Raw genomic sequence first — 144,179 nt, 5'->3', positions numbered from 1 at the left:
CTCAAAGACAAAGGATTTTCCCTACGACAACGGATAAAATCCGTTGTTTTTTTACCTCAACGACAACAGATTTTATCCGTTGTCTTTGATTTTCAAAGACAATGGATAAAATCCGTTGTCATTGAGCGTGCTTTTAACAACACCATTAATTACAACAGTTTTTTTTACCCACTACGACAACGGATTTTATTCGTTGTAGTTTTCCATATAAAAAACAAAAAAAAATAATATACAAATTTCAATATTATAAGTAAACCAAAATTTAAAATTTCAAAAATAAAATTTAATATACAATTTTTTATTATTACAAATCATTCAAAATTAAATTATAATGCAATACACACTACAGAAAAATACCAAAAATTAAATATACTACGATGGAATCAAATGTAGCTTTCAGATGAATCCTTGGACGAACCATTAAAGCGCGCCTCGGTTGCTCACTCATCTCTTGGAGCAGAATCTAACCCAAAATATTGATTGTCGGCAAAATATTCTTGATGTTTGACGTTAATACTATACTGCAAAAATTAACACAAAAACAGTCCAACCGATATAAAGCACGTGATGGTGAAACACGGTCATCCATTGAAGATTAACACACAAAAAAAATGATTAAACATTTACAAATATGAACATGTTTAATACCGTGCCAGGAACACATATGAACGTAAATAAAATTATAGTTGTTACCTCCCGCAAAGCCTTGGAAAGATCCTCCATGTTCAAGATGAGACGCTTATCCTGTTACCAACCAAGTGTTAAAAATTGTTGATAACCATAGGAAGTGATGATACCAAGAACAATATGCACACTGCTTATCTCTTTTGTCTTTAACTATAAATGATTGTCTCGCCTTGCAATGCCTGAAGATAAATACTATTACCATAGCATTATTACCAGGGAGAATGAAACAGAAAAAGAAATTTCAACCAAAAAGAGAGAGATGAACAATGACGTCAAGCTACATAAAACGAAGAACATACTGAAGAGCATCAGTAGCAACGTCTGCGATGAATTTCTGAGTGGCAACTGCACTAGCCTCTTCATGAGGGAAAAAAAGGAAGCTCTGAGAAACAAATCCCGTGCATGCAGATGAACAGAGAAAAAGTGAAACAAAAAACAGGGAAGTATGGGACAGAAACAAGATAAAGACCAACTGGAACCAAGTTGTAGAGTTAATAGGTGGCATTGGATTAACACTTCGTAACACCCACAAATATAATACATTTTCTAGGACAGTATTTCGTACAACTCTAAAGATTTTCTTCGTTGCCTTTAGAATTTGCAATTTATTTAGTTATTAGTAGGATCATATATAGAAAACATCATCACTCTCTAAACGATCATGAAAATAATATCAATTTTTATGAGTAATTAATACAGCTAAATCAGTTATTGCCACAGTAGATGGTATCAAGAAATTATGACATAAGGTATATTTTGACTTAAGGAACAATCATTTTTAATACCATTTGATTAAGATAAATTCCCCGCTTGTGAGGTTCCACAGACAAGAGAGTTTCTATTAGTGTAACAGCAGCTTCAGGTAGATCTTCTGCAGTTTCCTGTTCTAACTCCAAAATCCTGTTTAACTCAAAAATCCAAGCAAAGTGCAGTGAAAGCAACTGGAACTGAATATAGAAGTTGTGCTATATTATCTACGACAACAATGAACTATGGCTTACCGACCGTCCATGCTTGGCTTTGTCAACAACTTTGGCCTTTTGAGGATGGGGATAACCTAGAAATTTATATAAGAAGATGAGCAATTAATAAGCAATGTTTCAATTTTCAACTGTAGAGAAACCGTAAACAACAATTTAGCCATAGAAAAACAGTATCTAGCATCAAAGAAGAAACTTTATGTAGATAATTTGAGAACAAGACCTAGGATAAAGCAGAAAATTAGGAGGAACATCACCCTTTTTGGGAACATGTGTAACCTGACATAACAAATTTTAACCGAAAATGTCATTTTTAATCCCAGTTTTAACCATAGAAAGCACTGTATTCTTACTCTCACCATTTCATTCATACAAGAGGAAAAGAAATGCAACACCAGGAGAATACTGAAGGACTTTCTCCCACAGGCACAAGTGTAAGACATGGTTATTGAGTCAAGCCAAGTCATGTGCTTCTTTAAAAATGCCCAAAATCTTGTGAGCATGTGGCATCATTTCCTGTACCTGTGAAATGAGAACACCATCTGCTGATACCCTTGCTAATTCAGGAAGGGTTCCGTTGAGATATTTTGGAGACAAGTACATCCGTACTTCGCATTGAGACCCTGCAAACAGTGGAAAATGTAAATACTCAGGACCATCTCGTTCAATATTTTGGGATGTGAACCTAGACAAAGACACATGAACTTTGTGAGAGTTTTGAGCATCTCGTTAACTAACTGGCCCCCCAACTCCCAATCAACTAATGAAAAATTATGCACATATATGATTAGAAGAAGCATCAAATACAAACAAAAGTGAGAAACTGGCAGAGATATATGGGCACTTGCTTTTAACCAGAAAAACGTCTCTCAAGCAAAATTCAAAGCTACAATTTAACAACAAAAGCTAAAAATAAAGAAAAAAATTATTTCTAATCGAAATCTAGTAGATAACCAAAAGACATATCACAGATACCAGATACCAGAATAATGAAAACAGTGGGTAGGTGAGAATGCGAACGAGATCTTGAACGAATAGAAGACGCAAATGGAGCTGCTCCACTTTCTGATGTACGTCTTTTGGCATCATATTTCTTGCACATGACCCATGGAACACTAGTACCAAGTTCCATATCCATTTTGGCCGCCCAATCAGAGTATGCCCTGCCATCAGCACCAAGCTTGTTTTCCAAAGGTCCATACTCATTCTCGATCTGGCACACAAAGAAATCTTACATATTTGCGTTCTCATTAGATGACCTGTAACTTGAAAAAAATAATAATAATCAAGATTGGATCCCCTGAGGTCCACAACTTGCATTATACTTGAGCATTGTCTGGGTCCTCTCACCCGTACTCTTATTTTTTTCTGTAACTTTAACTTGACTCTGACTTATTCTGTAATTAGTTACTGCCCTAAACAAAAACATGCATAAAGCAATTTGATTAAAAAACGAGGTCTTCTAGCAATAAGGTGCACCTAATAATCTATACACTCAATTAAAAAACAATTTGTTATCAATAAAACAATGATAAATGTGACCGTTCAAGTAGCCCAACTACTAATGACAATCTCGTTAAAAATATATGTATACACAAAAGACACTAAATACTAAGATTTGTTAATAAAATAAGTATCCAAGGAATTTGATTTTTTGACAAACAAAAGGCTGAAATCCTCAACAAGGATTTCTTGGCCATATGGATGTGACATCAAGACTCGAGATTTTTGGTTTAAAATCCAATTTTTGTAATAAAAAAAAAGCTAGAAATCATAAAAAAAAGCTAGAAATCATACTAATAAATGAAAATGTGAATTGTTATTATTATTTTATATTCAAAACATGAGCAGCAGTGAGAAGCATCCCAGCAGTGAGAACTCTGTTTTGTTAACCCCATATTTACTTATTTTATGCTTAATAGAAAATTTTATTAGATATGAAAATATGATATATATTAACATTTAATATGCACATACACGTATCTCTTAAATAAAAAATTGAAGATATTTTTCTAATTACCAAAAATATGCATCAAACACCCAAAAAAAAAAAGTACTAAGCACAAAGACCCCATCTAGTAGTTGCTACTGCCATCACATGGAAGCATATGTTACCAAAAAAGGCACAATCCAACTTGTGATTTCTGATTCATATAACCATCTCCCAGCTAAAGTAAAATATAATATAAGGCCAAGCCATGACACATGCATCTAATGCGTTCTCAAAACAATAAATCCTTAAATCACACAGATCTCAAAATGCCACCCACAAAAAATCGATTGAATGATAAATATAAACTTAAAATACACATAATACATCTTACTTTTCGTCAAGCTTCTTTCATTCTCGTACTGCCCTGCCAATTCGCTAACAATCACGAGTTCCAAAACCTTCACAAGAAACCAAAACGATGCCTTTCAGAGTAGGAAAATAATGAGCCAAAATCGCACGACTGTAGAAAATGGGTTGATGAGGATTGCGATTAAAGTGTGAAAATCGGTAGTAAAATATAGCCCTTGTCGTGAGCTTTCCGGATCCACTCTTGGATCTAAATTTTGAGTACGGACGACGGTGATATGGCCGATCAAAGGAGGTGTTTTTGGTTGAAGAAAAAAAAAGAAGAAAACTGCAGAGAGAAGGGACGATGATAACGATGAGAGAGAGAGTAGACAATAAAATGAGTGATATGGAAATATATATATATATATTTTTAAAAAAACAAATACAACAATTTTTATTAAAGCGTTATCGTAGATGCTTAAAAACGCGCTCATCCACAACGTTTTATAAAACCGTTGTCTTTCAGCCATCAAAGACAACGGTTTCTCAGAAACCGTTGTCGTAAATTTTAAAAAAAAAACTCAAACACAACGGTTTTCATGAAAACCGTTGTTAAATAGTAAACTACAACGGTTTTTGACAAAAACTGTTGTCTTTGGAGTGTTGTCTATTACCATATTTGTTGTAGTGTTCCCCTTCGAGTTCAGATCTGGGTGCATTCATTGTTCATGGACACAAATCCATGGTTGCAACTCGAAGAGCAAACCCGCCGGGAAATATAAGCCACTGTCGCCAAACCTCGCCGCCACCTCTCCCGCACGCCGCCGCTTCTCCCGAATGCCGCCGCCAACTCGGCTGTTGACTGGGGAGGAGATGAAGAACCATGGAGAGGGATGGGAAGATAGATACACACTTACACAAAAATATACGTGTAGATACATACACACCAATCTTGAAGACACGTTGAATAGATGGGGAAAGAAAAAAAGACTATTTTAATATAGTACCAATATTAAAAGCAACATAAAGAGAAAGTAATAAATACCTGCCATGTGGAACAAGTTGATTGTATTCCATCTACTTATTTTGGGACTAGCTAGATCACGGGAATACTACAATTAAAAAAAATTTCAAAAACCGAGTTAGTAAATTGTGATGAAAACACTACGGTGTTCAATTTATAATGATAATCCAGCCAGAGTTCTACTGGGTTTCTACAATTATTATTCTGGCAGGACTTTGATTCCTATTCAATTACACTACAATATTACTGCAATCCTAAAATCATTATTCAACTAGGACTTTGCTTCCTACTATCTGCAATTCAATTGCAACACAATCCTACTACAATTATTCCAAAAAATTATTTCAAAAAATTCTATTCTCGGTCATCTCGGAGCGCGCGACACGCCAAGAGTAGGGGCCTATGATGGGTTACGTACCCAACTTTATTATCTTATGTACTCAGACTATCAAACTCATGTTACATGTCTACCGACAGACTACTCCAGAAATTCTTACTCTCGGCCATTTCGCTACGTGACATGCCCGAGAGTGGGGGGCTTATGATGGGTTACATACCCAATTTGACTTTCTCTCGGGGCCCAAGCCCAATGACTCAATCCATCTGGGTCCCATATTACTCTGATATATTTATTTGGACACTTTATCAAATCCCATAAATTCCTAAAAGCCCATAAGAGGCTCAAGCCCATGAAACTCTCCGACTATCTATAACTAGCTCAACTCCTCTCATTATTAAGGTACGCACTTAATAGTCACATGCTCCAGTTCTCTAAAACTTTTATTGAGCAAATACTGACTTGAGCGTCGGAGTGTTTTCGCCGTGCAATCCCCGGCGCCACTCACTTTGCTTTGTGATGCAGGTGACAACCCACGAAGTTCGGTCTTTGAAACAGTTCGAGTATTAATCCGTCTATCCAAATCTCCATAAATTACCCACATTCTCTCCAATCGGTAATATCAATTTTTTGCTACATCTGGTATCAACTTTAATTAACAGATAGATACTAAATGCAAACAAATGTATTCATAAGTAAGGGTGCTGAATTTCAAGCGTATACGATCTTCATATATATAGAGTATAGCATGTGTATATATTCCAGTCAAAAAGCTTACTTCTCCCTTCTTTGATAGCCTAAAAAGACATACAAAGAGCACCAAATAATTTGAATGCAAAGTTTACGGTTAGACTTGAATAAAGAAGTGTTTGAACGAAAAAGAAAATACATACATATATATATAGTTTTGATTTCCTAGACAATCACCGTAGACAACTGCATGAGCACCAGCTGACATGTCATTCACTTATTGGATGTATAAAATGTCACGTCAACCGATGCTCATGCAGCTGCTCATGATGATTGTCCAGGAGATCAAATTAAACTATATATATATATATATATATATATATATATATGTATGTGTGTGTAATATATGTGTCTATGTGTGTGTAATATAATTTAATACGTTCACCATATAGAGTATAATATTTGAAATGTGGTACCACATTATAAAAGATCATTTCTCAAATATCAACATTACCTCTATATACCTCAGTAAGCAAATTGACTTGACCATATCATATTATCTGTATTCCACAAAATCAATTACACACTCGGGCTTCTATATTAATGTTATTATAAGTTGAATTGGATTCTTTTGAGCTTCTATCCTACCATCACTCTAGGTGGTACAATAAATTAATAAATAAAAGGAGGGTGATGCATCTGTCCCCCTTTTTGACTGATTAATTAACATTAACCTTCAAAATTATATCAGTAAATTAATGGAGAAATTATAGATAATTAATCAGATAATAGAGAATTAGGAGGCCATTAATTTACTTTTCTTTTGGTTAAAGTAAAGCACTAAAACATAAAGAACCTTTAAAAGTAATCTGTGGCATTATCTATCTACTCAAAAGGGCTGCCGTTTTATGCTTTTTGGGTTTCAAATTAAATAGGCATCTTTTCCTCTACGCGGCCATGTGATTAAAAGCAATATTGGTATATATAATTTATATGTGTGTGTTTCCGTGTACTTGTACATACTTAAATATTAAATAAAATTGATAGACAATTGTAAATACTACATTAATCTCAGCAATTTTTTTTTGGTGTACACCACCCTTCAATTTGTTATGTTGTCCATCAGCCGTGCTCATCTCTGTGTCCATCATTAAGGTGGCACTCAGCTATTAGATATTTAATTCATCAATTCAATAGGTGAGAGTCACTTCAATGGTGAAAACATTGGATGAGCGCGGTGGGTGAATAATATAACAAAATTATATATATATATATATAAATTGTTTTTGAATGGATTTAAAACAAAATTAGGCTAACATTCATGCATGAATTTTCGGGTTCGAGCCGTTTATTAAGCTAATTAACTTATACTTTATTATTTGATTCAATATGCATTGCGTACAAATACAATATCATATATTATATTATACAGATTTTTTTTTTTATATTTTGAAATCAATTATAATTTATCCACCGAAATAATAATATTATTTATAATTTCATGGTACTTAATTAATTAATGTGTGAAGATATACGTCCCATAAATCTAACTCATGACCATATGTGTGAAAAAATACGCGCGCCAAATGGCTCATCTGTCGGCTCAACTCATTATACATCCCATAAATTGAATGTACGCGGTAGTTGCTTACATGAGTTTGTTGTATTCTCAAATTTTACTATGAATGCTTCAAATTTAAATATTTTCATCGAGTGTGTAACAAGTAGTTATGGCCACATGAGCTAACAAATTCAGGTCTTGAGCTTTTTTGAATCGGATCGTGATTCGAATGTTATTCGATTTATGTTTTAAAGCATCAAACTTGAGCAGAATTCAAGTGTGTTCTTAGAGTCTGTTTTTTTGATTTGATAGGTCTCGAGTCACCCATAAACCAACATATAAATTTGCTGTCTATTTCGTTTTGAAATCGAAACTAAATAACTATTTTTGAGCAAAGAGCTGATTAAAGATTTGACTTCACTCCCAAACTCGACTACATATAGCAATTTGCGAATGTGTCGTGTCAAATTGATCTATGAAGTACTTTTAGATAGGGATGATCATTTTTTTTTTATTAACTGCCGGATCTTTTAAACCGAATTACATCGTATCGTTTTTCTTCATTTTTCTAAAAATCGCTATTAAAAATAATAATCATAAACCACACCGTATACATGGTGCATCTATTTTTTTTTTTTTGGTCAAAAACCATACCAAACCGCTTGTCATAGTAATTGACCCAGAGTTATTTATTTGTACAAAAATTCAACTAAAGAAATCATTGGTCCTTGAAAAAATAATCATATTTTTCGTAAATAGTAAATGATATTTAACATACTCTGGTATTTATTAGAGTATTTTTAATTTTTGCAATGAATATTTTGTTAAAAGTAAAAAAATTACATCATAGTGAAAATGTCATTTTTGTTGTAAATATCTTGTTGTAATCAATTATTAACTTGATTTTGAACCTTGATTATTATTTTAGTTAGTTTTAATTTTCTATGATTTAAACTATATTTTATATTTAAGACATTTTAGTTTTATTGTTTTCAAATCAATTTTAATATATGCTTTAACATTTTAAATTCTATTTGATCATTAAAAAAAAATCGCAAACCGACCGAAAACCACCATACTAATTTTACATATAAAATCGCGATTTTTTTTCTAGAAATTAACCGATAGCGAATAGGAATTCAATATAAATTTTTTTAAAAAACTGCAAAACTACACCGCGATCATCCCTACTTTTAGAAATGTAATTATATCGATAGATATAACTCATAATTTAGATTATTGAACATATATATATCACTTTAAAATTTTATATTTTATGGGTGACAACTGACATGAGAGATGAGACCTTGCTAAAGTGGTGCTTATGCCAAGTGACTTTATATATTAGACAGAAAACATAATTATATATATATATATATATATATTAAAGTTAATGAGGGAAAACCAAAAAGTTGATCAAATTTTGACATGACAGCCTTCTTAATGCAAAGGAGGGAATTGGAATTACGTACGACACACTCCTTGGTCAGAAAGTTGCCATTAATTTAATTATTTTTTTCCATATAATGACCAAACTTTTGTTAAGTACTTCACCAAACTTAAAAGCCATTAACCCACACAGTTTTGATACGATGAATATCGATGCCATTTATATGAACACTAATTGAGGTGACATCCATCTATTAGAAATAAAAGTCTTACGTCATATAAACAGTATTCATATAAATGTTCATAGTGACTAAGCACCATATCAAAAGTATACATGTGTATATAATCACATAATTAATATGGATTTTTTTAAGAATAAACATCTATATTTATAAATTAGATAGATATTAAATTTCTTATATATATTTCTCAATATATGCATATAAAATTAGGATACGTTAAATTATAAAATTTATTATTAACATATTTTTTTTGGTAAACCCAAGTTTATATATAAAATAATTTCCAACCAAACGCCACTTACATTAAAATATCATACCAAATTACCAATGACAAGCCCCTTATAATTTAGTACATAAAGTTGTAATATTTTTTGGGCTTATAATTGACCCAATTCATATGAACAACTTCTGGCCCAAAATTATTCATATTCCAATTCCAAATACCTGTATTGCATTCATGATATACATATCTGTCTGAGTGTGATTGTTTAGATACTTGAACTTTGAATACTAGAACTTTTACAAAATTATTATGACCTGGGCCCATTTAGTCATGGTCTGAACAGCACGGATTTTCTATTGGGCTTGAACAATATTAGATGGGCCGATCCACGATATATGACGGGAACAACCTCCTATGAACATTTTAAATTACATCTCGTCTCAAGATTTATGAGTCATTTATCTCCTAGAGTTCGTCCCTAACTTTCCGTCAATTTCCATTACAATCTCCATCGTCTCTCGACGGCGTACAACGGCGGCGGCGGAGCATCACCGGACAGATCAGGTTCTACTTGTATCATTATACTTTTTTTTATTTCAATTGTTTTACTTTTAAACCTAATCACCCACCAGTCCGGAGTCGCTGGGGAAAATGGTGCTTGGACGTTGTCAGTAGGTTCACTGTTTCGCTGATCACCAGCGATACGTATCAATGGTTATGATTATTTGGTCTTTCTTTTTTTGAAATTTTACAAGTTTTATATTTCCTACCTTGTGTTTAGCTGGCTACCGCAATCCAGGGGGTGAATACAGGATTCACTGTTTATTTTTGCTGCTGTGCTTCATGAAATTGGAGTAAAATGTCGAAATATTCTGGCAAAGGAGCCTCCATGAACGCGGTTGTTTACGTTTGTAATTTGCCCCCGGGGACGGATGAGAATATGTTGGCGGAGCACTTTGGTACAATTGGCTTGCTCAAGGTATCCTATTGATCTACTATTGTTTACAATACAGGACATCGCTTGCAAAGTAGCTTATTAAGTTCGGAATTTTAAGTGTTTTTTTATTTAAAAAAATAGGTTTGATGCTGTGATGTGTTGGTTTTGTTCTGTTCTGTTCTTTTTTTAAAATTTTTAAGGACTTTCTCCATCAAAACGCCAATTTCGTGGTTACTTGATAATTGATATTAGTAGACCTGAAAATGGTATGTGCTCTTGTCTGCACTTGTGATTATCATGATTGTTAATATGATCTCAATCTTTTGGTTTCGTTGGCTGTATTTTTGCTCTATAGAAAGACAAACGAAGTGGACGTCCCAAGATATGGTTGTACCATGATAAAGTGACAAATGAGCCCAAAGGTGATGCCACAGTCACGTATGAGGATCCACATGCAGCCGCAGCTGCAGTTGAATGGTTTAACAACAAAGATTTCCATGGAGCTGTAATTGGAGTTTTTCTGGCAGAGTCAAAGAACAAAGATGACCTTGGGAATCAAGCTGGTTCAGTTCAGGGTAGTGATCCCATTGAGCTTGAGGAAGCAGCTAAGGATTTGAATGATGGGGGTGGAAGAGGCAGAGGTAAAGCGTGGCAGCAAGATGGAGACTGGCTATGTACGAATACAAGGTCTGTGATGTGATTATTGGTGAGCGGCTCTTTCTTGCTCTTTTAAGCCCTGTGATATTTCATATTTCAGGTAGAATTCTGCTACTAGCTTCTTATAATTTTTGGTGGAAGCAGTTGTGGCAATGTAAACTTTGCATTTCGAGGTGCGTGCAACCGCTGTGGAACTGCACGCCCTGCTGGAGCGTCCTCCGGCGGTGCCACCGGAGGTGGTCGAGGTAGGGGCCGAGATGGGCAAGAATTAGGAGGCCAGAATCATGCAGTTGGTGGTACTGGAGGAGGGCTTTTTGGTCCAAATGACTGGCCTTGCCCCATGTAATACATCCTTTTCCTTTTATCGTGTTCAAATACTTGTGTATCTTCTTTTACTGTGCTCATAGTGGTTTATTTTGTTTGATTCTGAAGAAGTAGAATTTCTCCGATGACGGATGAACTATAGTATATCGCACTCGAGTAGGGAATGACAATCGATGCAGTTGGTTTGTGTTTTGTCCTACGTATTATCCAACCATGTTCTAAACTTGGTTAGTGAAAGTTGAGGTTGAGACACTGAGTGTAGATTTGTCCTTGCACATTTCTATAATTTATAGTGAAGAACATCTGGTTTCTTCACTGCATATAAGAGACGTGCATTAAGATTTAAGAGTGACAAAATACTCCTCGGAAATTTGATGCAACACTCTGGTATTTGCTGGATATTTGGTGATTAAAAATGGGGCTTGTGGTGCACTTGAGAAGTGTTGCGTGGAGTGAAAAGAATATACAAGAAAAAGTAATCGACATACCTTCTTTATAACTGGTTATGTCAATTTTTGCATCCTGAGCAACCAAGATTTCTCAATATAGGCAGGATTTTCTCGTTTCTGGATGTGCCATTAACTACTTGTGCATTTTATCCCACCAGTGACCAGTTAATGGATAAGGATTATCTTCACACATTCTGATATTTAGGTCACTGGAAACCGACTTAGTGGAAACCCAATCGACATCCTGCTTTGGATCTTTTATTGGAATTTCTGAAGAACGGTGAAATACTTTTGGTATGATATTTTTTATGAGGATTAAATCAGGAGGATTAGAAATCTTGTGATGGCTGTTGGTTATTTCCTTTTCTTTTATTCATATATTTTTTATTCGACATTAATATAGATTGCCGATTCTGTTGTTGTTGAGAATTATTCAAGTGTTAGATTTTGTACTGCAATGGATTATTGCCTGCAAGATTTGGCTAATAACTAATTTTGACTCTCTCAGTAAGATGGTTCTTTCTGTGCTTTTTGTGTTGGCATGCATGTTTCTTGCACACTGAAAGTATTAACTTTGTGCCTGTTTTCCTCAGGTGTGGAAACATTAATTGGGCAAAGCGCCTAAAATGTAACATCTGCAACACTAACAAACCTGGACACAGCGAGGGGGGTGTGAGGTATATGGATTATGTTTTTAGCCTTTTGGCTGTCTGCTTTTTGTTCTTCTGTAATTTTATACCACTACATGGGCTTTCTGATATTGAAGCAATAGGTTTTTAACTGTAAACTCTGAAATTTCTTGTCGAATGATCTTGTTACAGAGATGAATATATAATTGATTGCTCTGTTTTTTTCCTCCCTCAAATTATCATGTGTAAAATCTTTTGAGTCGGAGAGGACTGTATAGTTGGATGGGTTTGTACCTTCTTCCTCACATATTAGCAGAATGCTGATCTTGGTAATATATTTTGATTCACTTCTAGAGGTGGGCGTGGCGGAGGCTACAAAGAACTAGATGAGGAAGAAATAGAAGAGACCAAACGGCGCCGACGAGAGGCCGAAGAGGTAGTGAAAACTTTCTCCTAGATATGCAGGGGTATGCGATCGAGGCTATTAATCAAATTGCTTTCCATGATATCAGGATGATGGTGAGATGTACGATGAATTTGGAAATCTTAAAAAGAAGTTCCGTTCTAAAACACAACAAACTGAAAATGCTCTAGGAGTTCCTGGTGTTGGACGTGCTGGATGGGAGGTTGAAGAACTAGGTACTTTATGATTCTGTGAATTGTGTCCCCTTCTGATTTAATTTGAATACATCTTTTTTCAGTGCGTAATGTTACGTTTTGTGAGACAAATGGACTTGACCAAATATTGTGCATGTCTATTCTGCAATTTCTTCTGGCCTACGTAAGCACACAATTTGATTTATGTCACCAAGTTATGTGGATGTTTTTGTTGGCATCTTACATTTTTCATTTTGCTATACCGTAAGTGGTACAATGATTAAAGACCTATGAACAAAATATTTGAAACAATGCTGAAGGGAAAGGAATGAGGAGATAATTATCTTTAACCTAGCAAAACAGCTTAGGGTAGCAAGTTACTTCCGGTGGAGGCCATTTGAATTACTGTAAATCTATTTAGATTTCAATATGTCTAGTTGCTTCTTTATAATGATTTCATTCGTTGAGAATATTTTTTTTAGGGAATGACATTTTTCTGAATGGAGAGCATCTGGCTCGGTTTGTTGTTTTTCTCCGACTAATAAATTTGGATGTCTGATTATGCCCCGTCCTGCAAGAAGGGGGGATACTGTATCCATCCATCCATCCATCCATCCATTTTCTCTTTGACAGAGCATCACCCATTGGAGTGCTCCAGAATGTGCACAAACCGCTTGGCGTGCTTTACATGGGATTCTTTTGGGTCAAGGCAAACTTTGAATTTACCCCCAAAAAACTGCAAAACTTCATTTTCACCTTAAAAATGCCTGGTACCCTGGTTGCTTCGCTTAAATTTACTCCAGCAGTTGTTTTTGTAGTTCATCAATTGGTTATGTCCTTAGATGTTTAAAATGGTTAATATCATAATAAAGGAATGTTTGCATCATATTTCCACTTTCTTCAATCTATCATATCAGCCACAGGCGAAGCTTACTTGCTACCACAAACTCCTTCCTGCCAAGCAACTTAGAAACCAAAATGCTGGTGATCATCCAGACAGTCTATACGTAAACTGCATCATTGCAAGTGATGGTGATGCTATTGTTATGGTTACAATCTTAGTGTTTATTACCGCATGTCTACTGAGAATTGACCTGGAATTTTTTGCAACTTTTTGGCTCAAACTGATTTTTTATTGCGGGGAAATTGGTGGTCTTTAGAAATTGGTATTAAGATTTCAGTTTTATATTTTTTTGATCTGGCTGTGAGGTTAGAGGTACAATTTCTCTGATGATCTACGAAGGAATGATGTTTATAGTCAACATAAGGCGAACTCATTTTCCATAAAGCACTTGCTTAGTAGTTAACTTGGTCAAATGAAGAGAGCATAATCGCTGGAAAGGCATTTGTGTTGCATGAGTTACATCGTCGATTTATTGAACGTTATGACAATGTTACGTTATTGACAGGTACTGCTGAAAGGGACAGGAAAGAAAGAAGTAGAGAGCGGGGGCGAGAGCGTGACGAGGAGAGGGTTCGGCATAGAAGTAGAGAACGAGACAGGCTCAGAGAAAGGGATCGAAACAGAGAATATGGGCGGGAACGAGAGCGTGATAGGGACCGCAGCAGCAGGTATCGTAATTGAGTTTGTCAGCGTACAAGAGTAATCATTTTCTCAGAACCATGTTTGTTGATTCGAACATGAATGTAGCTTGATGTTGGACCAACTAGGTTACCATTATTACGACTCAAAAAGGGTAACTTGAAAGTGTGATCTTCAAGCTAGATTTTTGAATGAAATGGTAATGGTGGTGAATTATGTCGGTCATATGGCCTTCTAGTTTAGCATCACCTATTGTATCAATGGTAACATTTCTTGAGATTTTAATTGAATATTGTTGCTAGGGATATAGTCACGTCGAGTCGAGCTGAAGTTTTGAATGTCTGAGTTTGACTCGTTTATAATCGAGTTGAACTCGAGCTTTATTCAACGAATATATCATGGTTCACGAGCATATTCGAGTTTTTATCAAGTTTAAAAGAGCTTAATAAATATACATTATAAATGTAAATACGGATTGGATTCATTAAAAATTAAATTTTATATGTAAAAAAAATATAATATTCTTATTAAAACTTATAATTTTATTTTAATAAATAAAGTTATTAAATATTTATATATTTGTCACGATTAAAAATGTAAAATCTATAGACAACCTTCCACCGTCGCATTCCATCGTCCTGTAATTGTATTGTACCATATTGCATTCCATCTAGGGATGACAATGGGTTCAGCATTGAACTCGGTCCGGCGGACGAGTTTAGACTCGGCCAAGCGGCTTCACATGCAGGTTCGGCGGGTCTCGACCAAACCGGCCAAAAATATATATATTAAATATAATTAAATATAAATATAAAATATACATGTATATATATATTAATAATATATAATTATATTATTTATATTATATAAACAATATTTTATCCCTAATTTAAGTTTATAATATTTTTGGATTTAATAATTTTAAAATATTATGATATTTTTAATATGAAAATATATTATTATGATTTTTTTTTGTTATTAATTATTAATTAAATAAAAATTATATAGTTTAACTTGTAGGAATATTTTTTTGTTCTAAATATTATTAATATAAATTTGAAAATTAAATTTAATGATGGTTTGTTAATTTTTGAATTTATTTAATTTTTTTATTTAATAAAATTTAAATTATATTTAATTTGACGGATCAACGATCGCGGGACGGGTTCCTTGTTTGCCCAAACCTGCACTGAAGCCATCCCTAATTTCATCGTCTCGAATTGTACTGTACCATATTAGACCAGATAGATCTATTGAGTGAGAGGAAGGGATAAAACCATAAATCAAATATAAGAAGTATTATTATTTTTAATCTAAAAGCCGATTTACGAGCTAATGAGATTTGAATATCGTAAAGCTAGGATTTGGTTTGTTTATGGTAACGAAACTCATTGATCGAGTTTTTATCATATTCGAAACTCACGAACAGCTTGGTTATCGAATCGAGTTCCGAATAGCTCACGAACGAACTGTTTGATTCATTCTCATTCCTGTTCACCGTTAAAAAACGGTTATTATTTATCGAACGGTTGAGCCAAATGATTATTCAAATATCGGATCTTATTTTATCAAAGAGAGACTTTCAAATAAGATTTCTCAAATCTCTCTCATGACTGTTCATCATAACTACCAAGTATTGAAAGAGACATTTACACTTCCGAATTAATAATAAACAACCAGATTGCCAAAACTCAACACAAGAATTCTCTAGTTACATGGTTAAAGGGGGAAAAAAATCAATGACCTCTCCAACTGGAAAATAACACCAATAGTTCAGACTTCGAATGATTTCATTTCTCGGCCTAAATCGCAGCAAAGTACTCCTTGCTGAGAACAGGATCCGGCTTCATGGATTTCTCCCCAGGCTTCCATCCAGCAGGACACACTTCGTCCGGGTTCTCCTGCACATATTGCAAAGCCTGCACAAGAAACATACAAATACTACTCTGATCAACAAGGGACATGGGTAGAAGCTGGTTGTTACATCTACTGCTGTATCGATAGAATATTTGTCCAGTACACAGGACTCTTACAATGTTTGATGAAGACTTCTTAATCATAGGACTTGTGACAAAGAAAGTAGCAGAAGATTTAAAACCATGTTCCAAATGGTCATTTTGTTTGTATGTTTTACATCACCTGAAGAGTTCTTAGCGTTTCATCGACACTTCGGCCAATTGCAAGGTTGTTGATAGTAGAATGTTGAATAACCCCTTCCTTGTCAATAATAAAAAGTCCTCTTAATGCGATACCCTGAAATGGTAGAAGAAATGATCAAATTTTCTTGAATCACTGCCTTTTCCTACTCATTGACCCTAAGAAAATGGTAACATCATGATATTAAAAAGGGATCACTCAATCAATAATCTCTCGATTTATATTCTCTCATAAAAAGAAAATATATAGCAGCAAAAGTAAAAAGGATTTCCAAAAATTAAATGTCAAAATCAACAAGTACATCCAATTTTCTTTCCCAAAATAACTTTCCGGGGAACACCTTTATTTTTTATACGAGGAAAAAAGCATGATAAAATAAAACTCATCCAACATGATTACGCTTTGTAAAACTTAATGTGTCTAAAACAACTCTTTGCATCAAAATTTAATATTATACGCATGAATTGCATGCAACAAATCAGTAATATATAGTTTGTACCTGATCTGGAATCAATACGCCATATGATTTTGAAACCGATTTTGTCACATCGGAAATCAATGGATACTGCAAATCACCCAATCCCCCAGATTTTCTGTCTGTTTGAACCCATGCGAGGTGTGAAAACTACAAATAACGTTTGAGTAATAAGTGAACAAGTCAATAACACAAAAATAGGTAACAAATTCATCTAGGATAGCATAAAACTCGGCTTGCTTATGAAAAATGCTCATAGCCTAGAACTCTAGACCATATAAAATCAACATAATATGCATATATAGATGTTCACTTAGGTAGATACAAGAAAAAAGTTAAGACTCACCACACTGTCTATAGATACACCCAATATTTCAGTGTTCAGCTTCTGAAATTCGTCGTATCGGTCACTGAAAGCAATAATTTCTGTAAAATAAATAATGAATGAGTCGAATATACATCAATCAACAAAGACCACTAGTACAAAGATAAGGGAAATGATATAGCCGCAGGTTCAAGAATCGGATTAATCACCAGTGGGGCAAACAAATGTGAAGTCCAGAGGGTAGAAGAAGAGAATAACATATTTCTTCCCCACATACTCAGAGAGTTTAACCTGCGGTAGAAATTAATCTTGGTAAGCAACAATATCCATACAAATGAATAGGAGATATTGCACTATGTTGGGCATGAGGTGGTAAAAAAATGATTGAGTTGAGGTGGAGTTTGTTTCAAACTTCAAACAATCCAAAGGTCGAAAATGAGGTTGGGGCGGCTCTAGTGTCTCTTTTCATGAACCTTTTATTAAACATCTTGGAAGGTAGTCTCTAAAGGTTATCACCAAGTTGTGTTACTCCCATGAAAGGAAACAGGGAGGACCCTAAGCAGCCACACAAACGGAACATGCAACACATACGTCTGATCGAACCATGACAACAAGTTGAACACAAAACTCTAAAGTGCATTTCCATGAAAAAACTCTTGGTAAGAAAGAGTATTTTTTCTGAAAAAATGGTGATCAGTTGAACTTTTTATTTAAAAAATGATTAAAGAAATCAAGATCAAAAAGTTATTCTACAATGCATCAAAACATTAAACTACTTCTACTTTATCTTAAAGAGCACTTCTGAAACCGCTTAGACTGGATTTGGATTTGGATTTGGATTTGGATTTGGATTTGGATTTGTGGATAGAGAAGCCAAGGGAAAATGTCAATTTTTTCCCTAAAAAAATATTTTCTTAAGAACAAAAAGCTTTCTGTCCCACTGCTTCTCTGCAACGTCGAGAGAATGCCCACAATCAAACATGACATTCTAGATCATTTTACCTTGATAAATTCCTGATCAAAAACAGCTTCTGCCTCAAAGTCTGGAGCTTTATTTCCAACCAGTGGAAGTTCACTCTGTCAAGATAGGCGCAGATCACAATTCACAGGTAATACATTTGAATTGGAAGTGGATAAAAATTTCTGGAAGAAAAAAAAAAGACATTCATTTGCTCTTGAAATCCAAAGAACAGCACCACAATCCATGGTCACAAGCCATATATACACACATCGGCGTATTTAGACAAGAATAATGTAGTTATGCATTATAGTAAAGTCGAATCTTATGATTAAAAAAGTTGAATTCCTACATTATTGAACTACATTCCGAACACAGCCATGGATAACGTAAGCAGTAAAATTAATCTCAAAGCCGGACCTTTACAAATAGAAGTACGAAATACAGCAGAGGGTCTTCCCCAAAACATAAGTTACAGAAAGATCAAACAAGCATTAACCCATTTCAAGATCGATGCAAATTCACTAGATAAAGAAAGGGGTAAAAGAAAAACATAACTGTGAAAAAGAAGAACATCAAAGAGTGACAATGGCAAGACTTACAGCACGGACAACAAAACTGCATCTTTTCGAGGAAGAACAAGAGCAGGGTAGATGGGATAGAAAAGATTTGCCAATCCCAGCAAATGAAGAAGGTAGGACAAGTGATGGGAATTTATTGGAGGATAATCTTGAAGAAAAGCAAGCTTTGGTATTGGGACTGGGATTGGCTGGGAGAAGAGCAGCCATTGAAGTGGCAGCTGAGCAAGCCATTTTTTGCCAGTGGAATGGGTGTGAATTGGCAGTATAAAGTAGGGATCGATCAGGGTTCTAAGGTTGAGAGTAGTCGGTGAGAAGATAAGTTTGCGCCATGGAGTGAGTAGTTGTCACTATGTGGACTGTGGGGATAATCCATACTCTCCAATTTGCACTAAAATTTGATGATCACCGATGTTTCTGGAATGCTATCTTTTTATTATTCCATTCACAAATCTATTTGGAATTATATTTTGTATGCATTATTTGAGTCATTAAGTTAATTACAGCCACTAAAACTATGATTCTCACCAAAAATGGTGACAGGGATTGTTAACAACTCCTACGTGGTTAAATTTCTGCCAAGATTTTACATTTTTAGTCATGACAATATTAATATTTAAATTTATAATCATTAAGTTTGTTCAAATTCGATAAAAATTTGAATAATCTCACGAGTCATGAATAAACTCGTTAAATAAAACTCGAGCTCGACCCAATTATAAACAAGACAAACCCAAACTTTCAAGAATTCGGCTAGGTTCGGATAGATTTAATACCGGTCTTTTGTTTTATAATGCTGAATTGCGGCTGACCTTTTTCCTAGGGGTGTAAAGTGTAAACGAACCGAATCGAGCCGAATAATGGTAAAATTTCAAGGCTCGAATTCGGCTCGATAAGAGTATATTCGAGTTCGAGTTCGATTCGAAGCTCGATAATTTCAAATATTTTGGCTCGAGCTCGGCTTGAAATGAAGTTCGAGTTCGAGTTTGGCTCGAAACATTCGAACCTATTAGTGAATTATTGATCGGATATTATGGTTCGAAAATCTCAAAATGTTCGAAAATGTTCGAAATGTATATATTTATTATATAATTATATTATATTAATTAAATATTAAGGCTCGCGAATTATTCGCGAACTATCGAATAGAATAATTTTGGCTCGAGCTCGGCTCGAAAAAAAATTCGAACATGTTCGAATTCGGCTCGAGTTCGATAAGCTCGAATACAAATCAAATATTTATCGAATGGGCTAGCGAGCTCGTAAAGTTTACGAATCGTCTCGGTTCGTTTGCACCCTACTTCTTCCTTTTAGCTGGGGCATGGATCAAAGCTTTTGCCTGGACCAACCTCATGCTTACAATTGGACATTCGTTCGTGCATTGGGCCTATCGGAATTTGATTGTTCAACCAGCCCAGCCCAGACCACTCAATCAAAGCTCGGCCCCATCACAGAATCGTACGAAGTCTATGTAATAAGTTGACTGCAAATAAAATATTGCAAGTTTTTTTTTTTTTTTTGAAACAAAAATATTGCAAGTTATTTTATTAGTTTTCGGCATTGTTAACCACCAAAATATTTCCACAAGTTCCATATATAATTTCCCAGATGAAAAAGATTATCCAGTAAAATGGAGCCATTAGTACTTCTGGTCCTCTTTTCTTGTTAGATTGTTATTATCATTGAAATAATGAACGGTAAGAAATCATTTTACTTTGATATTAATTGCAATGATCAAAATTGGACCAAAACTTTAGGTTGATTTAGACAAAATACATAATTATTTTTTTCCTCGTGGGACTCATTTAATTATATATTAATATTGGATTGATCTCTGAATAATATAGTTCGGAAGGCGTTCTTCAAACACTAATTGGATGAAGCAAAAAATATCATTATTATCACACACACACAAGAGAATTTCAAGCTACACTTAGGGAGTGTTTGAGAGAGCTTTTACTTATTTAAAAGTGATTCTAGTAGAGATTATTTTAAAGTTGGTGAGAAGCTAAAGTTGGGAGTGTTTGAAAATAGAAGTTGAAAACTAATACAAACTAAAGTTTAGTGTTTGGAGAATAATTACTTCCAAACTTAATTTTTTAACTAAATGACAATCATACCCTTATTTTATTATTAAATTTTTGATACTCATCTATAAAAAATGAGTTTATATATTATTTTACATTATGAATTTTGTATCAAAAATATTTTATTTTTTATAAGATGAATATTTGAAAAAATATATAAGATTAATAAAAATAAAAATATTAAAATGAAAAAAATTGTATAAATATATAAGATATGTACAAAAATGTATGAATTGCAATATATATATATATATATATATATATATATATATATATATATATATATATATATATATATAATTATGCAGCTACGATCCCCTGCACCCTAGGGTGCAAGAAAACTGTGTGCGATGGGTTTTAGTGGTTTTTTTTTGCACCACTAAAACCCACTACCGGGTTTTAGTGGTCGCACACAGTTTTCCTGCACCATAGGGATGATCAAAATTATATATTTATATATATATTAGCAATAATGTAAAATTTTAAAAAAATTTAAAAAATGCTTGTAATAATAATGTAAAATTAAAAAAATATTTTAAAAAAATAATAAAATTATATGTAATATGATAAGTTTATTAAGTGTATATATGTCAAATTGTAATTTTATATCTTAAACAAAAAACAAAAGCTAAAAAAATCATCAAATTTTAGCTTCTTGCTTTTGAGTAAAGGTTGTAGAAGTTAAAACATAATTTAACATTCACAAATACTCAAAATCATTTTTATGCAGCTAAAAGTTAAAAAGCACCTTGTAAAATCTCTACCAAACACTCCCTTAGAGTACTACATCAAATGTATATTGAAGATATATGTGTGATCGCTCACTCCAAAATTAATGAACTCCATATATTATTGGGACACGTCCACTCTTAAATTGACCCTTAAAATAATACCATAAGAGTAACGTTTTATTTCTCTGTGTATTTGTAAATCTTAAGGTTTTGTGTCGCCTTTTTAACGTGAAATCTCCTAGTCATAAAAATTGACGATAGGCCTTAGGACACGGTGCCATGTTATGGTCGCGTTCGTACAATTTGTACTACATATATATGTATGTATATATATGATCAATCATAGGTTCAGTTATTTTCAAAAAAAATATTAAGTTCAGTTTGATTACTACTTTTCATTTCATCACTTGTCACTATTGTCTACGTTTAATTTAGAACTACCAGACATGTATTACCTTTTGATCATTTTATAAATTTTGTCGAGTCCGTCGTTTTTGGAATGACTGTTTTTGGTCCAATCATGTTATACAATCACCATAGTACGTTTGTAATATTTTTTTCAATATTTTTCTTTATGAGTAAATATTCAAGGCAGTTTGATCATGATCTACATTCGCAAGACGTGTTGATTCATACTAGAATGAAAAATAATACTTTTGATATGAAAAATAACATATTTTCATGAGTAGAGTTGGATAAGAGATTTGTCTCACAAAATTAACTCGTGAGACTGTCTCATAGGAGCTTTTGTGATTTTTTATTTAGTTGTCAAATTTTAACTCCATGACACAGTATGCCGGCTTTCGTTTCCTATATTATGCATTGCATGTTTCACATTAAATAATAAATTTACACATAATTTTTTCAATTATTATTACCTAATATTTATAAAATAATCAAATATAGTTATAAATTAAACAGATTAAAGGGAAGAATACTCTATCGAATCAAGATTACATGCACTTGATGATGTACTCACAGCGATTAGTTAAAATATATATTAAAAAAAAATACGATTCACGTTGCAGTTACAAATTGGGAGATTATTGGAAAATGATATCGTCAAGATAGAATAATAGTCAATCAATATGTGACGTTTAGACTACTATATATACCACTTGAAATATCTGAATTATTTTGTTACGAGTCTTGACAAAAGTGACAGGTGCTGCTCGGTTATTGTATAAATCAAATTGATGACATTGAAAATAAATTATCTTCAAAAAATTTCTTTTAATTATCATATATATTAAAAAAAACTATATCACATTGGATACACGTTGAACACAAAATACATGATTTTGTTTTCTTCTTGTTACAATTTACAACATAGAGGGACTTTTTTTATTTATTATTATTACTTTAATATGAGTTCAAAGTTCAAACCTATATATCTTCCCTCAACTAACGAAATATACGCATAATTAGTTGAGTATACATAATAGAGTAACAAATTGTCCCAAAAACACAAACCTATGTAATAAATGATTATTTCATATTTAAATTCAAGTTTCAACACAATATTATATTAGTCAATTACAAGTGTTTTTTTTTAGAGTGCCACTCATACATTAATATTAGGCATCTATCTATCATGCTCACTACCATGCCCACCAATGATGTGACACTATTTTATTGGACCTACAATTTATCACATCTTTATCACATCCAATAGAATAGTGACACATCATTGGTGGATATGGTAATGGGCATGATAGATGGGGACTTGAAAAAAATTATATATATATATATATATATATATTGTTGAAAAATATATTATTATTATTATGTTGAATATTGAATATTGAATATTGAATATTGAGTTGTAAAATGTGGAAAATTAGTGTGTGATGATGTAGATAATGATGTATTAATTTTTGGACTAATCTCAAATGTGGATCTATAAATAGGTCTTCATTTGTGATGAAAAATACACAATTGAGTTGAGAGAAAAATATTATAAAGTATAGAGTTTAATATATTTTGAGTTTTGGAGTATTTACTTTTTACCGTAAATTTTTACTTTTTCACAACACGTTATCAGCACGATCGCTCAAAAGTTCTCTATAATTTCAGACACTCCAAAATACAAGAAGAAGTCAAAAATATTGAACAAGTAAGAATATTTATTTTTAATGTTTATATATTTTTATTGTGTATAATATCATGTTATGAATTTCAAAAACTTGTTATAAATCCTGGGAGGATGTTAAGACGACATCCCACACTCCCGGTAAGGGATACGAAAAATATAAAAGCCTCTAAGGTTTTTAAACAATATAATCATATTTGTATAATTTCATGTTATTATATAAAAGGCTGTCTATGACACCGATCTTATAATAATGTGATATGATATACTATACCTGACTTTATACTAACTATATTAGTATAATTAATTTCACAATATTATATAAAAGGCTGTCTACGACACCGACCTTATAATAATGTGATATGATATACATAATTATTTAATTATGATTATCATTATATGCATCACATGATTATCACGAATTTTTATTCAACACATACTTGATTTTTTCTTTACCCCCAACGGTCACAAACGATCATAAACGGCTAGTTTTTTGCCTATAAATATGTTCACTCAAACTCTTTTCAATCACACCAAATTCATTCTTTCTCTCAAAATAATTTCTCCTCGTTTTTTTTTTCGAAAAAGAAGAAGATGGAGTTCTTGACCTTTCTAAGGCTATTTTTCATAACGACTATGATCATCATGCTAACGAGTTTTGTACTCACCGGCGATTTTCCACCACAGATTTTTTATCTATTTATATACGCACTTGTAATTTTCGTCATTCCATTATTTTGTATTATCATACTAATAGAAATTAACTAATAAAATGCATTGTTATTTTTCTAGCACCACCATGTCAAACTTGGCAAAGCTTGAATTCGTTGCACTCGATATCACTGAAAAAAATTATATGCCATGGACTCTTGATGTTGAGATGCATCTTGAGTCATTGGGTCTAAGTGAAACCATCAAAAAAAATAATATATCAACCTCACAAGATAAAGCAAAGGCTATGATTTTCTTACGCCGACATCTTGATGAAGGGTTGAAATGTAAGTATCTCACAGAAAAAGACCCAATGATTTTATGGAAAGGCTTGAAAGAAAGATTTGAGCATATAAGGGAAGTGATACTTCCGACCGCCCGTGATGAATAGAATATGTTGAGATTCCAAGACTTTAAAAAAGTCAGTGATTATAATTCTGCGATGTATCGAATAGTCTCTCAATTGAAATTCTGTGGACTTGAAGTCACAGAGATGGAAATGCTTGAGAAAACATTTTCCACTTTTCACGCATCAAATATAACTCTACAGCAACAATATAGAGTGCGTGGATTTTCGAGATATTCTGAACTCATCGCATGTCTTCTTGTGGCGGAAAAGAACAATGAATTGTTAGTAAGAAATCATCAATCTCGACCCACTAGATCAACGGCATTTCCAGAAGCAAATGTCGTAATTAAAAATGAAAACAAAAATCAAAGGCATAGACCAGATTTTGGTCGTAGACGAGGTCGAGGACGTGGGCGTGGACATGGACGTGGACGCAAAAATGATCGCGATCGTGGTCGCGGCCGTGGATATAAAAATAATCGAGATAGTTTTTTCAATAACTCATCTCAAAAGAACGTCACGAACCACCCACCAAAAAGGCAGCATGAAAACACGAGTGAAAATGAAAATCACTCAAAAAGACCTGAGAGTGTTTGTTATAGATGTGGCACTCCAGGACATTGGTCACATATTTGTCGAACCCCTGAGCACCTATGTAAACTCTATAAAGAATCGACAAAGGGGAAAGTAAAAGAGACCAATTTTGTTGAAAACAGTAACCATTTAATTGGTTCAACTAGTTTCAATTCTGTAGATTTTTTGAATTATTTCGAAGACATTGCTTAAAAGATTGATGGGACTAGATTGTAACAAATTTGTATTTTTCATGCATTTTTGTATTATAAAACATGTTATATTTTGCATTTGTATTGTACTTAATTTTTCTTTATTGCATTTTTGTGAAGTTTTGTAGTGACCCTTACCCGGATCACCTACTAACAGAACTTAGGCATGCAATTAACTTAATTAATCAGATATCAGAATAAAACTGCGGAAACCATAAACGTTTATACAATCCCAAGTAAAGGAATCTATAATTTATCTAAATAATATACAACCAAATCGAATAGCTGTATCAATCTCAAAACAACAGAAATAAAATCTAGACGAAGCTCCAGCTGGTCAACCACTGACTAGCCCCTCATGGATCCACCCGCCTCGTCCAATCACAAACCTGCCCAATGGAATAGGGTGTCCAAAAACACAGAGTACGAGACGTGAGCAGAAAACGCTCAGTACGAGAGTATGAGTATACATGCATGCAAAGTGAACTCCCTATAAACTCGAGGTCAAGGATCAGATAACAGAGACAGACCGGGCCCTGGTATGTAGCACGCTGTGCCGTCGCTTCAGGAGGTGGCTCCCATACCATAATACAAGTGGATATGCCGGACCCAAATCGATGGAAGTCCAACCACTAACAGGATAGGGAAAAACCATACTAACAGACATCTCGAAAGAGATAGCTAAGTATGCAAATGAATGCAGCATAAATCAATGACATATAAATCATGCAGTCACATAATACATGCATACTCAGTCAGGATATCTCGAACAGTACTTCCGTACCTCAAAACAGTGCAAGCTCTACCAACTCTAGGTCCACGCCTATAGTCTGCTCTACACTGCCAAATGATACTACTATCATTAAAGTGCTCTAAAAGCCTTAACTAAGCTATTGCATACTCTTAAATATTTATAGGAAGCAAAAGCTATACCTTCGTCCGTCGTTAGCCCTTTGATGTCGATGCCTCCAGAACTTGGGCACAACTCTGCTACGACTATCGAACGCCTTGAAAACTCCTGGGTCAAGCCTAGGAAGGCTAGAACAACTCGAATACGACTAGAATAGAGAGAAAATCCAGAATTGGAAATTGAAAATGAATTCTCGGTCTTCTATTTATAGACAACGATCGGAACTTTCGATCCTCGATCGGAACGTCCGAACCTAGATCGGAACATCCGATCCTGCTATCGGAGCTTCCGAAGATCCTGATCTGCCACGTGTCAAAATATCATTGGTTGACTTCGGATAGGGCGATCGGAGCTTCCGATCCCGATCGGAGTTTCCGGTCCTGCCACACGTCATGCATGACGTAATATCGATCGGAGCTTCCAATCCTGCATCGGAGCTTCCGATCTCACCTTCGGAGCTTCCGATCCGTTCGATACCAAATTGGTTTAATTAACATAATTAATCTCTTAATTACCAATTTTGGGTACGGGGTACTACAAGTTTGATATGAAAAATGCTATGAGCAAACATGGAAATAATATCATGGAAATTTGCATATCGGATAGTGGTACAACGCACACTATTATGCGATATGAAAGATATTTCTTGGAAATAAAACCAACAAAAACAATGGTGAATACAATGTTGGAAAACTGGCGTTCAGATCAATCACGATTGATACCCGGTGCAGCGGAAGTTTAAAAATTTTATTATGGAACAATTCCATAGTGTGGGTATCAACCGTTTACGATTAAATTATTTGTGTGTGTAAAAATTAAATAACTGTTATGTAATTTTTACCTTCAATCTCGAAGCGAGATTATTGGACACCACACAGATTTCTCTGCGCTTCTTGTATCTCCCTGGAACTGATGAACAAGCTTTCCTTCAATCAGGTCCACGAATGGAGGTTTAATCCCTCTGATAGATTGCACTAGAAAATCTATCAAAAGTTTTCTACGAAGAGAATAAACGAATTTGATTCGCTATTCCAGACTGCAATTCAAAATCACAGACCGGAATTTCTCACGCAGAGAAGGGAAGGGGGCGGCCGATTTGAGAGAGAGGAGGCTAGGGTTTTCGAAATTTTTCTCTCAAAATTATGACCTGTTGTGTGTAATTTCTGTACTGCAATAACTTATTTATAATGCAGGCCACTAACACCTTAGGGCCCATTAGTCATAAGTTGAGGCCCGACAAGCAAAGCCCGCATGTTCAGAAATTAATATAAAATTTATCGTGACTCCGATTGATAAACCGATTTTACCAATGTGCACAGAAACCATTTCTGCACATTTTAAAGTCAAGATAAATTTTCCTGAATCCGAATTCAGTGGTTTCCAAAAATGTACATCCCTATGTCATTTTAGGAAATCCTACTCCCTTACTCTTATTTAAGAAGTCCAACTTCTTTATTCATTAAATTTAACTCTTTAAATTTAACTATCTCAACGGGGATTAAAACTCCATTACACTGTGTGACCCTCAATGGTTCAGGGATACAGCTAGCCGTGGGCTCACAACTCCTTGTGACTCGGAACAACGATTTCCGACTTGCCCAACGAATCATGGTAAAGCGCCTAGCAACATCGCCCCATGATTCCCTAGGTATCACTGATAGTGCCTACAAGAACCAGTAGATTTTGGTTAGCGTACAGTACGGTCCCTTCATCCATATATCCCGATCGAATCAACAACCATTGGTATATCGAGAGTCGCTCAAGATTCGATAACTATGCAATACATCTTGAAGATCAAATTAGTGACATCGCATGTGCTACTAAGAAACCATTTCTTAAATCACATCAAGTACTCTGGCCAGAGATTCGTCACACTAATATCTCCTCAGATCGCATAGGATATCCACACTCGCAAGTATGTGGTGAATCCTTGACAACAATGCATCGACTCCTATATGTGTTGTAACTGTACCCAATCCCGACACCTGATGACCCCCATAGAGTCGATAAACGAGTCAAAGCACAGTACTAGCATATAGAGTCTCCATGATGTTTCAAGTAGTAAGGACTAATGGTGTACAACCAAAACCGCGGACTTTATCCACTCGATAAGTGATAACCACTTGGAAAGCCCGGATAGGGTAGTTCGATTATTCATCCTATGAATATCCATTTGCATGCTTCGAACATCTCCATGTTCCCTACCAATGAAACGTGGTACTCCGCATCGCAAATGCTAGTCTCAAACTCGAGCGATCCTTATCCTTATTCTCGGACGGCTCAATCGACTAGGAACAGTTTAGAATATACAGTGACTATAAGATGTATTTCATGATAGACATCCCCATGTTCTACCACATCTTACATACACTATAGTATATTCAAGGTCTTTATCAAAACAACAATAGTATATCACAATATAACAATATGAAGAAAGATAAAGTCATTGCCATTAATAAAAGTGTAAATTACATTAAACAAAAGATCGTTTGTACAAAGAGTCATCAAAGCCCATAGCCACAAGTTGGCTCACTGGGCACCCACTCTTTCATACAATATCAGGTCCTGTAGACTTGATTGAAGGTTGTGGAAAAGCACATTTTTTGTTACCTAATGGTACAAATTTTTTGATAAATGATGCTTTATATTCACCAGAATCAAAAAGAAATTTGTTGAGTTTTAATGACATATATTCTCATGGATATGATACTGAGACAATAACTGATGGAAATCAGAAATATATGTGTCTTACCACATATAAATCAGGAAAGAAATATGTGGTTGAAAAATTATCAATGCTCCCTACTGGATTGCATTATACATATATAAGGTCAATCAAATCAAATATGGTGGTTAATAGTTCTTCAATATTAACCAATTGGCATGTGTTGTGAAAATTTCCTCGCAAGCGTACGAGTGTCAAGTTTTAATATAGTGAATAATTCAGATATCGATCCCACATGGAGTAAAATGAAAATATTTAGTACTTGTAATTAGAATAGTCCAAACTTTATCTAGAAAATCAAACTTTGAGAATTTTGCAATAAAAATAAAATAATTAAGAGATTTAAAAGAACGCACACCACTTTCAGATTAAAAATCAATCAGAGAAAAATGGTCTAGAGGTATAGATTTCACCTGGTTTCAACAACAGTCAATCATAAATAATTAATCTTCATGAATTTCAGTCAATTAATAGCCAAGAACACTTAAGTTTATTATTTCCCTCTCTCGAGCAACAAATAATGTTTATCAACTACAATTCAATTCCAATATTCCTATTAAGAATTTATCGCAGTGATCTATCACAAAACAATGTTCTTTTTAAAAGCTCTGTTAAAATCATACACTCTCCCGAGTTGTATAAATAATTAACAGTGTAGTTTCTAATGTCCTATTCAAAATCCCCTCTCCCGAGCAATGATTCAAATAAATATAACAAATCAATTATTGATCAGATAATTGAAAAGACAATCAATTCTAAAAAAACAATTAATCTAGAAGAAACTCAATTCAATAAAATCAAACATTCATGAAAGCGTCTACACCAGGTTTCATCCGACCTCTAGACTATAAAAATTAGTTCATAATAAAATTCTGAATAAAACAATAATTTATAAATTCAAACATATTCAGAATTAAATAAAATTAAGAAATCAAATCCGTCGACGCCGTGTCCGGACTATCGAACTCCGTCTTCGTTCTTCAGTTAAGCTCCAGAAAAAATCACCAAAGTTTACGATCAATCTCTGATATCCTCTTGTGTGTGTGGCGGCTCTCTCCTCTATTGTCAGATAAAAATCCTTTTATATTGCTCAGCAAAAGCCCACAAAACTAAGCCCATAAAAATTGCCTGAAATAATAAAATCTTTCCAATTCAGCAACGGAGCGGGCGCTCAAGTGAAGGCGCGGGCGCGCCTCTACCTCGATTACAATCTCCAATCTTCGGAAGGCATAGCGCGTTTGCTCTTATCTCAACGCTAACAACAAGCGCTAATCTTTCTTCAGGCCCATTAAAGAAAAGTCCATTAACCTCTTTGCTCTTGTCTGATCGTTACTTTCTTCTTCTTTTCTTCTCTAATTCTTCTTATTTTCTTTTCTCCATTTTATTCTTTTCTCTTCTCAAATTTTTATTTTTCTTCACTTTTCCACATAACTTCACTAAATTTCTACGACCACAAAAACAACAAAACACAGCATAAATCTGCTCGAAACCAATAATTAACAATTAAAATCATATATAAATTAAGTGTATAAAATACACTTATCAAATACCCCCAAACTTAGACTTTTGCTAGTCCCGAGCAAAACAATTCAAAACAAAATTACTTCAAAAACTACTACTCATCATAAACTCACAAGAATAGTCAAGAAATATTATGGATCAATGGCCTCGACAATGATTTCAAAGAATTTTCAAATCCAATCATGTCACACCTACTAACACTTGAAATTTTTAGCCAATCACAAAATAATAACCGCATAAACTCACAATCTTCGCAACTCATGTTCAAAACACCATTTTCCAAGTTCAATTCAAACATTCATAGATCATGAGGACTTTTCAAGGATAGCATAGGATCAAATATAGGATATAAATCAAAAACACTCACAATTAGGTAAATGCAAAGAATAATAATGTGTGCGTGTTTCGATCAATATTCATAATCATTAAAAGCATCAATCAACAGTCCATTGGCTAAATTCTCGCAACTCTTCTCCACTAGTATATTGGGCAACTGAGACTCGGTCAATAGGACTTGTTCAGCTTATAATGTAAGGCCTGGCTCACGGCTACAAACGAAGGATAAGAATTCAAATAAGGAGTAATTCACATTCATGCTTTAATTCTAATTTCAACTCCTTTTCTTTCACACTTTCACACTTATTGATTTTTCAATTTTTTCACACATCTTTCACAAATTTTTTCATTTCTTTCACAACTTTTTCAACCACATTTTTCAACTCTTTCTACTACCTCTTTTAATCTTTTCAATTCATCCACCACACCATTTCATTTTTCACAAATAAAGCTAGGAGCATACAACATTTTAGCATTCAAATTACTCCCTTAAAGGTAGGAATTAGTGTTTAGGCTAATTAGGTAGTCAATGTAGGACCTTGAAATAATGATGAATGGGGGTTTCATCACATGTTTACACGCATGCCATTCGATTTTCAATAAAGTTCAAATAAGGTACTGGGGATACATATAAAATAGGTAGCTTGAAAGGCTCAAACGCATTCAGAAAAATCGCCTAAATCATTCCTAATCTCAATTTTGCCCGTATTTCGCCTCGAAGAGTGTCCGAACTAGTTCTAGACAAGTCTCAATCCACAATTAAATCATACAAATTCAATCAGTGCAGAAAAGATAATCATCAGCAGTAAACGATGATTTTCACAAATTTCAGAATTTTGTACCTCAAAGTACTAATATACGTGTAGACTCAAATCGGCAACAAAGGATAAAATAATTCAATGAAAATCAGGCCCAAAAATTTCAAACAATGCCTCAATCATATCTATGACTGTATGTCTCAAAAATCAGATTCAAGTATTAATCACAGAGTATATAGGAAACTGTTCATAAAATTGGTTCCATTTTTCTCAAAAATATTTGTCAGATAGGTAGACAATCATGGATTTCAGTTATAGCACAAAACAAAAAATTTTCAGCCATGCATCCACATATTTCTCAACTTCTTTTCAACTTAACTAACAACAACAACTAAACTCAACAAAAAATTTTATCTATGAAATTCAAAACTCAACTTTCAACAATCAATTCAACAAAATCAGACATTGATTTACCCCCCCAAACTTAATGTAATCATTGTCCCTAATGATTAAAAACAATAAAAGAACAAGGGACTCATACCTTCGACACCGAGCATCAGTACTCAGCGTAATCAAAATGTCCAATAAAATAACTTGCAGCCGCAAAACCAAGGTGGAAGATATGGAGGAGGTAGAGATACACGACTTAACATCCACTTTAACCTGAAAAGAGTACATGCACTCGATTAAAACACAAAAATTGAAACCCAAAGCATGCAATACAATATATCTCGCTTAATGTATGGGAAAATAGGGAAGAGTGCTAGGCATCATGCGCTTCATATGTTCGATCTTGCATGGTTTGGCTGCTGAAGATTCATTTGCTCAAGAGATGGCTGTGCATAAAGGTTATTTGAGCAAGGTGGAGGTGCAGAAGGTTGTGCTATATGTTACTCCATTCAAATTTTATGGAAGTGCAAGCTGCGCATGGAGAGTAGCAGCTGGAATGGTTGATTAGCGCAATGTTTCTGATCAAGTAGGAGAGCGAGAGCACATGTTAGGCTGTTGTGATCTCATTTGCGCATGGAATTTCTGATCAAGGTTGCCCGTTTGCACTAGGAAGAGAAACAACATGGAGCGCTGGTGGTGATTATTTGCATAGCAACTGGGAGCGCGATATCGCATTATGAGGTGCAGAGTAGGAATAATTGGCGCAAGATGAAGGGCAGCTGGGTTGGTTGGGATTGCGCGATGGCGCATGAATTGTAGCTGGGAAGGAGCGCGTTAGTGCTGAGGAACGCGCTAATGGAGATGATGATGCGCTATCGCGCTAGTTGGAAGGCGCAGAAAAAGCGCGGGCGCTAAAGAGGAGTGGCGCGGGCGCGCCTTTAAGTCGCAAAATAACTCCAATTTCGTCCAGGTAAGGCGCGGGCGCTTCGATAAATGGGGCGGGCGCGCCCCTTGCTCGAATTTGAGATTTTTGGAGCCTGCAATTTTTTGAAAATTAAGAAAAATTAGCTCAAAAATTTAAAATAAAAAAAATACTTAAAACAATTAAATAACAAAAATGAAATAAACTGAAAATAAAAGCAAATAAAATAAAATAAACAAAATGCTTGGGTTGCCTCCCAAATGGCGCTTGGTTTATAGTCGTCATCCCGACTTTCACCGGTGTTAGTTGATTTTTTCCTTCGCTCTCACACGCCAAATATATTCACTAAAACTGCAATGAAAACAAAAGAAATAAATTAAAAATTAAAAATCAAATAAATAAAAACTCTAAATTAAAATCTAGACTAATTGGTAACAAGACTAAAAAATAATCAAAATTTACTCCCCGGCAACGGCACCAAAAACTTGTTGTGAAAATTTTCTCGCAAGCGTACGAGTGTCAAGTTTTAATATAGTGAATAATTCAGATATCGATCCCACAGGGAGTAAAATGAAAATATTTAGTACTTGTAATTAGAATAGTCCAAACTTTATCTAGAAAATCAAACTTTGAGAATTTTGCAATAAAAATAAAATAATTAAGAGATTTAAAAGCATGCACACCACTTTCAGATTAAAAATCAATCAGAGAAAAATGGTCTAGAGGTATAGATTTCACCTGGTTTCAACAACAGTCAATCATAAATAATTAATCTTCATGAATTTCAGTCAATTAATAGCCAAGAACACTTAAGTCTATTATTTCCCTCTTCCGAGTAACAAATAATGTTTATCAACTACAATTTAATTCCAATATTCCTATTAAGAATTTATCGCAGTGATCTATCACAAAACAATGTTTTTTTTAAAAGCTCTGTTAAAATCATACACTCTCCCGAGCTATATAAATAATTAACAGTGTAGTTTCTAATGTCCTATTCAAAATCCCCTCTCCGAAGAAATGATTTCAAATAAATATAACAAATCAATTATTGATCAGATAATTGAAAAGACAATCAATTCTAGAAAAAACAATTAATCTAGAAGAAACTCAATTCAAAAATCAAACATTCATGAAAGCGTCTACACCAGGTTCCATCCGACCTCTAGACTATAAAAATTAGTTCATAATAAAATTCTGAATAAAACAATAATTTATAAATTCAAACATATTCAGAATTAAATAAAAGTAAGAAATCAAATCCGTCGACGCCGTGTCCGGACTATCGAACTCCGTCTTCGTTCTTCAGTTAAGCTCCAGAAAAAATCACCAAAGTTTACGATCAATCTCTGATATCCTCTTGTGTGTGTGGCGGCTCTCTCCTCTATTGTCAGATAAAAATCTTTTTATATTGCTCAGCAAAAGCCCACAAAACTAAGCCCATAAAAATTGCCTGAAATAATAAAATCTTTCCAATTCAGCAACGGAGCGGGCGCTCAAGTGAAGGCGCGGGCGCGCCTCTACCTCGATTACAATCTCCAATCTTCAGAAGGCATAGCGCGTTTGCTCTTATCTCAACGCTAACAACAAGCGCTAATCTTTCTTCAGGCCCATTAAAGAAAAGCTCATTAACCTCTTTGATCTTGTCTGATCGTTACTTTCTTCTTCTTTTCTTCTCTAATTCTTCTTATTTTCTTTTCTCCATTTTATTCTTTTCTCTTCTCAAATTCTTATTTTTCTTCACTTTTCCACATAACTTCACTAAATTTCTACGACCACAAAAACAACAAAATACAGCATAAATCTGCTCGAAACCAATAATTAACAATTAAAATCATATATAAATTAAGTGTATAAAATACACTTATCAGCATGATCGATTGGAACATCCTGGTTCAATAATGATGCGAATAATTATTGAAAATACACATGGTCATCCATTGAAAGACCAGAAGATCTTTCAGAATAATAAGTTTCAATGTAAAGCATGTTCTCTTGGAAAACTTATTATAAGACCATCGCCAGCTAAAATCCAAACAGAATCACCCATATTTCTTGAACGTATTCAGGGTGATATTTGTGGGCCAATTCATCCACCATGTGGACCATTTCGATATTTTATGGTATTGATCGATGCCTCCAGCAGATGGTCACATGTATGCTTATTGTCAACTCGAAATGTGGCATTTGCAAGATTAATGGCTCAAATAATAAAATTGCGGAATCAATTTTCCGACTATACAATCAAGAAAATAAGACTTGATAATGCTGGAGAATTTACTTCCCAAACTTTCAATGACTATTGTATGTCAATGGGAATTACTGTTGAACATCATGTTGCTCATGTTCATACACAGAATGGATTGGTTGAATCATTGATTAAACATCTACAGCTGATTGCTAGACCAATGATTATGAGAACAAAACTCCCTATTTCTATATGGGGACATGCAATTTTACATGCTGCGGCATTAATTCGCATCAGACCAAGTGCATATCATAAATTCTCCCCATTGCAGCTTGCATTTGGTAAAGAACCAAATATTTCTCATCTGAGAATTTTTAGATGTATGGTGTATGTTCCTATTGCACCACCTCAACGATCAAAAATGGGTCCTCAAAGAAAAATTGGTATTTATATCGGTTATGATAGCCCATCAATCATTCGATATCTTGAGCCTCAGACAGGCGATGTGTTTACAACACATTTTGTTGATTGTCATTTTAATGAAGAAATCTTCCCAATGTTAGGGGGAGAAAAGAAACACATCGAAAAAGAAATCACATGGTATGTACCATCATTGTTACATTTGGATCCAAGGACCAAACAATGTGAGAAAGATGTACATCAAATTGTGCACTTGAAAAGAATTGCAAATCAAATGCCAGATGCATTTGCAGACACAAAAGGGATAACAAAATCATATATACATGCTGTAAATGCCCCTGCTCGAATTGAAATTCCAAAGAAACAAATTGAAGACACTCATGATGTCATAAAACGCTTGAAGCGTGGAAGACCAGTCGGTTCCAAGGATAAAAATCCTTGAAAAAGAAAAGGCATAGAGAAACACGATGATCATAAAATTGAAAATGGTGTTCCAGAAGAAACACCTGATGATGAAAATGTTCTGTCAGAACCATAAACTGACAAGAATCGTGAAATCTCTATCAATTATATTAATACTGGAAAAATATGGAACCGAAAAGACATAGAAGATATTGATGAGATATTTTCTTATAATGTGGCTTGTAACATCATAAATGAAAATGAGAATCATAAACCAAAATCTTTTGGTGAATGTAAAACTCATCATGATTGGGCCAAATGGAAAGATGTCATCCAGGTTGAATTGGATTCGCTAAATAAACGTAATGTTTTTGGACCTATAGTCCTCACACCTGAAGGTGTAAAACCTGTTAGATACAAATGGGTTTTTATTCGAAAGCGAAATGAGAAAAATGAAATAGTCAGATATAAAGCTAAACTTGTTGCACAAGGTTTTTCTCAAAGGCCTGGAATTGATTATGAAGAAACGTATTCTCCTGTTATGGATGCAATTACGTTTTGATATTTGATTAGTTTGGCCGTGTCAGAAAATTTGGAAATGTGTCTTATGGATGTTGTTACAGCTTACTTATACGGATCACTTGATAGTGATATATACATGAAAATCCCTGAAGGATTTAAGATGTCTGAAGCACAAAGTTCAACCCAGAGAATTTTATTCTGTAAAATTGCAAAGATCATTATATGGGTTAAAACAATTAGGCCGAATGTGGTATAATCGGCTAAGTGAGCACTTGATGAAAAAGGGATATGTAAATGATCCAATATGCCCTTGTGTTTTCATCAAGAAAACAACATCCGGATGTGTAATTATTGCTGTATATATTGATGATTTAAATATCATTGGAACGAATAAAGAAATTCAAGAAGTTATGATGTACTTGAAGGAAGAATTTGAAATGAAGGATCTTTTAAAAACCAAGTACTGTCTGGGTTTGCAAATCGAACAAAAAGAATGTGGAATTTTTGTTCACCAGACAAATTATACAGAAAAGGTCCTTAAACATTTTAATATGGATAAATCAAATCCATTAAGTACTCCAATGGTTGTAAGATCATTAAATATAGAAAAAGATCCATTTCGTCCATGTGAAGGTGATGAAATTATTCTTGGTCATGAAGTACCATATCTAAGTGCCATTGGTGCCCTTATGTATCTTGCAAATTGCACTAGACCTGATATATCTTTTGCTGTAAATTTATTGGCAAAATTCAGTTCATATCCAACAAAAAGGCACTGGAACGAAATTAAACATATATTCCGTTATCTACGAGGAATGACAGATTTGGGACTTTTGTACTCAAAAGACACCAATCAAAGTATCATTGGTTATGCTGATGCTGGATATTTATCTGATCCACATAAGGCACATTCCTAAACCGGATATGTATTTACTCGTGGAGGCACCGCAATTTCTTGGCGTTCATAGAAACAAACACTCGTAATAACTTCATCAAATCACGCTGAGATTATTGCGCTACATGAAGCAAGCCGTGAATGTGTTTGGCTAAAATCAATGACACAACATATCCAAACTTCTTGTGGATTATCAGTAGATGTTGCGTGTTTTTCGCTTGCAAGCGCACGATGTCAAGTTATAATACAGGAATTTAAGTCCAGATCGTTCCCACGGAGAATGAATAAATGATATTATATCAAATATTTGCAACTAATATAATCCTAATCCTATGTAGAGCTACGAAGTTGATTTGATTTTTATAAAACTAAAATTTGCAAGAAACAAAACTAAATAACCACGAGTTCATGAGAAAAAATTCAATAAGCGATGAATGCTAGAGGTTCGACTTCACTTGACTGTACACCACAATTTATTTCTAATGATTGTTCAATTATAAAATATTCTAATTTATTAGCCAAGAATCCCTATTATTTTCTACTACCTCTCTCAAGTGTCAAGCAGAAATTCGTATTCAATAACAAACTCAATATCTCTATCAAAGTTCAATTATTAAATCCGTTAAATAGCACAAAAATTCTTATAACGACTTCTATGGAGTTATATGCCTCTCGAACAGTATAAACACCAAAGATGTATTTTCCTATGTCGTATTCAAAATCTCCTCTCTCGAGTGATAGATTCTAAATAAAATATCATTTAATCTATGGCCAGTAAATTGAAAGCATTAAGATCAGGAAAACACAAATAAACTGTGTGAAGAAATTTAAATATATAAATCAAAATATGTCAATCATGGTTTCCAGTCAAGATCCGTCTACCTCTAGACTAAGAAATTAGTTTATAACGCAATTCAAAATCAAATAAATCATGTTTTTCCAACAATCCATAAACTAAGAAAAACAGAGTTCAAAGAGAAACTAAAACGAATTAGAATGAAGCTTCTCCGTCGCCGGATGCCGCCGTCTTCCGTCTTCGTACTGAATTCTCAAGCTCTTGTGCACTTCCAATCGCTCAATAGCCGTCTTATGCTCTGAAAAATTCTCTCCAACCCTCGTATCTTTTAGAATAAGCCTTAAAATCCTTTCTTAAACTCGATCAAAAACTTTCCAAATTTTAGGATTGCGCAGCGCTGGAGCGCTAGTCATCGGCGCTGGAGCGCCCGTCCAATTTCCTCAACAGCACTGGAGCGCTGGTTTGATAGCGCTGGAGCGCTATTTCCTCGACTTTTCACCCTTCGGAAGACTCCGTGTAGCGCTGGAGCGCTTGGCTTGTAGCGCTGGGGCGCTAGTCTGGGCAATTTTATTTCTTTGTTCTTCAACTCTTTTTCACCTCCTTTTCACTTCTTTTGGCCGATTAAAATGAATAACACTTAAATTCCTGCAAACAACACAAACAACAAGGGAAATGCATAATATCGCTCAAAACACAACAAAAGCCAAGCTAAATCATATAAAATATAAGTGCATAAATTGCACTTATCAAATACCCCCAAACTTGAACTTTTGCTAGTCCCGAGCAAAACAAAACAACACAAACAAAATACTAAGACGCACAGGGAATTAAAAACACACAAGAAAATAGTAAAACTTATTAACCTAACTGGCCTCAGATGTTCAACAATTAATCCATGTGTAGTTAATTTTCTCAAGAGTTCTCGTGTGTGTGTGATTAGCCAATCTTGTCTACCCACCTAACTTTCGGTCAAATCATGCAATCAGTAAGCCTCAAAGAGTCATTAACTCCGCTCTCTAGTTTCAACACACTCTCCACCAAGTTCAACCGTTACTCCCAAAAATCAACAGGACTTATCAGGGAGTTCTTTTAGGCAAGCACTTTTTATAGCAGAGAAGTATCCATAGTCAATGTAAGCATATAGGATTCAAGTAAAGAGAATTGGATATTTATAATTTTCTGCGGTATTGAGTAGGCTAGGTTTATCAGTTACAGGGCATTGTCAGACATTTGTCTGACTCCTCTACTCCATACATTCTACACCTTTTTGCATTTTTTTTGGACTCAAATTTCAATTCATTTTCAATGCCTCCCCTCACCTTACTTTCTCCATCTTTTTCATCCAATTGGATTTTTTTTTCTTTTTTTTTTTCTTTTCGGCCTTCTTTCAGTTTTGGATTTTTCTTTTTTTTTTTTTTTCGCAAGGCTACAAATGAAAGACTAACAAATCAAAGGCTTGCAGGCTCAAAAACAAAGTTGCCTAAATCATTTCTCTGTTTGTAAAAATCTACCTCAGTTTCGAGTATGTATCACCAAAGTTAAGAATCAAATCAGCTAATCTTCTCACAAAATCCACACAATTTTCTCTACTTATCAGGAGTATCGACAGTCAAGGCTATAGTGCAGAAAAAGTGAGAACTCAAGATCCAATGTCGCCAACACTAGATTATATTTTCTTTTCTTGTTTTTTTCAACTTCATCGTCATAGGCCATTTTTCTTTTTCTTTTCTCATTTTCATATTTTTGTTTTTGTTTTCTCAAATAAACAACCACACAACCGAACACAGACAACATTAAAATAAAACGAACAACTGAACAATAAAACTGACACAAAACAAAACAAGCAAAAACATAATACGAACGAGAAACTAAAAATACAGATGCAGGAACTAGTGACTGATTCAGCATGCAACAACAACTATCCAAATTTCATACTACGTTTCAACTCAACCACTTTCGCCAACCCAACAATTCAACAACCACATAAACATCAAACATTTTACATCCAAATCACAACCAACATAACAGTTCAATACCCCCCCAAACTTAGATTCGTGCATTGTCCCTAATGTACAATGAATCGATAAAAGAACAAGGGAAGACACGTACCTATGGCGACGACCATCAGTGGTCATCGCCCATGTCATCATCCTGGGGTTGCCACGTAGGAGGTGGGGGAAACTGCGGATCCTCACTGGAGCCAGGAAAGAGCTGGGCTAGAGTCGTCGTGAAATCCACCATATAATCCATGAAAATATCAGTCCGACGACAATGAAGGTCTAGCCGCTGCTCCACTCGCGTCAATCGCTCATCAAAATGCTCATACGCTCCAGTAAGTGGTAGTGGTGGTGGCTGGCTGCTACTCGTCGGGCGATCTCGAGGTGCGGCTGCTCGCGGAGGGGGTGGTATATTCTCTCGTGTAGTCCCAGTAATAGGTCCTTGAACCTTAAAAAGCTCTTCATCTGCACCCCATGTAACTCCAGCATGTGCACAAAGCGCGGTGATCAGAGCAGGGTGCGGCAATCCACCAGTCGTGGTGCCCTTTACCGCCGAAATAATGGAATCCTGAATGATGTTCCCCAAGTTTACCGTCTTTCCTGTGACAATACTGTAAGTCAGCACAGCCCGTTTCGCTGTCACCTCAGAATTGTGGCCAGTGGGCAGCACACGAGAAGCTATCAGAAAAAACCAAGACCTCGCATCTTGCTTCATTTTCCCGGAAGGAAAATGTACCACTGCTTCATTCTTCATCTTCCATTATGCCCCTTCTTCACAAAGAGTGGCAATAATCTCATCATAGTCCACATCACTCGCCTTGAATGCCGAATACTCATCCTCATCTATAGATGGCATACCATAGAGGGTATTAATGGTGTGCCCATCAAATTCCACTCGCTTACCTCGCACTAGAACATGGAATTGCTCATGCTTGCATTTTAGATTGGCATAAAATTCCCGGACTAAAGAAATCACAGCATCACCGGGATGTTGGACAAAATTCGTCCATCTTCGCGCAACAGCTGCTTGTCGCACATCCCACAAAGGTAGAGGAGAATTAGGATCAAACCCTCTTTCTCTAACCATGCTCTTGCTCACCATGAGAGAATAATTCTTGGCGGCCTCTTCATCCCAAAACTGATGGGCATCGAAAGTACCGAACGAAGATGCACCTTTCTTTTGTTTCTTTCTCGGAGCCATTACAATAGCGCAATCTCAATTGAACCAAGCAATAATTCAACACAACAGTACACCACCGCCCACTATGCCGCTTAATCTCCAACCAATCTAAACAATTTACCACGCCGCACAACCAACAATAACAAGTCTACCAACCCGATATAACCGCACAAATCGCAAATCTTCAGCATAACAACAATGTCACAGAAATTGGCCCCTCCAATAACAAATAAGCAAATATTATGCACCACCTAATGATCAACTTCCAATCCATGTACGAATTTCTCACAACAATTTCGGATGATCAATTCTAAAAGCACCATAAACATGTAAATAATACGCAGCACGGAGCCCTTCCAATATAAAAAATCGGCCGAATTTTTCAAGCCCCAAAATGTTCAATTTACCTCGGATGGTGTCGAGTCCGGCGGAATAGATAAAGTTGGACAAGATATAGAACAACTCGGCTTCGCCCCTCAGTGAATTCGAAGCTTACTTCTTCGACAGAAATAATAGAGATCGACGCCCCTTTTCTCGAAATCCCTAGCTGCGAAAATATTGAAACCCGGATGACGAAAATTCGAACAAGATGCGAGGAAAGGATGAATTTGTGCGATGTATGGTGTAGCCGAGAGTTTTAGGTGGGATTTTTTTTCGAATTGCAGGGGCGGATTTCTTGGAGGCGGCGAACAAGGCTAGGAAATCTGAAGGATTATGACTGAATGAATTCTGAGATCCCCTTTTATTTTTCAAAATTTTTGCGATAGCGCTGGAGCGCTATATAAGTGGCGCTGGAGCGCCCGATGTTTTTCAGGCACAGCACTGGAGCGCTATATGAAGAGCACTGGAGCGCTAAACTTTCGTCCTTGATGATACAGAACAGCACTGGAGAGCTATATTGAGAGCGCTGGGGCGCTATATCTTCGACTTTGGAACTCACATACTAGCGTTGGAGCGCTAAACTTTCGACTTTTCTAAAAAAATCCAACGTAAGAACAGCGCTGGAGCGCTATATGGAGAGCGCTGGAGCGCTATATTCTCGAATTTCATACTCCAAAATGTGATTTTTGTGAAGAAAAGAACCTGCAATAAAACTCCGAATTAGGACCAAAATTAGTCAAATAACTGAAATTCAATAAAAGTAACTAAAAAAATAAAATAAAATAAAACAAAATTTAAAAAAAAAATTGGGTTGCCTCCCAAAGAGCGCTTGGTTTATCGTCGTCAGCCCGACTTTTCTGGAGTGTTTATGCAGGGTCTATCAAAGCAACTTTCTCCATGTTCCGCACTTCATTGCCAAAATAATGTTTCAACCTCTGCCCATTGACTTGGAATGTCTGACCATCTTGACAGCTCAGTTCAATGGCGCCATAGGAATGCACTTTCACCATGGTGAACGGACCAGACCATCTTGATTTCAACTTACCTGGAAATAAGCGGAGACGAGAGTTAAATAATAATACATGTTGTCCAAGCTCGAACTCTCTCTTCAGTAATATTTTGTCATGCCACTTTTTGGTTTGTTCTTTGTAGAGCTTGGCATTTTCGTAAGAATGATTACGAAACTTCTCAATCTCATGCAACTGCAACAATCGCTCTTCTCCAGCAGCTTTCATATCAAAATTCAACTTTTTCACCGCCCAATACGCTCGATGCTCTAACTCCACTGGCAGATGGCATGCTTTACCAAAGACCAACCTGTATGGAGACATGCCCATAGGAGTTTTGAACGCAGTCCGGTATGCCCATAGTGCATCATCCAACTTAACTGCCCAATCCTTTCGGTTCGTGTTGACAGTCTTTTCCAGAATTTGCTTAATTTCCCGGTTGGATATTTCAGCTTGCCCATTTGTTTGTGGATGATATGCACATGCCACTTTATGCCTAACACCATATTTTTTCAGCAATGAATTAAAGATTTTATTGCAAAAATGCGTACCTTCATCACTGATAATGGCCCTTGGTGTTCCAAACCTCGTGAAAATATTTTTCTGCACAAACTGCACCACTACACGAGCATCATTAGTGGAGGTGGCGATTGCTTCCACCCATTTCGAAACATAATCAACAGCCAATAAAATATACGATTGCCCAAAAGATATAGGAAATGGTCCCATAAAATCAATACCCCACACATCAAATAATTCGACCTCTAAAATATTTGTGAGAGGTAATTCATGACGCCTAGATATATTTCCCATCCTTTGACATCTATCACATGATTTTACCAAGGTATAACTGTCTTTGAATAAATTTGGCCAATAAAAACCAGACTGAAGTACCTTGGCGGCTGTCCGTGTGGCTCCAAAGTGACCACCATACGGTGCAGAATGACATTGTTCCAAAATCTCTTTTGCTTCAGCTTCATCCACGCATCTCCTTATCACTTGGTCCGAACACTTCTTGTACACAAACGGATCATCCCACAGATAAAACTTGACATCATGAAAGAATTTCTTCCTTTGGTGATGATTGAGATCTGGAGGCATAACACCACACGAAAGAAAATTAGCAAAATCTGCAAACCAAGGAAGTTTAGAATTTACCTCAAAAAGATGCTCATCAGGAAATTGCTCCTTAATGAGTTCATGTTCAACTTTTCCTTCCAACTCCAAGCGAGACAGATGATCCGCTACTAAATTTTCACTCCCTTTCTTGTCTCTAATTTTGAAATCAAACTCTTGTAGTAAGAGTATCCACCGAATCAATCTTGGCTTGGCATCCTTCTTGGCAAAGAGATAACGAATAGCTGCATGGTCAGTATAAACAATTACTTTTGAGTCTATGAGATACGACCTGAATTTGTCGAAGGAGAACGCCACAGCCAGCATCTCTTTTTCAGTAGTGGTGTAATTTTGTTGTGCTCCGTCAAGAGTGTGGCTGGCGTAGTAAATCGCCTGAAACATCTTATCTTTTCGTTGTCCCAAAACTGCTCCTACAACATAATCGCTGGCATCACACATTACTTCAAACGGCTTCTTCCAGTCAGGCACAATCATAATAGGCGCAGAAATTAGTGCCTCCTTGATTTTCGTGAACGCCTGCAAACACGCGTTATCAAAAATAAATGATGTATCTTTTTCTAACAAATTACATAAAGGCTTAGTAATTTTAGAAAAATCTCTAATAAAGCGACGATAAAACCCGGCGTGTCCCAAGAAACTTCTAATAGCTTTCACATTATTTGGCAGTGGAAGCTTTTCAATCGCAACCACTTTTGCTCGATCCACCTCAAGCCCATTAGATGACACTTTATGCCCAAGTACGATGCCTTCTTGCACCATGAAGTCGCATTTTCCCCAGTTAAGCACTAAATTTTTCTCTTGACAACGCTGCAAAACAAGGGTCAGATTGTGCAAACAATGATCAAACAAAGACCCAAACACAGAAAAATCATCCATAAAAATTTCCATGACTTCTTCTACCATGTCGGAAAAAATTGCCATCATGCACCGCTGAAAAGTAGCCGGTGCATTACACAAACCAAATGGCATTCTCCTAAAAGCATAAGTACCATAGGGACATGTGAAAGTTGTTTTCTCTTGATCCTCTGGCGCTATAGCAATTTGATTATAGCTAGAATAGCCATCTAAAAAACAGTAATGTTTATAACCTATCAACCTGTCAAGCATCTGATCAATAAAAGGAAGAGGAAAATGATCTTTTCTAGTAGCCGTATTCAACCTTCTATAATCAATGCAAACTCTCCAACCAGTAACAGTACAAGTCGAAATCAACTCATTTTTCTCATTTTTAACTACAGTCATACCTCCCTTTTTCGGCACAACCTGTACTGGCGACACCCAAAAACTGTCAGAAATAGCATAAATAATACCAGCATTCAATAATTTCAACACCTCAGCTTTTACCACTTCTTTCATCGCAGGATTTAACCTCCTTTGATTATCAACATAGGGATTATATGACTCCTCCATTAAAATCTTATGCATGCAGATATTGGGACTAATTCCCTTGATATCAGAAATTGACCAACCCAACGCAGATTTAAATTTTCTCAAAACTCTTAATAATTTATCTTTTTCATCATGAGTAAGAGAAGATGAAATAATTACCGGGTTAGTCGAATTTTCTCCCAAAAATGCATAACATAAATGATCAGGCAGTTCTTTCAATTCAGGAGTAGAAACTGATACCTCTTTTTCGACTTCCGAAGACAATGATTCAGTTTTTTCTTGGCCATCTTTTTCCTTTGGCAAACTTTCAAGAGCGAGAAATTTCTCTCTAAGTTCCCAATCATCCCCATCAAATTGGGTTATGGAATTAATTAAGCACCTCGCCAAAACGTCCTCCAATTCCAATCCTGCACAAAAATTATTCTCATAAGAATTAGATAAATCAATGCGATTACAAGAATGTACCTCCTCTTGGTATTTCATGGTTTTATAGATATTGAAAGTGACAGCATCACCACCAACTCGTAGAGTTAGTTCACCCTCTTGCACATCAATTAACGCTCTGCCAGTCGCCAAGAATGGTCTCCCCAAAATTAGAGGGACATCTAGATCTTCTTCCATATCAAACACTACAAAGTCAGCAGGAAAAATAAACTTATCTACTTTTACCAGTACATCTTCCACAACTCCTCTAGGATAAGTAAGAGAACGATCAGCCAATTGCAGAGTAATCGTGGTTGGTTTCACCTCGCCAAGCTCCAAAGACCTGAAAATAGACAAAGACATTAAATTAATACTTGCACCTAAATCACATAATGCCCTATTAACAGTCGCACCACCAAAATACAAGGAATAGTGAAACTCCCTGGGTCTTTCAGTTTCTGTGGCAATTTCTTTTGTAGGATGGCGCTGCACTCCTCTGTCAACTTCACTGTTTCAAACTCTTCAAGCTTTCTCTTCCTCGTCATCACATCCTTCATGAATTTAGCATAGTGTGGCATCTGCTCCAAAGCATCAGCGAATGGAATATTAATATGAATTTTCTTGAAAATGTCAAGAAACTTAGAAAACCTCTCATCTAACGCTTTCTTCTTGAACCGCTGAGGATATGGTAGAACAGCTTCTGGCACAAGCGGTTTCTCAGGAACAACTGCAGACTTGCTGGAATTTTTGCTATCAGAATTTTCGGACTCCACCACAATCTCTTCAAATTCCTCATCATCCACTGCCTTTGGATTATCAGTCCCAATTTCTTTACCACTTCTAAGAGTAACAACATTACATTGCTCCCTAGGATTAACCTCAGTATTGCTAGGAAACACACCTCTCTGCTGATTATTCAATGCATTAGCCAGTTGACCAATTTGTGTTTCAAGATTTTTCATAGAAGCGCTCACATTGGTCAAGTGTGTCTCCATACTGTCAAGACTATTTTCATTCCTCTTAAATCTTGTGGATGATTCTGCAATAAAACTACCCACCAAATCTTCCAACGATGCCTTACCCTCACCATCCTGAGTATTGAACCCCGGTGGAGGATTCAAAACATTCTTATTGTTTGCATAAGAAAAATTCTCATGATTACGCAAACTAGGATGATACTGATTGGGTACAGGATTACCTCGATAATTGTTGTAATTCATGTTGTTCACATATTGAGCTTGCTCCACACTCTCAAATCCATCAGCAGAATTTACGGCAGTCGCCAGTGATGCTGTCTCAGTAGAACTTTGATTCCCTTTGGTCAGTGCAGCCAACTGTGTAGAAATAGTAGCCATCTGAGCAGTCAAAGCAGTGAATGCATCCACCTCATGAATTCCAGCAGCAGGCTTCCTTATTGCAGATCTCTCACTCGGCCACTGATAACTGTTAACAGCCATTTGCTCAAGCATCTCATAAGCCTGTTCAGGAAATTTAGAAAATATCGAACCTCCAGCTGCAGCATCCACAGAAATACGAGTTGGCCCATTCAAACCATTGTAGAATAATTCAATCTGTTCCCAGTCCGGAAAATTATGGTTTGGACACTTTCTAAGCAACTCCTTGTACCGCTCCCAGGCTTCATACAACTGCTCAAAATCTTGCTGTTTGAATGTAGTAATCTCTATTTTCAACTGAGCCGACTTAGCAGGCGGGAAATACTTAGCTAGAAATTTGGAAGCCATATCATCCCATGTAGTAATACTCCCAAGAGGTAGGGATTGCAACCAACTACGAGCATTGTCCCTAAGAGAGAACGGGAACAATCGTAGTTTGATTGTGTCCTCAGTAACACCATGAATCTTTACTGTGTCAGCAATCTCCAGAAAAGTACGCAGATGCAGATTCGGATCTTCAATAGCTGCACCCCTGAACTGATTCTGCTGCACCATATTAATCAGAGCTGGCTTCAATTCAAAGTTATTCGCCGTAATGTTCTGCCGAGCAATCCCAGAATAATGTGTATTGATCACCGGTCGAAAGTGATCTCTGATCGGCACCTGAGCATTATTGACAGCTCTTTCCCTTTCTCTTTCTTCAGCCATTTGTTGCAACTCTTCTCTTCTAGCTTTTCGCAAAGCTTTAGCAGTTTTCTCGATTTCTGGATCAAAGAGCAGTGAGTCGTAACTTTGGCTTTTTCGCATAAACTGCATAGACAGAAAAAAAAAATTAAAATTAGAACCAAAAAATAAAATAAAATGCTCTAAATCAAAATTAAGACTAATTATGAAACGACCCTAACTCTATAATTAATAAGTAAATATGCGGAATTTTTTTTTTTTTTTTATATATACTTACTAAATAAAATATGTACATATATGCCCATACATATATGCACAGAATAAAAAGGATTTAAAATAAATAAATAAATAAATAAGTAAACAATTAAATACTTAAATAAAAATGCATTCTTTAAAATAAAATAAATATCTGAGTCAAACATTTAATTAAAAATACTGCATAAACAAAATGATTAAAATTTGCATGCATTGACAATATTCAATAAAATATTCAAAACTCACAACCACTAAAAAAATAATATAAAATGTGTAACGTGTTGACATAATCAAAAACATGCATGTGACTCAGACATCTATCACGGTCACGGGGTCACTGCATGCCCGCTCATACATCCTCGCCTCCGGTGGGTACAACCTCATCCTCAACGTACTCACCTGCACCATACCAGTGTAGTGAGCCTATAGGCCCAACATGCTAACATAACAAGGGTTTAAAATAATTTAAAACAATTAAATACTAATACATACATATACATGAATGAGCATGCTTGAAAATTTCATAACATAACATAACTTAACTTAAATAACATAATACATAAACATTATTGAGCAATTAATTTTCTAACATCGTATGGTTGTATCCGTAGTGTAACCTTAAATCATACATTAAATACTGATCAGCGTGGAAACCAACGTACGTGGCGGTGACGAATCACCTCTTAAATTGGCAGTAAACTGCCCTTCAATAGTTCACATATGGGGACGAATCCCCCTTAAATTGTCACACTACTTCAACTTCCAACATAAAATATTTTATTATTGCTCAACCTTAAACATTTAATTATGCATAAAATTATTTCATGAATGCATGCACTTAAATAAAATGTGTGTCCTTCATATATATTTAATTTAATTTCTTACTAACATATAAATATTAAAATAACTTCAATGCATAAAATAATTAAATATATAATCAGAACACATGCAAATTTCTCACGGATGGTCCTGGACTGCTGGCCCTAACACTCAAGCCCATTTACTTAAATCTGGCTCATTAACATACTTAAGCCCAATAAAATTGTTCTAAGCCCAATTAAAATAATTTAAAGCCCATAAAACATTCTAGGCCCAATAACAACTTAAACTGACCCAATGGGCCCAAAAGCCCAAAGACTGGCCCAATAACTTTTATGGGCTCAAAAGCCCATAAAATTTCTGAACTAACTTAATTAAAATTTTAAAAGTCCAAATAAAATTATTCGGGAGTCCAAATAATTTTATTTCAAATTAATTGGCCCAAAAACCCATTAATTCATAAAATATTTTAAAAATAAAAAGACTCGAGCCCGACCCACCAAACCCAGACCCGGACTCACTTAACCCGACCCACGACCCACTGACTTGACCCGGACCCAAGAACCCGACCCGGACCCAGCCCTAACCCTAAACCCGAACTCACCCTACCCGATCGTCCCTCGGCCGTGAGCAGCAGCCACTCCGTGGCTGCTGCCGGCCTGCTCCGGCCGCCCCTGGCCGGAGCGCCGCCGCCCAGACGTAGCCCACATCTGGGCGGTCCGAACCTGACCCTAGCCCCGGCCCCATGCAGCCCCAAGCACTGAACCCGAAGGCCCTTCCCCAGAACCCCAACCTGCAACCCTCCTCGGCCGATCTGCTGTAGTTGCTTCCCTGGGCTCGTTTGGCTCAAGCCATTCGAGCCACTCGAGTCCAGTCACACCTAGGACACCCTAGGGACCCTAGCCATCAGATATAACGTACCCATGACCTAAAAACTTGAACATGAATCATGAAAAAAACGAGTAACCTTGGAAAAATCCGAACACTCAAACCATTTTCTGAAAAAGATTGAAGGTTTTGATGCATACACAATCCACACAATATAATATCTGATAGGTACAAAAATATTGGAAGAAAATCATGCCTTTCACCGTAAAAACGAGGAGAAAACGGGCGTGAGACGATTTCGGGACGACGACGACTTGCTTTGGACCTTCAAAAACGTGGCTATGGTGTTCTTCCTTAGGGCTGCTCGATGAATAAGATGATGGAGAAGGGAGGGAGGCGGCTACTAGGGTGAAGGATCGGTTAAGGGTTTGGGGTAGATTAGGTTAAAGTTTTTATTTTTAATTAAAATAGGTTTTAGGATAATTAAAAGTTTTAAATATAAAACCTAAAATTTTAAAACTCTAAATAAAAACTAAAATCTGATAATTTAAGTTAATCATAAACAAAATCCCGAAATTATAAATTTAGGGAATTTTAAAAATACTAAAAAGTCAATATTTTGGCTTATTTTGAATAAAAATGGACTCCTAAAATTATATAAAATTAAATACTAAAAATTTTGAGATAATAAAACTCAAAATAATATTTTAGGGCTCTAAAAAGGCTCATGAAATTAATTGGCTAGAAAGTTGTCATCTCGTCCGTCCACGGTCCCGTCTACGCGATAAAATAATTAAAATACTAAAAATCATAAAAATCACTAATTATGGGTTAAATGCTTAAAAATAAATTAAATCATGCACAAATAATTCACATAATTATTTAACCCATAAATCTAAAATTTAAATAATTAAATATCCTAATTATGCATGCGGATTTACGTATTTAAAATACCGGGTGTTACAATTCTCCCCCCCCTTAAATTGAATTTCGTCCTCGAAATTAAAGTACTTACCCGAACAACTCCGGGTAGCGAGTCCTCATGTCTGCCTCGGTCTCCCAAGTAGCTTCCTCCTCCGAGTGATTCAGCCACTGGACTCTGACCATCGGTATGACCCGCGTCCTAAGCCTCCGCTCCTCCCTAGCCAAGATCCGCACTGGCCTCTCCTCATACACTAGATCTGGTGGCAACTGTAAGGGCTCGAAATCCAACACATGCGACGGGTTGGAGACATATCTCCGAAGCATGGATACATGGAAAACGTTGTGCACTGCCGCTAGCCCTGGAGGTAGAGCTAAACGGTAGGCCAACGTGCCAACTCTCTCCAAGATCTCGAATGGCCCTATATACCTCGGATTAAGCTTGCCTCTCCGGCCAAAACGCACTACTCCCTTCATCGGTGACACCTTCAGGAATACGTGATCACCTACAGCGAACTCCAAATCTCGTCGTCGGGCATCTGCGTAACTCTTCTGCCGACTCTGAGCTGTCCTCATCCGATCTCGAATCTGAGTCACTATGTCAGCTGTCTGCTGCATGATCTCAGGACCCAGTAAAATCCGCTCACCAACCTCATCCCAATGCACAGGAGATCTGCATCTCCTCCCATACAATGCTGTATAAGGAGCCATACCTATAGACGACTGAAAACTGTTGTTATAGGTAAACCCCACTAATGGCAGTCTAGTCTCCCAAGAGCCCCGAAAATCAATGACACAAGCTCTTAGAAGATCCTCGAGAACCTGGATCACTCTCTCAGACTGACCATCTGTCTGGGGATGAAATTCTATACTGAACAAAAGCCTCGTCCCCAAAGCTGTGTGCAGACTCTTCCAAAACGCAGATGTGAATCTCGGATCTCTGTCTGACACAATAGACACTGGTATGCCATGCAGTCTAACAATCTCTCTGATGTAAAGCTCTGCATACTGTGTCAAAGTATAAGTAGTCCTCACCGGCAAGAAATGAGCTGACTTGGTGAGTCTATCCACAATCACCCAAATCGTTGTGCAACCTCTGGCACTTCTCGGTAAGCCAACCACAAAGTCCATCGTAATATTCTCCCATTTCCATTCCGGAATAGGAAGAGGTCCAAGAAGTCCTGCTGGACGCTGATGCTCTGCCTTGACTTGCTGACAAGTCAAGCACTCTGACACCACTCTCCCGATGTCACTCTTCATCCCGGGCCACCAATACAATAGCTGCAAATCTTTGTACATCTTCGTACTTCCGGGGTGAATGGATTACGGAGATGTGTGAGCCTCTGCTAAAATCTCAGCTCTCAACTGATCGACGTTCGGTACCCACATCCTCCCACGGTACTGAACGATACCATCCTCCACTGTATACAAGATATTACCTCTAGCATCATCTCTCTGTCTCCATCGCTGCAACTCCTCATCAGTAGACTGTCCCTCCCTAATCCGATCTCACAGAACTGGCTGCACCGTCAACACTGACAAGCTCGGTGCATGGCCACTCGGATAACACTCCAAGCCAAATCTCTGAATCTCGCTCTGTAGTGGTAAATGTACGGTCAAACATGATACCACTGACGACTTCCGACTCAAAGCATCGGCCACTACATTGGCTTTACCCGGATGGTAGCTAATGTCACAGTCATAGTCCTTCACCAACTCCAACCATCTGCGCTGTCTCATGTTCAACTCCTTCTGTGTGAAGAAGTACTTGAGACTCTTGTGGTCTGTGAAAATCTTGCACTTCTCTCCATACAGATAGTGCCTCCAGATTTTCAAAGCGAAAACCACTGCTGCTAACTCCAAGTCATGCGTCGGATAATTCTGCTCGTGAATCTTCAGCTGCCTCGACGCATACACAATAACCTTACCACACTGCATAAGCACTGCGCCTAAACCTAGTTTAGACGCGTCGGTATACACCACTAACTCCTCGTGTGGTACTGTCATCGCTAACACTGGTGCAGTAGTGAGTGCTTCCTTCAGCTGATTGAAGCTCCTCTGACAGTCTGAACTCCAGATAAACTTCGCATTCTTCTTGGTCAAGGAAGTCAAGGGTACTGCAATAGAGGAAAAACCCTTGATGAACTTCCTATAATATCCTGCCAAACCCAAGAAACTGCGAATCTCTGAAGCATTCTTCGGAATACCCCAATTCTGCACTGCCTCAACCTTAGACTGATCAACTGCAATCCCATCTCTCGAAATAATGTGGCCAAGAAATGCCACCTGCTCAAGCTAAAACTCGCACTTGCTGAACTTGGCATACAACCGATGCTCCCTCAAAGTCTGCAAGGCCGTCTGAAGATGCTGTCTATGCTCCTCGATGCTCCTAGAATAGATCAAAATATCATCAATAAAGACTATGATGAACTGATCTAAATACGGCTGAAAGACTCGGTTCATGAGATCCATGAAAACCGCTGGAGCATTGGTCATCCCAAATGGCATCACTAAGAACTCATAATGCCCATATCGTGTCCTGAAAGCAGTCTTGGACACATCCGTATCTCTGACACGCAACTGATGATAACCAGATCGCAGATCGATCTTGGAGAACACTGAAGCTCCCTGCAACTGGTCAAATAAATCCTCTATCCTCGGCAGTGGATACTTATTCTTCATGGTAACCCTGTTGAGCTCTCGGTAATCGATGCACAGTCTCATACTGCCATCCTTCTTCTTCACAAATAACACCGGAGCTCCCCACGGAGAAAAGCTAGGACGAACAAAGCCTTTCTCTAACAACTCCTGAATCTGCTCCTTCAACTCTTTCATCTCGGTAGGAGCAAGTCTGTACGGTGCCTTAGAGATAGGCACGGTGTCTGGCACTAAGTCGATGCTGAACTCCACATCTCTCACTGGTGGAATTCCTGCAACATCCTCCGGAAAGACATCCGAAAAGTCACGAACCACCTCTATCTCCGATAATGGTCTGCTAGATGGCTCTGAAGTCGTGACGATACTCGCTAGAAACCCCTGGCAACCCCGTCTCAACAACTTCCTCGCCTGAATATGAGATATCACCTGAGGCATATCACTGCTCTGAGATGCATGAAAAGTGAACGGATCGCCCACTGTAGGTCTCACTGACACTGATCTCCGACGAAAATCAATCGAAGCTCCATTGACTGTCAACCAGTCCAAGCCCAAAATCAAATCGAATCCACTCAATGGCAAAACTACTACATCTGCTCGAATGGAGTGTCCCTGCAGCTCCAACTCCAGTCCTCGAATAACCTTCGAGGTAGAAATAATCTGCCCTGACGGCATAGTAACATCATACCCACTGTCACTACTCTCAGGTGTGATGCCTACCCGCCTGATAAACTCCAGGGAGATAAACGAATGCGTAGCCCCTGAATCTAGCAACGCAAACGTGGAGTTGCCTCCAACTAGAATTCTCCCGGTGATCAAGGAGGTGTCTGGATCTACCTCCTCGGCCTGCATCCCAAACACCCTACCAGCGGTGTTCTTCTTCCTCGGGCAGTTAGCTATCTGATGCCCTGGCTCCCTACAGTGGTAGCAAACACCTGCTCCCAATACACAAGGTCCCGAATGCATCTTCTGGCACTTCGGGCAAGTAGGATAAGATATGGCATTAGGGGCCCCGCCCCTCTGCTGCTGTGGCCTCTGCTGCTGATTCGGGCCCTTAGCCGGCGCTGTAAACTGCTTCTTCGCAGGAGGCTGCGAAGATGGTCGCTGATACCCAGCCTGAAACTGCCTCTTCCCCTGCTGCTCTCTCTGAATCTCTCTCCGACCCTCCTCGGAACGCAAGGCTCTACTGACTGCAGACTCATAAGTAAGGACGTCTACCATGCGAGCATCATGCTTGATATCCGCCTTCAAACCCTCCACAAACTGCCTCAACTTCTCTGGTGGACTATCTGAAATCAGAGGCACAAAGTGACAGCCCCTCTCGAACTGTCTCACATACTCAACCACTGTCTTGTCCCCCTGACGGAGACTCATAAACTCACGGATCATGCGACTGCGCACATCCTCAGTAAAGTACTTGGCGTAGAAGATACGCCTAAAATCTGCCCAGGTCAGCGTAGGAAGGTCAACTCCTCTGGCTGCACCCTCCCACCAGAGCGCTGCATCACCCCTCAGCATGTACGTCGCACAGTTCACCCTGTCGGTGTCTGTGATCCCCATATAAGAAAAGATGGACTCTAGAGAGCGAATCCATCCCTCCGCCACCAAAGGATCGGTGGTACCCACAAACTCCTTGGGTCCCTTCTTCTGGAACCTCTCAGCAACGTCCTCCTCATGGGACAACCTGGGACGAGTAGCCTGCTGCTCTAACAGAGCAGTAATCCCTGCCATCATATTTGCATTGGCCTGCTCCAATGCTGCAATAGGGTTCTGCGGAGGTGGAGGTGGAGGTGGAGATCCCCCACGTCGGTTCATCGGTCTAGGAGGCATTTTGCACCACCACATATTTCTTTACGTAAATCGACATGCATAACTAAGTTGTTTAAAAGTAATACTAACTTAAATCCAAAGAATTAAATCATGCTATAAACACTTAAAACTTACAGACCGGTAGCGTGGATTTCTGAGCTCGCATAGCAGTAATGACCCCTCCAAGGACAGTGCTCTGATACCAACTGAAACGACCCTAACTCTATAATTAATAAGTAAATATGCGGAAAAATTTTTTTTTTTTATATATACTTACTAAATAAAATATGTACATATATGCCCATACATATATGCATAGAATAAAAAGGATTTAAAATAAATAAATAAATAAATAAATAAATAAGTAAACAATTAAATACTTAAATAAAAATGCATTCTTTAAAATAAAATAAATATCTGAGTCAAACATTTAATTAAAAATACTGCATAAATAAAATGATTAAAATTTGCATGCATTGACAATATTCAATAAAATATTCAAAACTCACAACCACTGAAAAAATAATATAAAATGTGTAACGTGTTGACATAATCAAAAACATGCATGTGACTCAGACATCTATCACGGTCGCGGGGTCACTGCATGCCCGCTCATACATCCTCGCCTCCGGTGGGTACAACCTCATCCTCAACGTACTCACCTGCACCATACCAGTGTAGTGAGCCTATAGGCCCAACATGCTAACATAACAAGGGTTTAAAATAATTTAAAACAATTAAATACTAATACATACATATACATGAATGAGCATGCTTGAAAATTTCATAACATAACATAACTTAACTTAAATAACATAATACATAAACATTATTGAGCAATTAATTTTCTAACATCGCATGGTTGTATCCGTAGTGTAACCTTAAATCATACATTAAATACTGATCAGCGTGGAAACCAACGTACGTGGCGGTGACGAATCACCTCTTAAATTGGCAGTAAACTGCCCTTCAATAGTTCACATATGGGGACGAATCCCCCTTAAATTGTCACACTACTTCAACTTCCAACATAAAATATTTTATTATTGCTCAACCTTAAACATTTAATTATGCATAAAATTATTTCATGAATGCATGCACTTAAATAAAATGTGTGTCCTTCATATATATTTAATTTAATTTCTTACTAACATATAAATATTAAAATAACTTCAATGCATAAAATAATTAAATATATAATCAGAACACATGCAAATTTCTCACGGATGGTCCTGGACTGCTAGCCCTAACACTCAAGCCCATTTACTTAAATCTGGCCCATTAACATACTTAAGCCCAATAAAATTGTTCTAAGCCCAATTAAAATAATTTAAAGCCCATAAAACATTCTAGGCCCAATAACAACTTAAACTGGCCCAATGGGCCCAAAAGCCCAAAGACTGGCCCAATAACTTTTATGGGCTCAAAAGCCCATAAAATTTCTGGACTAACTTAATTAAAATTTTAAAAGTCCAAATAAAATTATTCGGGAGTCCAAATAATTTTATTTCAAATTAATTGGCCCAAAAACCCATTAATTCATAAAATATTTTAAAAATAAAAAGACTCGAGCCCGGCCCACCAAACCCAGACCCGGACTCACTTAACCCGACCCACGACCCACTGACTTGACCCGAACCCAATAACCCGACCCGGACCCAGCCCTAACCCTAAACCCGAACTCACCCTACCCGATCGTCCCTCGGCCGTGAGCAGCCGGCCTGCTCCGGCCGCCCCTGGCCGGAGCGCCGCCGCCCACACGTAGCCCATGTCTGGGCGGTCCGAACCTGACCCTAGCCCCGGCCCCATGCAGCCCCAAGCACTGAACCCGAAGGCCCTTCCCCAGAACCCTAACCTGCAACCCTCCTCGGCCGATCTGCTGTAGTTGCTTCCCTGGGCTCGTTTGGCTCGAGCCATTCGAGCCACTCGAGTCCAGTCACACCTAGGACACCCTAGGGACCCTAGCCATCAGATAGAACGCACCCATGGCCTAAAAACTTGAACATGAATCATGAAAAAAACGAGTAACCTTGGAAAAATCCGAACACTCAAACCATTTTTTGAAAAAGATTGAAGGTTTTGATGCATACACAATCCACACAATATAATATCTGATAGGTACAAAAAGATTGGAAGAAAATCATGCCTTTCACCGTAAAAACGAGGAGAAAACGGGCGTGAGACGATTCCGGGACGACGACGAATTGCTTTGGACCTTCAAAAACGTGGCTATGGTGTTTTTCCTTAGGGCTGCTCGATGAAGAAGATGATGGAGAAGGGAGGGAGGCGGCTACTAGGGTGAAGGATCGGTTAAGGGTTTGGGGTAGATTAGGTTAAAGTTTTTATTTTTAATTAAAATAGGTTTTAGGATAATTAAAAGTTTTAAATATAAAACCTAAAATTTTAAAACTCTAAATAAAAACTAAAATCTGATAATTTAAGTTAATCATAAACAAAATCCCGAAATTATAAATTTAGGGAATTTTTAAAATACTAAAAAGTCAATATTTTGGCTTATTTTGAATAAAAATGGACTCCTAAAATTATATAAAATTAAATACTAAAAATTTTGAGATAATAAAACTCAAAATAATATTTTAGGGCTCTAAAAAGGCTCATGAAATTAATTGGCTAGAAAGTTGTCATCTCGTCCGTCCACGGTCCCGTCTACGCGATAAAATAATTAAAATACTAAAAATCATAAAAATCACTAATTATGGGTTAAATGCTTAAAAATAAATTAAATCATGCACAAATAATTCACATAATTATTTAACCCATAAATCTAAAATTTAAATAATTAAATATCCTAATTATGCATGCGGATTTACGTATTTAAAATACCGGGTGTTACAATTAGCACAATTTAATATAAATCAAATAAAATTTATTCCCCGGCAATGGCGCCAAAAACTTGTTGCGTGTTTTTTGCTCGCAAACGCACGATGTCAAGTTATAATACAGGAATTTAAGTCCAGATCGTTCCCACGGAGAATGAATAAATGATATTATATCAAATATTTGCAACTAATATAATCCTAATCCTATGCAGAGCTACGAAGTTGATTTGATTTTTATAAAACTAAAATTTGCAAGAAACAAAACTAAATAACCATGAGTTCACGAGAAAAAATTCAATAAGCGATGAATGCTAGAGGTTCGACTTCACTTGACTGTACACCACAATTTATTTCTAATGATTGTTCAATTATAAAATCTTCTAATTTATTAGCCAAGAATCCCTATTATTTTCTACTACCTCTCTCGAGTGTCAAGCAGAAATTCGTATTCAATAACAAACTCAATATCTCTATCAAAGTTCAATTATTAAATCCGTTAAATAGCACAAAAATTCTTATAACGACTTCTATGGAGTTATATGCCTCTCGAACAGTATAAACACCAAAGATGTATTTTCTTATGTCGTATTCAAAATCTCCTCTCTCGAGTGATAGATTCTAAATAAAATATCATTTAATCTATGGCCAGTAAATTGAAAGCATTAAGATCAGAAAAACACAAATAAACTGTGTGAAGAAATTTAAATATATAAATCAAAATATGTCAATCATGGTTTCCAGTCAAGATCCGTCTACCTCTAGACTAAGAAATTAGTTCATAACGCAATTCAAAATCAAATAACTCATGTTTTTTCAACAATCCATAAACTAAAAAAAATAGAGTTCAAAGAGAAACTAGAACGAATTAGAATGAAGCTTCTCCGTCGCCGGATGCCGCCGTCTTCCGTCTTCGTACCGAATTCTCAAGCTCTTGTGCACTTTCAATCGCTCAATAGCCGTCTTATGCTCTGAAAAATTCTCTCCAACCCTCGTATCTTTTAGAATAAGCCTTAAAATCCTTTCTTAAACTCGATCAAAAACTTTCCAAATTTTAGGATTGCGCAGCGCTGGAGCGCTAGTCATCGGCGCTGGAGCGCCCGTCCAATTTCCTCAACAGCGCTGGAGCGCTGGTTTGATAGCGTTGGAGCGCTATTTCCTCGACTTTTCACCCTTCGGAAGACTCCGTGTAGCGCTGGAGCGCTTGGCTTGTAGCGCTGGGGCGCTAGTTTGGGCAATTTTATTTCTTTGTTCTTCAACTCTTTTTCACCTCCTTTCCACTTCTTTTGGCCGATTAAAATGAATAACACTTAAATTCCTGCAAACAACACAAACAACAAGGGAAATGCATAATATCGCTCAAAACACAACAAAAGCCAAGCTAAATCATATAAAATATAAGTGCATAAATTGCACTTATCAGTAGACAAGAAGCCTGTGGCATTGTATGAAGATAATGCTGCATGTATTGCTCAAATGAAAGAAGGATACATCAAAAGTGACAGAAACAAACATATCCCCCCAAAGTTCTTTGCCTACACTCAAGAGCTTGAGAAGAATAAAGATATTGATATCTGTTACATTCAATCAAGTGAGAACTCATCAGATCTTTTCACAAAGGCGCTTCCTACGGCAATATTCAGAAAGCATATATATAACATTGGGATGCGCAATCTACGGAATATGTGAAGAATCACTCATGTTAACATGAGGGGGAGTTTACGTGGCTGCACTCTTTTTCCCTTACTATGGTTTTTATCCCACTGGGTTTTTCCTAGTAAGTTTTTTAATGAGGCAGTATAAAACACGTAATGAAGACAGTCATCATATCACGATCATCATCACAAGAGGGAGTGTTGAAAAATATATTATTATTATTATTATTATGTTGAATATTGAATATTGAATGTTGAATATTGAGTTGTAAAATGTGGAAAATTAGTGTGTGATGATGTAGATAATGATGTATTAATTTTTGGACTAATCTCAAATGTGGATCTATAAATAGGTCTTTATTTGTGATGAAAAATACACAATTGAGTTGAGAGAAAAATATTATAATGTGTAAAGTTTAATATATTTTGAGTTTTGAAATATTTACTTTTTACCGTAAATTTTTACTTTTTCACAATATATATATATATATATATATATATATATATATATATATATATATATATATATATATATATATATATATATATCTCCTAATTTGAAGGGACCGCCCACGCATGCCGTGATCGACAAATTAATGTTTTCGTCACCCAATTCCAAAAAAAAACAAACAAACAAATAAATAAATATAAAAAAGCAAAACAAAAATGAAAAAAGAGTGTGGGAAAATTAATGAAACGAAACTTTCCAAGAGAAATGAATGGAAAGAAAGTGAGTTGGAGGAAGAAGAATGTAAAGTTAGATAAGATAAATATTAAATTACAACGTATAGTAATTATCATCAAAGAATCGTGACTTATTCACGTGATATTTTGGTACCAGGTGTATGGCGGAGGCCACCACGCTTACGCCGTCCCTATCACGTGGATTGGCCGGCACCGCCCCTTTTGCCCATCGGAACCACACCTGGCTCCACCTATATCTACGTACCTTCATCTGGTTTTAATTAATTTACACCTTTTTTTCAGAAACAAAAAAGTTATAAGATAAATGTTATCCATTTTTCACACCAATCAAATCATCAAAAAAATTTTTAAAAAAAAATAATGCTAATCACGTGCAGTTGTTCGTGAAGATTCATAGATTGTGTAATGTGAATCTCGGAAAGCACCTAAAAGAAACATTATTTTTTAAAATAACAAAATTTGTTTGTTTAATTTTCTTTTTGTTTTTTTTTTGTGGGATCTTGGAAGTTACGTAACTACAAAAATGTTCTTTTCTCAAACCTCTTTATTGTACTTTTTTTTTCTTTCCAATTTCTTCGAAATTACATGCATTAAATATTATATTTAAATTAAAAAATTGATCTCGATATATACTGAAGTCTGAATTAATGATCTGGGAAATCCGATTTTAAAATTTTGCTCAGTATCCTTTAGACTTTAGTCATAAACCAATTAATACGTCAAATTGTGAATATTATCGATGTAGCCATTTTGTAATGTTAATACCACAAGCATTGATTATATATATATACTAGCTAAAGATGCACACACGTTGTGTATTAAATATAATATACAGAAAATAAGGGGTAGTGGAAAAAGCAAAGAGAACGTGGGTCTTGGAATGAGAAGTTGGATTTAGATGGGTCATGGATATTACAATATCGTCATTCAATTATTTTTATCGGTTAATAAAATTGAGGAATATTTTAGTCTACACACATATTACCAAATCAGTTTTTATATGGGGTTGAGGTTTTATTAAATGGTAAGATATATATATATATATATATATATATATATATATATATATATATATATATATATATATGTATAGAATTTTTTTCAAGTGCCCACTTATCATGCCCACTACCATGCCCACCAATGATGTGGCACTATTCTATTGGACCACATCTTTATCACATCCAATAAAATAGTGCCACATCATTGGTGGGCATGGTAGTGAGCATGATAGGTGGGCACTTGAAAGAAACTATATATATATATATATATATATATATATATATATATATATATATTGTGCATGTGAATCTAGGTGATTAAAAGTTATATATGTTTTATTATTATTTTTATTTCCTTTTTGAAATATTTGTGCAGCGAATTATGAAATTTTATATAACACTAGAATATTTATACTGTACATAAACATATTGACCAGCTCATATGTCAATTAATTAATCTATATTTTAATATGTTTTTTTTAGTTTTTTAAGACTTCAAAAAAATTGTTTTTTAACATATTAAAAATGAGTTATATATATATATATAGATATATGAGCATGCATTAGTCATTAGTGATTAGACAAGTGCAAAAAACGTGGCATGACATAAATTATAGAAAACATGAAGAAAACATAATTTTTAACCAGCTTCACACAAAATTTAAAACAATTTCTTCCATAGAGAATGATTATGAGATGTTCATGCATCATCCCCTTGTAGTCTAGTCGATTAAAAGATGCAATTCAAACGATGACCACGATCATCATGAAATAATTATGACGAAATATATACTATCATGTTTTATATCATGTTTTATATTATCGTGAAATCATTACCTACGTACCTTTTACTATATATATATATATATTTAATCCTCCTACTTATTAAAAATATTAATAATAGTAGTAGTAGTAGCTAGCAGTAATAAATGTGTATGTGTGTGATTGTGATTGGTTGTTATGTGAGGCTAGCTAAAAGATAGAAGTGGTACATGATTAGGAAAGAACCAAATGGATGCCCTATAAATGAGGAAACCTCGGATGAAATTTGGCCGCAATTTGATTCTTGACAGCATGTAAATGTCACGTCCAAGCAGGCCATGCATGGCAAGTACCTAATCGATCATTAATTTGGTTCAACAAGAAAGGAAGAAAAAACTATTACTACTACGGCTTACCAAAAGTTTGGTTAGATAGACATGAAACCTAATTATATATACATTCAAGGATATATATATATATATATATATATATATATATATATATATATATATATATATATATATCATTTGGTGTGTACTTAGTACGTAGACCTCTGGATTAGTATGCATTAGTTTGTAAATCACGTTAGTCAGATAAATCGCATTGGACAAACCATGTGTGATTGTGCAACAAGCTCGACCGAGAAGATATTGATAGAGCCAAAGAGAATCGAACACATGAACATTGATCGAGCGTTCACTACTCTTCCAACTCTAATACCCTGTCGAGAGAATAAGGTTATAAATTGTCGACCTCAATTCAATTCATTGTTTGACAAGTAAATCTTGTATCTATATGGTTGAGATCAATATTGTATATATGTAGCAGAAAATATTATAAGCAATACATTGGAGTAGCTGGATCTGATATACAAACCTAATCCGCGTCAAAAAAGCGGTGTGACATGAATTAATGGGATGGCAAAAATTGTCCGAACACGTCTACGGTAGAGAGGAATGACATTGGACCGAAATTGATTGCTAATTGTTTCCATATCAGTACACTTGAAAAAGTCATTGCTAGTTGACAAATTGTTTGAAAAAGTTAATCATAAAGTTTACATGACAAACAAACTCATTTGTTCATGATTTTGTGTTAAAGTTTAATTTATAAAGCTTTAGTTCATGAGTTCAAATATGTTCTGAGTAGAGTACTTATTCGAATATAAAACATTTTATTTGATAGTATGCAAACTTTAATCACTTGAGACATGCATGCATTCAGCTTGGACCAATTTGAATACAAAGAACCCCAATTAAAGAGAATACATTTCTAAACTGAACTTTTTAAATGTGTTTAAAATCACATAAATTAAATAGTCTTAAAAAAATCACATAAATAGTTTTTATTTGAATAAAAGTGTGGGGAAAGAAAATTTTAATACTTTTCAAGTAGCATTAATATTGTAAATATTTTTCGAAAGATCTTTTGCATCAAATCAAAATAATAACAATAATAATAATAATAATAATAATAATAATAATAAAATTCTTTCAAGAGAGGAAAACACAAGTTCAAACACAATATATATATATATATATATATATATATATATAACTCTAGATTTATTTTGTTTCCGGTCGCTCCTTAGTTGAGTAATTGGCGCCCAACTCCCAGCCTTTTATTTTTAAATTTTTTTAAAAAAAACAAGTTGGGCTTCTGTTAGCTAGTTTGTGTCCAACTTATAAGTCTTACATTTTTTAAAAACATCTTTTTCAGATGTTAGCGTGAACTTTTGAAAAATAAAATTTTTAAAAATAAAAGGCTTCAAGTTGAGCTGCGCTCATCGTTCCCTTGCACTCTAGGGTGGGGAAAACAAATCTTAATTCTATATATAACTCAATGATCAAGTTCGAACAAACAACATAAACTAAAACTTGAACTCTAAATTAATTGAAATTCAATTTTAAAAAAATTAGTTTATCAGTGTGATTTTTTCGCATCCATTTAACAAAAAAAGAAAAAATTAAAATTGAGAAAATGGACCTGACCAGCCACATTTTAAAAAATAATGGCTTCTCCAAATGTATAATAAATAAGTTGAAAGAATTTATTTTTAAAAAAATAAAAAAAATTGACCAGATTAGACTAAAAATAACCCCCCAAAAAATAAATAAATAAAAATTGACATTTTAAAATGACCTATGCTTATTTGATTCGAAAACTCTTTCCATTAAAATGAGGGGTATTTATGTAACTTGAAGATTCTCTATGATTGGCCCTTATAAAAGACTATAAAATATAGTGCAAGCGCGCCAGTTCCCTTCAGACGCCACACTCCAATTTGCTTTCATCACACAACCTTTTCTCTAAATTCTGTAAGTGTACATACATGTACTACTTCCCATTAATTCAATATCAAAATACGGAACAGATAAAAATAGAATAAAACTAGGATATCCATTTTTGTTATAATTATATATTTATCAATTTTACAATCTTGAATTATATATGATCCCATGCAGGAAATTTATATATTAAATTACAATCAACAAGTTATGGCTACGGACAAAACGAACTCCACGGTCGGACTTCTTCGAACTAAATCCGATCAGCTAGTGGAGACGATGGCGGCGGCGCTGGCTTCGATGAAGTCTCCGTTTTCGTCCACCGACGCCACGACGACGGCAGCTGCTGCGCCGGCGCCTGGAGGTGGCTCGGAGGGTGGCGGCAATCTTTCAAGAAAGTCGAGCAGGAGCTTCCTGCAGGCAGCTTCCCCCGGGAAGAACGCACACATTCGGAAGTCGAGAAGCGCACAGATGAAAATCGAACTGGAGGATTTGAGCAGCGGCGCCGCCTTGAGCCGAGCTTCCAGCGCCAGCTTAGGCTTCTCTTTCTCCTTCACTGGCTTCACCGTGCCACCAGATGACATTGATGATTTCAAGCCATTTAGTGATGATGAAACTCGTACGTCCTTTAACTTCGATCTATTTGAGTATATTTATTATACATTTTTACATGTATGTATATGAATCATATTAATATTATATACATTTTTGCATGTATATCAGTATATATGTATTCAAGAAAAAATTATTAATCATTGTTCGTTTTTATTGATCATAATTCATAATTTACAACATTACTTGCCAAATATAGTGAGCCATGTATATCGCCATATTTTATCAAATCCGGGTTTGCTAATTTCTCTACTACATTTTGCAATATATATATATATATATATAATAAATTGATATTATGAACACCTTGATGTGCACTTTTGTGTGCATCGCTGACGTGACATCCTCTACATCCAATAGGTGAACGTCACATCAGCAGGTGCACATAATAGGTGCTCACCATATCAAAACTCATAAATATATATATATATATATATATTTTATGAGACAATTTTATTATGTTTATTTATTATAGCATGAAGTATAACACCACGTGTAGTAGAAAATCTCGTCCGATTAAAAGCCATGTTAGCATGACTTAGAATCCAAATTTAGGGGAAAATAAATGAATTTAGAAGATTGTATTATTTGAGGGTCAAATTAAAGTTACGGTTTTCCTTTGGTTTTGGACCCCTTTTTTATATAATAATAAGAAATATTTCTAGAAATTCGATTTTTAGACGTGGAAGCATTAATTTGAGTGTTGTAGTCCCATGTAAAAGAGGCATAGTATTGTATTGTGGTTCACAAACTTTCCAATAATATGAATCTTTCGGGGAATGATTAAATTATCATCTATATAAGTCTCTCTCGTCTACCCTATTCTCAAGGCAAGTTATCCTGTCCAAACAATAAATCCTTGCTTACATGTATATGTAGGAATTATTAAATTATTATATGCCCAAGATTTTGGTTTATCAATTGGAAGAGAAACGTGAAATTCATATTTATGGTTGCTTTGGATTGATAGTTTGGAATTCATGAATTTCGATTAGTTTTATTATTTATGATAAATCAAGTCTTAAATCTACACCTTAATTTTTTTACTTTGTATAATGAATTTCATTTGACACAATTATTTACTGAACTTGAAAATTGAAATACATCATAATAACATAAAATATTGAATATGAATATAAAGGGTGTATTTGAAGTTTATGATTTTATTTATACAAACAATAAAAATACATTTGAAATCAATGAATTTGAAATTCATCAATCTGCCAACACAAACTACGGGTTTTTATTTAGATATATATATGTTCAATCTTTAAAGAAGTAACAAAAATACATTTGTTGTGATTGTATAGTGTAACGATGTATATGCACTTCATGCAAAGCATGAAAAAGTAATTTTCTGGGTAACATTCGTGCACAATGTGCTGCTTATCTTTATTAGCAGCTGAAGATCTTGAGGCAGGCAGGCGTAGGAAGAAATTTCACGCAGATCCCACCTTACCAATCTACCTAAAGGTGCGTTATACAAACCCGTAGACTAGACGTGCTCGTTTTCTTCACGTCGAAAACATCCTTAACTGATGGTCATGTTAGAGTCGATCCCTAGTTCAATAGTCTGATATTATGTATTTGGGCAGGAAGGAATCGACGGTATTTTACAGATCAATACGACTTATTGAACATATCGCTTTGGTATCTATCAGGTTCAGTCTTGTACAGATCATGAATTTCATTTTACATGGCATCTTTGTACAAGACTAGCTCCCCTTGAAACACCAAGCAAATTAGTTAAAATGGACAGTGTATAGCTATATAAAACATAGTGTTGAAACTCAAAAGGGCCAACAAAATCACCTAAATGATAAGATTATAAGGTTGTAGAGATGAATGTAACAGAGGTTTCTTTACTGTAATTGAATATGATGTGTGAAATTGGGGTGCGTCTGCCTTAAAACGTCTCGTTTCAATCATGCATGCAGTTCACAGATGTAACATACAAGTTGGTTCTCAAAGGAATAGCTTCAACGGTGGAGAAGGATATTTTGAATGGGATTACAGGCTCAGTTGTTCCGGGGGAGGTTTTAGCGTTGATGGGGCCATCGGGAAGCGGGAAGACGACACTACTGAGTCTACTCGGAGGGCGAGTAACAGAGCATTCAGTTGGTGGTTCAATAACTTACAACGATCAATCATATTCGAAGTCACTAAAAAGCAGGTGAGTTATGTTGAAGTGATTCAACATAGTATAAGATCAGTTTTGAGCATATTATGCAAGCAAAAATATACCTAAGAAATAGAGCTACAAGATAGTCACGGGACAATGGTTAACTCACCAGAAAATTCATATATCAACAGTTTGATACAATGAGGGATCAAAAATTTGTCGCAAAAAACCACAGGAACACATTTGTTATGAACTATACATTACCTTGTTGTTGAAACAGGATCGGGTTCGTGACACAAGACGACATTCTATTTCCCAACCTTACAGTAAGAGAAACACTTACATACGCAGCTCGACTGCGACTTCCAAGGACATTAACAAAAGATGAAAAGGATAAAAGAGCCATGGATGTCATACACGAGCTGGGTCTTGAGAGGTAATTAACAACAATGGATTCCCCTGACACTTTAAGCTTAAGACTTATATCGTACTCTTTCAACAGAAAAAAGATGTAAACGATTCTGAAGCTTTTCAACAAACCTGACAGATCAATGCAACTTTGAATTTGACTAGGTGTCAAGACACAATAATTGGCGGCTCCTTCGTTAGGGGCGTTTCAGGTGGAGAAAGGAAGCGTGTCTGCATCGGAAACGAGATAATAATCAACCCATCACTGTTGTTCCTTGATGAACCTACTTCTGGCCTGGATTCTACGACAGCTTCGAGGATAATCGAGACCTTAAATGACATAGCAGAGGTAGCAATTTTAAATTCTTTCCCCGACCATAACACACACTCTCTCTCTCTCTCATTTTAAGGATTCCAATTCCAATACTATAACACCTATATAATATATCTAATACTGTGGCAGGCTGGAAAAACAGTAATCACCACAATCCATCAGCCGTCAAGCCGACTTTTCCTTAAATTTGACAAGTTGATTTTACTTGGTAAAGGGAGCTTGCTTTATTTTGGAAAGGCATCAGAAGCAATGATTTACTTTTCTACCATAGGATGTTCCCCCCTTATAGCAATGAACCCAGCAGAATTCATGCTTGACCTAGCAAATGGAAATGTAACAGATATTTCCATCCCATCAGAATTCCAAGACAAAGTTCAAATGGGAAACACAGAAACCAAGAGTGGAAAGATTGACCCTGCAGTTATACATGAGGTAAAATATGTTTTGAAACAACAAATGAGAAATTTAGACCGGTGGTCGATTGATTTTTTTACGTAGCTAAAATAAGCAAAAGATAATGTGTTAACATCGCAAGCTCTTTATTTAGAAAGAAATTTTTCTCATCCAGTATCTCGTGGAGGCCTATGAGGCACGAGTTGCTGTGCATGAGAAGAAAAATATTATGGAGCCAATATCCATGGATGAAGAAATGAAGTCTAAACTGAGTTCTTCCAAGAGAGAATATGGAGCAAGCTGGTATGAACAATATTCCATATTATTTTGGAGAGGACTAAAAGAACGGAAGAATGACTACTTCAGCTGGTTAAGGATTACTCAGGTTCTTGCAACAGCAGTTATCTTGGGATTGTTGTGGTGGCAATCTGGTGGTGATAATCCCAAAGAACTTCAAGATCAGGTTATCTATATTAACTTTATAAAGTCATTAGTCGATAGTCGATACTATACAAATTTAATTACCCAAATTAAAACAGTATTAGCAGTACTCAATCCCCCTTGAAACAAGGTATCCGTCATAATCTAAAAAGATATTTTATTGCAGGCTGGATTACTGTTCTTCATAGCTGTTTTCTGGGGATTTTTCCCAGTCTTCACTGCCATATTTACGTTTCCTCAGGAAAGAGCCATGCTAAGCAAGGAGCGAGCAGCTGACATGTATAGGTTAAGCGCGTATTTTGTGGCTAGAACCACAAGTGATCTTCCGCTAGACCTATTGCTGCCAGTACTTTTTCTTCTTGTTGTATATTTTATGGCAGGCTTAAGAATGAATGCTGGCTCCTTTTTCCTCACGATGGTGACAGTTTTTCTTTGCATTATAGCAGCTCAGGTGTGCCTTTCTTCCATTTACCTGATCATCTCACTGCTTCAACGAGATAATTCCCTACACAAGATTTACTTAACACGTGTTCTGAAATAGGGACTTGGGCTAGCCATCGGTGCTACACTAATGGATATGAAAAGAGCAACCACCCTGGCCTCAGTCACTGTGATGACCTTCATGTTGGCTGGGGGATTCTTTGTGCAGGTAAGTTCCAAAACTTTAAAATACAATGACGTAACATCTTCTAAAAAGCATCAAATTCATAAAATAATATGTGATTTAATAATTTGTAGAATGTCCCGGTGTTCATATCATGGCTTCGTTATCTCTCGTTTAACTATCACACCTACAAGCTTCTACTCAAAGTGCAATACCAACACATCAGTCACTCGATTAATGGGATCAGAATAGACAGCGGTTACAGTGAAGTTGGAGTTCTGCTAGCCATGGTCTTTGGCTACCGACTCCTAGCATATTTATCTTTGAGAAGAATGAAAATCCATCCAGGAGCTTAGATGTTCTGGCAGCAATACAAACCACAGATGGTTACAGAAGAACCAATGTTTTGGTTTCAAGACTTTTGACAAAGCCATCAGGACAAGAAAAAATTGAATCATAATTACTTCCTTGTATATTGGAACTTTTTTGCCTCTTAAAGAGGTTCTAATTCCAGCTTTTGGCTTAGGTTAGGAAAAAGTGTGTATTGTGGAGTTGTTGAAGACAAATTCAGTATGATATACTCAATTGTGTGCATGAAAGTTTGATCACCAAGTTTCTTCATAATAGGTTGTACAATGAGGTTGTCATATCACCTTTAGCATGAACTGAATGACATCCCCTCGAGGATTAGCCAATCTCATCTAGTTTTTGTAAAGAAGCTGATAGAATTTTAAAGAAGGCTCCAATAAAAGGTTATTTACTAGAATATATAAAATTCAAGCTGCCGTATAGTACCTCTATCTGCATCTATCACATTCTATCTACACGGACCAAAAGGAGTGATTGACATTTGATTGCTTGCTCTTGCTCATCATGCCCATACTTTCCGTTCAAAACTTATATATTTTCTTCAACTTCATGAAGAATGTTATGCCAGAGTTCTCAACCAACCAAGTAGCCGAAGAAGAGCCGCATCAAGAACTACATTTTTCTTTTCAAATCCTACATGAAATTGCAAAGAAAACATAAATCAACTGAATCTAAACAAGCAAAGCAAATCAATTTATCAACCAATCAAAAACCTTTTGGTGGTTGTACGAGTGTTGTTAGCTCAGGAAGCTCTAATTGATTATCTTTTTTCAAGTTAGTCATTCAGCAACAGTTTAAGGAAAGTAAATTGTTGGAGAATTGATCAGCAACAGTTTAAGGAAAGTAAATTGTTGGAGAAAATCAATTACCTCCGTTTTTTGTTCCCTTCAACTTATTCCCCAATAGATTGAAATTTGAAATTGTTTTCAAAGAAAAGAGTATTCTTCTACGTCCCCAAAACGTAAAAAAAACAATGTATGTATGCATTGATTACATCAAATGTAAGGGTTAAATCTACTCATTTGACTATATTACATCAGAGGACATTTTATCCAAGTAAATAAAGAAACTAATAAAGTCTCTTACCTAAATCTGCCGCTACTCTGTGTGCACACATAACTCCTGAAAAGGCAACAGATATAACACCTTGCCCAGGAAAGCAACTATCTCCCACACAATACAAGCCCTTTATAGCCTATAAATCCATTAAATGTCCAGAGTTACAAACTAAGATTAATAAAAATAACTTTCCATACATGGCTCGATAAGCCGCAATGAATAACAAATGGATTAACTTACAGTTGTATTGAATGGCATTCCTAATAAGCCTTTTGGGGTACTGCGAGGCATGGGGCCGTAGGTACCACTATCTCGAGCCAGGTACCGCCTATGTGTCTTTGGGGTCCCCACCTGTCACATATAGAAGGCGAGCAAGATATAAGAACAATCCCAATATTTGAACTAAAACGGTGACAAGAATACTGAGAGAGAGAGAGAGAGTGAATTAGAGTGACATGAACGATATTAGAAGATGCAACTTCCTAGAACAACAATTTCAATACAATAATAAAATTATCCAGAGACACAACTAAGTAATCAGTAAAACTTTGGTGCAATGTGTGGGAAGAAATTGTCACACCTCCTTGAAAACAATGGATGACTGAAGTCCAGGGAATAATTTCTTCTCAAGCCTGCTAATTATCTTTTCTGCCACAAGTTCCTTCTTTATTTCATAATCTTTCCGAGAGAGACCCTATAATAAAAAAAAGCCTCGTCATAATGGTTCCCACTGATATAAAAGACAAAAGGCATTGAACACTCTTATTTACAAAAGTTTTTAAGTAAAATACCTCCCAGTCTTCAATGTAAGAAGTTGTAAAAATGTGAAGGATGTGCTTTCCTTCTGGAGCTAATGATGAGTCAAGAACTGTTGGAATGCTCAAGAATATACTTCCATAAGGATCTTCTAAATATTTCCAATCATCCTAAGAACTCAGAACATCAAGAAAATAAATAAGAAGAAAACTAATTCAGAACCTCTGATATAATCATTATACCTCAAGGACGAAATGATGGCAATCCGTATTTGATGGCAAAACTTCCGCTTTAACCCCCAAGTGAATAGAGAGAAAAGATGGCGCTTTAACATAAGCCTTTTGAAATCTTTCTTCTTCTTTGGGCAAAACCTCCTTTTTCAAGAGCTTTTCTATAAAAAAATAAAATAAAAAATCGATTTAACTTTCCCCAAATATGGCCAAGATTATTATGGGCAATTGCAATAAGTGAAGTTGATTTCAATATCAAACAACTTTTGTGCACATACCAAAAGTATCCCATCTAGTGGCGTTTGAAATGATGGTTTTAGCATAGAATTCCCTTCCATCAGATAGCCTAACCCCAACCTACAAGAAAGTGATGCAAAACATGTAACTCCTCACGCATGATGATACAAGAATAACCAAGAAACACCATTACAAACAAAGATTGTGCTCAATCTTACTGCTTGTCCATTATCGATCACAATGTTGGTTGCATTTGCCCTGTAGATTATATTGCTCCCATGATTAGTCAAACCTTTTGCCAATGTATTTGCGATTTCCCCAACTCCACCAACAGGATAGTTAATTCCCCCAAAATGTCTATCGCACAAAACCTGTAAGGAAGAATATTAGAAAAATAATACATTCTAAAATCAAATTTGATATGATTAAAATTATGATATATTTTTCTATAGTTTTATAGCTTCAAAGATTTCCTAATATATTTATCACAATCTAGTTTCAATGATATAAAGAGGTGATGATTGTAGTGAAAACTAAGATCAAAATGAAATTTAAACTTATGGGAATTGTGTGGTGCAAGCAAGGGTTTAAAAAGCGAGAAGTACGTTGTAGCATTGAGGTCTAGCTTCAAGCTTTTCGAGCTTAAACGTAAAAAAGAGCTTTGACTTTTTACTACAATTTTAATTAGCTCGCTTAAGCGTAAAAAATGCTTTCAATTTTTACTACAATTTTAATTATTTTAAGTCAAACATTAAACAACATGATAGAATTACCATAAATATAATACTTAATAGATGTTTCAAGTTCTAATTCTAAACAATAAATATATACATTTATAAAAATATTTTCATTCAGAAAAATAAATCAAATCTTCCCTGCTAAAAATGGTTGCTTAATCGAGATTAAGCGTATTAAAGCTTGAGCGAGACTAAGTGTCACTTAAGCGACTGAACCATGTAAATCTTGTGTTGTGTTGTGTTGTGTTGTGTTGATTGATCTATTTACTATTTTTCTGCTATTCAAAATTCAACACATTAACATTTTTTTTAAATAAAAAAAATCAACCCAAAATAAATTAGGAACAGGTTGGATATGAATAACTGAAAGAGACACAAAAACTTTTAAACAAGATTACCATGCTTGCATTGATCATAGGTGTCCGTTTAGCATTGACTGTGCTCACTATAAAACACTGTCAGAAAAAAATCCAAATCAAATAGCTGATAAAAAAGAATCAATTAAGTTGATACAAAGCTTCAAGTTCTTAAATTTTTGTCAAGATGTATAAATCACACATTCACACCTCAGTATCAATAAAAGAGAGCAATTCAGGATCCTTAATATACTTCCGAGCTATATCACCTGCATTCTGGGGCAGATAGTAGGCTGAGATGAACAACACAAACATCGATCAACAACTGATTGAAAAATTTTGGCTGTTTATAACAGAACAATTCATAATAAATAACAAAAATTATATGTGAAAGCAGTAACGATAATTGACGATTCTCACAATACCATTTTGATTTATCATACTGCCTAAATATAATCTAATGCACAGGGTCTTTTCACTTTTATGATTCAGTAAAGGCTTTTGAACAAAATAATAGTGGGTATTTAACTTGGCATAAAAATGTTCTTGGTTCAAAAGTCACCAGTGAGCTCATGCATGATGCCATGAACGTAGATGAGTTTCCAATATTTACTTTGAACACTGTATTTTCAGGTTAAATCACCAGGTTTACACAATAATGATTAGACTTTACTCAAATCAATTGACATGCAATTCTTCTGATGAGCAAGATAAGATAAACCAACTGTAATAGCTTAATCCAAATGATAGCTTAAAAAAAAAAAATTCTAATACAATCATGCTTATAAATAAAACAGACTACAAACACAAAACGAAAAAAATAGATTAACTACCCAGAGTCAAGCATTCAAGAGGCTTCTTGAAAAATTGTCCAAACAGATAGATAGGCTCTTCTAAGGATTTCAACTCCAGCGAGTTCAAGGCATTAAAGATCTAACAAACATTGAAACTGTCAGTGCTAGTTTAAAGCAACAGAGTTGAACCACCAAAAATCATCTTAATCAATACAAACCTTCCAGCATTCGCCGTAGAATTTGAGAATTCCTTCTTCCTCGTGGGGAAATTTTGCGACAAGTTCTGAAATAAATTCACTATATTGTCTATGCACTTGGATAGAAAAACCATTAGGTAAATGAAAATGAACCGTTGTTGGGTCTGGTATAGATTGCATCCTACACCCAACTGCTTCTAATGCTTGCGTGATCAAATTTAGATTTCCCTGAAAGAATTCACAATTTCTGTTTAATGAACAATAACCACTTAGAAAAACGAAGATGTAAAATATAATAATCACATCTATAACAACCAAAAGAAGCAGGACAAAACAACTGAGGCAACACAAATTAGTGGCTGAACCACCTTAAACAATTTATGATCATGTACACTTGAGTAAAAGTCTGCGCCAGTAAATGTGTATCCGACTTTTCCAAAACTATGAATAGAGAACCATTTTTATTTTTTTGTTGGTTATCGGAAAATAGTGGTAGTTAAGTTACTCATATATTCAAGCCCAAAGGTTAAAATCAGTTATTAGTATGAATCGAAAAGTTTTCAAATGAACCGATACGACACAACAATAAAATAACTGAGTCTAAACCTGCTCACAGTCCCTTCAACAATTTAACAGTGGATATGTCGTGCATCAATGATCATAAATTATGCTTGTAATAAACTAACCTTATCGCTGAAACCAAACATAACCGATGATCCAACATCAAATGTGAATCCGTCTCTTTGGTAAAACCCGGAGCTTCCTCCTGGGATCACATACTTCTCCACAACCAACACCTTGGCACCTTTCACTGCCAGCTGGGTTGCCGCCACCAATCCTCCAATCCCAGAACCCACGACGATGGCATCATAGTTTTGACTTTTCAAACCACCCTCTGTCTGTGGAACCTCACTTTCCATCATTTTCTCTGCATCAATCACTGATTTCAAACTGTGAAGATTGTTTCTTTTTCCACGTTTAGCCCTGCCAACCATAGATTCCGAATCAAGAAACTGGTAGTCGCTAATGTTTTGCCATTTTAAAGAGTCAAAACAAACAACTCTATGATTTTGATTCTCGGGCTCTCGTCTGAAAACAGATCTAGTCATCCGGTTACTGATGAACGACTGGGACATGGGAAGCCCAAAACTCAGGATGTCCATTTTCCAGTTCGTACCCTTTAAGCTTAAAAATCAAGAATTTGGAACTTCGGCTAACACTATCCAACTCTAGACATCCGTAGTTTCTAAATGATATAATTCTTGAAATACCCAAATTCCACTCTCTCGTAAATTTCACAAAAATTGAACTTTGGACTGTAAATTAGAAACAAGTCGAGAACGAAATCTTTTATATTTCTAATTCAGAGATTGAAAATCAGGGAAATTAGGGGGTGCTTGGTGACCGAGAGAGGAAGTTTTAGGTGGGCAGCCAACTAGTGCAGGAATGCATTGGATTTTAGTAGAGTTTGGACCTTTGGGTGAGAAGGTTAGAGGGATGGCAATTTTTTAGAAATAAATAATAATAATAATAAAGACACACACTCATCATCATATAATAAATTTTTCTTGAATTTACTTAGAATTTTCAACGTATATATGTTAAAGATATTTGAATCACTAAGTTGAATTATTTGATATTTGAGACTTGAAATGTCTCAATTTTTTTTATATAAATCTAGAATTTATGAATATCTGTCAAAATTTTAGAGTTAGAGTTAGAGTTTGAGCATTTTCTAAGGCAGTACATAAAAATGTAATATTAATGATTTTTGGAATATAAAAAGATAATTGTTGGAAAATTGAATATTTTAAGTTTGATGTCTACGGGAACGGGTTCGGGGATTTTCCCACGGGTTCGAAGATCCACCCCATCACAATCTCATTTTCATCTCTACAATGGGTTCGGATTCGGGGATGAGGGTTTAGTCCCCACAGGTTCGGGGATGGGGATTCCCCGAATATGTAGAACCGGGGATGGGGATGGGGACGGGGATGGGTTTTTAATTCGGGGACGGGGATGGGGATGGCAAACCCGTCCCCGCCCCGTTGCCATCCCTATAGGTAAAGTTGGAATCGAGGATGGATTAGCATCATTTTTTACTATGATTTCTTGTTAGATGCGATAATTCGGTTTAAGAATCTTGCCAACTTTGCAAAAAATTTGTGGGCTTTTCATGGTCACTATATATACTAGCTGTCAGAGCGCACGTGTTATGTAAAATTTTATTTTTAGTTAAAATTATATAAAATTTTAACATGTTGAAAACAATTTAGTTATATGCATTTCGTTGGGCTAAAAATCATTTTAAAAAATGAGGTTAGATAATTTCAAGATTTTGAAGAAACAAATGCTATTAATTATGGGGAAAAAAAAACAGAGAAGTGGGTTTGTGTCATTGACCGTGTAATTGGATATTTAGAAGTGGTCGTGTTGGTTTTTAGTTAGTAAGAATAAAATAGAATATTAATATTTAAAGACTAAATAAATTAGTTAATATCAACGGTATTTTATGTCTACAGACATTTATGAGAAAATACAGTTATTATATATATATATATAAGTTTGTGTAATTGTGTGTGGTAAGCAGTCATCACGGGCATTTATATGAGCATCAGTTGAAGTTGTACTCTCTATATCTTAAAAATATATGTCACACCTCAACAAGTGCTCACATAGGTGTCCACTCGCCATATCAAAATTGTGTGTATGAGTTTTGATATGGTGAGTACTCACCATAGACATCTATGTATCATCGGTTGAGGTGACATTTTGTATATCCAATAAGTGGATATCATCTCAACAATTATTCTCATAGATATCCACGATTGGTGCTCACCATATGAAATTTGGGTGTGCATGAGTTTAATTTGATAGGGATGGTAATGGGTCGGATCTAAACACGACTCCGCATTGAACCCGGTCCGACGGGTGGGTTTAGACCCGGTCAAGCGGGTCCACATGCGGGTCCCTGGTTTGGCCGGACCTGTCCCGCAAAAAATATATATATTAAATATAAATTTAAAATAGGTTAAATATATATGTATATATATTAATAATATATAATTATATTATTTATATTACATATTCAATATTTTATCCTTAATTTGAGTTTATAATATTTTGGATTTAAATACTTTTAATATATTATGATATTTTTAATATGAAAATATATTATTATAAATTTTTTTTGTTATTAATTATTAATTAAACAAAAAATAATATATTTTAACTTGTAAGAATATTTTTTGTCCTAAATATTATTAATATAAATTTGAAAAATAAATTTAATGATGATTTGTTAATTTTTTAATTTATTTAATTTTTTTATTTAATAAAATTTAAATTATATTTTAATTTGGCGGATCAAACGGGTCTAACCCAGATTAGACCCGCCGCAAACCCGAGACCTGTCCCGCCCCGTTGTCATCCCTAAGTTTTGATATGGTGAGCATCTACCATAGACACCTATGTGAGCATCGACTAAGGTGATGTTTCTGTATATCAGATAAGGAAATGTTACCTCAGCAAATACTCACATACACGTACGTTCTCGGTGGGATGTTGTTGCACACTCGTTACTAGCATGCAGGGGCGGAGCCAGAATTTATGTTCAGTGTAGGCAACAATATACTATAATTAATTAAAAAAAACACTGGTTAATCGATCGAGAACTTGAAATAATATTTCCTAAGATTCGAACACAATTTACACACAACCAATAGAAACTGTTAGTTGAATTTAAAATGCCGAAAATGACGAAGAATAGCGTGTACAAAACCTGTAATAAAAAAAATTGATAGAAAATATACTCTACTTTCGAAAATTAAACATGAATTCATTCTCAATTGCAAAAAAAAAAAAAAAAAAAACACAAAATTTTTTTAAAAAAATTGAATGATTGACTAACAATGAAATAAAAACAAAACCTAAATTTTGGTGAAATTTTGGATTTTATAGAGAATATAAAAGGTGAAATAGTAAGTAATATAAATTAGAATAATTTTAAATCAAAGCGTCAAGCGTCTGACGTTCGTGATTCGTGAGGAAAAAACATTGTACAGAAAATTATTAACTGTATACCTATGTAATAATAACAGGTAAAAATTTGAGCCTAAATTTTGGGTATAAAAATTATGAAAGGAAACAAATTTGTTATTTTTTGGATTCAGCATAGATATTTGAGAATGTAATAATAGTATATACAAATTTATAATTTGGATAAAAAATTATATATATATATAAATATATATACACACACATACATATGTACATGTTTTATTTTTTGGGTACAATGTGGGCAAAAACCCACATTGGCACAGGGTTGGCTCCACCAGTGTTAGCATGTAAGTTGTGACATAATATGTGTCCCACATATGAGTACGATCATCAATCAGTTCAATTTAGAAAATTTATTATACACTCTTTTTTAAAAATCACGTGAAACGAGTTGACTCTATTGTTATTTACAATGAAATGTGATATTTTTGACATAAATAATAATATTTTTTAATTGATCGCAGGGATCCGTCCCATTAAATTAACCCATGAAACTTTATTACAGGAGTATTTGTTATACAATTTTGGGTTCCCAACCCTAAGCCTATCCCTAATTGCACTTGCAAATATGAAATATGAGTGCACCACGCGTTGGGAGAACTAAGAAGATGAAAGGCTAGAAGGGGATCGATTTCAATTATGTCAGGGTGTCGTTGTTCGACGCTCAGGTTTTTGTTCCATGATGGAATCAAGGTTATGCATGGTTCCCTTTCCCTTAGGATTCTTTGGAAAACCAGAATAATTCTTACCAATATATTATAATATTATTTGTCCATTCTTGATTTGGTTGTATGTATATATACATATACATAGTTTCGATTACATGGGCAACTACGTGAGCAATAGCTGACGTAGCACCTTGTACATCCAATGAATGATTGACACGTCAGTTGTTGCTCACGTAGTTGCTATGGTGGTTGCTCATATGATCGAAACTCTACATATACATATATAAATATACATATAATCTATAAACAGATGTCATATAAGATTACTATAGTTTTATACGTACGTAACTGTTAACCAACATAAGTGTGACACTCTATTGTATTAATTGATTTATTGCTAGATAAATTTACTCTTAGATTACTTATATATACATATACATATATATATATATATAGCACACAAATACTATGATGATACGGTGTCACGAGTCAATTTTGTGTTAAGTCTTCTATTTGAGTCATCCACAGAATAAGTGTTAATCTTTATTATTGATTATAAATATAGATCGAGTTTGACTCGTCTCAGTAAAGAATATCTGTACCGTATAAAAAATATCTACTCATTAAAGCTTTTACCTTCCAAAAAAAAAAAAGCGCATGCTTTGTCATTCCTTAAAAAAAACATGTTTTGTCCTTTTAAAATATAAAAAGAAAAGATATTAAAAGTAAATTATGCAAACCAAAAAAAGTTTCCGTGATCAGATAATAATATAATTGTTAATCAATTAATAAAAATCTTTACATTTTCTAAAAAAAATAAAAATAAAAATAAAAATCTTTACATAAATTTATTGATCATTTATTGTTTTAGACTTTTAAAATAAATCTCAACGTCTACCAGATGAACGAGACACGTGTACGGGCAGATGATGAGTTCAAAAGTCAAAAATGATTATATATAAAGTATTTGCCACTCTTTCTCCTTTACCCATTTAAATTAAATATTGGGAGTGGGAGGAAGAATCCAGATGCCAAATCCAAATCCAAATCCAAATCCAAATCCTGGATCTCCCCCCTTGCTCTCCGCACGTAGCCCTAAAATTCTCGTTCCCCAATGGCTCTCAGAATCGTATACGGCCTCGTGTTTCTGTCCTTTTCCACCGCCTGTTTCCTCTGCCTCCATCTCGTCCTTCAGCCGGTTTTCTACTTCACCGCCTCCTGAATCGTCGCCGGAGCTCATGGGCCTGTGAGTCTTTTCTTAGATTCACTCGAACACATGTATGCATAGTATTAATACATATATATATATATGTTGGCTGTTGCTGTATGTATTATGTATAGCGGATCTAAGCTGTTTTTGTTGGGGAAGAATGGAACGATTTGGGTTGTTTTTGACTGATTATGGGTTATGGTTATGCCGTATTTATCGGTTATCTGATCTAACGGCCTAAATTGTTGTTTGCATGCTATTTTTTTTTATTATCTATTATTATTATATATTTACTCGTCCATAATGATTTGAATGCATTTTTTGTTCTTTTTGTAATTTGTATTTACGAGTCAGGGAAGTTTAAAGTTTGATCGCTAATGGAGATATCTTCTATAATTACGTTCGCAATTTATGAAAAAGAGAAAAAAAAAAAATCTGGTTATAGGATTGAAAATTGTGAGCTTTTAGACATTGTGACAGAGAGAGGGAAAAATCGTGGATGGAGAAAGTCGAATACTGCGAATAAATGATAAAGATGGCTTTATAATGCACTAGGAATAGGATCGTGGCGTCAAGGTTCATATTGGGGGCGAATATTTTTGCTGTAATTGGGTTTCGGTTGATATTTTGTATCAAATTTAAGATTTTTGTGTAAGATGAAGTATAAGTCGTCATATATACTTTAACATTTGAAAAAAGTTGAATACAAAATTCTTTTATTGCATAATGGCTGTATTCCTATTCTACGAGGGCTTTTTGCAATATAAGATATTTAGGAAAATTAATTAGTAAATTAATGCTCCTTTTGAAAAGTTTGGATTTGATTACGCATTATGATCGAAACTGTGAAAATGTGTTTGATTTAAAAAATTAAAAGTTTTTTTTTGAAGCTATTTTAAAAATTAAAGTTCAAATATTAATTATGATATGATTTTTATTTTATAGTTAAAATAATAATTATTTGGTTCTAAATTATGGGGGATAATGTATTTTTTGCTGTACTTGATTTTTTTTTTTTTTTGGTCATAAATTTGGGTGCGTGAATCGTGAATTTAGTAGCTGTTCCGTAGGGAAAGGGGTTGGTCGATTTATAACCATCACATGAAAAAATAAATGTAATATGAAATTATGAATAGCTGTATGCTAAAAACTGGAATTGTGCTAAATATTGAAATAAAATATGTTACTTTTTAATCGGTTATTTTTAAAATTTACATATAAAAATGTTAAAAATTATTGGCCTCCAAATTTATGACAAAGATGTCACATATTGCAGTCGACAACTTGTAATGTTGACTTTTCAGTCGACAACTCGAGCACATCGATTTCTTTTTTATTCATCGGAAAATTATATTAAGTTGTTTGTTATTTTTCCTAAAATCGTATAGCTAGTAAAATAAATTATTCTGATTACAAAATGATTTTCTCCAACTTATAATCACAAAGTCGAAAACGGTCGAGCAAAATTCAACACTCAAATTTTGTAATTGCTCAAAAATTGTTTTATGACATAGTAATGTATGTATGTTACGCACTTGCACTCAAAATATTAATGTATGAAACTTCACAAATGTAAATGGCTCCTCTTGTCTCATTACAATTTACACAGGCATTCCAAAATACTGAAAATAATTTAAATATATATATATATTTTAAAAAATGTGTGGCCGGGATATGATATGCCCATGGGTCACGGGTCAATGGTGACCCAGTGGTAGGTTGCCATGCTGTCATGGGCCACATTTATGTATTTTATTTTATATATATATCTATATATAGATAGATGTAGCTAGTCAACGATTTTTCTATAAAAATATTTTTACAAAAAATATATTCTGGTCACACAGATCCGGCATTTTGTAATTCCGTTTGGACCGAGATTATTATTTTATAAAAAGAATGTAAACTGATTATACTTTGTCAAATGTTGTAAGAGAATCATTCTAAACTGAATTGAATTGAGAATAATAGTTGTGTGGAAAAATATAGAATATGATTGAACAAGTTACAAATATTTAGGTGACAGCGAATAGCGTGTTGGTTTTATTTATTTTGGAAAAAACCAAAAAAATACTTTTTTCAAAATAGAACAAAACATAAACAATATCACGTTTATTCTAAAAACTGTGATTTTCAAACCAAAGGGTCAATACTCATAAACAGATTGGTGTCCCCATCCCCATTCCCCACTTCTAAAGCAACCAACGAACTGCTGCTGCAAAAGTTGAGGTCCAATTACGCTGTTCTTTTGCTTTCTGTATCCTTTTTCTTTGGATTCTCACGCCGAGTTGAATCATTCCATGTAAAATAAATTAGTTAGATTAATAATTTCTCAACCCATTAAAATACTTTTCCAATCCTGTTTTCTCCTAATAAATTTACACACGCGCGTGTGTATAGATATACAAACCGCATTGCATCATTTTTTTTTGTTGGTTGCTTTGTCTGAAAGCCAACTTGTCTTCGTTCTCACGCACAACCGTTTTTTTTCCCCAAAATATGCTAAAGACTGGATCTTTTTCATGCTGTCTGCCATTTTCGGTCTGTAAGTGGAACTTGTGTAGAATGAATGTGTCTTGCTTGCTTTAATATGTTTTCAATTTAGCACCCATTTGATTTCTCGCTTGTTTAGTAACGTTAAATCATGTGCGACCACCTTTTTTGGTTCCCCGTCCAGTGTCCCCACCTCTCTGTATTTCTCTCTCAGAGTTCGATCGACAGGCAATAAATGGCCATAATTTTGTGAGTTTACGGATATACGTTTACTGTGTTCAGTTGTTGGAAAATTAAAGCTGTAACCGTTTGTTTTTTCCGTGTTAAATTAATGTCGTTGGGCCAGGATGTGTAGGCGAGTGTTGTCAATTGATAAAATGGACTGTTCCCATTCCGAATTTAGTTTATTTTTGCGATAATTACGTTTATATTTTCCACGGTATGCAGACAATCCACTGTATGAATGACTGGATTTCCATAGGGATGGGATGTGAGTTTTGGGCTGAGATTTAGGAAAGTTGTGTGAACTCCTGTCTTAGAGTGAGATGGAGGAAATTTTTGATGAAAAAGCATTCAAGGCATGGTCATGGTCTGTTGAGCAATGTTTGAAAGAGTACAAAGTGAAACTTGAAAAGGGTCTAAGCACCAGCGAGGTGGAGAACAGGCGAGAGCGATACGGTTGGAATGAACTTACCAAAGAGAAAGGAAAACCTATTTGGAGACTCGTTCTCGAACAATTCGATGATACGCTTGTGAAGATACTCTTGGTGGCAGCTTTCATTTCATTTGTTCTGGCTTACTTGCATGGAAATGACAACGGCGAGTCAGGGTTCGAAGCATATGTAGAACCTTTTGTAATCGTCTTGATATTGATCCTTAATGCTATTGTTGGTGTCTGGCAAGAGGGTAACGCCGAAAAAGCGCTCGAAGCTTTAAAAGAAATGCAATGTGATACTGGAAAGGCAATAAGAGATGGGTATTTGGTGCCAGATCTACCCGCACGTGAACTTGTACCAGGAGATATTGTAGAATTACGAGTTGGGGATAAAGTTCCGGCGGACATGCGAGTTGCCGTTTTGAGAACATTGACCTTACGAGTCGAGCAGAGTTCACTGACTGGTGAGGCAATGCCGGTCATGAAAGGAACCAATCCCATATTCTTGGATGATTGTGAGTTGCAGGCCAAAGAAAACATGGTTTTTGCTGGAACGACGGTTGTTAATGGTAGTTGCATCTGCATCGTTGTGAACATTGGAATGTGCACCGAAATTGGCAAGATACAGACACAAATACATGAAGCATCGTTGGAAGAAAACGAGACCCCTTTGAAAAAGAAACTAGATGAGTTTGGTAATAGGCTTACTATTGCAATTGGCCTCATCTGTCTCATGGTGTGGATAATAAATTACAAATATTTTCTCACATGGGAGGTTGTCGATGGATGGCCTCTTAACTTCCAGTTCTCTTTTGACAAATGCACTTATTATTTTAAGATAGCAATCGCTCTAGCAGTTGCTGCCATCCCCGAAGGTCTTCCTGCTGTAATTACCACCTGCTTAGCACTTGGTACAAGGAAAATGGCCCAAAAAAATGCTATAGTACGGAAGCTTCCTAGTGTGGAGACCTTAGGATGTACAACTGTTATTTGTTCAGATAAAACTGGTACCTTGACTACGAATCAGATGTCTGTGACGGAATTCCTTACATTGGGACGAGACGCTACAACATCGAGAATTTTCCGTGTTGAAGGTACAACTTATGATCCTAAGGATGGAGGAATAGTTGACTGGAAATGCTCTGATATGGATGCCAATTTGCAAGCTGTGGCTGAAATTTGTGCAGTTTGCAATGATGCTGGAATATTTTGTGATGGTCGTTTATTCAGAGCAACTGGACTGCCAACTGAAGCAGCCCTTAAGGTTTTAGTTGAAAAGATGGGAGTTCCAGAGAGTGAGGTGAGGAACAAAATCCGTAATTCGAAGCTTTTATCGAGCTATTTGATTGATTGCAACACAGTTAAACTAGGTGAGTGATCATATCCCATCATTTCTGTTCGACCTTTTTTATTGGCGACATTACTCTGTATTTAATCACTTTTTAACTCTAGCTTGTTGCGAGTGGTGGAATAAAAGATCGAAAAAAGTTGCTACGCTTGAATTTGATCGTGTCCGTAAATCAATGAGTGTTATTGTCCGTGAGCCTAGTGGGCACAACCGACTCCTTGTCAAGGTAAACTGTATTTTTGTTTAAATATGTGAGTTCAAAATCATATAATCTGATGAGATAGGAGTGCCAAAATATTGAATATTCACACAGGGTGCGGTTGAGAGTCTTTTGGAGCGTAGTTCCCATGTCCAACTTGCTGGTGGATCTATCATCCCCATTGACGATCCCTGTAAGCAACTGCTTCTATTGAGACACCTGGACATGAGTTCAAAGGGTCTGCGATGCTTAGGATTGGCTTATAAAGAAGAACTGGGGGAACTTTCCGACTATTATACTGATAATCACCCAGCCCACAAAAAGTTACTTGATCATTCCTCCTACGCCATTATAGAAAGTGGACTAATTTTTGTAGGGGTGGTCGGCCTAAGGGTACGTTTCATCTTGCTGCTGTATGTTATTTGTTCATCATAGCCCCTTTATATATTTCTTATGCCCTTCATTGGTTACATAATAGGACCCTCCTCGTGAGGAAGTCCACAAAGCAATAGAGGATTGCCGAGGAGCAGGAATTAAGGTCATGGTAATCACTGGAGACAATAAGTCCACAGCTGAGGCTATTTGTCGGGAAATTCTGTTGTTTTCTGAGGGTGAGGATATTCAAGGAAAAAGCTTTACCAGCAAAGAGTTCATGTCCCTTTCTCGCTCAAAACAACTTGATATTTTGTCGAAACCGGGTGGCAAGGTTTTCTCTCGAGCCGAGCCTAAGCATAAGCAAGACATCGTGAGGATGCTAAAAGACATGGGAGAAGTTGTCGCAATGACCGGGGATGGTGTGAATGATGCTCCTGCACTGAAACTTGCTGATATTGGTATTGCTATGGGAATTACTGGAACTGAGGTAATTGTGCCATTACAAGCTGAGTTTATTTTTTTCCTATCATTTTTTTTTTCTTCTGATGTTGTCTCCTTCGACGTCATTTCTTGTTAGGTTGCCAAGGAAGCTTCAGATATGGTTTTGGCTGATGATAACTTTAGTTCTATTGTGTCAGCGGTTGCTGAGGGTCGTTCAATCTATAATAACATGAAAGCTTTTATAAGGTTCATACTATCTTTTTCTAGTTGAACAACACTGTATTGGCAAATAATCAAGGATTACATGATGATTGGATTAAGTTGAGCCAACCACTAAAATGGAAAATTGTTTAACTTGACAACGAATATCATAAGCCGGCAGAAAAGATGGCAAATCTGAAAACGTACTTGTACTTGTACTTTAGCGTCTGATAATTATCCAAAATTGCGATTCAAAAGGTTTGTTTATGTAGGTACATGATATCATCAAATGTTGGAGAGGTCGTATCCATATTTTTCACCGCTGCTCTTGGATTACCAGAATGCATGATACCAGTGCAACTACTGTGGGTGAATTTGGTTACAGATGGCCCACCCGCCACAGCCCTCGGATTCAACCCTGCTGATGTTGATATAATGCAAAAACCACCCCGGAAAAGCAATGATGCTCTAATCAATTCTTGGGTTTTCTTCCGTTATATGGTCAGCCATTTTACAGTTACTGTCATCTTACTAGAATGACGACACTTTTTCATTTCATCTTTTGTGTATATACCTTCGACCAGGTGATTGGTTCATACGTTGGCATTGCTACGGTTGGAGTATTCATCTTGTGGTACACTCGGCCTTCATTCCTCGGGATAAATTTAGTTGAAGATGGGCACACGCTAGTCGAACTATCTCAACTTCGCCACTGGGGAGAATGCTCTTCCTGGTCAAATTTTACAGCTTCCCCATACACGGTTGTTGGTGGCCGTTTGATCACTTTTTCAAATCCTTGTGATTACTTTTCTGTCGGGAAGGTCAAGGCAATGACACTCTCTCTCTCAGTTTTGGTTGCGATTGAAATGTTTAATTCTCTGAACGCTCTCTCGGAAGACAACAGTTTGATCCAGATGCCTCCATGGAGGAACCCTTGGCTTCTTTTAGCCATGGCGGTCTCTCTATGCCTACATTGTTTGATACTTTATGTACCAATTCTTGCAAACGTGTTCGGCATTGTTCCATTGAGTTTAAACGAATGGCTGCTGGTACTCGTTGTTTCAGCTCCTGTTGTTCTTATAGACGAAGTACTTAAATTCGTGGGGAGGAGAAGGAGAAGATTATTGTTGGTTACCAAAGCCAAGAAAGCATGATTGATTTGTTTCGTTTTTGTAGTTGACAAGTGTAGAATACAGAGCTCTGTACTGTTTAGTCCGTTATCATATGTTTGAGCAAAGAATGAGTAATGTAATTGATTTATAGAAGCCAAACTGTAAAAATGCAACATTTTGTCCTTTGATCATGTTTGTAAATTGTAATCAGTGACTGTATCTGATGACCTTTTTTGTCAATCTTTTCACAAAAAATAAAACAAGTTGTTCTCTCTCTTTTTTTTAAGAAATTCTCTCTTTTATCTTATTAAAATTAAAATGAAAGTTAAAAAGATTCTGCATGTAACTTCAATGACAGAAAAAAGCGAATTTGGATAATTAAGCTGTAGTCCAAAAGAAACATTTATCTACTATTGAAGTCGAATGTATGCTCCAATATGAACTCCATCAGATTTTTTTTTTTTTTTTTTAAACACAGTTCATCAGATTTTGCGTCCATATTCAATCGATTTTGGTTATTTGTATTATGACAATTGATTTCTGAAACGAGGGCCAGCTGTTTTGTTTATATAATGATTTACTACATATACCAAATCGTAACGAAGGACAAATTCGAAAGAGATGTATTTTATTAACAAAATTAAAAATAAATGTATAATTATTTATTAGTAAAGAAAATATCGGCCTCCGTTTTTTTTAGTTGGGGAATATGTGATGAATTTCCTTTTTGTTTTTGTTTTTTTTTTGGGTTGAAAATTTAAAGTATTGGCCAAAAGAAGTTAATATCATATATTTATGCATGTTAATGATGCGAAAATAACGTGTAGTTCATCTAACACTTAAATTCCAAGTTTGAAATGACATAAATATCCCCAACTGTGGGTTTAAGAAATGAAAAAAAAAAAAAAAACCACCATAATGTTGTAATAAAAGAAAATCCAAGAAATCCATATTCGCAAGATTTATTAAAAATCACATGATAACTAAATAAAATAAGAGGAAAAAACAGGAACTATAAGTGCCATAAAATTAATTAATCTGAGTGGTATATAGCAAATGGAATACTGCTTTGTTTAGTTCAATAAAATATAAAAAATTTTGATGTTATTTTCATGTCATTACTGAGATAACGATTGTCTGTCCACACCTTTTTTTTTAATTATTTTTTATGATGACAAACATTTTCAGCAAAATGTCAAAAATTTCAAATAAAATAAAAACGATTAAAACATAAATAAAAAAAAAGGTGATTAATTGAGTGCTGACTTAAATAATAGAATATTGAGATTAACTGTAATATTAACTCTTTTATGAATAACTCTTTTTATGAGATGATATGAAGAATCAATGAAAGAATAATTTCTTTACACAAAACTAATATTTCTTTGAGTAAGGGGAGTTAGAAATATGTTTCCTAAAATTGATCCATATAGAGTCTCATAATAATTTTGTGCAACTTAGAGAATTGAAACCCTCAAAATGGGACAAAACAAAATCCTCCGGCATTTGAACTGATTCATATTAGGGTCTGTTTGGTAGGCCTGACTACAGGCCCGTGATTATTTGTTGGCCATCGAAGGAAATAGCTGCAAAAAGAAACCAGCTTCGATGCAGGTATAGGGAATCACGATTTGTACAGTGCACGAGACTAAGCGATGTAATTACCATTCTGTCCCTGGCTCTTCATAATTATTCATCAAAAAACCAGTGTATCAGATGGGGAAAATATACGGTTCTGTGCGGCAAAAGTTGGATCCAAGATCTTATCGTTCGCGTTTGATCTGGACTCTTCTCTTCAACTACAAGTAAGCAAAAATTTGCAAAAAAGGTTCCATGCTCATCGAAATGAAATTAGGACCCTATCGTGCGGCATCGTTATTCGTCAACCCACTTGGTGCCGAAAAATGGATATTGAACAACTTCAGCACTTCGGAGCTTCAAGTGCCGAAGATTAAAAAAACACTAAAATCTGGAATTTAAATAATAGATGAGAGAGTTGAAAAATTATTCAACAAACTTACAACACGAAAATGAAAGAACACAGATTAGATCTGGCATATACATGAAAATGAACGCATCACAAGAAAATTTTTACCGTTGTCGGTGAAGAAGATGATGTTTCGCAGCCCAATAAAGAAGTTCAAGCTCACGGACAATGAACCAGATCTGTATTACGAAGTGGGTCAATATTTGATAAATTCGAGATGAAGACAGGGGTATTTTGGTAATGTGAAAACGTATATAAATTTTATCCACCGAATAAAAAACGTACCAAATAGATTTAGTTTTTATCCTCGTTAATAATTATCTGCATATATCCATAAAATAATCCATCAATTAACACATCTTTTATTTATCTTATCACTCCTATCAAACGGACCCGAGTATTCCATTTTTTTTAATAATAATTTGTTTTTCTCAAGAGCTCAAAAGCAATAGAGAACCGAGATCAATCTCCATTGTTGTTTATTATTATTATTATTTAAAGATAATCGAGTTGTATATTATTACTCTAATTAGCATATAATATGATAATAGTTTATAAATAAAAATATAGATCGTTTCCAAGAACACAATTGACACCATTCATTTCACGTGACCCATAAAAGGAATCGATTTGAGCCACATAATTGCGTTCAAGGAAAGTAGTCCGTTTGCCCACAAAGACATACTCGAGTTGGTAAGGCCTGAGGTGACGTGGGAAAAAATTCTCCAGCGTTGCCCGTTTGATCCTCGTATAAAGCATATTCCCTGCTGAAATATTGTGGGGTATGCTCTGGGGATTGGGCCATGTGCTCCCTTCCTCAGGTCCCTGCCGCTCGTGCACATCCATCGATTTATCCTCCACAACCAATGGACCTCTGAATCATGTGGAATGGGTCACATTCGGAGTCAATCCTTTCTAAAAAAAAAAAAGAAGAAAAGGAAAGTAGTCCGTTTACTTCAATTTTGTAATTTAATAATAAAGTCAAATATTAACGAGTTTTTTTAATTTTAAATAATTGGAATTTTTATAAATACCTTGCCTCATTGCACATTGTTTGAGTGATGTTTTAAGAAAAGCTTTTGATCTTTTTTTAAACAAAATTTTCAAATTTTAGGAAAATTTTTTTTAAAAAATTAAAAAGTGATTCGTTGAAACTCTATCAAACACTATTTTACTTTAGCGGTCATTATCTTGACTGATACAATGGAGGTGGATCTAGAAAATTGTAGAAGAATAATGAAATAAATTGAGAGTATAACAGGATATGCATTGAGTGGGTTACAATTTGAAATAATAATATTATATATGTTATTATCTACAATTAAAAATAATATTTTTTACATAAAAAAATAATAATATATTTGTGTCATAAAATTGATATGTGAAAGCGTCATGTGAATTTTTGTGTTTTGTATTCATAGCAATGCTTAATATGAAACTAACAAAAATGAATTTAAATTTTTTTTTATGAGTTTTGATTTATTATTTCTTAAAAGATAAATATTTATTTTATGCTTTTATGTTTTTGCAAAATTAACTAGGGGAGTAAACCAATCGACAAACCAAATAATAATATAAAATTAAGGTTTGAGTTCGGCTCAAACTAAGTATATTTGAGTTCGAGCTCGATTTGAATATCAAATTTCAAATATTTCTACTCGAGCTCGAAACGAAGTTCAAGTTCGATTTAGGATTGAAATATTCGAACATATTTATGAAATATTTGAAATTTTGCTCGGATATTATGATTCAAGAACTTCGTTCGAAAGCTCGAAATATCTAAAAAGTTCGAAATATATATTTATATGATTACATTACATTACAGTAATTATAAAATATTAATGCTCGCGAATTTTTTTTAAAACAGTTAATTTTACTCGATTTTGGCTTGAGAAAAAAGTTTCAACATGTTCGGGTTCGACTCAAGTTCAATAAATTCAAATAAAAATCAAATATTTATCAAACCAAGTCAAAAATCGCAAACCAACTCGATTCGTTATACACCTATTCAAAACAATTGTTTAGTTACCAGTCATTTCGGAAAAAGAAAAAAAAAGAAAAAAAAAACTGGGTTGAGCATTTATTGCAATAAAACAAATTTTTTTTATACAAAAAATGGTAGTAAAACATTTAGAAGAAATATATGATGGTCACAAGTTCAGATGCCAACACCCATTTGGAGACATCGATTAGGTGGAAACTAATCAAACGACAGGCCGCTCCCAACGAATGCAAACGAACCTACAATTTAGGAATTGAAGATGTGGTGAACTTTTACTTTTACTTAATGTAATAAATTATATGTTATTAATTATATGTTATTAGTTATGACGACAAAATATTATAAATTGTATGTTAAAAAAAATTACAATATATTGTTCAATGAAGTTGTGTTCTAGAAGTTAGAAAATTGACAGAACTTTAAGTACTGAAAAATATGGTCTTTAACGAGCTAAATGAAAAACTCGTGTAGAATTTTTTTCGATAAATAAAATATAACGTAAAAATGATCTAAGCTAGATCCGTCATCGATCTTAGAAGAAAGCGTAAAATAAAATGTGGATACTAAAGTTATAAACAAAATTTGGGTTTGAGCACAAAAGATGACCATACAAACGAGACATTAAGTTGGGGATAGTTGAGGCGTATTTAATTAGGATAACGTGATGAGCTGGTATGAAAGGACACTTGAATTAGGATGCCCCATCCTATCAAACAAATACATGTTTATAATAATAATAATGTGTAAAATTTGCCCAAAATGTTTAAAAATCGATGTAAATTGATATTTTAAAAGATTTGTTTTATATTGTTTCGGATACATTTAAAATGAGTCATTTGCATTAACATCTCCTATTCTTTATACATTTGACACTCACTTCTTTTATCAATTATAATTATAATTATATAATATCTTATTATATTATTAAAATAGAGATCCTTTAATTAACAAATTTTCAATTAATTGGTGAAACTTGATTTGAAATGATCATTATCTCCTGACTCAATTTTCAATAAAATCAAAATTAATGGGCAAAATAGTTATTTTATATGGTTTTCTCTTTTCTAGCCACTAAAAGCTCACTTTGTGTCATTTGATATTATTTTATTTACAAAAATGACACTCACTTTATAAAAAATATATATTTTTTGTGAATATTTGTTTAGGAAAACGTTATATTTTTATTATTTTTAAATTTTATAATTTATTATTTATTTTCTTCGTTAAAAAAATAAAATGTACGAGCACGCAACGCGTGCAATGAAATACTAGTAACTTATAAAATGAGTGAATGTCAGGAATAGAAAAAATTAATGAGAAATGCAAATTATCCCATTTAAAATTATACTTGAGTATTTATCACGTACATATGAATAACATAATACAACGTGCCTTGAAAACTATAATGGACTGAGAGTCGTAATTAATGGTACATATGATCTGTGACACAATTCGAAGGATTTAGTAATAATAATTACTGTACCAATGATGTTTTAAGATATTTTAAAATAGATGAAGCTGCCTGTTTAGGGTTCGAATTTTATTATTATTATTTTTATGGAATCATCGGAATCGGAATTATTATTAAACAAGTGTTTCAATTTGTCTTCTTATTATATATTGAGAGATTAGCTTCTCGGAATTTTGTGTGCATTCATTCACATTATAGTTGTACTTATTATTTAATGTTAATTATGCGCATTCAAATATATTATTTGTTTGATGACAAGATTTTACCAAAATGTTTTGACTTGGTAAATAATCATGGCATGACGTAAACTTAGTATTGTTTTCAACCTCTAATAATAAGTGATTATGATATGCAAAAAATTTTTTTTTCATGGTTCGACTCATATAATTTTTTTTAAAATGATTAAAAAAGAAAGAATTTTATAAGAATAGGATTAAGCAAAAAGGTATTTTAATTAACACAAATTCGTATGACACAGTCTCACGAGTCAATTTTGTGAAACAATTATCTTATTTCACCGGTTTCATTAAAAAATATATATTTTTTATTATTGTAGATATAGATCATATCATTCACCTAACATACATAAATAAATGAGATCGTCTCATAGCAAACTTATTTATTAATTATTAATAAAAAAATATTAATGAGAATTAACTCAAAAATAGAATATTTATGTGTGATGACTGATGCTATATTTTTATTTTTAATTTTATTTTTTATTTATCATAAAAAGGTGAATTAAAAAATTCCTTCTCCTTGTATATCATCTATTATGATCTATCTATTCCATTATGTTAAAGTCGAGCATAACAAATTTGTGAAAAAAAAAATTTATAATGACTTATATATTTTAAAATATTACAAACACTACCTTAAATTTATAGAAACTCTATTTTTTATTTTTTTAAATTTTGTAAAACTATCTTCAAGTTTATCTCCAATGACGTCTTATCACATGCTCGCATTGATTTATAAAATCATCATATCTTTAATAAGAATAATCTGATTTCTAAACTCAAGATTTCATTTTAATTCAAATTGTTGCAATTATCAATATTTAGACTAAGTCAAAATTTTATAAAATAAAAGATTATACATATATGAAAGATGGTTATATATATGTGTGTGAGCTCGTATATATATGCATTAAAGAAGAATATTCATAAAAATATAGATTTGAACCTATACAAATATTTATGTATTAATTAATGACTGAATATACGAAAATAGCCTCTATCTAAAAGTATTTAAATATATAATAATAATAATAATAATAATAATAATAGTCGTAGAACGAATGAATGATTAAACAAGTATTGATAATAATAGTGGAACCTTAGCTACAGAGCAGGGGAACCGATCGCTTGAATTTGTCAAAAATCGCTGATATTCAAAATCTTTTCTTTCGACTCTTATCATCATCCAAGAAAAAAGGGTCTTACGCCGCGGATTCGCCGAGTTTTTTGCGTGTCCCGGCGGTCGATTGAAGCCGTATCCCCCGGAGCATGGCGAGGCTAGCTCCCGCTCTGCAACTTTTGTGAAATAAGTGTTTGGAAATTTCTGGGTATTCTTGTTTTCTTGTCATTGATATATTTTTTGTTGATTATCTCGTTGGATTCGGGTGATCGGGAAATTGGATTGGGTTTTTTTTTTTTTTTTTTTTGAAGTGGGATTATGTTAATTTAGATTTTTCTTTTTTGGGGGTGATTCTTCAAGTGCAGGTTGCGAGATTTTAATCGAAAAGAACTGTGAGATTGGAGGAAATTGATTGAGTTTGTGTATATATATTAATGACGAGGCAAATCCTGCTGCGTCCGCCGGGTTCGATGGTTGACCGGCGGCAGCCGCTGCTGGAGAACGCGGACTACTCGTCGTCACGGGGCGGCGTGAGGAAGATGAGGCTGGCGGAGGTGGCGGGGGGCACGGCTGCGGAGTGCGCGGCGGTGTGCTGTTGCTGTCCCTGCGGGATTGTGAACCTTCTGGTGCTGGCTGTGTACAAGTTGCCGGCGGGGCTGTGCCGGAAGGCCTTGAGGCGGAAGCGGCGGCTGAGGCTGATGAAGAAGGGGCTGCTGCCGCCGCGGAAGTGCGGGTGCGATGAAAAGGAGGTGCATATGCATTCGGTGGCCATGGTCAATGCTCTGGAGATGATGGGGGACGACAAGGAGGTGATGGAGCTGGAGAAGGAGATGTGGGAAAAATTTTACAGTGCTGGATTCTGGAGGAGTTCGTCTCAGAGAAGTGAAAATTAATTAAAACTGTAAAAACAAACAAAAAAAAATTGAAGCTTGATTTACTGGGAAATTAATTGTTCGATACATATGAGATTATTATTGTGTTTAATTATTTTTCTTGATTTTCAATGCTGTGCATATTGCTAAAAACTTGAACTTCTAGGCATTATCTTTGTAATACATTTTCAACTATCTGGTTTTGATTTAATTAATTTCTGAACAATAAGGCACTGTTTCGTTCATGGATTATATAATGATGAATTAATAATTTAAGAACTTTAAATTAATATACTTGGATTAGACAATTGCGCATTTTTTTAAAGAACTTGAGCCAAATATTAGTTAAAACAATGATTATTAATTAACCAATGTGTTATCCTTCGTATCAAATAGTGCCTAAAGTTTAGAATTATGGTGTCGCGGGGAGATGATAAAGTTCAGCTAACTCGTAGTTGGCCGGTCTCGTGTTGAAGGTCGGACCACCGGCTTATCAAACGACCCCAGTCTAGTTCCGAGCCAGTTCCTGTTTGCTGTCGAGCCAAAAGTGAATATAAAGTTTAGACTTTGATAACACAACACATAAGAACAGAAATTGACATTCCTCCACAATAAGATGATTATATGTTTTACCATATATTGTTTTTATCATACTCGAAAAAGGCACGGATGATAACGCAGGTAGAGTTCGATCTAAATTAAAAATATTGTCAACAATGTAATATTAATTATACCAACTAGCATAATCGCACACGCGTTGCGTATGTATAAAATCATACAATATATTTAATATTGTATGTTATATATAAATATTATTTTTTCAATAATATTTAAATTAATTTTTTATCATTTATAAAATAATATAAAAATAAATTTAAATTTTTTTTATCAATTTATCTTATCTACAATGTTTAGTTGAGAAAAATATGAAAATTTGAAATATCAAAATTTCAAAAAAAAAAAACAAATAAAAATAAAATTGTAATATTTATATTACATAAGAGCAATTTTGGCAATTTAAAAAATGGTGTTTAAAGGGGAAATTCTTTATATATAGGGAGAAATTTACCCATTCTCGATTACTAAGTATGTTCTAACAAATTTACTTATTGAGTTAAGCAACAATTATCTTGGTAATTTCACCATTAATGTGAAGTGTAACAAAATAAATGTGGCAAACACGTTTGTGTATAACCTACCACAATTTTCCAAAATAAATTTAATTTACTGTGATCAAATAAGATAACTAAATTCTTTAAAACACACATATATATACACATTGGCATGTACCTTTTAGAAAAGTCTTTAACTAAAAAAATTTGAAAATACAATCCTAATATATACATGTTTGTCGCAACCATAATATTATTTTTAATCTAAAACTCAAAAGATATTCCTGCATATCAATATTTGAACTTAAACTTCTTTCATGACCACTTGGATTTTTTATGTGTGGACCTATAGTAATCATCAGGAATCGAATAGTTGTTGCTGCATAAAATCCAATGTCATGATATTATAATTTGTAGCAAAATAATAGATGAAAACAAAGTAGTATTGCAAGAAAAAATGTTCATGTAAAGTAATTCTCACTAATTCCAAAAGAAACTTGAGAACATAAAATTTAAGGCTACCAAAAATAACACAACATTAAATCACACAGTTATCAGCAATATTTAAAAACTTGGTATTAAGACACCTAAAAAAGGAAAGTACACAAAAAACATTAAAATGTGTAACTTAAGTAAAATCATGGAAAAAACCACAAAGTGATAATAATTTGTATTTTGAGGTAAATAATATTTATAGTATTTACCAATTCTGAAAACTATGTGTGCATAAAATTTATAGTTATAACTTAGCTAAAATTTTGTGTAATCAAGCACTGTATTTAAAGGTATACATAGTTAGACAGATAAATATGCATCGCTTTAATTGTAAATTTAAAGGCACACGCATTGCTTGCGTAGACACCACGTTCTGTGAAGAGGGGAAGAGGGAGGAGGGAAAGAGAATAAGAGAGATGGTTATTGTAAAAGAGAAATATGAAGATGAAGGAGAGCTTTAAGCTATATGCAGAAGTGTGAGGTTCTGGTTGTGATATTCAAGATTGTGTGAAGGCTTTTGATGCTTATGCTAGTGCAGCGAAGCAGATCGATGAGCTGGTGGGATTCTATAACTGGTGCAAGGACATTGGTGTGGCAAAGTGATCAGAGTATCCGGAAGTACAAAAAATTTCTGGCAAGTTGTTGGAGACTTTGGAGGAATTTGTGAGGGACAGAGCACAATGAGACAAATATCCAAATTCCAACTCCAAATATACCATATGCACATGTTGAAGAAAATGAAGCAGTAAACTTCAACAACCTCCTTACATCAACCAAGGAGATTGTATCTCAAACATTCGAAAAGACATAAGAAGTAAATGTACCATACTTAAAATCTTGGACATCAAATCAGTAGCAGATAAATTACGAAGATACGTTCGTCGACTTTGATTGAAAACAACATGGTATCCACAATATGCATCACATCCCCTAAACTCCATCCTAATTACTAATTCCAATAAATCAAATGTAAAATGATCAAGAATATATGTAGATATCATATTTAGAAAGGCCTAAAACCACGTTGGAATTAAAATATTGTAAGGAAATAAAAGTTGCACATAAAAGTTTGAGGTGTTGTCACAAGGTGTTGACAACACCTACTATAACACTTTGAGTAATTTGCAGCGGAATATAAGTTAAGCGTGTATAAAATAAATAAGCAACCAAATAAATAGACTCAATTGAATTAAGCAAGAGTATTTATACTCTTGCAGTGCCTCAGGGCAAAACTTCACTAGAAAACTTTCACAGAGTGTTACAAACCCTAACACTAGTGACTATTGTAAAAATCAATTTCTCAAGAAAAGTGAGAAAATAAATAATAAAGTTTCTCCTAGAAAACATTCTATATGAAATAGAATAATAAAAAAAAACAGAATAAGGAGAAAAACTCTTGAAGCCAAAACATGTGAGTAGCACACTTCTTCGATCAACAATCTCCGAATTGTTCTTCATGACTTCAAGCACTATGTTCAACCGTCAAGCTCCAGCCGTTCTAAGAACGTATTCTTTTGCTTTTGAAAACTCCCGGTCTCTCAATGATCGATGCCTTCCTTGTAGGCATATGTCATCAATAAATAGAGCAAGAGTCCTTCTTTAGAATGTTTTCTTGTAGGCGCAGGACTCTAGATCTTGATCAAGACAAATCTACACAATAAAGAATTAAATCAATAGATATTAGATAACATAATATTCTGATAACTTTAATTAAATCAAGTTATTCAAGGAATTAAATAACTTCATGTCCAAGAAAGGTAAAAGATAAATAATAAAATCTTTTTCAAAATAGGATGATTTTAAAGAATAAAATATTCCTTTCAATCTCCCCCTTTTTGCCTTTCTGGACAAAACACAACTAAACTCCCCCTTAATCAAAACTCTCCCTGAATAGGTTCTCCTCCTAAGTATAAGCAAAGGTGTTGTCACAAGATGTTGGCAACATCTAGCTTATGACATCTCAAAATTAATACGAAACATCAGTGATAAACAAAAAAATTTTGATTAGGGACAGAGCAAAAACCAGAACAATTAAAACTTAACCTAAAAGAAACAAATAAACTAGGAAAGCCAAAAAAAAAAACTAAAAAATAGAAAACCAAACACTAAAAATTAGAATTGATTGCTCTCGGAAGCCTCATCACTGTCTTCTCCCCCTTTTTGTTCAGAAGGGCCAGCTCCCCTTAAAAGAGACTCATAGTGAGCCTTTAACCCTTTGTAATATGCAAGGTCAGCCAGAGCTTGTGCAATCTTCTTTTCAGCATGCACCAATTGAGCTTGAATAAACGTTGAATCAACAGCTTGAGCAGCAGAAGGGGGCACAAAAATAGTAGTGGCAGATGGGTGTTGGCCACACCTGCCACAACACCTGCGGCAACACCTGACTCAGACCAAGGAAGATCAACTGTCCTGTTTCCTTTGAGTAGAGCAGGTGCAATTTTCATCAACTCCCCAGGCTCAGTAAGTACTTCATCAACATCCTTCTCAATTTCTTGAGACAGCAGCATAGAATAGATCAAAGATGGATAAGGAAGCTTCAAGGTAGGTTGAGCACAATCTGCAAATCCCATTACAGTGTCAAAAACAAGTCTTCCATAGTTAAAACTTGCGCCTGTGCCAATGGCATAAAGGACAGGAGTTTGGTGCTTTGTCACAACTGTAGAATTTCCGGAGGGAGTCCATGTCTTCACAGCAGTCTTGTGGAGAACAGAGTAGAAAGATATGAGTTTGGCAGCCTGCAACTTCTTAGGATGGGAGGGAAAAATAGTGACTTGACCACCTGTAATGACAGAGGTCATCTCATCCATAGACGGAAGTGCAGCATCATCAACAGTCAGAGTATGAAGGAAACCATTTATCATGGCAGGACTAAATGCAAAAATCTGTCCTCGCACATACACCTTTCCATACTTGACAAATCTTGGATCCTTCACAGCTTCAGTGAGATTGCAGTAGAATTCTCGAACAATTTCCCTGCAATATGGACCAGCGGTAGAGACAGTGGCCAGTAGATTTCTCACTTCAAAAAATCTGACCAAGTTTTGAGCTTCATAGCTCTCGACATCAATGTTTCGCTCCTCCAAGAATTCACGATCAGAGTACTGATCCCAACAGTCAGCAATCTCCTTGGAATAAAAAGCAAAGGAATAGGAGGAATTTACCCGGTACCCTTCTCCTAAGGTGTTGTCCAGGGTGTCGGCAACACCTTCCTCAGCACCTTCTTCTTCTTCTTCTTCTTCTTCTTCTTCTTCTTCTTCTTCTTCTTCTTCTTCTTCTTCTTCTTCAGAGTCATCAGAAACTGACTCTTCTTCCAACTCATCCTCAGCATCTGAATCCTCACTTGAAGTAGAGCTGGAACTCTCAGAAGGTGTAGGGCGATTTTCAGCATACTCCTGAAGCATCTCTTCATCAGGTTCATCATCCGATTCCTGAACAGGGGCAGTAGGAGAGGATATAGGCTTTTTGCCGTGGGCCTTCTTCATCTTAGCCATGAACTGGGCTATGGAAATCTCCTCATCATCAAATGGTACAGAAGGAGCAGTAGAAGATGGTCCCTCAGAAACTGGAATAGAAGCAGGAGCTACTTTTTCAGCAGGAACATATGGAGTCTCTGATTCAGTGGATTCACTATCAGAGGATGAACTTCCTTTAGATTTTTCTTCAGATTCAAATGGGACGGGGATGGTTTGAACTGAGGGTTCCATTGCACTTGCTTTTCCCCTCTTTCGATGCACCAGTTTGTAATCTTCATCATCACTTGCATCTCCTGAAGAAAACTCTGTATCTAGCATTGAAGGCCTTGATGATTGACCTTTTCCACGGAAACGCTTTGAGGCAGTGTAATCTGGATTATATCCAGCTTGTCTCTTCGATCGTCGGGTCAAGGGTTTCGATGGAAACACCCTATTCAGCACACTTAAGTCCGGCATATTTTCCACGTCGATGGCATTACCAGGCTCTCCTGGAGCGATGGAGTCCAGAGGCACTGGTTCCTCAGCAACCAGAACAATAGCTTGTTCAACCACGGGGTGTGGTGATGTAGGTGCTGTGACACCTTCCGCAGCATCTTCATTGTAACCCATTTCAGAACGAATATCTTGGGGATCAAAACCCTTTTCTGCCATGAAATTACGTGAGGATAGAGAAAAAAAACAGGACACAACAACACAGAGAAGATGAGGGAATGCGAGATGAAAATATAGAGAAAAAGTGTTTCCAAAATAAGATAAAATCCCAGATAAATAAACCCTCAAACCTTTCCTATTCTAACTTGGATTCTGAGTAGGCCCCAACGGTAACAATGACCCTAACGGTAAAAAAGTGAGAAACGGTAACAAATCTGCTTTAAAATTAGGCAATAAATCCCATTGATTTCCTCCGATAATCTTGGCCAAATATTTCACCAAATATTTCCAATTTTAACTCCTCATCAGATTTTAACACCACTGAAACAAAGTCCAATCACTTTTAAATTCAAAAATTCAGAGGATAGGGCACAATTCAAAATTTTTGTTAGATCGGAATTTATAACCTTTCAGCCAAAGATATTCATAAAATAAAATATGAATGTCCTAATTATGTCTAAAACAGAACGTGACATAAAATTAAAATGCAATTAGATGAGCAAATATATGTTGACAAATGAGGTGTTATCCACGATGTTGGCAACATCTCCCAGCAACACTTCAGGATTCAAAAAATTTTAATTTCCTATATCATTATTATTGAAGAAGTGGTAGCATGCACACTAAAGGAACGATTTTCAAATGGACCCCTCTAGGTAGCTTTTTCCATTTGCTTCTGATTTTCAATCAAATTTGATGATTGAGATGATCTCTTTTAACCATTTTGTTATTTTGAGTTTTTGAATTTGCGAAATCACTTTTCACTTGGGACATGATCATGGAATACACGAACATCCCTCCACTACTTCGTGATTTAGTCAGAACTCTTCTTCAATTAAATCTCATTAAACTGTAAAATAATTTGCAAAGAATCCTGAGTGAAAACTAGTCAATGGTTACAAAGTATCCATCACATCACAAAACAAAGTGAATGCATGAATGCAGAGATGCCTAAGATCCTAAAAATGCACATGCATGAAAAGGTGTTGTCACAGGGTGTTGGCAACACTCCTGACAACATCTCGATCCTGTCTATAATGCACACATACTGAGAGATTTTCTTAGGTTGGAAAATCTCTCAAAATCCAAAGATTTTGTGAATATATCAGCTAATTGGTTATTAGTTCCAACAAACTCAATTAAGATCATGCTTTTCTCGACCAAATCTCGAATGAAGTGATGTCTAATATTAATGTGTTTTGTTCGAGAGTGTTGTACTGGATTTTTGGATATATCAATGACACTAGAATTATCACAGTACACAATAGGAGTATCACTCTTAACACCATAATCATTTAGCATTTGATTCATCCATAGGAGTTGAGAGCAACAGCTACCTACAACAACATATTCAGACTCGGAAGTAGACAAAGAGACACAATTTTGTTTCTTGCTGTACCATGACACTAAATTATTTCCCAAATAAAAACATTCTCCCGAAGTGCTCTTTCTCTCATCTAAATCCCCAGCCCAATCAGCATCACTAAATCCTACCAAATTCGAATTGGTTTCTTTAGTGTAACACAAACCCAAATTCATGGTTCCTGCCACATATTTCAGTATACGTTTAACGGCCTTTAGGTGAGTAATTTTTGGGTTAGACTGGTATCTAGCACATAGACAAACACTATACATGATATCAGGTCTAGTAGCACTTAAATATAAAAGACTATCAATCATGCTTCTGTAGAGGGTGTTGTCAACACCTTCGGCAACATCCTCCCTTGACAGCTTTTCATTAGACCCCATAGGTGTGCGCATGTGTTTAGTGTTATCATTCAGAAACTTTTTCACCAGATTTTTTGCATACTTGCTTTGACTCAAGAATATACCATCATACATTTGTTTTACTTGTAATCCCAAAAAGTAAGTTAACTCACCAACCATGCTCATCTCGAATGTAGAGCACATGCACTTCACAAAATCATCAACAAGTTTATCATTTGAAGCACAAAAGATTATGTCATCCACATAAATTTGGCAAATTAAGATATTACCTTGAGACTTTTGCACAAATAAAGTCTTATCCACTTCACCTCTTTTGAACCCAATATTCAACAAGTACTCGGTGAGTCTCCCATACCATGCACGTGGTGCTTGCTTCAATCCATACAATGCCTTTTTCAACTTATACACATAATCAAGATGATTTGGATCCTCAAACCCTTTAGGTTGTTTCACATAGACTTCTTTATTCAGGATCCCATTAAAAAAGGCACTTTTTACATCCATTTGAAAAAGTTTCATACCCATGTTACATGAAATAGCAAGCAAAAGTCGGACAGACTCAATGCAGGCTACAGGAGCAAAGGTTTCATCAAAATCCACCTCTTCAACCTGTGTATACCCTTGAGCTACCAACCTAGATTTATTTCTTATGATGTTTCCCGACTCATCAGTTTTATTCTTGAAAATCCATTTAGTTCCTATGACATTACCATGAGCAGGACACGGTACCAAATACCAAACATCATTTCTCACAAATTGTTCTAACTCTTCATGCATAGCATTGACCCAAAATTCATATTTTAAAGCTTCTTCAACCCTTTTTGGTTCAATGTTTGACACGAAACAAGAGAATCTTACCTGAGAATATGTAGAACTCATGCATAGTAGACCTGCCATCTTTCGATAATCAACTTTTTCTTTTCTTCGAGTTTGCAAGTCTCCATACACATCTCCAATTACCTGTGAGGTTGGGTGATTCTTCTGAATTCTGCTTGAAATATTCTTTCCAGCTTCGTTTACCTCATTGCTTTCATCAGTATTCTCATCAGTAGGCTTTTCAACTTTTGAATCTGGATTTTTTGTAGGAGGTGTTGTCGGAGGTGTTGGAAACACTCCTTTGACAACATCTATATTTCCAGAATTATCCAGCAGATCATTAACATCATCCTCAGCTGTTTTTTTCTTTAGATCTGCAAAGTCATCAAAAACAACATTAATTGATTCAAAAATAGTCCTTGTTCTCAAGTTATACATCCTATAGGCTCGGCTATTTGATGAATATCCTAAGAACATACACTTATCACTCTTTGCATCAAATTTAGCAAGATGATCTCTATCATTCAAAACGTGACAAACATATCCAAAAACATGAAAATATTTAAGGTTTGGCCTCTTTCCCATGAGAAGTTCATAGGATGTCACAGTAGTACCATTCCTCAAATAGACTCTATTTGAAATATGACATGCAGTATTCAAAGTTTCAGCCCAAAAACATTTTGAAATATTTTTAGAGCTAAGTATCACTCTTGCCATTTCTTGCAAAGTCCTATTTTTTCTCTCGGCTATCCCATTTTGTTGTGGAGTTTTAGGGGCATAATATTCATGAGAAATACCTTTCTTATCACACAAGCTAGCAAATGAAGAGTTTTCGAACTCCTTACCATGATCAGAACGAATTCTGATTATCTTCAGATTGTATAGATTCGAAATTTTGGTGAGCAATTTCTTGAATGCATCAAATGTGTCTGATTTTTCTCTCAGAAAATTTACCCATGTGTATCTTGAAAAATCATCCACACAAACAAAAGAGTATTTCTTACCACCGAAGCTTTCAACATCCATTGGACCCATCAAGTCCATATGCAAAAGCTAAAGGCAGCGTGTTGTCACAGATGTTGGCAACACCTCGTGTGACACCCTAGTCTGCTTCCCTTTCTGGCATGCTTCACACACAAATGGAATACCAGATTTTAAGTTAGGCATACCTCTTACTGAAACGACCCTAACTCTATAATTATTAAATAAATAAATATGCGGAATTTTTTTTTTTTATATATACTTACTAATTAAAATATGTACATATATTCCCATACATATATGCACAGAATAAAAAGATTTAAAATAAATAAATAAATAACTTAAATAAAAATTGCATTCTTTAAATAAAATAAATATCTGAGTCAAACATTTAATTAAAAATACTGCATAAGAAAAATGATTAAAGTTTGCATGCACTGACAATATTCAATAAAATATTCAAAACTCACAACCACTGAAAAATAATATAAAATGTGTAACGTGCTGACATAATCAAAAACATGCATGTGACTCAGACATCTATCACGGTCACGGGGTCACTGAATGCCCGCTCATACATCCTCGCCTCCGGTGGGTACAACCTCATCCTCAACGTACTCACCTGCACCATACCAGTGTAGTGAGCCTAGAGACCCAACATGCTAACATAACAAGAGTTTAAAATAATTTAAAACAATTAAATACTAATACATAAATATACATGAATGAGCATGCTTGAAGATTTCATAACATAACATAACTTAACTTAAATAACATAATACATAAACATTGTTGAGAAATTTATTTTCTAACATCGCATGGTTGTATCCGTAGTGTAACCTTAAATCATACATTAAATACTGATCAGCGTGAAAACCAACGTACGTGGCGGTGACGAATCACCTCTTAAATTGGCAGTAAACTGCCCTTCAATAGTTCACATATGGGGACGAATCCCCCTTAAATTGTCACACTACTTCAACTTCCAACATAAAATATTTTATTATTGCTCAACCTTAAACATTTAATTATGCATAAAATTATTTCATGAATGCATGTACTTAATTAAAATGTGTGTCCTTCATATATATTTAATTTAAATTTCTTACTAACATATAAATATTAAAATAACTTCAATGCATAAAAATAATTAAATATATCAGGACACATGCAATTTTCTCATGGATGGTCCTGGACTGTTGGCCCTAACACTCAAGCCCAATTACTTAAATCTGGCACATTAACATACTTAAGCCCAATAAAATTGTTCTAAGCCCAATAAAATAATTTAAAGCCCATAAAATATTCTAGGCCCAATAACAACTTAAACTGGCCCAATGGGCCCAAAAGCCCAAAGACTGGCCCAATAACTTTTATGGGCTCAAAAGCCCATAAAATTTATGGACTTACTTAATTAAAATTTTAAAAGCCCAAATAAAATTATTTGGGAGTCCAAACAATTTTATTTCAAATTAATTGGCCCAAAAACCCATTAATTCATAAAATATTTTAAAAATAAAAAGACTCAAGCCCGGCCCACCAAACCCGGACCCGGACCCACTTAACCCGACCACTACCCTACTGACCCGACCCGGACCACAAACCCGACCCGAACCCAACAGAAAACCCTAGAACCCGACCCCTAGCCTCTTCTCGGCTGCGGCCGTGAGCAGCAGCCACTCCGTGGCTGCTGCCGGCCTGCTCCGGCCGCCCCTGGCCGGAGCGCCGCCGCCCAGACGTAGCCCACGTATGGGCGGACCTGACTTGACCCAGCCCCAGCCCCCATGCAGCCGCACGCACCGAGCCGTGGCCCTCTTTCTCGAAACCCTAGACTGCGTCTCCCCCTCGGCTGCAGTAATGGCTTCCCTGGGCTCGTTTGGCTCGAGCCATTCGAGCCACTCGAGTCCAGTCACACCTAGGACACCCTAGGGACCCTAGCCAGCAGATAGAACGCACCCATGGCCTAAAAACGTGAACATGAATCATGAAAACAAGTAACCTTGGGAAAAATCCGAACACTCGAACCATTCTCTGAAAAAAAAAATTGAAAGTTTTGATGCATACACAATCCACACAATATAATATCTGATAGGTACAAAAAAATTGGAAGAAAATCATGCCTTTCACCGATGTTTGAGTTTAGAAGCACGTAGAACGATTCCCGGGACGACGAACGACGAACAACCCTTCGAAACTTACAGAAAAATCGAGCTATGGAGTCACCTTGGCCTTGGTTCGAGGAAGAAGATGAATAGTGGGGGTGGCGGCTGAGAGCGTGAGGGATCGGTGGGTTTGGGGTAGATTAGGTTAGAGTTTTATTTTTAATTAAAATAGGTTTTAGGATAATTAAAAGTTTTAAATATAAAACCTAAAATTTTAAAACTCTAAATAAAAACTAAAATCTGATAATTTAAGTTAATCATATACAAAATCCCGAAATTATAAATTTAGGGAATTTTAAAAATACTAAAAAGTCAATATTTTGGCTTATTTTGAATAAAAATGGACTCCTAAAATTATATAAAATTAAATACTAAAAATTTTGAGGTAATAAAACTCAAAATAATATTTTAGGGCTCTAAAAAGACTCATGAAATTAATTGGCTAGAAAGTTGTCATCTCGCCCGTCCACGGTCCCGTCTACGCGATAAAATAATTAAAATACTAAAAATCATAAAAATCACTAATTATGGGTTAAATGCTTAAAAATAAATTAAATCATGCACAAATAATTCACATAATTATTTAACCCATAAATCTCAAATTTAAATAATTAACTATCCTAATTATGCATGCGGATTTACATATTTAAAATACCGGGTGTTACACTTACAGCATCTAACTTACTCAAGTTCTTTAATGTCTTGAAATTTTCATGACCCAATTTTTGATGCCATAGATCAAACTCATTCACTTTTGTGTGCCTACAAGCCATTTCTTCTCCGAGTTGATAACAGTTGTCGGACGACCTTGTACCTGACATGACACATAGATTTGATTCATCAAAAACTTTACATAACTTTTTATCAAATTGCACATGCAAATTATCATCACAAAGTTGGCTTATGCTTATTAGATTCGCGGTTAATCCTTCAACATGAAGCACATTGTGAAGCTTGGGCAGTCCAGCAACATTCAGAGTTCCCTTTCCAACAATGTTTCCCTTTGAACCTCCTCCATAGGTTACTTTTCCACTTTTCTGTTCGACATAATCAGTGAGAAACTTCTTGGATCCTGTCATGTGACGAGAGCTACCGCTATCAAAGTACCATGCACCTGAAACATTAGTCCTCAAAGCACTATAAATCATATGACATTGAATATCAGCTTTTGGTACCCAAATCTTTCTTACATAAGATCTGTTTCTAGGGATGTTGTGAGGAGGTGTTGGCAACACCGTAGGCAACACCTTCGATGCAGATCTATACCTGTAATCTTCATGCAGCTTAAAATAATATGGTTTGATATGACCAGGTCTATGAAAATAGTGACAGATATACTTACGTTTCCTTCTAGCCATTGAAGGAGCAGCAGGTTGTGGATTTGTTTTTGGAGGAACAATTGGTGAGGCCTTTTTATTTGAGTTTTCTGAACTGTTACTTTCCTTGACAAACACAGGGCCTTTCGATCACCAATCTCAAAAATGCTATTTTCAAATCCCAAACCAGCAGTACCATCTCTTCCCATCATGAGTAGAGAATCAAGCTTGGAGGTGCTTGAATTAAACTTAGCCAATGTAGCCTTTGCCTTTCCGAGTTCTTCCTTCACTTGGCTTAATTCAATGTCTTTCTTACTTAGTATGATTTCCAGTCTTGACACATCAGCCTTTAGATCAGAATTTTTCTTTGAAAGGATAGTATTCACTTTGTTCCTTTCAATCCAATCAGTATGTAATTCTTCAAACATCATCCGAGCTTCTTCTATAGACATTGTCTCTTCCTCTGTATCATTATCACACATATTATCAGTAATGGAGGAATTCAAACAGACTGACCTTTGGGAGGTGTTACGGCCAGATGTGGCAACACCTGCGGCAACATCTAAAGGATTGACTTGAAACTTCTTCTTGCTTTTCAGTAAGACAGATAGGGCAGTATGACTCTCTTCATATTCATGTTCTTCTTCTTCAGACTCTTCATCACTCAAAGACGTGTTCATCCCTTTCCTAAGTGTGTTGGCACACTCATTTGCATAGTGTCCAAAACCTTGACAAGCATGACATTGAACCTTGTCCAGCTTCTTTGAGACAAACTTCTTTTTTTCATCCACCATCATCCGAGGCTTAGAAATATCAGTAGGTTTCTTTGGTGATTGTTCTGGTCCAGTGATCCTCAAGGGTTTGTTGGAGAACATTGGAGTCTTGAATTTTTGATCCGTCTTTCTTGACTCTTTCATCCTCTTCAGATAATCATTGAATTTCTTAGTCATGAGAGAGATCGAATCTTCTCCTAAATCAGATTGATGAACCTCTTGATGAAATTGAACATATTCCTCATATGAAGGCTTTGAAGCTTGAAAAGCTATTGATTTTCCTTTATCCTTCTCTTGATCTGAATTATTCATCTCAAAAACTTGAAGAATGCTAATCAATTCAGTCATCTTCATCTTTGAAGTGTCCTTTACTTCTTCAAGTGCCTATATCTTTCCATTGAATCTTTTAGGCAAAGATCAAAGAACCTTGTTCACCATAGCTTCACTCGCAATAGGTCCTCCGAGAGCATGAGCCTCAGTAGCTATCTCCCTAAGTTTCTTATCATACTCAGCAATAGTCTCATTTTCATCCATCCTGATTCTCTCAAATTTAGCGTTTAACAATCTCAGTCTTGTTCTTTTCACACTATCAGTCCCTTCGCAGTGTTCTTGAAGAGCATCCCATGCATCCTTAGCAATAGTGCAGTCAGATATGATCCCATACATCCTCATGTCCACAGTTGCAAGGATTTCATTGAGTGCCTTAGCATTGTAGCTTGAGCTTAGTGTTTCCTCGGTAGTCCAATTTTCTTCTCTCTTGATGATATAGTCTCCGTCGTCATCTTGCGTTGTTGGAGGAGTCCAACCAGTCAGAATACTTTGCCAAGCACGAACATCCATAGCTTTAATAGTATATCTCATTCTATGCTTCCAAAGTGCGTAATTGGCTCCATCAAGAATTGGAGGTTTGAGAAACGAATTCGAAACAGATGATGAGTCCATCTTATTTCCTGTAATAAAATAAGCAACCAAGATCAGTTCTTAATGTATCAAGAAGATGGCTCTGATGCCACTTGTAAGGAAATAAAAGTTGCACATAAAAGTTTGAGGTGTTGTCACAAGGTGTTGACAACACCTACTATAACACCTTGAGTAATTTGCAGCGGAATATAAGTTAAGCGTGTATAAAATAAATAAGCAATCAAATAAATAGACTCAATTGAATTAAGCAAGAGTATAAATACTCTTGCAGCGCCTCAGGGCAAAACTTCACTAGAAAACTTTCACAGAGTGTTACAAACCCTAACACTAGTGACTATTGTAAAAATCAATTTCTCAAGAAAAGTGAGAAAATAAATAATAAAGTTTCTCCTAGAAAACATTCTATATGAAATAGAATAATAAAAAAAAACAGAATAAGGAGAAAAACTCTTGAAGCCAAAACATGTGAGTAGCACACTTCTTCGATCAACAATCTCCGAATTGTTCTTCACGGCTTCAAGCACTATGTTCAACCGTCAAGCTCCAGCCGTTCTAAGAACGTATTCTTTTGCTTTTGAAAACTCCCGGTCTCTCAATGATCGATGCCTTCCTTGTAGGCGTATGTCATCAATAAATAGAGCAAGAGTCCTTTTTAGAATGTTTTCTTGTAGGCGCAGGACTCTAGATCTTGATCAAGGCAAATCTACACAATAAAGAATTAAATCAATAGATATTAGATAACATAATATTTTGATAAATTTAATTAAATCAAGTTATTCAAGGAATTAAATAACTTCATGTCCAAGAAAGGCAAAAGATAAATAATAAATTTTTTTCAAAATAGGATGATTTTAAGGAATAAAATATTCCTTTCAAATATAATCTATAATAAATACATATTCCATAAACTGAATGACATGTAAAAAGGCCTAAAACCAAGATGTAATTAAAATGTAATCTGTAATATATACATATTCCATAAACTGAATGATAAATCTCTCTAGAACAACTGCCCTCCAAAACAGAGACAAATTGTATTCCCATGTATGTATTCAATTTTAATCTATCTAATTTTGTAATTCGGTTTTCATTTTCTTGTGTTTATCCCTGTATATATAGACAATATTCAGAGTATATAGGTTCTTGAATTCAACATGATGAAATGGCCTTCTTATATATATGCAGACGATCAATGATGTTCTTTTCGGGGTAATAACATTTTGGTTTTTCAAAAAACTTGAACATAAAATATCCATGTGCTGGTAATATATACATATTCCTACTGCAATGCTGCCATATCCAGAAGCGAAATAGTAAAAAAAAACTCATGAACGTGGACACACTACACAATTGCTATATGAGTCCTAAATCTGTAAGACCAATACATTTGTAAATGCTAAACTAGATGGAACTTGAGTATGCCTCCTTACGCCCGGGTCTTGTGTAGTAAAATATAATTTTTCATTTTCACACATTTTATCGAACAGTTAGTGGTTGATTCTTTCAAAACAGTAGAGAAGCCATAAAAGCCGAAGTGAATTTATGGCAAATCAGTAGAACCCGAATAGAGTAGGACGCATGTAAGCTAAAGTAATCAAATGAATGTGTTTGTTACCTTATGCAAGACCCAATTTGATGACTATGTTATGTAGTACTCCACTGGTCTTCGTTGGAAAATCTTTAGCACTTGGAGAAATACTAAAAAGTAATTCTAAGTGTAATCGGACTTCCAATGCCGTTGCCGTAGAAATTTTGGGATGAATGATGAGGAGTGAGTTTGAGATGGAGAATTCGTTGAGTAGAGAACTTGAATGGAGATGCCAAAACTGATATGTAAACCCACGAATCACGATCTACGGATAGTAGACCTGGCCACGGTCCGGGTCCAGTTCGGATCCGCCGGGTCCGGGTTGGCATTTAGCCAACCCTTAACCGAACCGGCTATGGTCGGTTCTGGTCCGGGTCCGGTTAACCGCCGGTTCAGGGTCCGGGCTAACTCATGAAATTTTTTTAAAAAAAATATTGCAGCGCCCCAGCACTGATTTTGCAGCGCTGGGGTGCTACCCCTTCAAATTTAATTCGAAGGGGCAAGACCGCAACTCCGCAAGTGAGCAACTTCAATTTTTTTAAAATTTTTAAACAAATTTTTAATAAGACATATTCTTTAAATAATCTCAATCAAATATTTCATATCTCCATAATAAAAATCTATTACATTTATTAAATAAACAATATATTAGAATTTCAACATCTTATGACTTATATTACAAATCTATTACATTTTATTCTACTTCACTCGCATTTCCTTCCGTCGTAGTTCCGGATGTTCCTTCGGTATCATCTTGGTCTTCTTCATCACTTTGAATATGTTGAGTTCGAGTAGCGACTTTTGACCAATCATTGAGCAAACATTGGGCTTCCAAATTTTCCGGCCTTAAGCTAGAACGTCTATCGTCCAATGTATTTCCTCCAATACTAAATGTTTGCTCCACTGCAACTGTTGAAATCGGACAAGCTAGAATTTCTTTTGCCATTATAGCCAAAATTGGATATATTTGTGTTTTTTGCGACCACCATCTCAAAATGTCGAAGTTTTCCTCATCTGTATCACTAAAATCAAAAGTAGTAGTAAAATAATTCTCAAGTTCCTGACTGAAACTTGAGAATTCTCGTGGACGTTTCGTCTGTTCCCTTAATAAAAGTTGTGCTTTAGTAAGTTTAGAAGTAACATTACTAGTTGCAGTGGATTATGTTTCATGTGAAACAATTTGTCCACCATATTTGATGTTATATTCAATATAAATATCAAGTAAATGAGTTTTAATATTAAACAAAATCAATGAGATAGAAGGAATCGTTTCCGCAATAGGATCCAAAGATTCATAATATAATGTTAACATCTCTCTTAAGCCATCTAATTTAAGTCTAGGATCTAAAACAAAAGCACAAAAAAAAATTTCAGGAATGAGCAAAAAATATTTTTCCCATTTTGCTTTAATGACGAGAATACATTGAGATAAAACACTATCATTAGATTTAACATGTTCATGAAAAATACAAGCAATGTTGCAACAATGTGTTAAAACTAAATGTGAAGTAGGGTAATAAACATCGGATAGTTGGTCACTAGCATCATTAAAAACTTTTAAAATTTCACAAATACTAGTGCATATGTTTCATTGATTTGAAAACAAATAAATATCACGAGCTTGAACAAATTGATGAAAAAATGTACATAATAAATCTTTATATTCAAAAGAGGATAATAACAATTTATATGTTGAATTCCAACGAGTTGGAACATCTCGTGCAAACCGCTTAGGCTTCATACCATTTACTCTACAAAATTTTTCCCATTGCTTCATAACCTGAGGATGCGTCCATAAATAATGAATAGCGTTCCTAATTGGTTGAATATGTATGCCTAAACTTTTTAGCCCATCTTGAACACACAAATTTAAAATATGACATGTGCATCTAATATGAAAAAATTTGCTACCTAGTGATGGTTTACATATTTCAATAAGCTCACTAATACTAGAAGTATTTGCACTAGCATTATCAAAAGACATTGAAAAAACTTTGGTAGTTAGACCATATTCTTTTAAAATAACAAATATAAGTTGCGAAATATTTTGTGCCGTGTGTGATTCGTTGAAACATCTATATGCAAGCAACCTTTTTTGAATGTTCCAATTATTATCAATCTAATGACATGTAATACTCATATATGAACAACTTTGCCAATGATCACTCCAAATATCGGAACACAAAGAAACTTTATTATTCAAACTATAAAATTCCTTAATCAATTCTTTCTTTTGATCAACGACTAACTTTTTCATTGTGCGTTTGAGACTATTTCTTGGAATACGTCTAATAGAATGATTTGCACTTGTAGAAAGCCAATTTTCAAAAGATAATTTATCGCTAAAACTAAAAGAAAGTTGTTCAACCGCACAAAATTTAGTTGTTTCTTCTCTAAATCTAGCTTCGTTATATTTAAATAGTTGAGATTCATTATCCGATTGAGAAGAGAATGCTGAAATTTGAGTTTGACCACGATCAATACCAATTTCCACCGGATGATTTTTCTCGATATGCCGCGTCAAAGTTTCATAACCACCTTCTTGTTTAAATTTGTAACATTTTGAACAATATTTGAATTTGGCTTGCAAATCACCGGAGGGAAGCGTCATCTTGTCAAAATATTTGGTGAAGATATCGGATGTCGGGCGAGGCACCGCTCGAGTTTGTCTTTGAGAGGCCGCCAGATCGTTCATACTTTTTTGACTTGCATGATGATGTGGTGGTGGTGGTTGTTCAACTTGTTGTTTTTGTTGCGTCTCTTGTCGAATTTCTTGAATTTCATCATCGGAATATTCAAGATTAAAGTCATCGACATTGAATTGAGGATACTCGACCTCGGGTGGTATGATGCTCTTTTCCTTTCCTTTTCCTTTGTCACCCCTACGACTTGATCCCGCTCTAGACATTTGTAATTGTATAAATATGAAAATAAATCAACAATTGACAATAAACCAATAATCGAAACTTGATATTTTTGATAATTCAAGAAATTAAAAGGAATTGAGAATAGAGAGAATGAAGAGAGAATTGTGTAAACAAAATAAAAGGAGGTTGGGGGTATTTATAGATAAAATCATAAAAAGTAGGTTTTAAAAAAAATAAATTCCGGTAGACCCGCCGGGTCGGCCGGGTTTCAACGGCCACGAAATCGTGGCCGTTGAGTAATCCAACGGCCACTTGCTAGTGGCCGTTGGATTATCTGGGCGCCCCCATGGGCGCCATGTGTCCAACCCGGCGGGTCAGACCCGTTCAATCCGGCGGGTCCAACCCGCCGGGTTGACGATTTTCCCTTTGGAAAACCGGGACCGGACCGTCTAGTGGCCGGTCCGGTCCCGGTTTTGGGTTGGACCCGTTGACCCGGTTAACCGGCCCGTTGACCACGGGCCGGTTCCGGGCACAACCCGACCCTTGGCCAGGTCTAACGGACAACAGAGTAACGGTTTTGATCCATACCAAACACACGAAGACATACCAAACTTCAGCCATACCAAACGCACGAAGACAGTTTCTATTGAACTCTAATGCTTTATAAGATAGTAAAAGATAGTAAGAGATATGTGATTAACACACCGAAAGTTGCGAAAGTAAGAGTATGAGTAAATATGATTTAAAATGATTCTATTCAAAAATCATAAATAAAAGTATACATTTGGCTTCATTCTTTACATGGATCGATTCGATATATTTTATAAATAAATACCTATGAGATAGCTTACAATAAACCTATTAAACAATATATACATGAAAAATATTAATTTTGTTCGGAACAATTTAATTTGCACCAGTTAATTTTTTCAAAAGTGTTGTTGCCAATAGTCACCGAAATCACAATTATGAATGCGAGAATTGACATTAAATGGACCCAATTTTCTTGATTTTGTTCTGGTACCATTCTGCTACAGGTAAACTAAATTATCATATATACATTCAATTTTCCTGGACTAGATGACTCGTGATTTCTTGGCGTTTTGTTTCATATTGTCCTTTCTAATAATTAATATTCTGATAGGAACATCCTTTTGTTGATCAAAGAAACAAAAAAGAAGAAAAAAAAAACAAGTTGAAAGTTGTCCAAAAAAAATAATATTTCTTCGTAAGTCGATCAGATGAGAGATATGTTTCATAAATTGATATGTAGATCGTCTCAAAAAAATGTACTAAATAAATGGATAAAGGGTTAAAAAGGAGTTGAAGATTGTCCAAAAACTGACTTAATAATTGAAGGTAGTAGTTTGAATAGCGAGGGGTCAGCGTCGGACGGGGAATCCAGGTGGTTCGGAAAATTGATCACAAAATGGTCCCCTTTGGTTTCCTAGCTATCCTCTCCACTGTCATCAAAATTGTCCTCTCTCCACACATCTTCTGTCTCTAACTTGTCCTATCACATGCCAAAAAGGGCCTCCATTCATGCATGCCAAACTACCAATGGAACCAATAAAGATTTGTATTAATCAGAGGCCGAAATTATAGATTTTACCTATAAAAATATATATTCCGGGTGACGACTGAACCCTCGAAAAGACCAGGGGTTCGAATCCTGAAGATAACAAAAAAAACACCGTAACTAGTAAATTTTGAATGACGTTGTCTTGTTGTCAAATTTTAGGAATGTAATGTAATTTGTAGATGCTGCTCAGGTAGAATAAAGTTTTTTTCGGTGCGCACTGAGATAAACTCCCGGACTAACGCAATATCTTGCAAGTTACGTTAGTCAGATGAACCGCACTAGACAAGTTCTGTGCGACAAAATAGTCCAAGAATGTGTTGACAAGAGAAATCGAACTTCTGATCTCTAGCCAAGTGTTCACCTACTTCACTAACTAGAAGACCTCCTCGAGGACAAATAAGATAAAGTCTTTGGTTTTATCCGATGTAATTCGTGCCGCTTGCTTTCGATCTCCGGACTAGCTTTAGTTCAATAGAAGTGTATCCTAATTCCTATCTTTGGCCAGTCTTTGAATTTTTGAGCTGTAGAAGATTTTTGCTCTTTTTATTTAGTCAGGATTGTAGATCATTTAGCTTAGACCTATTTTTTCTTGTCTTTTGTATATCTTGATGATTTTTGTGCTGCTGGACCATTGATTTTGAGTCTTCTGCACTTTCGGGATTGATATGATATCTCATTTTCCCCTTTGGATTTTGTTGTAGTATCAAATGGCTCTCTCGGTAAGTGGGCTTTGTACATTACTCACTCCTTTTTTTTTTAAAAAAATAATAGGAAAAAAAAATTGTAATTTGTAGATTTTAATGATGTTTTCTCAGAAAGTTCGAGCCTAGTTCCTCCATCCAGGACTAGCCCAATCCACGTAAGTCATGTTAGCCCATTAACCTCTGGGCTTCAAGCAGAACAACTTGTGATTAAAGTCCTAACCTGGGCCCATGAAACAATGAAACAAGGGTCCAGATACAAATTGGATGCCCATATTCGCAATCAGACTAGTGTACCATTTTCTCCCTGCCGACAGCTACGATCCGTACATGCGAAAAAATATCTATATAGTTTGACATTTCTAGAATAGAGAATTTAAATAAATGAAGTCCCAACTATCCAAAACCATATAAAATGTGATCCATATGGCGACATGAATTAACCCCTCTTTTCCCCACATTAATCCCCACTTGAGCTTCAATAAATTAAATGATAACCAAATGATTTGTGAATCAAAGCCACGACCATTTGTTACATGATTTGTTATCTAAACATGTAACAAAATTATTTTTGTGTAATGTACTCTAGGTTTTGGGTCAGAGACCTTGAAATTGTGATCATTAGGTTATGAATTTTATTTACTATATAAATATTTTATTGATAAAAAATCTGTCGCAAATATTGCATATAATTGTGATTTATTCGGCTGACAATTGACATGATTTGTAGACTACTGCGTTAAAATTGAAAGTTCTTCTAATTAATACATGTTTCAAAGATAAAGACCATGGATTCTCCGATAAACAAAAAAATGTTTATAAATTTTGATGCGCTTGTTAAAGTACAAGGAATGTTGATAAAAATTTGAAAATGAATAGCTGAAGTTCTTATTTTTCTTGTTTATAATCTGCATTCATCAAACTTTTTAACAAAAAAATATGTATGATTTGGAGCTCTTTTCTCGTGATTTAGAGCAGATCTTGACATAATTTGATTGTGAATCTAAACTTGAAATCTTAATGAGATATATAAATTGAAGGTTTGATTGATTTATCACTCGAATTGTGTCGGTAAATTGATATATAATATCTGAATTTTTTTTAAGAAAAAGAATGAAATACCCAAAAATCGAATCAAGTCGCGGAGCATAGGTAATACATTCGTAAATAATTAAATTTGAGATTATAAAGAATTACATAAAATTTTAGTATTTATTAAATAAGATTATCACCTTTTTAAATATTGTAATAAATAAATGGAGATACGTGACAAATCATCTGCCGTCGGGCGAGGTGTCTTTGTTGAAGTGTGACTGCGCTATAAAAACAAGCGTTATTGGCACGCGCTAGTACAAGCGCGTGTACTTATTCAGTTTCGGACAGTGACAGCTAGCCTCCCCACTTCCCTGCAGACCTTCCAGCGTAGCTTACACGGCTTGCTTAGCCACCCATATCTATTTATTCTAAAATATTATATTTAAATATATTGTTCAAAAAATATATTAAAATTACAGTTTTTTTTTTTTTTGCTTTTATTTAAAATATATCCTCTCGATTAAAATCTAGATTTAATTGGAAAAAATCTCCATATAATATGTTTGATGAGGATTCAATCTCTATCAAAATTTTTTATTTTTTCTCTACTCCCTAATTCATAAAAAGTTTTCTATATTCTCTGGGCGCACAATCATTTTCTACGTGAAAAATATGTATAAAAATAAGTTCTAATTATCTCAGATTTGGTATAAAAATAAGTTCTATTGGTATAAAATTTTTTGTGTTATATTTCATCTCTATATTTGAAAATATAATCATGATTCTATACTCAATTTGAGGTAATTGATGTTATAAATATATAAATCAATACGTAAAGTAAATACTTTGTACTTAGATTTCTTAAATTAGTGCAAGAAAATTATTAATTTTCATGATTTTCAAAATATATTAGTATGTATTGATTAATAATGAACAAGTGTTGTAATATAAATATTTTGTACATATGTACGATAAGTTTTTGATATTAATAAAGTTGTTTTAATGTTATACTCAAAATTTTAATATTTTTTACCATATCTGAAAAATGTTAGTACTCAAATATCATGTATCAATATCATATATTTAAATTTTTGTATTGTTTTTCATCCATGTAAAAAGACCGTGTGACCAGGGAGTTCAAACAAAACTTTCTGACGTAAAGATTAAATTTTAACTCATATTTGAAGTTAATGACTGAATCATAAGTTCTCGTAAAATCTGATAATCAACCCATTTTTCCTTGCACATCGACGAAAAGATGGCAGCTCTCTCTTTTTCTTTTTTCCTTTGAAAAAAGTGTCAAGAAAATAAGTCGATTTTATAAAAGTCATCATTTTTATCGTAATATGATTTTGTAATACAAATGTCAATGAATAGATCATGACATCTTTAGTTTTATTACATCGAATAAGTGCTAAAATGTAATTTTTAATTTGTATGTTTTAAACAACGTGAGAATGGCAAGAGAATTGTCATTTAATCAACCTAATAATTATAATAAATACAAGACAGATGATTCTATTTCATTTTTTTTTAAAAAAAATAAATATGTTTTTTTTTTGAAAAAAAAAAGGGGACCAGGGACTGTCGGTAGGATTAAACCGCAAGGAGGACGGCTTAGTGAGCCGAGCCGTTCACCGACTGCTAACTCCGTGTGGTCCCACGCCCAGCCTGTCTTTTATATTCCCTTTTTACTCCATTCTTGTTCTTATTTTTCTTCGGTGTTTTTACGCAACAAAATTCTAATTTATATTTGAGAAATTTAATATTTATTTTTATATATTATATAAATTCTTATTAAATTTATTTATTTTTTAAACTAATTATTATTAAATTTAGAGAAATTTTACACAGGGAAATACTTATTAATCTCCTCAACTCTGGCCTGATTAATTCTAAAATTGGTAAGTTATTATTTAATAATTATAATTATAATTTATAATATATATTGAGATTTAATGACAGAAATATTAAATACAACACCAAACATCACGTCAACTCTTTCTTCCCAACTTTAATATTACATTACTACAGGCAAAAGCCCATTCCCCAAAGCAAAGCGAAGCGAAGCGAAGCCACATTTCTCTTACAGAAACAGAGAAACCAACAATTCCATTAGTCTTCTTCTACACTGAGATTCCAACCCATAATTCACTCCTCCAACGCCATGGATTCTCAGATCTATGGCGTCCCCAATCTTCTTTTCTTCACCCTTTTCGCTTTCTTGGCTTTCACTGATTCTGCATTGCCTGAAAACTCGTCAGCAAAGGCGCCACAAATCAACTCCAATTCGGTTCTCGTGGCCCTTTTGGATTCTCACTACACCGAGCTCTCGGAGCTCGTGGAGAAAGCGCTCTTGCTTCAGACTCTCGAAGAAGCTGTTTCTAGGCATAATATCACCATTTTCGCTCCCAAGAATCAAGCTCTGGAGCGGGATTTGGACCCCGAGTTCAAGCGCTTCTTGCTGGAGCCTGGAAATCTCAAATCCCTGCAAAATCTTCTTCTCTTCCATATGATTCCAGCTCGCATTGAGTCCAAACATTGGCCGGTGCAGGAGGGGAACAAGAAGTACTCTGTTCTTCATGCCAGCCTTTGCCGTGATGGGAATGGGGAGAAGATTCGATTGGACGGCAAGAATGGAGACAAAATCGTGGGAATGGCCAAGGTTGTCAAATCCGACGATATTGTTCGTCCAGATGGAATCATTCACGGTATCGAGAGGTTGTTGGTTCCCAAATCTGTACAACAAGATTTCAACGCGCGGCGGAGCTTGAGGGCAACTTCCGCCGTTTTACCAGAAGGTGCACCGGAAGTTGACCCGAGGACCAACAGGCTGAAGAAACCGGCGCCGCCTGTACCAGTCGGTTCTTCTCCGGTTCTTCCCATCTTCGACGCTCTGGCTCCCGGTCCATCCCTGGCTCCGGCACCGGCTCCCGGTCCTGGAGGGCCTCACCACCACTTCGACGGCGAGAGTCAGGTCAAAGACTTTATCCAAACCCTTCTGCATTACGGTGGATACAACGAAATGGCGGATATCTTGGTGAATCTCACCTCTCTGGCTACAGAAATGGGGAGATTAGTTTCAGAAGGGTACGTGCTCACAGTACTAGCTCCGAACGATGAAGCCATGGCGAAATTGACCACAGACCAATTAAGCGAACCCGGTGCCCCGGAGCAAATCATGTATTATCACCTGATTCCCGAATACCAGACGGAGGAGAGTATGTACAATGCGGTGAGGAGATTCGGGAAGGTGAAGTACGACACATTGAGACTGCCGCATAAGGTGGCGACGGAGGAGGCCGACGGGTCTGTCAAATTCGGACAAGGAGAAGGATCCGCCTACCTTTTTGACCCCGATATCTACACAGACGGGAGGATCTCTGTTCAGGGAATTGATGGGGTCCTGTTTCCACCACAAGAAAGCAAGCTTCCTCCTAAAGCTGCTTCTGTTGCTAAAGTTGCTTCCATACCAAGAAGAGGTACGATGTTTTTATTTAGTTTCTGTTCTAATTAATTACCCTTTTGTCCGAGTAGTAGCCGGAATCTGTGAATCGATGGGGATTCATCAGGTAGTCTCCGGTGGGGAAGCATTAATCGCCACCACATTTGGTGGCGATTAATGATGAGTCAACGAGGAACACTCTATTAGGCTTTACAGCTGCCATGTTATTTGGCTTTTTGCATCGTTTTGGTGTAATGGTAGCCTGTCCATGCCTATTTTTAACCACTGCTAAAGTTCTTAAAATTCAGACATGTGTTAGGAAATATGGTGGCAAGAAAATCCATTAGTGTCCTAAAGGGTTTAGGGGAACTCTTGGCCACAGAGGCGAGGAGTTCGGTTTCCTTCACCAACACCCTCTCGGTTTAATTTGTACTTGCCTAATTTGGTTTATCTGATTAACGTAGCTTGCAGCTTATTGCGTTAGTTCGGGGTTTACCCAATGCGCACCAAAAGTAGCGGCTGCGGGATCCTATGTCACAAAAAAAAATACATTAGTCTGGCTGTAATAATCACCATATTCACTTCACCAGAATCACTACACTTTTTTATGCTGAAATTTGCTAGTTTTTGGAATGTTCGTTTATAGAAATCAATCGAGGGATGAATATTGATGATGACACGGTGGAAGAAATATTTTAGCATTCACTGTTTAGGTATTTGTTTTTGTCGGTTGGGGACTTCAGGCTTGAGCCCGTGCTGTAGGGAACACCAAAAATAACCATTCTTGATATTTTATTGAAAGAGTTTGGTGCAATATACAATCAATGGACTTCTGTTGAGGCTCTATGGCTCTGTTGTATGGATCAAGTGTTCCTTAATACACATGGGACCTATGCGTGAATCAAGACCCGGTCGCGATCGGGTCGGGTCTCTTCCTGTATTCATATATGCATCTTATACACGTGAGATTGATTCATGCATGAAGGAATGTTTCTTGGATTCTTGGTCTTCTTAACATGATTGTAAAACATTAACATGTTAGGTGTTGTGTAATATCTATGTTACATTGTAAATCATTTGGTGTCTAGCTTAGCTGTGTGGAACAATACAAGTCTTGATTTGAGGGATCAACTTTCAGACCCAGCCTGTTTTTTGATGAGTTGTTCGATTTGGTTTGCTGTGTCTTTCATTGAATTTATGTATAGTTGTTGACAGAGAAATGTATCTTAATTATTTCATTTATGTGTATATAAAATAAAGTAGGCATCAAATTTATTTCTCCCAAATTCGTCGGTGGCAATGAATTTTAAGAATGGCCCACCAATAATTATGATATTTGCATGTTTTTTTTTAATAGCATCTCACTTTTCTTTTTCTTTTTTTTTTTAATTTTATTTTTGTGCAGGAAAATTGTTAGAAATGGCATGTACATTGCTTGGGTCTGGTTTCTCTGGCTGTTATTAAAAAGTTTATACTTGGGAAGTGTGGATGAAAATAATAATAAAATAAAATGATGTAAAACGATACACAATGCTTCAGAATTGGTAAGTGAAATATTCATTTTTTTTTTCTAGTTAAATTAAATTTTTTTTTGCATTGTAATAATATGTTCTATAAATAATCTGTTTATTTAAAATTACAGTTCTTGATTAGAGAATGGCAGTGCTTGCATTCAAGAAAACGCTCGAACCCGCAAGAGTAGAGGTTTTTGTTTTCATTTTTTTTCCCTTTTTTTTCTATTTTATATATATTTTGGTATAAACACTGTAATTAAGGGTCGATTTTTTATTTGTAATTAAGGGTTTTCTTCTTCCTGCCGACAGTGTCTGCAAAATATTTAATTCCTTCGTTTTCTTTTTATAGGTGTTTTATGCTTTTATATTAATTATTCATGATATTAAAACAAAACACCGTCACTAAAAAGACTAATTAAAGGGACAAAGAAAACTAATTCGTTAATTGTTTTTTATATTGTGGTCAAAGAATGCATTTAACTACGGTTTGAACCTAATTTATAATAATTAATGATTGACTTTATTTTTTTGCAACAAATGCTTTATTAATATGTAATTAATTACATTTAGTGAGATTCCAAAGTTTGATTATATGAAAGTTGTTAAATGATTAATTAATAAAGTAATGAAACTAGACATTTTTTTGACTTTATATTGTATTAAACAAGTTATTAATTTTAAATCGCCCGATGAAAAGTTACCCATATGTTTTAGCTTATGAACGAATGCACCTAAACCTAAGGAAGGCTTGAAAAAATACATAGTTAACCGTGAAAAATTTCATAGTTACACACACTACGTCTCTTGTGATTGATATTCGTTGATAAGACAAATCGAGTCAATTCCTATGTATAGTTCTTTTTTATATATAATAATACTTTTTAATAAGAATAAAAAATTCGTGTAACAAAATTAATTTGTGCGACGATCACACAAGAGGTTTTATATTCGTCTATTTATACATATCTGATACCCCCAGGAGGAAATCACCTCAGCTCATAGATGACCCTAAGGTAAAAGAAACATCCCTAATTTATCAGAGAGAGTTCAGGATCTCAGCTCGGGAACTCGGGAGATCGGCCAAGCTCCACCACCTTAATTGCCAGCTCTGGTCGGGAGCTCGGCCTCGGGAGCTCGGGAGCTCGGCCAAGCTCCACCACTATAATTGCCAGCTCGGGTCGGGAGCTCGGTCTCGGGAGCTCAGCTCAGGTGTCTGGGAGCTCAGCTCAGCCCTGATGACAATAAGAAGTTAGTTGGGTGAATTTGTTCGGCAACCTCGATGAACCAACTAGGATGTTAGGATCAGTGTTTGAGATAAGATTTGGGCGAGATCTCAGCCTAGATATTCGGGATCGTGATCCCGTGATTCTCGGGTTCTTAATAAGGGAGGTAAGCGAAAATTACGGAGCTTTCTCCTATAAATATCAGGTTCATTTTCATTATTTGGATCCTAATTCTTGACTCGTATTCACACACTACTCTCTATATTTTCGCTATCCTAGCATCTGACTTGAGCGTCGGAGGGGATACGCCGGAACACCTTTCGGCCTCCCTTTAACACTCTTGTTAGTGGTTTCAGGTCAGCAGAAGCAGTTCATATTTTATTTGGAGGAGTTTCTTCAGCTCATCCAAGGAGATCACTTAATTGAGGTACATCAATTGGCGCCGTCTGTGGGAAAATCGAGCTAAGACGTAGATATGGCAGGAAGAGGAAGAGGAAGGGGAAGAGGAAATGTGGCGGATATGACTGTAGATCAGCTCAGCCAGTTCATCACTCAAACGGTGCAAGCGGCCATGGGTCACAATCCACCACCTCCTCCCGTGGGTCAGCCAAACCCAATGGATGCGGTGTGGGAAGAGATTAGGAGACTAGGTCGGCAAGTAGGAGGTCGGCCTGGGCCTATACAAAGGGAAAGTCCTTTTGCTCGGGCTATTCTAGATGAGGAACTCCCTGCAAATTTTAAGCAGCCTACTTTAGGGAAATATGACGGGAGCTCAGATCCGGAGGAACATTTGGGGAGATTTGAAAATGCAGCCTTGTTGCATAGATATTCAGATGCAATTAAATGTCGGGTCTTCCTCACTACTTTGGTAAGGTCAGCCCAGCAATGGTTCAACCTTTTACAGCCTGGTAGTATTCAGAGTTTCAATGACTTCAGCTCAGCTTTTCTACACCAATATGCGAGTAGCAAGAAATATTTGAAGACTTCTCTCAGTTTGTTCAATATGAAGCAATCTGAGGTGGAATCGTTGCGGGAGTATGTTCAGTGCTTCAATACAGCAGCTCTGGAAGTACCTGCTGCCACTGCTGACACCTTGGTCAACTCTTTCACTCAAGGGTTGAGAGGAGGGGAGTTTTTCAGATCCTTAGTCAAGAAGCCTCATTTGACTTATGATGAGCTCCTTAGTAGAGCTGAGAAGTACGTGAATTTGGAGGATGCACAGAGGCAGAGGAGACAGGAAGGAACGTCTGGGAGTAAGCCCAGTGCCAAGGTGGGAGCAAAGGCAGAGGGGAAGACAGAAGGAGGAAGGAAGAGGGTGGCAGAAGAGATGAACAGTGTCAAAGGACCCTACCCCTATGTACCCCTATCGGTGAGCCTGGAGAAGGCAATGCAAGTATGTGAGGATAGGCGAGCACTTGTGAGGCCCCGCAATGCTGAGAAAGGCCCGCGGTTACCGCCATCTGACAAGTTTTGCGATTTTCATCAGGAGTATGGGCATATCACCAATGATTGTCATAGGCTAGGTGAGGAGGTTCAAAGGATCATGTATGATAACCCTCGAATCAGAGCTGAGCTAACTCGAAGAGCGAATCCTCCTCGCCAAGGCCGAGCTCCCCAATGGAGGAATCAAAGGAATGAAGATAGAGAGAATCAAGGTGATCATCAGGGAAGAGCTCCTCCAAACGGTCAAGGAGATAGGGTGCAGCAGATTGAAAATCATCCCAATCGGGGTGTTATCCATATGATCTCCGGGGGTAGTACGGATGGAGATTCGGGAAGGGCTCGCAAAGCTCACGGGCATAGGTTGGAAAATTTTGAGGTAAGTTCTCAGCTCAGCTGTCCCACTGACCCGAACATCAGTTTCGAAAGGGAAGATTTAAAGGATGTGGTGCTACCTCATAATGATCCCCTACTGGTCACCTTGACCATAGCCAATTATGACGTGGCCCGTATCTTTGTGGATACTGGGAGCTCAGTAAACATTATCTTTAAAGAAACTCTGGATCAAATGAAATTGGAAGGATTTGAATTGGATCCAATCACCACAGAGTTGTATGGGTTCACGGGTCATGCTCTGCAACCATTGGGACAGATAGTGCTCCCCTTGTCCCTTGGGAGTGGAGAGCAGAGAGTAACCAAAATGTCTTGCTTCACCGTGGTGGAGGCACCATCCTCTTTCAATGGAATATTGGGGCGCCCTGCCCTGAGTGATTTTCGAGCCGTGGCATCTACCTATCATCAGAAGTTGAAGTTCCCAAGTGGAAGAGAAGTGGGGGTTGTTCGGGGTGATCAGAAAGCAGCTCGGTTGTGCTATGTGAATGAGGTAAGAATTGATTCAAAGAAGAAGAAGAGGGAAGTAGGAATGGTTTCAATAGGTCGAACATCGAAGGTGCACGGACAGAAGGTGCTTCTGATGTCCGAAGAAGGTCATGAGAAGGTGGAATTAATCCCGGGCGCTCAGATTGTCAAATTAGCTGCTGATCTGAGCCCATCAGTGAAGCAAAACTTGGTTGGTTGCTTAAAGAAGAACAAAGATGTTTTTGCTTGGTTTGTATCGGAGCTCACAGGGGTCAGTGCAGAAATTATGGTTCATCGACTAAATATTTTTGCGGGAGTAAGACCGATAAAACAGAAGAAGAGACACTTTGGTCCAGACAAGGATAAGATCATTAAAAAAGAGGTAGAGGAACTTCTTAAGGCAGGACACATTAGGGAAGTGCAATTCCCTACCTGGTTATCCAATGTGGTCCTTGTCCCTAAGAGTTCAGGCAAGTGGAGAATGTGTGTTGATTTCAGGGACTTAAATAAGGCGTGCCCGAAGGATTGCTATCCACTGCCTCGAATTGACCAATTGATTGATTCAACGGCAGGTCATCAGTACTTATGCTTCATGGATGCATATCAGGGGTATCATCAAATTCCTCTAGTGGAGGAAGATTAGGACAAAGTAAGTTTCACCACCTCTCATGGAACTTTTTGTTACAGAATGATGCCTTTTGGTTTGAAGAATGCAGGGGCCACTTATCAAAGACTCATGGACAGAGTGTTTGCTTCCCAAATTGGCAGAAATGTGGAAGTTTATGTAGATGATATTTTGGTAAAGTCTCAGGATGATGTGGGGTTGCTGACCGACCTTGAGGAGACTTTCTCGACTTTGAGGGCTTATCGGGTGAAGCTTAATCCGGAGAAGTGTGTATTCGGAGTCAGGGGAGGTAAGTTTTTGGGGTATATGGTTACTGAGAGGGGCATAGAGGCCAATCCTGAGAAGGTGCAGGCTATTCGATCCATGTCTGCTCCCCGTAACTTGCAAGAAGTTCAAAGGTTGGCAGGAAGGATTGCAGCCCTGTCTCGATTTATATCAAGATCAGCCCATAGAAGCTTACCTTTCTTCAAGGTGCTTCGCAGATCCAAGAAGTTTGAATGGGATGATGAATGCGGGAAGGCATTCGATGATTTAAAGAGCTACTTAGTTGAACTCCCTGTGTTGGCTAAGGCAATTCCTGGTGAACCATTGTACATCTACTTATCAGCTTTGGAAGGGGCCGTTAGCTCAGTACTTATTAGGCAGGAGAGAACAGCTCAACACCCTATCTATTTCTTCTCACATGCCCTTAAGGGTGTAGAACTTCGGTATTCAGAGGTGGAAAAGTTAGCATTAGCCTTGGTTATGACAGCAAGGAAGCTCAGACCTTACTTTCTATCACATCCTATTATGGTTCTAACCAACAACCATATTGGGAGGATATTAACTCGAGTTGATATTTCGGGAAGGTTGGTAAAGTGGACTACGGAGCTTAGTGAGTATGATATCCAGTATGAACCAAGGACGGCCGTTAAGGCCCAGGCGTTAGCTGATTTCCTTGCCGAAACGAGACATATGGAAGCAGAGGATTTGTGGAAGGTATACGTTGACGGCTCTTCTAATAGTGAAGGATGTGGGGTGGGGGTGTTTTTGATCTCCCCTCGTGGAGATGAGATCAAATTGGCAGTTAGGTTGGATTTTCGAGCTTCTAATAACGAAGCAGAGTATGAGGTTGTGTTGATTGGTCTCCGAGCAGCTAAGCAAGCTGGGGCAGCTCGGGTGCACCTCTACTCTGATTCACAGTTAGTAGCCCAGCAGGTGAATGGAACGTATGAAGTCAAAAATGAAAAGCTGAAGGAATATATGAGGGCGATAGAGGAAGCTAAGGGTTTCTTTGATGAGGTATTGTTTGAACAAATTCCGAGGGAGGGCAATGAAAAAGCAGATTATCTCGCCAGGATGGCTAGCTCACTTCATAACTGGAAGACCAGGGAAGTTGTCGTGCAAGTGGAATTGACACCCTCTACTGAGCTCGCACCATTAGCTCAGGAAGAGAGTGACTGGAGAAGGGAGCTCTTGGATTACATGGAGAAGGGTGAGTTACCAAAGGATCCGAAGAAGACATATCGGTTGAAACAAAAGAGTCTCCGCTTTGTGATGATGGAGGGAGTTCTTTATAAGAGGTCATTTGCCGGACCTTTTCTCAAGTGTTTAGGCCCCAAGGAAGCTCATTATGTCCTAAAGGAGATACACGAGGGGTGTTGTGGTAATCATTTAGGGTCTTATTCTCTAGCCCGTAAGGTTCTCCTGGCGGGATATTTTTGGCCCACTATTCTGAAAGATGCCATAACTTTGGTGACTTCTTGTGATAGTTGTCAAAGACATAGTAGACTTCAACACCAACCAGCAGCGTTAATGAAAGGGATAGTAGCAGCATGTCCTTTCGATCAATGGGGAATTGATATTGTGGGTCCTTTCCCTCCAGCCCCAGCTCAAAAGAAATTCTTGCTGGTTGCTATTGATTACTTCTCTAAATGGGTTGAGGCAGAGGCTTTAGCTCGAATCACTGAAGGGGACGTCTTGAAATTTCTGTGGAAGAATATTGTGTGCAGATTTGGAGTACCACGTAAGCTCATATCTGATAATGGGAGGCAGTTTCAAGGGGCTCGAGTACAAGCTTGGTGTAAAGAAATGAAAATTCAGCAACACTTCACATCTGTCCATTATCCTCAGAGTAATGGTCAGGTGGAGGTGACTAATAGGTCTTTGGTGCAAAGCTTGAAGACGCGTTTGGGCCAAGCCCAGGGAAATTGGGTGGAAGAGCTCCCTAGTGTGTTATGGTCATATCGTACCACGCCAAGAATTGGGACTGGAGAGACTCCATTTAGTATGGTGTACGGAAACGAGGCCGTCCTTCCAGCAGAAATTGGAGAGGAGTCGGCTCGGATCATTTTCTATGATGAGGAAAATGGAAAGAGGAGGATGGAAGACTTAGACTTTTTGGGTGAAAAGAGAGAAGCTGCTGCTATCAGGATGGAGGCATACAAGAACAGGATAGCTCGGTCCTATAATCGTCGGGTGCGCAGGAAGGGTTTTCAGGTAGGAGATTTGGTGCTGAGAAAAGTTCAGGAGGTGGCTGTAGGGAAGCTCGACCCTAAATGGGAAGGACCATACAAGGTGGTGATGAGACTCAGTTCGAATGCTTACTACTTGGAGGATTCAAAAGGAAAGATGTTGAAGAGACCTTGGAGCGCTTACAATTTACGCAAATATTATTCTTAAATGTTGCAAGTTCAATTTTCCTTTAAGTTATAATTTATGCAAGCTACCTTCTACGTTTATCTATAAGCAGTTATTTTTTTCAGAAATATTGATGTAAATGTGCTTCAGCTCATCACCTTAGTCACGCCTCTTAGGCCCCTGACTTGGGTTCAGCTCATCACCTTAGTCACGCTCCTTGAGCCCCTGACTTTGGTTCAGCTCATCACCTTAGTCACGCCTCTTAGGCCCCTGACTTGGGTTCAGCTCATCACCTTAGTCACGCTCCTTGAGCCCCTGACTTTGGTTCAGCTCATCACCTTAGTCACGCCTCTTAGGCCCCTGACTTGAGTTCAGCTCATCACCTTAATCACGCTCCTTGAGCCCCTGACTTTGGTTCAGCTCATCACCTTAGTCACGCCTCTTAGGCCCCTGACTTGGGTTCAGCTCATCACCTTAGTCACGCCTCTTAGGCCCCTGACTTGGGTTCGGCTCATCACCTTAGTCACGCCTCTTAGGCCCCTGACTTGGGTTCAGCTCATCACCTTAGTCACGCCTCTTAGGCCCCTGGCTTTGGTTCAGCTCATCACCTTAGTCACGCCTCTTAGGCCCCTGACTTGGGTTCAGCTCATCACCTTAGTCACGCTCCTTGAGCCCCTGACTTTGGTTCAGCTCATCACCTTAGTCACGCCTCTTAGGCCCCTGACTTGGGTTCGGCTCATCACCTTAGTCACACCTCTTAGGCCCCTGTTTTTGGTTCAGCTCATCACCTTAGTCACGCCTCTTAGGCCCCTGACTTGGGTTCAGCTCATCACCTTAGTCACGCTCCTTGAGCCCCTGACTTTGGTTCAGCTCATCACCTTAGTTACGCCTCTTAGGCCCCTGACTTGGGTTCGGCTCATCATCTTAGTCACACCTCTTAGGCCCCTGACTTGGGTTCCGCTCATCACCTAAGTCGCGCCTCTTAGGCCCCTGACTTGGGTTCAACTCATCACCTTAGTCACGCCTCTTAGGCCCCTGACTTTGGTTCAGCCCTCTACCTTAGTCTAGTCACCTCGACCCTGATTTTCGGGCTCAGTTCAGTTACGGTACTTTGATTTCAGCCCTTAGCTCATTTTAGATACTCAAGTACAAATGGTGTTAGCAAGTTAATTAAACACGCGCTTGATAATTATGAAGGGTCACTTCATAGTGGTCTCATGTAGATGAGCTGGCGGTCCAGGAATATTGGCTGGGGAGCTCGGGAGCTCGGGAGTCCATTTAGGCAATCTGAGAACACATTTTAGGTCAGGTCGGAAGTTTGGTCCCAGAGGCTCAGCTCGGCTCCGGCAGCTCAGCTCGGCTTCCGGGTAGTTAGTTTATTTTAAAACAAGTATTTTGCTCCCCTTAGGGAGCTCAGCTCTGTTCAACGCCTCCGGGTGTTGGTTTATTTTAAAAACAAGTACTTTGCTCCCCTTAGGGAGCTCAGCTCTGTTCAACGCCTCCGGGTGTTAGTTTATTTTTAAAACAAGTACTTTGCTCCCCTTAGGGAGCTCAGCTCTGTTCAACGCCTCCGGGTGTTAGTTTATTTTAAAACAAGTACTTTGCTCCTCTTAGGGAGCTCAGCTCTGTTCAACGCCTCCGGGTGTTAGTTTATTTTTAAACAAGTATTTTGCTCCCCTTAAGAAGCTCAGCTCTGTTCAGCGCCTCCGAATGTTAGTTTATTTTTAAATCCGTACTGTGCTCTCTCCGGGGAGCTCAGCTTAGCTCGACATTTTTGGGTGTTAGTTTATTTTTTTTAAAATAAAAAATTAAAAAAAAAATATAATAAAAAAAAAATTCTAATGTTATTTCCCTTCATGGAGCTCAGCTCAGCTTACCTTCGGGTGAGCCTATTTTGAAGAATTAATCTTACCTCCTCTAAGGGAGCTCGGCTCGGTTCAACCAAACACCATCAGCTTAAGCACCTGTAATACTATCATACCAATACAGTGCCTGTTTAAACAAAGCTTATCAAGGTAAACTTAGAACAATTCAGGTTAGGTCGGGAACTCATTCAGGCGTTCGGGCGACATAAGTCATGTCAGGTCGGGAACTCAGTCAAGTTCTCGGGCGACATAATCCAGGGCAGGTCGGGACCCATTCAAGCTCTCGGGTCACATAAAACAGGTCAGGTCGGGAGCTCGGACGTGGGAGCTCGGGAGCACGGCTAAGGTTCCCCGGCGTATTTGATAGCTCGGCTCGGGAGCTCAGCTCAAGAGTTTGGGAGCTCAGCTCGGCCATCTAAAGCTCAGCTCAGCTCACCTTTGAGTGTTAGTTTATTTTTAAGGGTAAATTTTGCCTCCCTTAAGGGAGCTGAGCTTAGCTCACCTTCGGGTTTTGGTTTATTTTTAAGTGCTTATTTTACCTCTCTTCCGGGAGCTCGGCTCAGCTCATCCTAGGGCATTAATAATCACAGTTCAATTAATGATAACATAAAAGAATAATAACAGAACTGAGCTTGCATTGTATGCCAATACTTCTAAGTGTTTACATCAACCATTACAAAATTTAATTTGCGTCCTCCCCTTCACCCTTGCCTTCCTCGGCTTCGGCCTCTTCCTCGCCCTCCTGGGCTGCCTCTCCTGAGGTGATTGAAAGGGCAAACCCGTTCAGATCCAAGAAGTCTACAGGGGTCCCTTCAGGAGGATAACCTGCTGCCCTGAACTGCTGGGTACAACCTTCGAACCCTTTGGATAGGTAGCCGTAAGCTTGGGCAGCCACTTCATCCATAAATTCGTCGGACTTCAGGAAGGAACTCTTGAAGCCCTCAGCCCCTTTGAGCAGCTCAGCTCGAGATTCTTCCAGCTCTTGAAGGGCTCCAGCAAGCTGATCTTGAGAGTCTTTGAGGTCTCCATGTAAGGCCTCCTTCTGTACCTCGGAAATCCGGAGGTCATTTTGCCACTTCAGCCTCTCCGCTTGATAGCCCATCCGTATCTCCTCCATTTGGGCTTGGAGATTGGCCACCTCTCTTGCATGAGCAAGTTTAGCTTCCTCAGCCAATTGGTTAAGCTCAGCAATATGGGTTTCATAACCCCGGGTGTCCTTCGAAAGTTGCTTTCGGGCCAAGGAAGCTCGGAGGGACATCTCAGCATTAAGAACGGCAGCCTAAAAAAGGATAAGAGTAAGCAAACCAGAAACATACATGAAAAATATAACATAATGCTGAAATTAAAGTCACCTCAGCGGAAGCAGTGTTGGAACGTTGCATCAGCTCAGCCCATCCAAGACTCTTCACATAGTCAGCATCAGCCTGGGAGATCATGTCCCGAAGGACTGACCCGGCAGTAGGGGTAGGCCCGACCCCCACAATGCGCAATGCATCGTGATACACCTCAAAGAAATTGGCTCGGCATCGGACCACAGGAGTGTGGGACCTGTCCACCCTGAATTGACGGAGGGGAGCTACCTCAGGAATAGAAGACTTTCCTGAGTCTAACTCCACTACCTCGGGGGAAGGGCTGGATAGGGCACGTCTCTTAGAACCCTTAGAAGCAGCAGTGGGGGGTTCGGAAGTAGCAGCAGCACGGGGGGAGGGAGCTTTGGGCTTAGCTGAGCTCTTCTCAACCTTGGCCTCTGAGTTAGCGGAGGCCTTTTGCTTCTCCACCATCCTCTTCATGGCAGCGTCCATAACTCTTTTTTCTGAGTAATCAAAAAATGGGGTCAGACAAAAAAAAAAAAAAAAAAAAAGAAGGGGGGATTTTGGAGGCCAGAGAAGGGGAGGGCTATACCTAAGTTTCCTCGAACAGAAACGTCGGCCGAACTGAGCCCGTGGTGGCAGAGCAGATCCTCTGCCATCAGGGCAGCTACATTAAAGCACCTACCTCCTATAGCCCTCTGAGCTCCTGTGAATAGCTTCCCCTGTCGAAAGCCCGGAGTAGGAACAGGCAAAAGAGGGAGGACTTCTCTCCAAGTGGAGCATATGTCCCAAGCATCGGTGGGGTGAACGAAAAATAAGGAGTTCTTCCAGTTCTTGTTCGAACTAGGAGAACCCTTGAAGAATTTACAGTTAGGTCGGCAAGAAAAGTAGAAGGGGCCTTCCTCAGAACGTTTGGGGAGCAAGAAGTTACAAATAGTAAAACAATTTACTTCAAAACCTAAGGTTCTAAAAAGAACTACAAAGCTGCACAGGGTTCGGAAGGAATTTGGAGTGAACTGTCCTAAGTGGAGTTCATAGTATCGGCTGAGCTGCTGAAAGAGGAGGGGGAGAGGAAACCTAAGACCGGCCTCCAGCTGATCTAAATAAAAAGTGTAAAACCCCTCTGGAGGATGGTCAGCTCGGTCCTCAGGGTCAGGAATGATGAACTCGTAACCCTCCGGGGCGTGAGAGAGAGCTCTTATTTTGTCCTCATCCGAAGCATCTAGCTCGGATGAGTATTGCTCAAACCACGATACCGAGGGGACTCCTGGGTCGTGGCCCAGGTCATCTTCCTGAGGAAAGGGTGAAGCGTGAGCAGGGTCCCGGCCCGAGGGCTCTCCTGCGGAGGTAAGGGCGAAGGAGTCAAATTGATCCACCTCGCGGAATACCTCATCTGAGCTCCCAAAGTGAGCTCGGGAGGAAGTGGCCATAAGAAAGGTTTACTTACTTAGGAAGCTCGAATGCGTAGGAAAAGAAGGAGAGCAAAGGAGCTCGGGAAAAAGGAATTTGAGAGAAAATTCGCGAAAGCAAAGAGCAGAGAAAGTGAAAATGAAATTTTTACGGTGAGGCCTATTTATAGAAAGGTCGGATTAATCCAGGCCGTTGATTTTAGGACAGGTAGATGGCTCAGATCAAGTTGAATTCAAAAAGTTACCGTTGGAGGGGTGAAACAAAGTACATCTTGTCAGAATGACAGCTGGGCTTGGTTGGATAGCTCAGCTCGGCATTTTCTTAGGGACACCTCAGAACAAAAATAACGAACTTCGAGTCTTTGACCTCAGTTCAACTTTTAAGGGGGGGACTTGTGATACCCCCAGGAGAAAATCACCTCAGCTCATAGATGACCCTAAGGTAAAAGGAACATCCCTAATTTATCAGAGAGAGTTCAGGATCTCAGCTCGGGAACTCGGGAGATCGGCCAAGCTCCACCACCTTAATTGCCAGCTCTGGTCGGGAGCTCGGGAGCTCGGCCAAGCTCCACCACTATAATTGCCAGCTCGGGTCGGGAGCTCGGTCTCGGGAGCTCAGCTCAGGTATCTGGGAGCTCAGCTCAGCCCTGATGACAATAAGGAGTTAGTTGGGTGAATTTGTTCGGCAACCTCGATGAACCAACTAGGATGTTAGGATCAGTGTTTGAGATAAGATTTGGGCGAGATCTCAGCCTAGATATTCGGGATCGTAATCCCGTGATTCTCGGGTTCTTAATAAGGGAGGTAAGCAAAAATTACGGAGCTTTCTCCTATAAATATCAGGTTTATTTTCATTATTTGGATCCTAATTCTTGACTCGTATTCACACACTACTCTCTATATTTTTGCTATCCTAGCATCTGACTTGAGCGTCGGAGGGGATACGCCGGAACACCTTCCGGCCTCCCTTTAACACTCTTGTTAGTGGTTTCAGGTCAGCAGAAGCAGTTCATATTTTATTTGGAGGAGTTTCTTCAGCTCATCCAAGGAGATCACTTAATTGAGGTACATCAATATCCGTATATAATTAAGATTAAGATAGTGAGTCGTTTTTAATTATAAATGGTATATATGAAGATGACACAAAAATGGTAGATGTACATGGTTTTTCACGTAAGTTGCCATGTCCAATCCAAAAATTAAATCAACATATCATTCTCAATTATTGGTACACGCTCATTTTGCTTTCAACTAATTATTACTCTATATATTCAATATTAAATGTTTTAGTTCAATGTGTTTCCTTTTAACCATTTTTTAAAATTATTATTACTACATGTTTAACTATTATTATTAATCACATTATAATATATGAATGAGAACTGAGCTGTCTCACATGGCGAATTATTAGTTTTGTGGGGACTTCACAATTCCTCCACTTTATTCTTTGATTGGCGACTCAGAAAGTTTCAAACTTACTTCATTGCCAAGCCTTAACATTTACACTTTCTTCAACAAGGCCACTATGTTATATTGTTTTTTTCTTTTTAAATATATATATGATTTTTTTTTTTTCACTTTATTAGTTCTTATCTTCTTATTTCATTTTATTTTTTGAAAATTTGATACTTGTTTTTTTTAAAAAAATAATCTAGACCTCCCAGAATTTGAAGCTAGTTTGTTAGAATTAATTCAAAGTCGAAATTGATCCTACTCGTTATCAGGAAAATTCTAACAACAAAAATTATTGCGATGGATGATTGATTGAATTCAGGGAATGAGTCAGAAAATTCAATTAAGAGGGACAAAAATAATTTTTTATAGGACGAGAGTGCGGCGTCGAAAAATCATTTAGAAAATCAACTATTTTTGTATATTTGAAGGCAGGGATGGAGCTATGATTTTGGTTGAGTGTAGGCAAAAATATATTATAATTATAACGCAAAAAAAAAAAGCATTTTAATCGACAACCAAAAATAATGTGTCTAAAGTTCGAACACAAATTATACGGTCAGAAGCAAATTTATTTGATGAAAAAAAGACAGAAAAAATGACAAAGAACATTGCGTACATAAATCCGTAATCAAAAATATATTTAATAGAAAATATAAACTCTACATTCGAAAAATAAGCATGAATTATTTTCACTCTTGATTGCAAAAAAGACACGATCTAAAAACAATTTAATAATTGATAAAAATTGAAAGAAAAAAGTAGTCCTAAAATTTGGTGAAATTGTGGGTTTTGTAAAAAAATTGAAATATGAAACAAGTAATATGAATTGTAATGGTTGTTAATCAACATTCAAAATGCATGACACTCGTGACTCGTGAAAAAAATACATTGTACAAACTGTGTAGATGAGGTAAAAATTTGAATCTAAAATTTGGGTCTAAAAATTTATAAAAAAAAATAATTAGTATTTTTTTGGGTTTAGTGTGAACAGCTAAGCATGCAAATAATAGCATATAAATAAAAATTAAAATTTTGAATCTAAAAATTATACATAATATATATACACACACACTATATTAAGTAAGATCATGTTAGTGACATACCAAAACATCAAATTACATTAAATTCAAAGATACTTCAACCTTAATAAAGTTCACGCAAAAATTTAATTTTGTGCACAAATTGCATTAAATTTTCTAGTATATATATATATATATACACACACAATATAATAATGCATGAACCCCTTAGAATAACCACTTTAGTCAAATTACTGGATGAACAAAAATGTCCATCACTACTTATAACTACCATCTTTCAAATTTATTTTTTAATTTAAAAATATAAAACAATGTTCATTATTTTTAGATATAATATAAACTATTTATGCAATTTTAGCTTGTGTTGATTACTAATATATATAATGTTTTGGGCCTATATTTATACATATATACAACTCTTAGCCGGCTTTGCCCATGTTTGGAGGATATAATACTACAATAAAATAAAGTTGAGGGGTGGTGAGTGTAATCACTGACCCACCGTTGACTCCGTCTCAGATTGATTATCAATCCTTGTTTTATCAAATGTTTGAATCAAGTTTTATAAAAGATTATGTCGTACATCATTATCTTATGTAATTATATTGATTTATTATACTTATAGTATGTGTCATTTTGTTTTTATCATTTCATCAATAAATCAAGCGGTGTCTTAGTGTATATTATGTGTGTTCAAAATATATTTGCAAATTAATAGACAATGGTTTGATGTAGCTGCTGGAGTTTATTGAATAGATTTAAGACCTAAAGAGCTTAAACTAATAAGTCATGTCTTTGAAAATTTGTCTTCAATTTCACATCTGACAACTGTGCAATCTCTTTTATGGATCCCACCAAATGTCTCAAGGAATCTGTTTCTATTGACATTGTCAATATTATGAAATTATAAAAACATTAGGCTTTGTTTAGTTGTTTGATTGCCTTTTTAACACGTTTTATTTTTATACAAGTAAATTCAACTTCAGGGCCCAACCGTTTACACTTTTCAGTATAGTCCACAAGCTTTGGACCCAATTCTAGTCCAGCAAGAAAACTGATAATAATATTGGCCCATCGATGTAGACACTGAGCCAATAATCAATTTCGGTTCAGCAAAATAAACCAAATTTCAATTTTATTATGTATGTATGTTCAAGAGCGTGAAATTTTTAGTAGAATAACGATCGATTTTATTCTTTCGTTATGAGCAATATGTAATCAAACGGTTATTGTTTTTTATATACGAAGGATTGTACAATGGAATTTGCATATACATCTCCACCATATTATGGGAGTGTTTGGTGGAGCTTCTACTTATTTAAAAGTGATTCTTTTAGAGATTATAAAGAAGTGGGTGATAAGCAAAAGTAGATAGTGTTTGAAAACAAAAGTTAAAAGTTAATACAAGCTAAAGTTTAAGTGTTTGGAGAAAAAATGCTTTTAAGCTTAATTTTAAATAAAATGACAACAATATCCTTAACTTATATAACACTTAATTAATTCTTTTAATTAACAAAGCCACTATTGTCCACATCAAAATATTTTTAAAACCTGTTGTAGAATTAATTCCGCCATTTTAATTCTTCAAGACAACATAGAAGAATTCTATAATTAATTCTTGAAAATTTATTTACGATTTTTAATTAAAATAAAAATACAAAATTTGCATAAATGTACAGAATATATATATATTTAAAAATTCTGGAAATTAAAACTTTTAAACAATGCAAATATTATTTTTTTAAAAAAAATAAATCCTTATAGTAAATATGATGAGAATTTTATGAATTCCATTATTAGAAACTATAAAAAAAAACCTCATATATATATAAATTAAAATTAAAATTTTAAAAGAATCTCCAAAAATATTAAAAAATTTATTTTTATTCATCAGATGATTAAATTGTGCCGTTTAGTTGGACCATCTCATTAAACCTGAGCAAAATAAAAAATATAAAATAATTAACAAATTAAATCATTATTAATTGAAAAACATGTACGATCTATAATAATTAAAATTCTTGAAGATGCAAACTCTAATAAAGAAATTAATATAACATCCAACAAATTAATATAACAAGAAATTAAAAATCATCTCGATATTTTGCTAGAATATCTGCAACCATTCACAATATATTTGTCCATAAAAAATAAAAAATATTAATATATTGTGATGTTCATTCTGATGTTCTAGAAAAGGGAACACCAGTCCTTCCAAATACTATCGATGTGCATATATCATCTCTCAATTTGTCCATGGTCTCATCTGACTGTATACAGTAAGATGCAAAGTTGTTTGCATCACTCTGTTTAATATAATCATTTCCATTATTTGCTCTTAAATCAGCCTCCAAAAAATCTTCATCCTTTGCATCTGTCTTTCTGATAAAATTGTGTATTGCCATTGTGGATGACACAAGTGCAATCTGGTCTAACCAAGAAATATTGACAGGCATGTTACTCATAATTTGAAACTTTTTCTTCCTTACACCAAAAGTGCGCTCAATAGTACCACGAAGTGATGAATGCAAGTGATTGAAGACCTCAACATGACTGTTGTATGAAGAGGCACGCTGAAAATGTGGAATGTGATATTTCTGCCCTTTATATGGAGCAAGAAATCCCAACATATTAGGATATCCTGCATCAACTAGATAATATTTTCTTGAAAAAAAATAAATATAATTACAATGCAGAAATTAAGATATCATTAAAGAGATTTATGTTAAAATATTATCGTAATACGAACCTCTTGGTGGCATTGGAAAGTTCTTTGAGGCGTCTTTTATAGCGGAATAGAAAATTCTAGTGTCATGAGCACTCCCTTCCCAACCAGACAAAACAAATGTGAAACACATATCAAAATCACAAGCCACCATTACGTTTTGAGTTGGACTACCTTTTCTACCAATAAATGGAACTTGCAAGTGACACGGTATTGATGCTTTGATGTGAATACCGTCGATTGCACCAATACAATCCTGAAAATTTGTATAAAGTAAATGACATAAACCATTAACATAATATTTGATAAAATGAAATATTCAAGAAAATTTATAATTATTTACCTTAAAATGAGGGAAATATCGGGAATTTTGTTGAATATATGGATGAATAGTGGTGTTATCAGAAAATGGCCTTATCCAATCAAGAGACATCTTTGTACAAGCTTTCAGGACATTATGAAATGACATACTAATAGTATATCCAGACCGTTGAAAAGATTCTTGTAGTTGTCTGTTCCCTTCACATACACCGACTATCATCATGAAAGTTGTCAATTGCTCTTCAACAGTCACACTTCTTGTGGGTTTCAGGCCATAATTATTCACTAAAATTCCACATAGCTCAAAAAAGACCTCTTTATGCATTCTAAAGGATTGGTAACATCGGCGAGGATTTCCATTCAAGATAGATATTAACGAAGCCCATCCACTATATTCACGGTCATAACATGGAGACTTATGCAAATATTTCTCATAATATATTGTTGCTCCAACTGCAAACACAGATAACAATTTTTTTCTCCTCTTAGTAAGTGGGTTTGAACCCGTACCTTCGATGTTTTCATTGTTCATAATGTCATCTAACTCTTCAGAACCTGATGAAGAAGAAAGAGAATCCAATATGCTGTTTGAGTCACTGTTTGATTCACTATCTGACATTTGCAAGTTTTTTGAAAAATTTAAGAGTACCAATCAATTTCATTCCTTCATTGTTGATATAATAAAGTAAGCAAAAAAAGAATATTCAAAGTAATATAATTTGTAAATAAGGCTGCCATCTGCCATATGCAATCAATTAAGACAAAAGAAGTCTCCCAACACGTTTCACTCATGTCAACATTAACAACTCCATACAAACATGAAAACAAAAGAAGTCTGCCATACAAGTTTTTTTAACAGTGCTCCCCTCAACATAAGTTATTCAAAAGAAAAACTTTGTTTAAATCCTATTCAAAGGATGATCATCCAAAAGAGGCATTGTCATTATGGTATGACTCTCCACGTGATGCATGAGCTGAAGTCATGGAAGAAGTCCTTCGCTGCATGTCCCTTTCCATCTGATCTTGCAACCACTTTAGCCTTAAATCATCTCTCTTGATTGTTAAAAATAACTCTCTAACAGCAGGTTTCAAAAATAATCTTGTTGCATACATCCACAAGCTACCACCTTCGTCAATTCCTGACATACAATCTAAAACCTCCATGCAATCTTTGATAGTATAATTTCATACACTATCAGTTGTCAAGCGAGATGATTGTGATTTTCTCTCTATTGTATTAACCATCCGCTCAAGACACCTCGCGATTTTTTCTGCGGTTGATGATTTCTTTTGCTTTTTATGATGGATGGGAGCAGAAAATGGGTTATTTCTGATGTTTCTCCTAGATGAACCACTCTCCATGTTGATTTGTTGTGTGTCATTTGTTTCAGTAGTATAGTCAATTTCGGGTCCATTAACCTCACCAGAAAGTATATTGATGTCATCTTCATGCTCATCTTGTAAGTGTGATAGCAAAATTCCAGAGCTGGGAGCCCACTCACTATTCCCTTCAGCTACAACATCTAAAAATAATAAATCTTGATCATGTACTAGCAAAGGTCCTCTCTCTCTAAACTTGGCAGCTTCAGAACGTGCCTAATAAAAATATAAAATCATGTAATTGTGTGTTAAATAAACAAATAGTAAACAAAACATAAAATCGCTTAATCTTGTTTTGAATAAACAAATACTCACTTGTATCTTTCGTTGCCACCACTCAGGAGTCGCATCCACAGTTCCTTTTTCGTGATTCCAACCTAGTCCAGTCTCTCCTCTCAATAATGTCTTCCAAATACTCCATTCTTTCTTCAAGCTATCCCAACAATTTTTCAATTGTATCTTTGAATACTTACAACTCGTACGTGCTTCAAATTTACGAACCAAATTTTCCCAACCGGACTTGTTAAAGTGAGTACCGGGCCTATTCCCTGCTTGGAGCTCCTCTAAACATATTTTAATAAATACCTCAGTACTTGCACGATCCCAATTTGTCTTCCCAATACACTCAGTGCTTCTCGTAGTTTGTTGTCTACTAGCATCAACACTTTGAGATGGTTGTGATAGTGGTTGTGAATACATCTGAAAATTAGTATCAGAACGTCTTGCCCAGGGCATTTGTGAATCCATGACTGCATAAAACAAGTCAAACAATGAGGCCGAATGCATTAAAGTATTTGATAAAAAAAACATGCGAGAAAAACCATTAGTTAAACGTGTAAACATTGAAGTTATTTTTGTTATATATTACAGAAAGTTAAAACTTAATATTTACAGAAAGCATGTATCTTTTATTATCTTGCTGCTAAAGTATAGGTCTCACGCTGGCATGCAGTGGCACCACTTCTCTTTTTATAATAAATGAGATGATTGTGTATTAAGCTTATTAGAAAATAATGACTAGTTCTTAAGAGGTATGATCCAATAGGTAGCTACGATTCCAAATCTTGATTTAATCAATTGTGCATTAAGCTTATCAAAAATAATGACACCTTCGTGAGTAACTCAAAGCCAATCCTAAAAGCACATCTTATTCACAATTCTTATAAAAACTAAAGGGCAATAAAGAATGCTAAAGATTTCGTGGATCCGACTTCACATTGAGCAAACGAGATAATCATCAGCACATAATAAAGCAACGAGAGAAACAAAAATTTCAAAAAATGGAAACAAGATCTCCAAATGCTGGTGTTTAGAAATTAGAATAATAATCATTCATTGACCGTTGTAATATTAATGTAATAAAATAAATTTCTTCATGTCTAAAATTTTTAACAGCAGCACAAAGAAGCAAAAATCAAAGAAAATTTTAAAGTTCACAGACGACGGAGAAATACACACCACAGCTGATGTGAGAAAAAGTAATCTAAAGGAATTAGGGCAGATTGGGGGCAAAAATCACGGTTATGAACAAAAGGGCAATAAAGAATCATCTGGCATGTGAATTTCACAAAGAAATAATAACTGGATCAACTAACTCAACAATCTTAGCCTTCTATTTGTCTAGATGGAATAATTTTGACATATCACAATCCCAATAACAGAAACACATAGACCGACAAAAATCAGACGAATAAAATAGATATCTATAAGGATTGCATAACCTAAGGAAGACGAATCTACAATTATCTTGATGTCAGATAATCACCATGCTCGAATTCGCCGCCGCTAGCTGTAGAAAATCGCCGCCCCTAGCTTCGAGAGAGGAGAATGCCCAAATCGCCGCCGCTAGCTTTGAGAGAGAATGCTTAAAAGAGGAGCGTGAATGCAAAAGAAAAGTGAGTGAAAAATGGGGAGGGTAATTATGGAACGTGAAAAGTTTTGTAAGGGCACAAGCGTCCCATTTTAATTTTCAATATTAATATAAAAAAAGCAGAAGCACAAAAAAGCATCTCAAGCTTGCTTTTGGCTTTTAATTAAAAATTTTAAAAGTTAAAGCAGAAGCAAATGTTCACAAACACTATTAAGCACTTTTGTGCAGCTAAAATCTAATAAGTGATTATTAAAAGCTCCACCAAACACTCCCTATATATTTTGGACTTCAACTTTCGAGAATTTGTTCTTAGATTTTATCCAAAAAGACTCGTACCAATTTAGATATTTTCTTGTATTAAACGATGATATGTATTTCAAACGTAAGACTCTGGTTGTATTACCAACTGTCACGCCCCAAAATCGAGTATAGTTGACATCGGCGTTGTTTAACAATTTATCATTGAAACAACAAGACTCGTAGTACAAATCTTGCCAAAAACCAGTCTATTTCATAAACCATAACTATTTTTACAGAGAAAGCACAAGTGCGGAAGCGATAACGTAGTAAGAAATAAAACTGAAATAAATTCTTAAATCTTCGTGTCTCAACTTAATCACCAATCCCAAAACAGTTGTTGTTCATGATCCTCTTCTAGCTGATCTTCTTCATTATCCGGGGAAGAAGGTAAGGGGGTGAGTGTTTTGGGAAAAACTCAGCAAGTAGGGGCTGATACGACATGTTAAACACCAAAATATACATATGTACATATCATAATCTCGAAACAAATTAAACATATTGAATCTGACACACATACGAACCAAACTGTGCACTGATAATTATCTCATTTTTCATGGTTTATTGATCAGTCCCCTATATGTTACTCCTCTAAGGGGCGATGCTAAAGAAAAGATTATTATTACGGTAAATTCGCATTCAGTACCTAAACCTAAACACATATACATGTTCAGTCTCCTGTCAGAAAAAATGTTTGTTTAAACTCCCTAGGCCCACATTTTTTTCTCGGATGAAAATCGGTACAAAACATTGAAAATAAGGTACGAATACATGATATTCCAGTACAAAACATTGTAAATCTGGGATAAATGTATAATTTTTGAGTACTCAAATATATAGATAAATATTGATATTAATGATAAATTGTATGTTTTGATGAAAATGAGTACAAAATATCAGAAATAGAGCACTAAAATATGATATTTGAGTATAAAATGTGTTAGATCTGGTACAAATATATGATTTTTGAATACTAAAAAATATTAATATTAATGACATATTTTTCTTATTAATAAAAATGTTCAGGTTTTATACTCGAAATCTTATTTTTTATACCATATTTTCAATGTTTTGTACTGGAATATCATGTATTCGTACCTTATTTTCAATGTTTTGTACCGATTTTCATCCAAAAAAAATGTGGGTCTAGGGAGTTTAAACAAATATTTTTCTGACAGGGGACTAAACATGTATATGTGTTTGGGTTTAGGTACTGAATGCAAATTTACACTTATTATAATCCACCGCATCAAGAACATATCAAATCAAATCATCAGAAATTCATTAACCATTTCTAAATCGATTCTTAACAATGCATCACAAATACTTCCAAATAACTCTAACATGCTTCAAATAACATAACGAATAGCCAACAAATGGTATATCAAAGTGAAACGAATATACTTATCATGCCGATAGAATTTTCAAAAGCATATGTAATTTATTTTATAAAGTTTAACTCACTCAAGAATGAATATAAATGTAGAGACTTATATCACGCAAAAGAAAAAGCCCACTTACAATATTAGATTTTTTTAAGCAAATCGTGTAGGATCTGATGTTGGGGGAAAACCTCAAACGTGAGCAAAAAATATTAAAGCTCCTTAATCGACTTCGGCACTCCTTCTTGGATCAACTTCGAACAGATTTTATTGGCTTTGTTTGCTGTAGATAACTGCTTGAAATTTGGGTAGATTACTCCTTCGAAATTGAACAGAAATTCTGCTCGAAGATGGACAGTAAGTCTACTCAATTTTGGACAAAAAACTCCTTC

The 144,179-nt window shown here is 35.9% G+C and overlaps 12 protein-coding genes, 1 long non-coding RNA gene and 1 other non-coding gene across 25 annotated transcripts; 7 read left to right on the top strand and 7 right to left on the bottom strand.

Moving 5' to 3' along the window:
• Window positions 1-440: 440 nt before the first annotated feature.
• Window positions 441-4,876, bottom strand: LOC140888124 (uncharacterized). The gene is made up of 9 exons (XM_073295807.1): window positions 4,623-4,876; window positions 3,992-4,058; window positions 2,688-2,932; window positions 2,190-2,290; window positions 1,689-1,744; window positions 1,473-1,587; window positions 901-1,044; window positions 694-744; window positions 441-521 (listed from the first exon to the last, which is right to left on the bottom strand). The coding sequence occupies exons 3-9, from the start codon at window positions 2,803-2,805 to the stop codon at window positions 441-443; spliced, it is 666 nt and encodes a 221-aa protein (XP_073151908.1). The 5' UTR covers window positions 2,806-2,932; window positions 3,992-4,058; window positions 4,623-4,876.
• Window positions 4,877-9,867: 4,991 nt separating this feature from the next.
• Window positions 9,868-14,931, top strand: LOC140886665 (transcription initiation factor TFIID subunit 15). Its single transcript, XM_073293380.1, has 8 exons — window positions 9,868-9,978; window positions 10,196-10,393; window positions 10,707-11,038; window positions 11,153-11,350; window positions 12,375-12,458; window positions 12,765-12,846; window positions 12,923-13,049; window positions 14,417-14,931. The coding sequence occupies exons 2-8, from the start codon at window positions 10,274-10,276 to the stop codon at window positions 14,590-14,592; spliced, it is 1,119 nt and encodes a 372-aa protein (XP_073149481.1). The 5' UTR covers window positions 9,868-9,978; window positions 10,196-10,273; the 3' UTR covers window positions 14,593-14,931.
• A 1,164-nt stretch (window positions 14,932-16,095) lies between these two features.
• Window positions 16,096-19,403, bottom strand: LOC140886666 (2-Cys peroxiredoxin BAS1, chloroplastic-like). Its single transcript, XM_073293381.1, has 7 exons — window positions 19,068-19,403; window positions 18,510-18,584; window positions 17,717-17,798; window positions 17,529-17,608; window positions 17,207-17,332; window positions 16,690-16,803; window positions 16,096-16,469 (listed from the first exon to the last, which is right to left on the bottom strand). The coding sequence occupies exons 1-7, from the start codon at window positions 19,275-19,277 to the stop codon at window positions 16,353-16,355; spliced, it is 804 nt and encodes a 267-aa protein (XP_073149482.1). The 5' UTR covers window positions 19,278-19,403; the 3' UTR covers window positions 16,096-16,352.
• A 21,937-nt stretch (window positions 19,404-41,340) lies between these two features.
• Window positions 41,341-41,781, bottom strand: LOC140888123 (uncharacterized). Its single transcript, XM_073295806.1, has one exon. The coding sequence runs from the start codon at window positions 41,779-41,781 to the stop codon at window positions 41,341-41,343; it is 441 nt and encodes a 146-aa protein (XP_073151907.1).
• A 5,903-nt stretch (window positions 41,782-47,684) lies between these two features.
• On the top strand, window positions 47,685-47,790 carry LOC140893953 (small nucleolar RNA R71). Its single transcript, XR_012153511.1, has one exon. It is a non-coding gene; the product is annotated as a small nucleolar RNA R71 (small nucleolar RNA).
• Window positions 47,791-64,689: 16,899 nt separating this feature from the next.
• LOC140886872 (ABC transporter G family member 22-like) lies at window positions 64,690-70,199 on the top strand. 5 transcript variants are annotated; one of them, XM_073293777.1, is made up of 11 exons: window positions 64,690-64,737; window positions 64,885-65,326; window positions 66,722-66,792; window positions 67,257-67,492; window positions 67,722-67,877; window positions 68,015-68,198; window positions 68,313-68,615; window positions 68,752-69,039; window positions 69,184-69,468; window positions 69,559-69,666; window positions 69,756-70,199. In XM_073293777.1, the coding sequence occupies exons 2-11, from the start codon at window positions 64,918-64,920 to the stop codon at window positions 69,975-69,977; spliced, it is 2,262 nt and encodes a 753-aa protein (XP_073149878.1). In that variant the 5' UTR covers window positions 64,690-64,737; window positions 64,885-64,917; the 3' UTR covers window positions 69,978-70,199. The 5 variants fall into 5 exon arrangements, with proteins under 5 accessions (XP_073149878.1, XP_073149876.1, XP_073149877.1 ...); XM_073293775.1 differs by having other exon boundaries at window positions 68,731-69,039; XM_073293776.1 differs by having other exon boundaries at window positions 66,719-66,792.
• Window positions 70,200-70,325: 126 nt separating this feature from the next.
• LOC140886873 (prolycopene isomerase, chloroplastic-like) lies at window positions 70,326-75,835 on the bottom strand. The gene is made up of 13 exons (XM_073293779.1): window positions 75,043-75,835; window positions 74,378-74,584; window positions 74,199-74,298; window positions 73,576-73,658; window positions 73,408-73,464; window positions 72,491-72,643; window positions 72,314-72,392; window positions 72,048-72,196; window positions 71,841-71,975; window positions 71,630-71,743; window positions 71,290-71,400; window positions 71,077-71,185; window positions 70,326-70,623 (listed from the first exon to the last, which is right to left on the bottom strand). Exons 1-13 carry the CDS (start codon window positions 75,517-75,519, stop codon window positions 70,550-70,552), a joined length of 1,848 nt encoding a protein of 615 aa, XP_073149880.1. The 5' UTR covers window positions 75,520-75,835; the 3' UTR covers window positions 70,326-70,549.
• A 4,240-nt stretch (window positions 75,836-80,075) lies between these two features.
• On the top strand, window positions 80,076-87,375 carry LOC140886871 (calcium-transporting ATPase, endoplasmic reticulum-type). Of its 5 annotated transcripts, none has more exons than XM_073293769.1 (8): window positions 80,076-80,329; window positions 83,234-84,811; window positions 84,894-85,015; window positions 85,103-85,381; window positions 85,467-85,850; window positions 85,941-86,050; window positions 86,278-86,506; window positions 86,590-87,375. In XM_073293769.1, the coding sequence occupies exons 2-8, from the start codon at window positions 83,332-83,334 to the stop codon at window positions 87,157-87,159; spliced, it is 3,174 nt and encodes a 1,057-aa protein (XP_073149870.1). In that variant the 5' UTR covers window positions 80,076-80,329; window positions 83,234-83,331; the 3' UTR covers window positions 87,160-87,375. The 5 variants fall into 5 exon arrangements, with proteins under 5 accessions (XP_073149870.1, XP_073149874.1, XP_073149871.1 ...); XM_073293773.1 differs by lacking the exon at window positions 80,076-80,329 and adding an exon at window positions 82,504-82,522; XM_073293770.1 differs by lacking the exon at window positions 80,076-80,329 and adding an exon at window positions 82,556-82,834.
• Window positions 87,376-93,889: 6,514 nt separating this feature from the next.
• Window positions 93,890-94,940, top strand: LOC140892853 (uncharacterized). 2 transcript variants are annotated; one of them, XM_073301878.1, is made up of 2 exons: window positions 93,890-94,144; window positions 94,302-94,940. In XM_073301878.1, the coding sequence occupies exon 2, from the start codon at window positions 94,371-94,373 to the stop codon at window positions 94,827-94,829; it is 459 nt and encodes a 152-aa protein (XP_073157979.1). In that variant the 5' UTR covers window positions 93,890-94,144; window positions 94,302-94,370; the 3' UTR covers window positions 94,830-94,940. The 2 variants fall into 2 exon arrangements, with proteins under 2 accessions (XP_073157979.1, XP_073157980.1); XM_073301879.1 differs by having other exon boundaries at window positions 94,297-94,940.
• Window positions 94,941-108,732: 13,792 nt separating this feature from the next.
• Window positions 108,733-109,257, bottom strand: LOC140888122 (uncharacterized). The gene has a single exon (XM_073295805.1). The coding sequence runs from the start codon at window positions 109,255-109,257 to the stop codon at window positions 108,733-108,735; it is 525 nt and encodes a 174-aa protein (XP_073151906.1).
• Window positions 109,258-119,010: 9,753 nt separating this feature from the next.
• On the top strand, window positions 119,011-122,268 carry LOC140887288 (fasciclin-like arabinogalactan protein 17). Its single transcript, XM_073294453.1, has 3 exons — window positions 119,011-120,491; window positions 121,860-121,998; window positions 122,097-122,268. Exons 1-2 carry the CDS (start codon window positions 119,177-119,179, stop codon window positions 121,916-121,918), a joined length of 1,374 nt encoding a protein of 457 aa, XP_073150554.1. The 5' UTR covers window positions 119,011-119,176; the 3' UTR covers window positions 121,919-121,998; window positions 122,097-122,268.
• A 1,398-nt stretch (window positions 122,269-123,666) lies between these two features.
• Window positions 123,667-126,132, top strand: LOC140888121 (uncharacterized). Its single transcript, XM_073295804.1, has one exon. The coding sequence runs from the start codon at window positions 123,667-123,669 to the stop codon at window positions 126,130-126,132; it is 2,466 nt and encodes an 821-aa protein (XP_073151905.1).
• Window positions 126,133-137,925: 11,793 nt separating this feature from the next.
• LOC140893150 (uncharacterized) lies at window positions 137,926-139,492 on the bottom strand. Of its 2 annotated transcripts, none has more exons than XM_073302212.1 (3): window positions 138,881-139,492; window positions 138,562-138,793; window positions 137,926-138,462 (listed from the first exon to the last, which is right to left on the bottom strand). In XM_073302212.1, exons 1-3 carry the CDS (start codon window positions 139,475-139,477, stop codon window positions 137,990-137,992), a joined length of 1,302 nt encoding a protein of 433 aa, XP_073158313.1. In that variant the 5' UTR covers window positions 139,478-139,492; the 3' UTR covers window positions 137,926-137,989. The 2 variants fall into 2 exon arrangements, with proteins under 2 accessions (XP_073158313.1, XP_073158314.1); XM_073302213.1 differs by having other exon boundaries at window positions 137,926-138,453.
• A 218-nt stretch (window positions 139,493-139,710) lies between these two features.
• On the bottom strand, window positions 139,711-142,080 carry LOC140893129 (uncharacterized). 2 transcript variants are annotated; one of them, XR_012153034.1, is made up of 3 exons: window positions 141,960-142,080; window positions 140,554-140,987; window positions 139,711-140,454 (listed from the first exon to the last, which is right to left on the bottom strand). It is a non-coding gene; the product is annotated as an uncharacterized lncRNA (long non-coding RNA). The 2 variants fall into 2 exon arrangements; XR_012153035.1 differs by having other exon boundaries at window positions 142,004-142,064.
• Window positions 142,081-144,179: the final 2,099 nt, after the last annotated feature.

This window comes from Henckelia pumila, chromosome 3 (assembly GCF_033568475.1).
Source record: "Henckelia pumila isolate YLH828 chromosome 3, ASM3356847v2, whole genome shotgun sequence".
NCBI classification, from domain to species: Eukaryota; Viridiplantae; Streptophyta; class Magnoliopsida; order Lamiales; family Gesneriaceae; genus Henckelia; species Henckelia pumila.
The sequence above is the reverse complement of the archived record's forward strand: the minus strand, read 5'-3'. Positions and strand labels throughout refer to the sequence as shown.

Coding starts and splice junctions, on each gene's coding strand:
- LOC140888124 (XM_073295807.1), bottom strand. CDS start 2,805: ATGGATATGGAACTTGGTACTAGTGTTCCATGGGTCATGTGCAAGAAA. Junction 1,588..1,688: donor AAGCCAAGCATGGACGGTCG/GTAAGCCATAGT, acceptor TGAGTTAAACAG/GATTTTGGAGTTAGAACAGG. Junction 522..693: donor TTTCCAAGGCTTTGCGGGAG/GTAACAACTATA, acceptor TAATTTTTGCAG/TATAGTATTAACGTCAAACA.
- LOC140892853 (XM_073301878.1), top strand. CDS start 94,371: ATGACGAGGCAAATCCTGCTGCGTCCGCCGGGTTCGATGGTTGACCGG.
- LOC140893150 (XM_073302212.1), bottom strand. CDS start 139,477: ATGTCAGATAGTGAATCAAACAGTGACTCAAACAGCATATTGGATTCT. Junction 138,794..138,880: donor GATATTTCCCTCATTTTAAG/GTAAATAATTAT, acceptor ACAAATTTTCAG/GATTGTATTGGTGCAATCGA. Junction 138,463..138,561: donor CTTTCCAATGCCACCAAGAG/GTTCGTATTACG, acceptor AATATTATCTAG/TTGATGCAGGATATCCTAAT.
- LOC140888123 (XM_073295806.1), bottom strand. CDS start 41,781: ATGGCTCCGAGAAAGAAACAAAAGAAAGGTGCATCTTCGTTCGGTACT.
- LOC140888121 (XM_073295804.1), top strand. CDS start 123,667: ATGGCAGGAAGAGGAAGAGGAAGGGGAAGAGGAAATGTGGCGGATATG.
- LOC140886873 (XM_073293779.1), bottom strand. CDS start 75,519: ATGGACATCCTGAGTTTTGGGCTTCCCATGTCCCAGTCGTTCATCAGT. Junction 72,197..72,313: donor CACTAGATGGGATACTTTTG/GTATGTGCACAA, acceptor ATTTTTTTATAG/AAAAGCTCTTGAAAAAGGAG. Junction 70,624..71,076: donor CAGAGTAGCGGCAGATTTAG/GTAAGAGACTTT, acceptor AATTTCATGTAG/GATTTGAAAAGAAAAATGTA.
- LOC140886872 (XM_073293774.1), top strand. CDS start 64,918: ATGGCTACGGACAAAACGAACTCCACGGTCGGACTTCTTCGAACTAAA. Junction 66,793..67,256: donor CCTTACCAATCTACCTAAAG/GTGCGTTATACA, acceptor TCATGCATGCAG/TTCACAGATGTAACATACAA. Junction 69,469..69,558: donor TTTGCATTATAGCAGCTCAG/GTGTGCCTTTCT, acceptor GTTCTGAAATAG/GGACTTGGGCTAGCCATCGG.
- LOC140886666 (XM_073293381.1), bottom strand. CDS start 19,277: ATGGCTTGCTCAGCTGCCACTTCAATGGCTGCTCTTCTCCCAGCCAAT. Junction 17,333..17,528: donor GTGTATCTATAGACAGTGTG/GTGAGTCTTAAC, acceptor CGTTATTTGTAG/TTTTCACACCTCGCATGGGT. Junction 16,804..17,206: donor GCGTATTGATTCCAGATCAG/GTACAAACTATA, acceptor CTACCATTTCAG/GGTATCGCATTAAGAGGACT.
- LOC140888122 (XM_073295805.1), bottom strand. CDS start 109,257: ATGGACTCATCATCTGTTTCGAATTCGTTTCTCAAACCTCCAATTCTT.
- LOC140887288 (XM_073294453.1), top strand. CDS start 119,177: ATGGATTCTCAGATCTATGGCGTCCCCAATCTTCTTTTCTTCACCCTT. Junction 120,492..121,859: donor TGCTTCCATACCAAGAAGAG/GTACGATGTTTT, acceptor ATTTTTGTGCAG/GAAAATTGTTAGAAATGGCA.
- LOC140886665 (XM_073293380.1), top strand. CDS start 10,274: ATGTCGAAATATTCTGGCAAAGGAGCCTCCATGAACGCGGTTGTTTAC. Junction 10,394..10,706: donor GTACAATTGGCTTGCTCAAG/GTATCCTATTGA, acceptor TTTGCTCTATAG/AAAGACAAACGAAGTGGACG. Junction 12,847..12,922: donor GCCGACGAGAGGCCGAAGAG/GTAGTGAAAACT, acceptor CCATGATATCAG/GATGATGGTGAGATGTACGA.
- LOC140886871 (XM_073293769.1), top strand. CDS start 83,332: ATGGAGGAAATTTTTGATGAAAAAGCATTCAAGGCATGGTCATGGTCT. Junction 86,051..86,277: donor AACATGAAAGCTTTTATAAG/GTTCATACTATC, acceptor TTGTTTATGTAG/GTACATGATATCATCAAATG. Junction 86,507..86,589: donor GGGTTTTCTTCCGTTATATG/GTCAGCCATTTT, acceptor ACCTTCGACCAG/GTGATTGGTTCATACGTTGG.